Source organism: Doryrhamphus excisus, unplaced genomic scaffold (assembly GCF_037039965.1).
Source record: "Doryrhamphus excisus strain RoL-2023G ecotype Guam unplaced genomic scaffold, RoL_Dexc_Guam_v1.1 HiC_scaffold_24, whole genome shotgun sequence".
Lineage (NCBI taxonomy): Eukaryota > Metazoa > Chordata > Actinopteri > Syngnathiformes > Syngnathidae > Doryrhamphus > Doryrhamphus excisus.
In genome coordinates, this window is record NW_027621862.1 from 3,857,403 (window position 1) to 3,979,298 (window position 121,896).

General features: G+C 38.9%; 6 protein-coding genes across 8 annotated transcripts in view; 1 reads left to right on the forward strand and 5 right to left on the reverse strand.

The window, feature by feature from the left end:
- slc4a1b (solute carrier family 4 member 1b (Diego blood group)) overlaps window positions 1-14,918 on the reverse strand; it is a 16,420-nt gene extending 1,502 nt beyond the window's left edge. The window contains 14 exon segments of the mRNA XM_078788717.1: window positions 1,271-1,512; window positions 1,586-1,752; window positions 4,021-4,110; window positions 4,178-4,426; window positions 4,491-4,685; window positions 6,161-6,309; window positions 6,384-6,587; window positions 6,659-6,863; window positions 9,593-9,846; window positions 9,849-9,891; window positions 12,081-12,153; window positions 14,140-14,275; window positions 14,350-14,530; window positions 14,877-14,918. Coding sequence (XP_078644843.1) covers window positions 1,271-1,512; window positions 1,586-1,752; window positions 4,021-4,110; window positions 4,178-4,426; window positions 4,491-4,685; window positions 6,161-6,309; window positions 6,384-6,587; window positions 6,659-6,863; window positions 9,593-9,846; window positions 9,849-9,891; window positions 12,081-12,153; window positions 14,140-14,275; window positions 14,350-14,509 — 2,167 coding nt within the window. The 5' untranslated portion in view covers window positions 14,510-14,530; window positions 14,877-14,918.
- Window positions 14,919-27,479: 12,561 nt separating this feature from the next.
- On the forward strand, window positions 27,480-67,670 carry ngfrb (nerve growth factor receptor b). The gene is made up of 6 exons (XM_058062542.2): window positions 27,480-27,785; window positions 35,559-35,700; window positions 43,191-43,550; window positions 61,341-61,575; window positions 63,070-63,230; window positions 64,424-67,670. Exons 1-6 carry the CDS (start codon window positions 27,732-27,734, stop codon window positions 64,759-64,761), a joined length of 1,290 nt encoding a protein of 429 aa, XP_057918525.2. The 5' UTR covers window positions 27,480-27,731; the 3' UTR covers window positions 64,762-67,670.
- Window positions 67,671-84,248: 16,578 nt separating this feature from the next.
- Window positions 84,249-95,713, reverse strand: spop (speckle type BTB/POZ protein). Of its 2 annotated transcripts, none has more exons than XM_058062573.2 (10): window positions 95,549-95,713; window positions 93,183-93,386; window positions 91,480-91,601; window positions 91,252-91,403; window positions 91,037-91,164; window positions 88,738-88,915; window positions 88,613-88,668; window positions 88,406-88,528; window positions 86,852-86,994; window positions 84,249-85,578 (listed from the first exon to the last, which is right to left on the reverse strand). In XM_058062573.2, the coding sequence occupies exons 2-10, from the start codon at window positions 93,258-93,260 to the stop codon at window positions 85,434-85,436; spliced, it is 1,125 nt and encodes a 374-aa protein (XP_057918556.1). In that variant the 5' UTR covers window positions 93,261-93,386; window positions 95,549-95,713; the 3' UTR covers window positions 84,249-85,433. The 2 variants fall into 2 exon arrangements, with proteins under 2 accessions (XP_057918556.1, XP_057918554.1); XM_058062571.2 differs by lacking the exon at window positions 95,549-95,713 and adding an exon at window positions 94,818-95,060.
- A 496-nt stretch (window positions 95,714-96,209) lies between these two features.
- Window positions 96,210-98,155, reverse strand: coxfa4b (cytochrome c oxidase associated subunit FA4 b). The gene is made up of 4 exons (XM_058061881.2): window positions 97,888-98,155; window positions 96,719-96,807; window positions 96,598-96,658; window positions 96,210-96,486 (listed from the first exon to the last, which is right to left on the reverse strand). Exons 1-4 carry the CDS (start codon window positions 97,933-97,935, stop codon window positions 96,430-96,432), a joined length of 255 nt encoding a protein of 84 aa, XP_057917864.1. The 5' UTR covers window positions 97,936-98,155; the 3' UTR covers window positions 96,210-96,429.
- A 2,409-nt stretch (window positions 98,156-100,564) lies between these two features.
- Window positions 100,565-110,310, reverse strand: LOC131109575 (protein FAM117A-like). Its single transcript, XM_058061736.2, has 8 exons — window positions 109,665-110,310; window positions 108,098-108,243; window positions 106,710-106,838; window positions 106,464-106,580; window positions 104,079-104,210; window positions 103,841-104,000; window positions 103,620-103,752; window positions 100,565-101,205 (listed from the first exon to the last, which is right to left on the reverse strand). The coding sequence occupies exons 1-8, from the start codon at window positions 109,768-109,770 to the stop codon at window positions 100,956-100,958; spliced, it is 1,173 nt and encodes a 390-aa protein (XP_057917719.2). The 5' UTR covers window positions 109,771-110,310; the 3' UTR covers window positions 100,565-100,955.
- Window positions 110,311-112,214: 1,904 nt separating this feature from the next.
- Window positions 112,215-120,010, reverse strand: rundc3ab (RUN domain containing 3Ab). Of its 2 annotated transcripts, none has more exons than XM_058061602.2 (11): window positions 119,711-120,010; window positions 118,244-118,359; window positions 116,989-117,116; window positions 116,781-116,866; window positions 116,609-116,698; window positions 116,453-116,533; window positions 116,205-116,373; window positions 114,696-114,853; window positions 114,485-114,604; window positions 113,292-113,389; window positions 112,215-113,198 (listed from the first exon to the last, which is right to left on the reverse strand). In XM_058061602.2, the coding sequence occupies exons 1-11, from the start codon at window positions 119,803-119,805 to the stop codon at window positions 113,056-113,058; spliced, it is 1,284 nt and encodes a 427-aa protein (XP_057917585.2). In that variant the 5' UTR covers window positions 119,806-120,010; the 3' UTR covers window positions 112,215-113,055. The 2 variants fall into 2 exon arrangements, with proteins under 2 accessions (XP_057917585.2, XP_057917584.2); XM_058061601.2 differs by having other exon boundaries at window positions 113,292-113,392; window positions 119,711-120,005.
- Between the last annotated feature and the right edge of the window lie 1,886 nt (window positions 120,011-121,896).

Sequence of the window (121,896 nt, forward strand, 5' to 3'; positions counted from 1 at the left end):
ATATATTGGAAAATATAAACATAAGATCCCATATATGGAAATATATTTCCTAATACATTGCATTATATTTGCCAATAGACTGCAATATTTTTTTTTTCCTTGCGGGGGAATACTTTCTACCAGTCTTCGTTCGTTCTTGCAGTTGATGAGCCATTCAGAAAAAAAGCTTGAGGTCGCCCTTGGTTTTCCGACTTGTATTTGCATTTTTAGTTTTTTCGATCATTTCAAGAGCGTCCTCCTCATTAATGGTGATAAAACGTTCCATTTCTAATATTCTGTTTGCTATTTTCCCTATTTGTCTTTCGCCAAATTGTGCCAACCGCTGACATGTTGACAAGAGCACAGACGGCAGCAAAACAAACGCTGTGTGTTCATGCTCTTCTAAAATCATTTTTAATTTAATTTAATTTAATTTAATTTAATTTAATTTAATTTAATTTAATTTAATTTAATTTAATTTAATTTAATTTAATTTAATTTAATTTAATTTAATTTAATTTAATTTAATTTAAACTATATTAGGAAAGCAGGAAGTGAACAAATGTAACAGTTACTGATTGTAAAAGTACCAGATGGAGGGGTAGGATTTAATAAGATTTGCTTCTTCCAGTTTACCTGCCCTAAAATAATGCATAAGGCTAAAAATAACCAATAACCAAACTTTTAATAATTAAATTAAAAATTAAATTAAATTAAATAAAATAAAAAATAATTTAAAAAATGAAATAAATAAATAAATAAATTAGAAAAAAATCATAAAATAAAAAAAATTATATTAGGAAAGCAGGACAAACCATGTGATGGTCTTATTATCACATACTATTTAATCATGAGCTTATTATCACGTACTATTTAATCAAAAGACCATTTTGTTTCCATAAAATGTTCAGTTTATTACATGTATTATATCTAAACAGTGTAAACACAATAATTGCAAAAATATTTCAACAATAATATTTTATCAACAGTCTTATCTTATCAATGTCTGACAATTAAAGTTCCATTAATCAAGTTTGGGTTTTTTGGTGACTGGAGAAGCACTAGGCACTAAAGCACTCGTGTGCTGTTCTCTGATTGGTTGTTTCACGGGCACGATAGCTACAGGGGCTGATACTGGACATGGTTAAACTCTGTATTTTATCAGTATCACTGCCCTGGGCTTTGACACAGTATCATTTAGGCCTTTTCCCGTATCATTCATGGGCGGTTTCTAGGGTACAGGGCCAATTAATACTGTAGTAATATTGTAGTAATGGATAATGGTACCTACCAACCAGCAGAGCTACCACAATGCCACTGATTCTCTGCTCCAGGACTCTCTCGATCACAGGTTTGGGTCCTTTACTCATGACCGTGAGGGCATTGGCATGCGTGACGGAGCGCACAGTCGCGGCGCTGAGCCACGGCACGCCAAATATCGCGCTGATACCACCCATGCCCACTAGGATGAGGAGGTCAAAGTGGAACCCGGATCCTTTGACCATCTTCCTCTCAGGTTTACTCACGATCAATCTGTCACAGGGGGATCACATAATTAGGTACATCTGGTACACCGTGTGTTTTTAATGTGATATGACGGACATACGTGGTGATTTGAGACTCCAAGAAGATGAGGATGAAGACGAGCAAGGCCGGGACGCAGCATGCAAACATCATCCATACAGGGAAGGGGGTGTGCTCTCCAAATGGATTGATGAGCCAACCTCTTTTGGCCGGATTGGACACCATCAGACCTTTAGGGACCACTAGTTTCTACACATACAATTGGTTGGATTTAGGCCTTTAAGCTAAGTTGAGCTAAAAACATCAAATAGTGGCTCTTGAGACATTATACTTGAACTTAAATAAAACTAAAATCATGCTGTTTGGTAACAGCAGAAAGGACACACACCAGCAAATATAAATAGACGGTGTAGACATTGAAAGGGTGAATGAAAATACATTTCTGGGGATCACAATAGATGAAAATATGAGCTGGAAACCTCATATTACAAATATACAACATAAGGTGGCCAGAAATATTTCAATATTGAACAAAGCAAAATTTGTTCTCAATCAGAAATCACTCCACACTCTTTATTGCTCTCTGGTTCTACCATATCTTACTTATTGTGTGGAAATATGGGCTAATAACTATAAAAGCAATCTTCACTCGCTAAATGTACTGCAAAAAAGGCCAGTAAGGATAATTCATCATGCCGCCGACAGAGAACATACTAACTCCTTATTTCTAAAATGACAAATACTTCAACTTGCTGATATAGTTCATCTTCAAACAGCTAAAATAATGCATAAGGCTAAAAATAATAAATAATAATTAATAAGAATAAAACATTCTCGCCCGAAGACAGCTGGGATAGGCTCCAGCACCCCCCGCAACCCTCGTGAGGAAAAATGGTAGAAAACGAATGAATGAATAATAAAAAATATAAAAATAAAACGCCAACCGATATGTGGAAATATGGGCTAATAACTATAAAAGCAATCTTCACTCGCTAAATGTACTGCAAAAAAGGCCAGTAAGGATAATTCATAATGCCGCCTACAGAGAACATACTAACTCCTTATTTCTAAAATCACAAATACTTCAACTTGCTGATATAGTTCATCTTCAAACAGCTAAAATAATGCATAAGGCTAAAAATAACCAATTAGCTAAAAATGTCATCCAATACTTCTCTACAAGAGAGGAGAAATATGATCTCAGGGAAGAAGTACATTTGAAACACTTCTATGCTAGGACTACGTTAAAAAGCCATAGCATTTCAGTATGTGGAATCAAACTATGGAATGGATTGAGTAAGACCCTCAAACAATGCACAACGATGAGCCAATTCAAGAAACAATACAAGCAGTTGATGTTTGCTAAATACAAGGATGAAGAGTCTTGAACCAGTCATGATGTGCTATATATATATCACTATATTGACACTTACTATGGTACCCATTATGGCATTGGATGCTCATATCACCTCCTACTTTGGTACATGACAAAATTTAAATTAAATTAAATTAAATTAAAAATTAATTAGGAAAGCAGGAGGTGATCAAATGTAACAGTTACTGATTGTAAAAGTACCAAATGGAGGGGTAGGATTTAATAAGCTTTGCTTCTTCCTACTCCTTTTGGACATGTGGAACTGTGAACTGATTATGGGATGCATTCAATTGTAATCTGATGCATGTTCAAATGAAATAAAACCATTACCATTACCAACTATGCTGGTTTTATGCCTTGCAGAACACTAAATTGCTAAGAAGGTTTGTGAAGAAATACGTTGGTGAGCCAAAGAAGCCATCGTGGTGAGGACAAAAACAAATGTTAAAGGTTACCTATTATAAAATAAAAAATAAAATAAAATAAAATAAAATAAAATTAATTTAATTTAATTTAATTTAATTTAATTTAATTTAATTTAATTTAATTTAATTTAATTTAATTTAATTTAATTTAATTTAATTTAATTTAATTTAATTTAATTTAATTTAATTTAATTTAATTTAATTTAATTCAATTCAATTCAATTCAATTCAATTCAATTCAATTCAATTCAATTTAATTTAATTTAATTTAATTTAATTTAATTTAATTTAATTTAATTTAATTTAATTTAATTATAAAAATGAAATGTTTTTATTTTAAATTAAATTAAAATAACAAAAAAAACTTTAAACAATATTAGGAAAGCAGGAAGTGAACAAATGTAACCGTTACTGATTGTAAAAGTATCAGATGGAGAGGTAGGATTTAATAAGCTTTGCTTCTTCCTACTCCTTTTGGACATGTGGAACTGTGAACTGATTATGGGATGCATTCAATTGTAATCTGATGCATGTTCAAATGAAATAAAACCATTACCATTACCATTACCATTACCATTACCATTACCATTACCATTACCATTACCATTACCATTACCATTACCATTACCATTACATTATGCTGTTACTGTATTACTTGCAAAACACAGTGTAACATCGGCCATTATTTGAGGTTATATGGTAAAGTTCTAAGCCAACCTGAGTGTAGGTGTCGTTAATGCTGTAGTCTATGACAACCATCAGGAAAATGGCGATGGGCACGCCAAAGTCACCAATCAAACGTCTGACCTACAGGAGCAATTTCACATAGTGAGTCACGACTTTAACAAATACGCCATTTTGAATTTGTACCTACTTTTCCAGGCAGAAAGGTACCATTCTTGAACTGGCGCAGGAAGTAGGCGATAAAGAAACAGCCAAGCATGAGGCACATGGACAGCAGAGCCGTGTTGGGGTAAGGCGGCTTAATAGTGTTGACAATAATAGTCGCATTTCCGGTGGCGTTGTCGTACATGATGGTCTGTTCCACTCTTGGGCGCCAGGGGTTTTCTACTGACTCATTCAGGTGTTCGTAATTCAGAACCAGTGGGTGGGCTTTGAAGATCTGCAGAAGTGGGAGAGTTATCGCATTTCGGAATTATTGACTTATCTGATGATGGAATGATTACCCTGGCAAGCTTGGCGAAGGTTTCGTAGATGAAGATGATGGAGATGAGAATGGAGAAGATCTCCTGGGTGAAGCGGGAGATGAAGCGCACCAGGAAGCTTCCTTCGCAGGCGACAATGATCACCACAATGATGACCAGCCACACGCCCACCCACACTCGCCCGACAATGTACTCAATTTCCTGGGACTTGCAGAACTATAACAAAGAACATGCCAAGAAAACCTATGATGATTAAACTGTAAAAATGACATCACATTGAACGGGAGTAGGGCAAAATTTATCCAAGAGGAAACTGAGGGCAGCGGGAGAAACAAAGACTGTTAGCATATAACGTTAGCATATTTTTTAGTCATGCATTAGGTGACCAGACTGAGGCTTGCTGAAACATAGTGGTGACTATGGGGTATAACACTTCAGTGCTTATCCAAGAGGAGAATGAGGGCAGTGAGAAACTGGAGTATTGCAGCAAAGTGGAGACTATGGAGTATAATGCTGCGGTTTCCACAGCTAAGGCACAGCAACTGCCAACAAATGTTTGAAAACAAATTTTATCCAAGAGGAGACTGAGGGACTATGGAGCATTATTTATTCATTCATTCATTTTCTACCGCTTATCCTCACGAGGGTTGTGAGGGGTGCTAGAGCCTATCCCAGCTGTCATTAGGCGAGAGGCGGGGTACACCCTAAATCACAGGGCACATATAGACAAACAACCATTCACACTCACATTCATACCTGTGTGGAGTTTGCATGTTCCGTGGGTTTTCTCCGGGTACTCCGGTTTCCTCCCACATTCCAAAAACATGCTAGGTTAATTAGCGACTCCAAATTGTCCATAGGTATGAATGTGAGTGTGAATGGTTGTTTGTCTATATGTGCCCTGTGATTGGCTGGCCACCCGCCTCTTGCCTGAAGTCAACTGGGATAGGCCCCAGCACCCTCACGCAACCCTCGTGAGGATAAGCGGCAGAAAATTAATGAATGAATGTCTGTTTTACGGCTGCACGATGGACAAGTGTTTAGCGCGTAGGCCTCACAGCTAGAAGACCCAAGTTTAATTCCATCCTCGGTCATCTCTGTGTGGAGTTTGCATGTTCCGTGGGTTTTCTCCGGGTACTCCGGTTTCCTCCCACATTCCAAAAACATGCTAGGTTAATTAGCGACTCCAAATTGTCCATAGGTATGAATGTGAGTGTGAATGGTTGTTTGTCTATATGTGCCCTGTGATTGGCTGGCCACCAGTCCAGGGTGTACCCCGCCTCTCGCCTGAAGACAACTGGGATAGGCTCCAGCACCCCTGTGTCCCTCGTGAGGATAAGAGGTAGAAAATGAATGAATGAATGAATGTATTATATAATAATAGGCTATAGTCAACCACAAGACAGCGATCAATTAATTAATTTATGAATTTTTGAAACTTAATGACTGCATTATGGACTGAGTGGTTAGCACGCAGGCCGCACAGCTAGGAGACCCGAGTTCGATTACACGCTCTGCCATTTCTGACCGGGTTTTCTCCGGGTACTCCGGTTTCCTCCCACATTCCAAAAACATGCTAGGTTAATTAGCGACTCCAAATTGTCCATAGGTATGAACGTGAGTGTGAATGGTTGTTTGTCTATATGTGCCCTGTGATTGGCTGGCCACCAATGAATGAATGTTTTACTCACAGCATAGAAGGCCTCCTCAAACACCAATAGAGGACCAGAAAAGCCGATGACAAGCACAGGCTGGGCAGCGACAAAGCAGAAGATAATGCCCTGGATGCTTGTTGATATGAGAAGCTCCGGAACGCCCATCATGTTCTCCACCTTGTCAGCTGAAATAGAAAAATCAGATATTTTAAAACCACTGTACGTGCTACTGTCCTGGTCCAACATCTACAGTAATCACCTAGGAGACCACCAAAGGTAATGGCAGGAGAGAGTGCTGCAAAGTAGATGAAGATGATGGCAGCAAGAACCTGAGCGTTAAGAGCATCTTTAATGTCACTCTTGTAGTACTGGTAGCGTCTTTTAATGTCTCGAATCATCCCACCAAAGGGTCGACCCGTGCGGGCCAGAGGGTCTTCAGGGGTTGGTTCGGTAGAGAAGGAAACTGCAGGAAGGAGAAATCATTACTGAATGGATGTTTTCATGCGTAGATGGTTGCTGGTGCAACTACCATACCCTGGCGAGGCTTGCTATCCAGCATGGATTCAGATGAGTGGAATCTCTCCTGCAGTAGCTTCTTCTGGAAGTTGATGATGGAGCTGAGCATGGCTTCACTTTGGATCTCGGTGGGTGGGATGACAATGCTGCAGTCCATGAAGTCGCCCACAGCGTCGATGAGGCTTCGCAGATTTTTAGCTCGTGATGCTGCCTGGTTGAACACCTGGAGGAGAGAGAAGGAAATATGTCTACACCGACTACAATAACGGCTCTGACAGAAAGAGAAGCAATGCTAACTGCAGCTAACTGCCTAGCCAGCACTGATGAGTTCAATGTAAACAATAGTAACACAAGGGAGTTCCATAACAACATTTTAAAGGGCATGCAGAGGTAAATAAAGCTGCTGTATTGTAATGCAGATACTGCTATCTTGTGGAGTTCATAACAACTAAATCAGGTTTTTAACTCCTTTTTTTATTTTAATTCTTATTCTTATTTTCAATACTAATACTAATTTTAGTTTTACTTCTAGTTCTAGTGCTAGTTTTACTTCTAGTTTTACTTCTAGTTTTACTTCTAGTTCTACTTCTAGTTCTACTTCTAGTTCTAGTTTTACTTCTAGTTCTACTTCTAGTTCTACTTCTACTTCTAGTTCTACTTCTAGTTCTACTTCTACTTCTAGTTCTACTTCTAGTTCTACTTCTACTTATAGTTTTACTTCTAGTTCTACTTCTAGTTCTACTTCTACTTTTACTTCTAGTTTCACTTCTAGTTCTACTTCTAGTTTTACTTCTAGTTTTACTTCTAGTTCTACTTCTAGTTCTAGTTTTACTTCTAGTTCTACTTCTAGTTCTAGTTTTACTTCTAGTTTTACTTCTAGTTCTACTTCTAGTTTTACTTCTAGTTTTACTTCTAGTTCTACTTCTAGTTCTAGTTTTACTTCTAGTTCTACTTCTAGTTCTAGTTTTACTTCTAGTTTTACTTCTAGTTCTACTTCTAGTTTTACTTCTAGTTTTACTTCTAGTTTTACTTCTAGTTCTACTTCTAGTTTTACTTCTAGTTTTACTTCTAGTTTTACTTCTAGTTCTACTTCTAGTTCTACTTCTAGTTCTAGTTTTACTTCTAGTTTTACTTCTAGTTTTAGTTTTAGTTTACTTCTAGTTCTACTTCTACTTCTAGTTCCACTTCTAGTTCTACTTCTAGTTCTACTTCTAGTTCTACTTCTAGTTCTAGTTTTACTTTTAGTTTTACTTCTAGTTCTACTTCTAGTTCTACTTCTAGTTCTACTTCTAGTTCTACTTCTAGTTTTAGTTTTAGTTTTAGTTTACTTCTAGTTCTACTTCTACTTCTAGTTCCACTTCTAGTTTTACTTTTAGTTTTACTTCTAGTTTTACTTCTAGTTTTACTTCTAGTTTTACTTCCAGTTTTACTTCTAGTTTTAGTTTACTTCTAGTTCTAGTTCTAGTTCTAGTTTTACTTCTAGTTCTACTTCTAGTTCTAGTTTTACTTCTAGTTCTACTTCTAGTTCTAGTTTTACTTCTAGTTCTACTTCTAGTTCTAGTTTTACTTCTAGTTTTACTTCTAGTTCTACTTCTAGTTTTACTTCTAGTTTTACTTCTAGTTTTACTTCTAGTTCTACTTCTAGTTCTACTTCTAGTTCTAGTTTTACTTCTAGTTTTACTTCTAGTTTTAGTTTTAGTTTACTTCTAGTTCTACTTCTACTTCTAGTTCCACTTCTAGTTCTACTTCTAGTTCTACTTCTAGTTCTAGTTTTACTTTTAGTTTTACTTCTAGTTCTACTTCTAGTTCTACTTCTAGTTCTACTTCTATTTCTACTTCTAGTTTTAGTTTTAGTTTTAGTTTACTTCTAGTTCTACTTCTACTTCTAGTTCCACTTCTAGTTTTACTTTTAGTTTTACTTCTAGTTTTACTTCTAGTTTTACTTCTAGTTTTACTTCCAGTTTTACTTCTAGTTCTACTTCTAGTTTTACTTCTAGTTCCACTTCTAGTTCTAGTCCTAGTCCTAGTTTACTTCTAGTTCTAGTTCTAGTTCTAGTTCTAGTTCTAGTTCTACTTCTACTTCTACTTCTACTTCTACTTCTACTTCTACTTCTACTTCTACTTCTACTTCTACTTCTACTTCTACTTCTACTTCTAGTTGTAGTTGTAGTTGTAGTTGTAGTTGTAGTTGTAGTTGTAGTTGTAGTTGTAGTTGTAGTTCTACTTCTACTTCTAGTTCTAGTTCTAGTTCTAGTTCTAGTTCTAGTTCTAGTTCTACTTCTACTTCTACTTCTACTTCTACTTCTACTTCTACTTCTACTTCTAGTTGTAGTTGTAGTTGTAGTTGTAGTTGTAGTTGTAGTTCTACTTCTACTTCTACTTCTACTTCTACTTCTACTTCTACTTCTACTTCTACTTCTAGTTCTAGTTCTAGTTCTAGTTCTACTTCTACTTCTAGTTCTAGTTCTAGTTCTAGTTCTAGTTCTAATTTTAATTTTAATTTTAATTTTAATTTTAATTTTAATTTTAATTTTAATTTTAATTTTAATTTTAATTTTAATTTTAATTTTAATTTTAATTTTAATTTTAATTTTAATTGGACATGTGGAACTGTGAACTGATTATGTGATGCATTCAATTGTAATCTGATGCATGTTCAAATGAAATTAAACCATTACCATTTTTATTTAGATTTATTAGATTATTTTATGATTTTTTTAGACCACACACGAGGGGTGGGAGGATCGATCCAAATATCATATTGTGTATGATTGTAATATATCAATGATCATCATGATCAATAAATTCATCCAAGGATCTTGACAAATTACAAGTAAAAAGTACCAGTATTGCATTAGTGATACTGGCCTATTGTTGACTTTGCAGTACCACCCAATCCTCCCACGCACCCGAGTCCAGATGCATTTACTGTACATGTTTTGTCCGACTTACTTTATCCGCCATTAGCGCCGCCATGGCTCGTCCGGTCTCGTGGTAATCCATGTCAGCATTGCTGGGCCCAATCAGCACAAAGACAAAGCGCAGCGGATCCGGAGCCTCCAAGGCGGAGTCGAGCACCGTCGCTTCTTTCAGACGCACAAACACAACCACGGGCTTTTCCAGGAAGTCCAAAGCTCCTGCATGAAACCAGCGTATCATTTTCACATCTCGCACTGACATACGGTGTCCGACGGTGAAGATTGCCCACCTACTAACACCATGGAGGCCTCCACACGGTCACATTCGTCCCTCTGGACAACACAACACAAACATTGATTAGCAACAGATCAATCAGAGTCCACTGATGAGATTGACTTTAAGGGACTTTTTTTGGGTTTGTCAGCAGGTCAAAGTTCACAAAATGTCAACAAGAAAGATCTGATTTGACGTCAGGAACCTTGAAGGAGGTCTCCAGTCCATGTAAGGACTTGTGTGTACATAAGAAAGACACATCGATTTTAAGATTTTTAAATGTCTTAACGGCCTTGCACCTTCTTATTTAATTGACCTGCTTTTACCATATCAAGGGTCCGCAACCTGCGGTCCTCCGGCACTGGCCTTTTAACTATACCAAAACCCAGAACTAAAACCCACGGTGAGGCAGCATTTAGCCACTATGGCCCCCACCTGGGGAACAGCCTGCCGGAGAGCCTCCGGACCACAGAGACTGTTTATATTAAAAAAAAAAAAAAGTTAAAGACACACCTTTTTAATCAGGCTTTTAACTAATAACTCTTCTTACATTTTTAATCTTTTTAGTCCATAATTAATTCATTCATTTACTACCGCTTTTTCCTCACGAGGGTCGCGAGGGGGTGCTGTAGCCTATCACAGCTGTCTTCAGGCGAGAGGCGGGGTACACCCTGGACTGGTCGCCAGCCAACCAATCACAGGGCACATATAGACAAACAACCATTCACACTCACATTCATACCTATGGACAATTTGGAGTCGCTAATTAACCTAGCATGTTTTTGGAATGTGGGAGGAAACCGGAGCATGGAGAACATGCAAACTCCACACAGAGATGGCCGAGGGTGGAATTGAACTCGGGTCTCCTAGCTGCGAGGCCTGCGTGCTAACCACTCGTTCACCGTACAGCCAAGAAGCCCTGTAAATGTTACATTAACAAGGGTTGGTGGTTGCTGGAGCCTATCCCAGCTGTCTTGGGGTGAGAGGCGGGGTACACCCTGGACTGGTGGCCAGTCAGCCAATCACAGGGCACATATAGACAAACAACCATTCACACTCACATTCATACCTATGGACAATTTGGAGTCGCCAATTAACCTAGCATGTTTTTGGAATGTGGGAGGAAACCGGAGTACCCGGAGAAAACCCACGCATGCACGGGGAGAACATGCAAACTCCACACAGAGATGACCGAGGATGGAATTAAACTTGGGTCTTCTAGCTGTGAGGCCTACGCGCTAACCACTTGTCCGCCGTGCAGCCGTAAAACAGACATTCATTCATTCATTTTCTGCCGCTTATCCTCACGAGGGTCGCGTGAGGGTGCTGGGGCCTATCCCAGTTGACTTCAGGCAAGAGGTGGGTCGCCAGCCAATCACAGGGCACATATAGACAAACAACCATTCACACTCACATTCATACCTATGGACAATTTGGAGTCGCTAATTAACCTAGCATGTTTTTGGAATGTGGGAGGAAACCGGAGTACCCGGAGAAAACCCACGCATGGAGAACATGCAAACCCCATGCAGAGATAGCCGAGGGTGGAATTGAACCCTGGTCTCCTAGCTGTGAGGTCTACACGCAAACCACTTGACCGCCGTGCCGCCCTTTTTTTAGTCCTATTTTATGCTTTTAGTCTTTAGCTTTTAACTCCAGTGTTTCCTCATTGGGGGGGGGGGGGCTGTGTCGGGTCTGTGAGGGGGTGCCATCCTTGGGTCCCTTCAACCTGGCCGGCTGGGGGTTCCTCCGTTTGATGTGGGGGTCCGCCCGTCTATTGGAGTCAGGGGGCCCCGATGGCACGGCCTGCGGCTCCTCCCATTGTGGACGGCCCCAAAAGTTGCGTTTCCTTGTTCCTCAGTGCCATGCCAAGTGTTTAGCACGCAGACCTCACAGCTAAGAGGATGAGGGTTCGATTCCACCCTCGGCCATCTCTGTGTGGAGTTTGCATGTTCTCCCCGTGCATGCGTGGGTTTTCTCCGGGTACTCCGGTTTCCTCCCACATTCCAAAAACATGCTAGGTTAATTAGCGACTCCAAATTGTCCATAGGTATGAATGTGAGTGTGAATGGTTGTTTGTCTATATGTGCCCTGTGATTGGCTGGCTGGCCACCAGTCCAGGGTGTACCCCGCCTCTCGCCCCAAGACAGCTGGGATAGGCTCCAGCACCCCCGCAACCCTCGCAAGGAAAAGCGGTAGAAAATGAATGAATGATCAGGATTACAGGACGCAAAAAAACCCCTCTTACCCTTTCCTTGACTGAAAACCTGCGTAGATCCACTCCATCGGTCAAGGCTTGACTCTCAGGATCAGATTGTTGACTGATGAGAAAAATGAGAACATGAGGGCTTACATGTACAGTATGTCATTCAGGTTAAAATGAGATGTGATTGGATGAGGTTACTTTATAGTATCCCGACATTAAAAACACTCATAATAGTGTTTGGACTTTAGCAACAAGGTGAGAAGACATGAGACCTCATGAGATATATATGAGGTACATAACATGTATAATTAGATATGGAACAATAACTGTTTAGTCCAACAGTAAGGAATCAGACGATGCTTTGGAGTGTTGGAGCATGTTTTTGGAATGTGGGAGGAAACTGGAGTACCCGCAGAAAACTGGGGCGAACATGCAAACTCCACAGAAATGCGGAATCAAACTCGGGTCTCCTAGCTGCGTGGCCACACTCTAGCCACTCAAACACCGTGCAGCCCCATATCAAACTATTAATTCATTAATTTTCTACCGCTTATCCTCACCAGTGTCGCTGGGGTGCTGGAGCCTATCCCAGCTGTCTTCGGGCGAGAGGCGGGGTACACCCTGGACTGGTGGCCAGCCAATCACAGGGCACATATAGACAAACAACCATTCACACTCACATTCATACCTATGGACAATTTGGAGTCGCTAATTAACCTAGCATGTTTTTGGAATGTGGGAGGAAACCGGAGTACCCGGAGATAACAGGGAGAACATGCAAACTCCACAGAGATGCGGAATCAAACTTGGGTCTCCTAGTTGCGTGACCGCGTGCTAGTCACTTGTCCTCTGTGCAGCCCCAGATCAAACCATTCATTCATTCATTTTCTACTGCTTATCTTCATGGACATCGTGGTGGGTGCTGGCGGGGTACACCCTGGACTGGTGGCCAGCCAATCACAGGGCACATATAGACAAACAACCATTCACACTCACATTCATACCTATGGACAATTTGGAGTCGCTAATTAACCTAGCATGTTTTTGGAATGTGGGAGGAAACCGGAGTACCCGGAGATAACTGGGAGAACATGCAAACTCTACAGAGATGCGGAATCAAACTCGGGTCTCCTTGCTGCATGGCTGCGCATTAGCCACTCGTCCACCGTGCAGCCTCATTTTCTACCACTTATCCTCACGAGGGTCGTGGGTACGCTGGAGCCTATCCCAGCTGTCTTCGGGCGAGAGGTGGGGTACACCCTGGACTGGTGGCCAGCCAATCCCAGGGCACATATAGACAAACAACCATTCACACTCACATTCATACCTATGGACAATTTGGAGTCGCCGATTAACCTAGCATGTTTTTGGAATGTGGGAGGAAACCGGAGTACTCGGAGAAAACTGGGGAGAACTGCCAACTCCACAGAGATGCGAAATCAAAGTCGGGTTTCCTAACTGCGTGGCCACGCGCTACCCACTTGAACACCGTGCAGCCCCATATCAAACTACTAATTTTCTACCTCTTATCCTCACGAGGGGACGTAGTGGGTGCTGGCGGGGTACACCCCGGACTGGTGGCCAGCCAGCTAATCACAGGGCACATATAGACAAACAACCATTCACACTCACATTCATACCTATGGACAATTTGGAGTCGCTAATTAACCTAGCATGTTTTTGGAATGTGGGAGGAAACCGGAGTACCCGGAAAAAAAACCCACGCATGCACGGGGAGAACATGCAAACTCCACACAGAGATGGCCGAGGGTGGAATTGAACTCAGGTCTCCTTGCTGTGAGGCCTGTACGCCAACCACTGCACCACCGTGCATCAAAATCAAACTAGGTTAGCGTTATTAATTCCTTTTGTGAAAGAGATGAGATTATATGTGGAATTGTGTCCATTTCTTCTTCTTGTATTTTGAACCTCAACTTCGAGCCTCCTTAAGAGCCAACAGTGCAAAATGTAAATTTCTTGCAATTTTACAAAATTTGGATGAGGACTGCATTAGGCAACCCTTTATTAGTGTCAAAGTAAATTCAGAATTATTTGATAGAATCTACAATTATTATATTAGCTAACATGAGATAAATATTACCTGCGGTTCTGGACGAGTGATTTCATCACCCCCTCCTGGTCTCCTGGTCTGACCTGCTTCAGTTTGAGCATCTCAGCGACCATCTTCTCAGCCATGCCGGCCCAGGTCTTCTCCTCACTGTTGAAAAGCATCACACCTGAAAGCAGAAACACATCACATCACCATGGTTACCGTAAAACATGTTCCTATTTTTTTAAAGTAATGACCGACCTGTGTTCATGGAACGTCGCAGCTGGACCAGGCTCTTGAACGTGAGGTAGGAGACATGAGAGCTCGCCCACACCCCGGACTGGGGGTCGAAGCTCTCCTCGTGGCCTTCCCATCGACCTGTCTCCTGCCAGTAGGTCTGCTCCTTGTGGTCCTTCATCATCTCGCTCGGCTGAAGGAAAGACTGCCATGGGTGGTTGGTTCATATGGAGGTCAAGAGCATACAAGAACATGCAGGGGACTATTATGGGCACCTCATGAGTTCCTTCACATCTTTTTTTTTTTTTTGTGTGTGTGTGTGTGTGTGTGTGTGTGTGTACATGTGTTCTGCATTCTTTTGGTGACGCCCGGTGTCTAAAAGTTAAACATACAGGCAGGCTCCACGCTTTGGGCCAGTGACAATCCACGGTGTGTGGACTCAAAGCTCACCCTGGGCATGTTTGGACTGTCAATACGTGTCGCGTGCTGGAAGTGTGTGTACGTGTGTGTGTGTGTACGTGTGTGTGTGTACGTGTGTGTGTGTCCCTCACCTGATAATCTGTCCTGGCGTCGGCGAGTGTGTGATGTTCCAGGTGGCTGAAATAGTTACAATTAAACAGTTAGCCATATTTAGAGGCGTTTCATACGTTAATAAGATTTAAAATAGGACCTCGATTGATTAAATCCTTTAATCAATTAATGATACTGCTATCTTGCGGAGTTCATAACAACTAAATCAGGTTTTTAACCCCTTTTTTTATATAAAAATAAAAAATAAAAAATAAAAAATAAAAAATAAAAATAAAAATAAAAATAAAAATAAAAATAAAAATAAAAATAAAAATAAAAATAAAAATAAAAATAAAAATTAAAATTAAAAATTAAAAATTAAAAATTAAAAATTAAAATTAAAATTAAAATTAAAATTAAAATTAAAATTAAAATTAAAATTAAAATTAAAATTAAAATTAAAATTAAAAATAAATTCGCAGTAATTTTAATTTTAAAAATAATTAAAATTAAAATTCACAGTAATTTTAATTTTAAAATTAATTAAAATTAATTAATTTTTTAATTTTAAAATTAATTAAAATTAAAATTAAATTCGCAGTAATTTTAATTTTAAAAATAATTAAAATTAAAATTCACAGTAATTTTAATTTTAAAATTAATTAAAATTAATTAAAATTAAAATTAAATTCGCAGTAATTTTAATTTTAAAAATAATTAAAATTAAAATTCACAGTAATTTTAATTTTAAAATTAATTAAAATTAAAATTCACAGTAATTTTAATTTTAAATTAATTAAAATTACTGTGAATTTTAATTTTAAATTAATTAAAATTACTGTGAATTTTAATTTTAATTAACTACAATTCACAGTAATTTGAATTTTAATTCTAATTCTAATTCTAATTCTCATTTTTTTTCATTCTTATTCTTATTCTATTTCAAATGAAATTAAACCATGAGCATTTTTATTTAGATTTATTAAATTATTTTATTATTTTTTTAGACAACACACTAGGGTGGGAGGATCGATCGAAATATCATATTGTGTATGATTGTAATATATCAGTTTTATGTGGTTGATAAAAGCGTGATATCAAATCGTGATCAATAAATTCATCCAAGGATCTTGATAAATGACAAGTAAATCATTTAACCAACCTACAATAAAATAAATATTTTTTAAATCTTTTGTAACAATGTTTACATGGAATAACAGTTTTTGGATGCATTAATTGCATTAATTTGATCCAAAATTGAACCAGACCACAGATGTGGTATATGGAAACACATATTTATTTACAAAACACACCTGAACAAAGGGGTGGACATTAAAGTTGCATCGTATGAGTGGAACCTGTGTGTGTGTGTGTGTGTGTGTATATATATGTATGCATAACAAAAATATGCACATTCAACCATGTAAATGTTATGTAAAAAATGATATATACATATATTAGTGCAATACAGTTTAGTGAACATTATGACTTTCAATGTCAATGTGGCAAAATTAATTGAAATATTCTCTCTAAAATACAAAAATAAACAATAATTATAATGCATTTTATTTATTGTGCGTGTGTTCATTCATTCATTCATTCATTCATTTGGGGTGCTGGAGCCTATGCCTTATTTATCTTAAATGTTTATTTCATCCATGTTAATGTTACATAAAAAATGATCAAGTAGTTTGGAAAATAAAATGTGACTTTTAATCCAGTGCGACTTATATTTTTTTCTACCTAATTATGCATTTTTGGCCTTGTGCAACTTATGTATGTTTTTTTTTTTACCTAATTATGCATTTTTGGCCTTGTGCGACTTATGTATGTTTTTTTTATACCTAATTATGCATTTTTGGCCTTGTGTGACTTATAATCCAGTGTGGCTTATGTATGTTTTTTTTATACCTAATTATGCATTTTTGGCCTTGTGCAACTTATGTATGTTTTTTTTTTACCTAATTATGCATTTTTGGCCTTGTGCGACTTATGTATGTTTTTTTTCTACCTAATTATGCATTTTTGGCCTTGTGTGACTTATAATCCAGTGTGACTTATGTATGTTTTTTTATACCTAATTATGCATTTTTGGCCTTGTGCGACTTATACTCCTGTGTAACTTATGTATGTTTTTTTTTTTTACCTAATTATGCATTTTTGGCCTTGTGCGACTTATACATGTTTTTTTCTACTTAATTATGCATTTTTGGCCTTGTGTGACTTATAATCCAGTGTGACTTATGTATGTTTTTTTCTACCTAATTATGCATTTTTGGCCTTGTGCAACTTATGTATGTTTTTTTTTTAACCTAATTATGCATTTTTGGCCTTGTGCAACTTATGTATGTTTTTTTCTACCTAATTATGCATTTTTGGCCTTGTGTGACTTATAATCCAGTGTGACTTATGTATGTTTTTTTCTACCTAATTATGCATTTTTGGCCTTGTGCAACTTATGTATTTTTTTTTTTTTTACCTAATTATGCATTTTTGGCCTTGTGTGACTTATAATCCAGTGTGACTTATGTATGTTTTTTTTCTACCTAATTATGCATTTTTGGCCTTGTGTGACTTATAATCCAGTGTGACTTATGTATGTTTTTTTTCTACCTAATTATGCATTTTTGGCCTTGTGTGACTTATAATCCAGTGCGACTTATGTATGTTTTTTTCTACCTAATTATGCATTTTTGGCCTTGTGCGACTTATACTCCGGAGCGACTTATAGTCCAAAAAATACGGTATATAAGACTCCTGTTATATAGAGGATCTTTGACTCCCACTTTTGCAGTATGTGTCTTAAAAACAGTAGTGTTTTTGAGGTAAGATTTTCAATGACAATATGGAAAAATTAATTGAAATATTCTCTCTAAAATAAAAAAAATAATTATAATGCATTTTATTTATTGTGCGTGTGTTCATTCATTTATTAATTTGGGCTAGAGCCTATCCCTTATTTATCCTAAATGTTTATTTCATCCAAGAGACATTAAAAAATATTTTCCTATCAAATTATTGTTTTTAAATGTTTTTTAGTTTTATTTTAGTTATCCTTTTAGTAATACAGAAATACATGAGTACAATACAAAGAGGGATTTCTAGCTAGAAGAATGTCAAGATATTACACACTTTCAATAAGATGCAGGCCATTTCACTGCAAAATGCAAAAAAATCGTTACATTTATTCTGGAATAGCAACATGGTTCCAGTGTGAAGTGAGCACAAATGTGATTCAAGCAGTAAAAGTGACGCTTACCTCTTTCAGGGAAGCAGTTTCAGTGTGAAGCGACCAAACCCCCCAAAGTCATAAAAAAAGTGACTTTATAAACGGCTTGCATGTATGTATGAATGCATGGTGATGATGATGATGATGATGATGATGGGTGGTACAAAATATGCTGACTTGTCCGTATGCGCGTGCCCATGGAGTACGTACACACTCCAAATCCACAGTGTGACACCCCCGTGGTAGCCAAAATATTGATAGTATATACAGCTACTTAGTATGTACGGAGTCACACTACGTCATTAACCAACCAGCATCTTCATCCCATTTAATGTCTGTGTTTAGTGGAAAACAAAGGCTTGGATTACACTGTCCTGTCTGCGTGCTCACCTTCAAAATGGCTACGCTGGAAACATCCTTTATATAGGCCATTTTCATCGTCGTTCTAAGGTGAGAAGTTCAAGCAGGGGTCTTTCTTTAGAGATCGGCCATTATGCAGCTTCTTCATTATTGGTCTGCAGCATCTAATAAAATAAAACACAGCCGGCATTAAAGTCATGATTAATATTATAAAAAAATAAAAACATTGACAGAAAAGACATTGAATCATTTTTACCCAAACAACAAAATGCAAACATTTTGGTTAGAAGAAATACCGTATTTTCCGGACTATAAGTCGCACTTTTTTTCATAGGTTGGCCGTTCCTGCGACTTATACTCCAAAGCGACTTATAAATGAAAAAACTGTTTATGTTACATAAACACTGGACACCTTTTCTGTTTCTGTTTATTTTTAGTGTAGCTGAATAACCATTGTGTTAGCATATCTTACATCTATTCAGCCTGTTTTATATTCTTTTATTCATGTTAGAACTTGGCTTCCAAGAGGACGTAATGTCTGTTTTGGTCACGTAGTTTGGAAAATAAATTACCCAAAAGAAGTGCGACTTATACTCCAGTGCGACTTATGTATGTTTTTTTCTACCTAATGATGCATTTTTGGCCTTCTGCGACTTATATTCCAGAGTGACTTATGTATGTTTTTTTTCTACCTAATTATGCATTTTTGGCCTTGTGCGACTTATACTCCAGTGCAACTTATGTATGTTTTTTTCTACCTAATTATGCATTTTTGGCCTTGTGCGACTTATACTCCAGTGCGACTTATGTATGTTTTTTTCTACCTAATTATGCATTTTTGGTCTTGTGCGACTTATGCTCCAGTGTGACTTATGTATGTTTTTTTCTGCCTAATTATGCATTTTTGGCCTTGTGCAACTTATGTATGATTTTTCCTACCTAATTATGCATTTTTGGCCTTGTGCGACTTATACTCCAGTGCGACTTATGTATGTTTTTCTACCTAATTATGCATTTTTGCCCTTGTGTGACTTATACTCCAGTGCGACTTATGTATGTTTTTTTCTACCTACTAATTATGCATTGTTGGCCTTGTGCGACTTATACTCCAGTGCAACTTATGTATGTTTTTGTTTACCTAATTATGCATTTTTGGCCTTGTGCAACTTATGTATGATTTTTCCTACCTAATTATGCATTTTTGGCCTTGTGCGACTTATACTCCAGTGCGACTTATGTATGTTTTTCTACCTAATTATGCATTTTTGGCCTTGTGCGACTTATTCTCCAGTGCGACTTATGTATGTTTTTTTCTACCTAATTATGCATTTTTGGCCTTGTGCAACTTATACTCCAGTGCGACTTATGCATGTTTTTTTCTACCTAATTATGTATTTTTGGCCTTGTGCAACTTATACTCCAGTGCGACTTATGTATGTTTTTTTCTACCTAATTATGTATGCATTTTTGGCCTTGTGTTACTTATACTCCAGTGCGACTTATGTATGTTTTTTTCTACCTACTAATTATGCATTGTTGGCCTTGTGCGACTTATACTCCAGTGCGACTTATGTAAGTTTTTGTTTACCTAATTATGCATTTTTGGCCTTGTGCAACTTATGTATGATTTTTCCTACCTAATTATGCATTTTTGGCCTTGTGCGACTTATACGCCAGTGCGACTTATGTATGTTTTTCTACCTAATTATGCATTTTTGGCCTTGTGCGACTTGTACTCCAGTGCGACTTATGCATGTTTTTTTCTACCTAATTATGCATTTTTGGCCTTGTGCAACTTATACTCCAGTGCGACTTATGTATGTTTTTTTCTACCTAATTATGTATGCACTTTTGGCCTTGTGCGACTTATACTCCAGTGCGACTTATGTATGTTTTTTTCTACCTACTAATTATGCATTGTTGGCCTTGTGCGACTTATACTCCAGTGCGACTTATGTAAGTTTTTGTTTACCTAATTATGCATTTTTGGCCTTGTGCAACTTATGTATGATTTTTCCTACCTAATTATGCATTTTTGGCCTTGTGCGACTTATTCTCCAGTGCGACTTATGTATGTTTTTTTCTACCTAATTATGCATTTTTGGCCTTGTGCAACTTATACTCCAGTGCGACTTATGTATGTTTTTTTCTACCTAATTATGTATGCATTTTTGGCCTTGTGCAACTTATACTCCAGTGCGACTTATGTATGTTTTTTTCTACCTAATTATGCATTTTTGGCCTTGTGCAACTTAAACTCCAGTGCGACTTATGTATGTTTTTTTCTGCCTAATTATGCATTTTTGTCCTTGTGCGACATAAAAATGTAAAAATAAAAATAAAAATAAAAATAAAAATAAAAATAAAAATAAAAATAAAAATAAAAATAAAAATAAAAATAAAAATAAAAATAAAAATAAAAATAAAAATAAAAATAAAAATAAAAATAAAAATAAAAATAAAAATAAAAATAAAAATAAAAATAATTCTCAGTCATTTCATATTTCGCCAAATGGCCTGTAGCACAGCTGCGTTAAAATCACTTAAAAACATTAAAATAAAAATAAAAAATGTATATAATTCTCAGTCATTTCATATTTCGCCAATAAAATGGAACAAGTGCGCTATGGAGACAATAACCTGTAGCACAGCCGCATTACTTAAAGACGCTAAAATACTTTTTAACATTCTATTTAATGATATAATACAATTACGAGTTGTACTCCCGGTATGACAAAAAGGCTCTGGAGGCACCCAAGACCAAAAAGGTTGGGAAATTGGACCTAGGAATGTCTAAATCCTTCCAACAGGGGGCAGCATTGCATTACACGTCTTGGGGTGGCGTGCTCGGCTAAAAGGGCTCAGTTTCATTCATCCCTGTTCGAATCATCCCAACAGAGGAAAGTATACACGATAAAGCTGTGAGTGAGCATTTGCATTAGATTAAGCATATCTTCCCTGTCTCTGAACGCATCATGGCTGCATTTAGAGTGCAAAAAGCCTCAGGCTCATTTTTGGTTCCACTCAGCTGTGTCTTCTCTGATCTGATCAATAAAAAGGCTTGCTTACAAAGTGGCCTAAAAGTTCCATAAAATATCCTATTATACCAAGACTTTCAACCTTAGGAATTTAATTATTCTATATTTATTAGGGGTTGTTAATTGAATAAATAATTCATTGTGATAATTGCATTTTTGTCCACAGGTAACTCTGAATTAATCACATTTAATCGCAGATGGAAATAAGTTTGATCTATAAGTAGTATTTTTTATTCACTTTTATTCATGAAGTTATTAGTACGATTAATTATTAATAATAATTACAAATAATAGACAAATGTTTACAGCACAGGCCACACAGCTAGAAGATCTAAGTTTGATTCCCCGCTCTGGCATCTGTGTGAAGTTTGCATGTTCTCCCCGTGCATGTGTGGGTTTCCTCCAGGTACTCCGGTTATTATTAATATTAATAATTATTATTTCATAATTATTAATAATAATTATCAATAAGTATATCATAATGAATAATTATTATTAATAAAAATTATTTCATATGTATTTTACTATAGTGAATACACATTTTAAAATTCTAATTATATATACAATTATATAATATATACTATATAATATATATATTATATAATCATATAATTATATAATTCTAATAATTATTTCATATGTATTTTATTATAGTGAATACACATTTTAAAATTCTAATTATGTATACAATTATATAATATATAATATATATTCTATATTATATACGTATATATAATATATTAGTAATTATTTCATAATTATTAATAATAATTACCAATAAGTATATTATAATTAATAATTATTATTAATAGTAATTATTTCATATGTATTTTACTATAGTGAATACACATTTTAAAATTCTAATTATATTTACAATTATATAATATATATTATATATTATATATATAATAAATTATTAATTATTTCACAATTATTAATAATAATTACCAATAAGTATATCATAATTAATAATAATTATTAATAGTAATTATTTCATATGTATTTTACTATAGTGAATACACATTTTAAAATTCTAATTATACATAAAATTATATAATATATAATACATATTATATAATCATATAATTATAATAATTATTTCATATGTATCTTACCATAGTGAATACACATTTTAAAATTCTAATTATACATACAATTATATAATATATAATATATATTATATAATCATATAATTATAATAATTATTTCATATGTATTTTACCATAGTGAATACACATTTTTAAATTAAAAATGTTTTTTGAATTAAACTGTCTTAATCAGTTTATGCATTTGAAGCCTTGGTGGGAGCCACATGTCACAATTTGGAGTTAAAATTATTTTAAATCACAAGCAAACACAATTTATGAGTATTTTTTTAGAAATGTTAACTAATTGACAGTCGTAATCAAAACAGGAAATGTCCTGGTGGAACACGTGGAACACGTTCCTACATCAACACAGGTGTTTGCACTGCGTACACAAAGTCAACCAGGACAATTCAAACCTCACATACTGATTTTTTTTTCTTTATGATCATAAAAAAATAGTGTTAGGACCTGTTAAGCTTGTGTGCGATGACTGAAGGCTGCAAACGAGTGGAAGCTGGGGTTACTGTGGGCGTATCAATAATGCATAAATGCAAAGAAGAACAGATGTGCAGAGAGAAAATCCATGTCGCTGTCGGTGCATCAGCAAAAAACGAGTGACTGACATCATTAATTTAGACTCTCTGCTCCGCCATAAAATAAATATAAGTATATAAGTAAGTATTATTCTCATGATTGTATTTGTTGAAATTGAATACCTCATCATTCAAAAGGTTATTAAAAGAGGCCACACACGTGCTCTTTCCACAGGACTGGTCACCTGGAACGCGGTCCTTGATTGTAACCCGAGATGGGACAGTGAACGCCTCGTGGACCACCCATCCTCTGTCTACTGGCTCATGACAGATGGTCACTAATGCACTACAAAATTAGGTTAAATGGCAACTCCATATAGGTATGAATGTGAGTGTGAATGGTTGTTTGTCTATATGTGCCCTGTGATTGGCTGGCTGGCCACCAGTCCAGGGTGTAACGTGCCCGAAGACAGCTAGGATAGGCTTCAGCATACCCCCGCGACCCTCGAAAAAGGATGGATGGAAGGACAAAATGAAGGATTCTAACATCAAACTGGAATAAATTATATGCAGGATTCATTAATTCATTCATTTTCATTCCTTACGAGGGTCGCAGGGGGTGCTGGAGCCTATCCCAGCCGTCTTCGGGCGAGAGGCGGGGTACACCCTGGACTGGTGGCCAGCCAGCCAATCACAGGGCACATATAGACAAACAACCATTCACACTCACATTCATACCACTTACTGAGTCTTTAGTAGTTGGTTAATATTCTGCATCATACATTGGTAGTGTATTGTCTGGTTGATGCGGCACAATACTCTTACTGTAGTACTGTAGTTATATATGCAGTATATGTATTTACATTCCAGCAGCCATTTTTATTCATTCATTCATTCATTTTCACGAGTGTCGCGGGGATGCTGGAGCCTATCCCAGCTGTCTTCAGGCGAGAGGCGGGGTACACCCTGGACTGGTGGCCAGCCAGCCAATCACAGGGCACATATAGACAAACAACCATTCACACTCACATTCATACCTATGGACAATTTGGAGTCGCCAATTAACCTAGCATGTTTTTGGAATGTGGGAGGAAACCGGAGTACCCGGAGAAAACCCACGCATGCATGAGGAGAACATGCTGTGAGGTCTGCACGCTAACCACTAGACCACTGTGCAGCCCGCATCTATTATATATTATTATTTATGTATCATTATCTACTATTATTATTATTACTATATATTATTATTTATTATTATACAGGATCCAGGCAACAACATTTCATTGCTGTGTTATTGTGCAATGACAATAAAGGAAGTTTATATCTATGTCTATGTCTCTATTCCATTGAAGAAATGATAATTTACAGTGTAAAAAATGGATAAATTGTGTGTTTGGAGACATACATTCTAAGCTATACACACAAATCTACTACAATATGGGACCTTAAAGAATTGAGTGGATATCAGACACATACCAGATGGCGGCAACCCCTGCGTCTTCCTGTGGGACACCATCGTCTGTACTTTATTGATCTGCTCAGCCACCCTTTTGTTCATGGTCTGTCCTCTCTGATGGACACATTTTGCATCTCTGTGTATTGGACCAAAAAAAATAATAAAACAGTATTACAATTCATATCATTTTACCAAATTAACATTACTTTCAGTAGTACATGCTTTGGACCAGGGGTCTCAAACTCAATTTACTTGGAGGCCACTGGAGCTCGGGTCTGGGTGAGACTGGGCCGCATCAGATTTTCCAAAAAAAAACAAAACACATTTATTAAAAACAAAAAAATAAAAAAAAACTTTGCTTTGGTTCCAATTTTCTACAAGAAAAGCTCTGATAAAACATTCCACTGTTCTCAAATATCTTAATTTTTATTTTTCTACACAAAATAAGATGAAAAATAAATAAACAAATCAAGAATAAAGAAAATCAATCAATCAGTAATAAATAAATATAATAACAATAATAATAAAATACCAAATAATAAAAACTTAAGAAACCACATATAGTTGGTGGGTAGACAAATGATTTTTTTCAGATTAAAATGAACAAAGCATTATTAGAGCCCTGTAGACATGACAAAACACGACTATAGTCACATTTATACTCTTTTTATTTACAACATATTGCGCAACTGCAGGGTCTTGAGACACATGCTAACTCGCAAACTAGAGCGCTAGCGACCTAAACGGTAGCCTTCAAGTTATTTCCTTTAAACTTAAATCGCCAAAAACTTACCACTTCCACACGGATAGGGAAGATAACTATTAACAGTTATTTAACCTTTAACATGAACATTAATCAAACGTAATAATTTTTTCTGGGTACATGATACCATACAGCATTCGTATCAAACTTGCGCGGGCCGCACTAAAAATTAAACTTTCATATCAAGGCGGGGGCCTCAAACTAGTGTCCTGCGGGCCACATTTGGCCCATGGGCCGCGTGTTTGAGACCCCTGCTTTGGACCTTTTATATGTTGTGCTTTTGACTGTTATAGCTTGCAGTCCAATATTAGCCCTATGAGGTACTTTTGTATAGATGACCACTTGGCAAGCAAAAAAAAAAGACTCAAATTCTACCTAAATTTAAGAACGTGGCCTTGAATGCATCTTTGAAACATTCCAAAAGTTGGAAGAATTCTTCCAAAACTAAAGCATGACAATAATTGAGCTTCATTATCTCATCAAGTATCAACTCGTTTAGTGTCCTGGGTGTCCTTTTGCTGCTGGGTAGACTCAAAAAGGGAACAAGCAGGACGACATGTTAAGTCATGATCTGAACTCATGGCGCTCTCCGTGTTTTATATCACGCCAATATTTGGCCCCGGGTGGTTTTTTTTTATATTCAACAGAATATCCCCTCTTCTCATGCATAAAGGCAGCAGTGTTTTGTCCCAGGAGCGACCCAGTTATTGAAGTCACAGTATACAAAAGAAAGAAATCAGTGTTCCTGGATGGAAAAAAAGACGAAGATTATGAAAAGTTTGTAGTAGGTAAGCGTCTCACAACAATATGTCACTTCCCTGTGTGTTACACCTTTCTTACCGTACTTAAAATGCGCCAATCAACATCTCAAAATGGTTTACAAAAGCACATAAGGTTTATAATTAGCACAAAGCAAAAAAAAAAAAAAAAAAGCTGTGGCTGTAGGCAACTTCATGAAAATGTTGTAATTCCACAAGATGGTAAGCATCCTGCAGTTTTATTTAAATCTGCATTCGCTTTAAAATGTTACTGCTAAGCTATTAGTGTATTACACTTGTTATACTGCGTTTACAATGAACTCTGGGCTGCACAGTGGTCGAGTGGTTAGCGCGTATACTCACAGCTAGGACACCCGAGTTCAATCCCACCCTCGGCTATCTCTGTGTGGAGTTTGCATGTTCTCCTCGTGCATGTGTGGGTTTTCTCCCACATTCCAAAAAAACATGCTAGGTTAATTAGCGACTCCAAATTGTCCATAGGTATGAATGTGAGTGTGAATGGTTGTTTGTCTATATGTGTCCTGTGATTGGCTGGCTGGCGACCAGTCCAGGGTGTACCCCGCCTCTCGCCCCAAGACAGCTGGGATAGGCTCCAGTGAATTCCAATGAATGAATGAATGAATAATAATAATACAAGAAATGCTGGAGCCTATCCCAGCTGACGTTAGGTGAGAGGCGGGGTACACCCTGGACTGGTTGCCAGCCAATCATTCATTCGTTCATTAATTAACTTTCTACCGTTAATCCTAATGAGGGTCGCGGGGGTGCTGGAGCCTATCCCAGCTGTCTTTGGGTGAGAAGCGGGGTACACCCTGGACTGGTGGCCAACCAGCCAATCACAGGGCACATACAGACAAACAACCATTCACACTCACATTCATACATCCTTACTGAAAGTATTTCTATCTGTGATTAATTATGAGTTAACTATGTACAAAATGTGATTAATTTGTGAGTAAATATTTTAGGCGAATGATAATTTCAGTGAGTGTGAATGGTTGTTTGTCTATATGTGCCCTGTGATTGGCTGGCTGGCCACCAGTCCCGGGTGTACCCTGCCTCTCGACCGAAGACAGCTGGGATAGGCTCCAGCACCCTCGCGAGGATAAGCGGTAGAAAATGAATGAATGAATGAATGAACAATGAACTCTGGCTGGGTAGTTTGCTCCTTACTGATATTACAACAATGGTTCTGTTGCTGCTGTGTTAACTAATTAACTAACTAGTTAACTAATGTCTATGTTTATTAAAGGGAACAATTTCACTTTTTCCATGCACTTAAATCATAATCAAATGTATATTAGTGAGTTTTCAAATTATGGAAATAACAGCCTCTCCAATTATTAGTGAGTTTATTGTGTGTGTGTGTGCGCGTGGAATGGGCGTGGTCAAGGGAGATGAAGCCTCTGAGCCGAGCGCCTGTGTTTCACTACGAGCAGAAAGCGTACAAAGAACATAACATAAATGGGACGAACTCTGCTAATAGCTTCTCCCGTGAACGGATTGCGTCCACGGAAAGCGGACACTTTGACTCCACGGAAGCTTCTTTGACTAGGCAAGACACAAACGGAAGCATGTTTGCTAAGTTTATACGGAATCTGTGAGAGCCTCATCCTCTCTCCTGCGGTTCAATTGCTCCTTTTGGGAAAGATGGGAAGGATTTACAGGATTAATATTATTTTTCTGTACATACTGTATGGACTGGTGAGTAGTTTTTGACTTACTTATTAAAAGTGCGTGTGTGTTTTGTTCGAGAACTTTTGACTTTTGTCATTTAATGGCGCTGGAGGTGCACCTGCGCGTGACAGCTGGTTGGAGTGTGGTATTGATATGATTTTAAAAAAACTTTATTTAAAAACGTAGTGGATTTAGCATTATCTACGCATGCTCAGTGTAATAAAAACAGGAGCGATATGTTTGCTAGCTTAGAAGTTAGAACTTTTAAGCTAGCAAACATATGTATTGTATTCACGGGTGTGAATATGTGAATATAATAATACAAAACATATGTATTGTATTGTATTAAACATATATGTTCAATACATGAATGCACAAAAAGACAGAATATATCTGTATCCCCAAAAAATGTTATGTTACACGTGACCCCTGTGTTAACGGATGTTGCTGCATTTTTAAGCCTTGAGGGTAAGGCAAAACTCTAAAAAGTCACATTGTCAGACGCTCCCAAATTTATTTAGCTCCAGTCCCTCCGAGGCCAGTGCAGACCCTGCAAGGACATAAATATTTGTGCGGTGTGTCACATATGACAGGTGTGTCAGGGTTTCACAGTACCCAGCGGGTTTGTCAAGATTTTGCAACAGCTATGCATCATTCTTCCGACTACAGGCATGCGATATTTAATCCTCTCTAAAAACATGTTAGGAAATGTGTCTGTGGTAATTATAGTCATAACAATGCTTATTTCCAGTACATTTCATATAGTAACCGTACACAGCCGCAAAAACCTGGTCACACAATGTTGTGGGATGTTCCATTCCATAACAAAGAGTAGCAATTCACTGGTTGTGTTGGTCACTTTTACATTAAGAGCCCACCAAAATTGATTCAACAAAGTTGAACGTTCTTCCGACTCCCAAACAGTGGACGTAGTCTCCGATGCACACTACGTTGTGGGGATGAAGGTCGTCATTTTAGAGTCCCACACTAAATCCCATATTGATATACTGTATTACTGCATTGTAAATCATGATAAGCCTTTCTAATGATGAAGATGCCACCCTTACGAAAAGAAAATATATTTATCAATATATTACTTAAAATATATTGTATTATAGTATAATATATTATTTTTTCCATTCTATTTTTCAATACATTATATATTATAAATACATGGAATAATATATTTTTGTACATATATTATGCAATATATTATATATTCATGTAATATATGGCAATATATTGCAGAATATACAAATTATTGCCGCTTTCAATATATTGAAATATATTAAATCCAAATATATAATATATGACTTTATATATCCCAAATTATATGCAATTTTATATATGTAAAAATATAGTCCTTTTTTGGTCTTGATCGCAAGATATTTTTTATATGTATCAATATATACACATATATGATCTATGCATATATTGCAATATATTGGAAAATATAAACATAAGATCCCATATATGGAAATATATTTCCTAATACATTGCATTATATTTGCCAATATACTGCAATATTTTTTTTTTCCACAAGGGATCCATTAAACGATGCTACTATATTGGGGCAGCATCTTCTTCTCCACATTTGATGTTGCAAATAAATGGCGGTGTGGCCCACACTGATCCTACAAGATAGGTTAAAGCCATTGAAGACGCCATTTTTTTTTCTACTACCAAATTCAGGCATTAGTCTTTGATAAACACCAAACATTGGGACTTTAAAGGATGGGTTTGGACAAGGACTATGACGCCACTTGTCACATGTTTTTTTTTTCCATTGATGAAGATGCCGCCCCACATCATTGCACTTCCTCGGGGTCAAATATTCACCCTTGACGGCCAAAATGAGTTTTCTCCGCAAGGTGGTTGGGCTCTCTCTTTGAATTAGGATGATAATACAGTAAAGTGTCGTTATATCGATATTGTCGGGAGTCGGAAAAAATATCGATATATCCGATCCTGCGCCGAACTGCATTAAAAGTGGGCAATAATGCACTCGACATTGTTCTATAGTATAGAACAATGTCGAGCAGCTTAAATCAATCTTTGCTTAAGGATTTCAATACCAAAAAAGAACACGGCGAACGGCTGCTTCTTCTGTTGCAGGCATGTTGCAGGCATGTGTTTGGCCAGCTATGTGGGGCGGGTTGAGCATGACCTGTGAACCAGGAAGTGCGGGAATCGGTGTGTGTGCTGCGCTCTGGTGGTGGAAGTGTGAAAAATAAAGTTGACTGGAAGCAGCCGTCCGGCGTGTTCTTTTTTGGTATTGAAATCCTTAAGCAAAGATTGATTTAAGCTGCTTTTGTATCGATATAAGCAGACCAAATTGGCTGGCGGGAGATGAAAAGGGCATCGTAGTAAACGGATTATCATAATAACCGGGTATTGTACTAACGGAACTAATTATATCATAAAAGACTAGAAATTTGCCGGGAAATGAAAATAGTATCGTAATAAGCAGTAATTCGTTATAACCGATATTGATATAACGAGACTTTACTGTACTATCATCCAGGAGAGACCCGGAGTGGAACCGCTACTCCTCCGCATGGAGAGGAAGTGGTTTGGGTATCTGGTTATGATGCCTCCTGGACGCCTCCTTGGCATATGTTCATCTACACCGGATCGGTTTTTAGCACCTTCTTTCAGAGTACAGACTCATTACTGAACACTATGAACTGAACTATGTTAATGATTGACAACCTCATGGTTGAGCACTAACTAGCATGCCATCCCCCCACAGCAGTGTGTGACCAGGCTTCTGAGAGAATGAAAAGAATGCATTGTAAAATTGCCAATATGTCTGGTTTCTTCCCGTTATCGATAAAACATCAATCATGCATCAAAAAGAACACTAGCATGTATTGGCAAGACGCATTAATAATCTACCTAACACTCTTTGATGTTTCTATGTTGAAAGCATGTCTGGATTTAAATCAAGTCCACTTTACGAGGAACGGCTGCCTGTGGCGGACCTCTAATGGTTTAACAAGCGCTGACAGCCCGGGTCCAGAGGTTAAGTGCCTCCAACTGAAAATTGACTGCAGCATTAGCGGGATTGGTCCGAGTTCTGTTGCGAGTCCAGATGCCCGTACGAAGAGTGCAAGCGCGGGGTCGTTTTGATGTGGTCGTGTCATCAACAAGGGGTCGGAAGGTGAAAGTTGAAGATCGCGCAAAACATGCAATATGAGCTGCGCTGTTTTGTGCTGACATCAGCGGCATCAATAGAAAGCGAGGCGGTCCGTCATTATAGCTTGCTTGGAGCGACTTGGGGTCAAAAGTAGGGACAAGTAAAAAAAAAAATGGCGTCGATTCAAAAGTGTCATTCAAATATTCGTGAACAGGTTTGTTCAGATGTGAGGCTGTTTGTCAGTCGCGTGTACGAGTGAGGACGTAGGTGGGTGTGTGGGGTGGGTGCATCAGGAGTCAGATAAGGATGAGTGAGTGTGACGACAGATTGCAGGTCTGTGTTGTCTTCAGGCTGGAGTAGATTGCCAAACACATTAAGGTTTGAATGGTATTACATACTGTACATGTCTAGTCAATAACATGTTTTTCCATTAAGAGGGATCTCCCCCCCCATACACACACACATATATTACCTGCCAGCTGACTCACACCTGCCTGGGGGGGACACACTTGATGTTCGAGATGTTGTCAGCAACATTCCACACACACTTGAACTCTGGCAAAGATTATAACGAGGACACCACTCTTTCATGCCATCACACTCCCCGTTGTCCCCGTGCATGCGTGGGTTTTCTCCGGGTACTCCGGTTTTCCTCCCACATTCCAAAAACATGCTAGGTTAATTGGTGACTCCAAATTGTCCATAGGTATGAATGTGAGTGTGAATGGTTGTTTGTCTATATGTGCCCTGTGATTGGCTGGCCACCAGTTCAGGGTGTACCCCGCTTCTTGCCCGAAGACAGCTGGGATAGGCTCCAGCACCCCTGCGACCCTCGTGAGGAAAAGTGGTAGAAAATGAATGAATGAATTTCCGGGCTGCACGGTGGGTGAGCGGTTTGCGCTCATGCCTCACAGCTAGAAGACCGGAGTTCAATTCCACCCACGGCCATCTCTGTGTGGAGTTTGCATGTTCTCCCTGTGCATGCGTGGGTTTTCTCCCACATTCCAAAAACATGCTCGGTTAATTAGCGACTCCAAATTGTCCATAGGTATGAATGTGAGTGTGAATGGTTGTTTGTCTATATGTGCCCTGTGATTGGCTGGCCACCAGTCCAGGGTGTACCCCGCTTCTCGTCCGAAGACAGCTGGGATAGGCTCCAACACCCCTGCGACCCTCGTGAGGAAAAGCGGTAGAAAATGAATGAATGAATTTCCGGGCTGAGCGGTTTGTACGAAGGCCTCACAGCTAGGAGACCCAAGTTCAATTCCACCCACGGCCATGTCTGTGTGGAGTTTGCATGTTCTCCCCGTGCATGCGTGGGTTTTCTCCGGGAACTCCGGTTTCCTCCCACATTCCAAAAACATGCTAGGGTAATATTGGGTAATATTAGGTATTCCTGCACAATCCAATGCAATACTAACCATGCTTCTTACGTATTAAATATTATTATTATTTTCTACATAAAATGTGCAGCTTTAACCAAAAATATGATGTAAGTTGAGTCCAATTAAAAGTCTGCCGACCTACCTTGTCTAGCCTTCCTCATACTTCCTGTTTGTGTCACGTGTTTTCATGTTCCCCCTGTGATGTCATGGCGGGATGGGTTCTGTCTTCCATTGCAAAAGGAGAGCGAAAACATAACAAAACGTTATAGAAACAAGGTTATTGTTTTTTTAAATGTAATTCAGCTCATACAGAATATTGAACAATAGCAATATTAATAGCTATATGAAATGTATTTATTGATATGAGCTTTTAAGGACTATATGCATTATTTGATGCCATATATGACTTGATGTATCCAGTATGTATACAGTATCAAGCTGGAGAGCAGGTGAAATAATGATGAGGGGCCATCAGTGATGTTCCATGGTGGTACCACACGTCTGGTTGCCCTGGAGCTCCATCCTGATCATGATTATGTTTAGTAGTTTCAAGCTATCCTCTTCTATTTTTGTTCTTTATAAAGTTTGTGGCGGACATCTTTTGTGTTTACGTAACTGAGAGAGAGTATTTTGAGTACTTTGAGGTTTCACGAGGGGAGTGTAGATCCTTGCAGATGGATGATGTTGGGTAGAGTGGAGACATGCACCAGTCCACATAATGTCCATGCATTTCCTCCTAGACTGCTCTTATACTGAAGCAATAGAAATGTAAACACAAGATAACATTAAATAGATGCACAAACATTCATAAAAGTCTAACAATAAAATATGTATGTGATGTATTTATGTACATAATAAGTGTTACGTCTTTACAAATTTAGTCATTTTTACTTTTTTTTTTTTACATAATATTTAATACTTTACATCCAAAGGCTCTGCACAAATAAATCAATACTAACAACTTACAAACAAATCATAACTTACTAATAAATCAATAATGAACAGTTTGCACCATAATAATATTTTTAAGGGCTGGATAGAAGCGTGCAAATAATCATGTGATATGATGGGCCACGAAGAATGGTCTGAATGCAGACTTCCATTCAATGGAGGAGGAGCCTTGGTTGAATAACATGGCAGCCATCAAGCAAAACATCCTCTGGACTTTGCAATGAATTATCCATAAGTCATTCACATTTGTGTAATGATGATTTATGCCTAGATGTTTTCCCACAACCCTTAGGGACCACCACAAATTCACCCATGAATGGATAATCTTAGATCGTAAAAGTGTACCTAATGCTGTGTCCCTTCTTACAAATGTACTAAAAACACACACATACAAAAAAACAAACAATTACTCGTCATTTGACCTCACAAGCCAGTTGGTTGTTGCATCTTTTAGCATGATTCACCCTGGAGAACAAGTTGTGCTGAAGAGAGAAGCTGGGAGGGGGCCTCGTGTCAAAACAAACACACACACACACACACACACACACACACACTGACAGCTGAAGAATGCTTGTGTGTATCAGAGACACAAACATCCTCACCTTGATTTGTGTGCTAATAATCTGTCAAATATGCAGAACTGATGCAGTATATTAGTGTAACCAATAGAGGCACTGACGAGTCAAGTACTTTGTGGCCTGATGAAGAACCTCAGGATTAGCGATATTCATTCATTCATTCATTTTCTACCGCTTTTCCTCACGAGGGTTGCAGGTATGCTGGAGCCTATCCCAGCTGTCTTCGGGCGAGAGGCAGAGTAGACCCTAGACTGGTGGCCAGCCAATCACAGGACACGTATAGACAAACAACCATTCACACTCACATTCATACCTATGGACAATTTGGAGTCGCTAATTAACCTAGCATGTTTTTGGAATGTGGGAGGAAACCGGAGAACATGCAAACCCCACACAGAGTTGGTCGTGGGTGGAATTGAACTTGCTGTGTGAACTAGCTGTGTGGCATGCACGCTAACCACTCGTCCACCAGTTTAGATGTGGTAGTATTTATTCATTCATTCATTTTCTACCGCTTGTCCTCACAAGGGTTGCGGGGGGTGCTGGAGCCTATCCCAGCTGTCTTCAAGCGAGAGGCGGGTTACACCCTGGACTGGTGGCCAGCCAGCCAATCACAGGGCACATATAGACAAACAACCATTCACACTCACTGAAATTATCATTCGCCTAAAATATTTAATCACAAATTAATCACATTTTGTACATAGTTAACTCATAATTAATCACAGATAGAAAGACAAACAACCATTCACACTCACATTCATACCTTTGGACAATTTGGAGTCGCTAATTAACCTAGCATGTTTTTGGAATGTGGGAGGAAACCGGAGAACCTGGAGAAAACCCACGCATGCACGGGGAGAACATGCAAACTCCACACAGAGATACCCGAGGGTGGGATTGAAATCTGGTCCCCGAGTTGCGAGGTCTGCGGGCTAACCACTTGACCACCGTGCAGCCATTTTCTATCATATGAATCAAATAAAAAACTATTAATTGTTGATTTTATTCATAGTCAAATAAACCAGTCTAGGGTGTACACTACCTGTCGCCCCAAGACAGCTGGGATAGGCTCCAGCATACCCACGAGCCCAGCAAGGATAAGCGGCATAGTCAAATATGCATCCCGTAGAAATGAAAAATCATCTATAACAGGGGTGTCCAAAGTGTGGCTCAGTGGCAAAATACAATTAAACAGAAAACTAAATGTTGATACTAACAATGCTAATAATAAAAACATATGAAGTATACATATTTAAATGGAACTGAATTCTTAGAGGAAAAATCTGTGATGTGTGTGTAATTGTTGCAGATGGTGCAGTGTTTGTACAATTGTTACCTCATGCAGAATTTTTTTTTTTAAAACTTTATTGGCAAGGGAAGTCTGGGAGAAAAAACAATTCTCATTGTTGTTTTAAATTTTGGACCAGTTAATTCCCACACTTTTCTGCATTTGGAACGTTTTCAAATGAAACAATGATTATTTATGTCTTTAGAGTGTTTAAAAAAAAAAAAAAAGGGCCGCAGGGATGTAAAGCAATCTTCATGTTTATATAACAACACAGAAAATGAAAAAGTAGATCAAGGCCAAAATATCATCAAACTCTTTCCATTCCCATAAATCACATAAGATAATGATGATGAAGTAAACAGTCAACACAAATTAATTGGATATGAAATAGTCTTCAATGTACCTCTTTGCCAGATTGTTCCGGGGACTGATGATGCCTTTGATGATGATTGACAGGTGGTGGCCACAGCCAAGAAGGAGGAGTGTTTATCGGGTCAGTACACCACGGATGGAAAGTGCTGCAAGCAGTGCCCGCCCGGCGAGGGTGTCGTCAAACCGTGTGGAGCCACGCAGACTGTGTGTTCACCCTGCCTGGACAGTAAGAAACATGCTTATTAAATTATTATTATTTTATAATATTTTAATTTTATATTATATACATTATTATTATTATTATTAACAACAACAAAGTGTGAGAAGATGACATGCATCACTGTTATGGTAACACTGCCATGAAAACAGGAGTTCAGAATATTCAGGGAGATATTTTTCCAGTAATATCAACATTCATTCATTTTCTACCGCTTATCCTCACGAGGGTCGCGGGGGTGCTGGAGCCTATCCCAGCTGTCTTTGGGCGAGAGGCGGGGTACACCCTGGACTGGTGGCCAGCCAATCACAGGGCACATATAGACAAACAACCATTCACATTCACAGAAATGATCATTCGCCTAAAATATTTAATCACAAATTAATCACATTTTGTACATAGTTAACTCATAATTAATCACAGATTTTTTCTACAATCCGTAAGGATGTATAAATGTGAGTGTGAATGGTTGTTTGTCTATATGTGCCCTGTGATTGGCTGGCCACCGGTCCAGAGTGTACACTTCTTCTCACCCGAAGACAGCTGGGATAGGCTCCAGCACTCCCACGGCCCTCATGAGGATTAGTGGTAGAAAATGAATGAATTAATGAATGAATAATAAGCTGGCAACCAGTCCAGAGTGTACCCCGTCTCTCACCTAACGTCAGCTGGGATAGGCTCCAGCATTTATTGTATTATTCTTATTGATATTTATTAATTCGTTCATTTTCTGCTGCTTACCCTCACAAGGGTCGAGTGGGTGCTGGAGCCTATACCACCTGTCTTCGGCCGAGAGGCGGGGTACACCCTGGACTGGTGGCCAGCCAATCACAGGGCACATATAGACAAACAACCATTCACACTCACATTCATACCTATGGATAATTTGGAGTCGCCAATTAACCTAGCATGTTTTTGGAATGTGGGAGGAAACCGGAGTACCCGGAGAAAACCCACGCATGCACGGGGAGAACATGCAAACTCCACACAGAGATGGCCGAGGGTGGAATTGAACCCTGGTCTCCTAGCTGTTAGGCCTGCGCGCTAACCACTCGTCCTCCGTGCAGCAAGTGTCAACATAAAAAGTATAAATAGACTGGAATACCTGGCATGGTAGCATGTTAGGAAGTCAGCTGCTTTTCAGAGCTGATCCGGGATGACGGCCTTCCTTGTGGTCCATTACCATGTAGGGAGTGAACCTCGACCGGCCAGAAAGACTTTATGAAGAGTGGGAGAAGATACAAGATCCACTCCAATTGTTGTCGAAAAATATACTCTACAATGTAGCATCTTTAAAGCGTCAGAGAAGTGAGATGGTGTCTACTCACAAGCGTATTTAAGATGATTTATATGAGAGTCTGCCTTTTGAGAGCGTTGGAGGTTAAGAGGACAGAGACCATAGAGGCCAGGGGTTGGTTCAGAGCCAGGACTGACAACATTCCCAGGGTTTTTCAGGCTACTCCTGGAAGGGTCACAGATAAGGCAACCATAAAGTGATCCAAATTTCAAGTCATGAGAGAAGTCAGAGACACGAAGGAGATAATTTATTGAGAAGGGGGTTCTACAGGAGGGTGAAGAGGCTTGATTTATTACATCCTTGTTTATCTTAGCATCCTTTTCTCTGGAAGAGAAAAGTCACTTTCTCCTGCATGGGCAATATGGAGGGTTTCATGTGCCACAAAATGAATGAATGAATTAATGAATGAATGGACGGCGGACAAGTGGTTAGCGAGCATGCCTCACAGCTAGGAGACCTGAGTTCAATTCCAGTTCCTCCCACATTCCAAAAACATGCTAGGTTAATTGGCGACTCCAAATTGTCCATAGGTATGAAAGTGAGTGTGAATGGTTGTTTGTCTATATGTGCCCTGTGATTGGCTGGTTGGCAACCAGTCCAGGGTGTACCCCGCCTCTCGCCTGAAGACAGCTGGGATAGGCTACAGCACCCCCGTGACCCTTGTGAGGATAAGTGGTAGAAAATGAATGAATGAATGAATTTCCAGGCTGCACGGCAAATGAGCGGTTTTCACGCATGCCTCACAGCTAGGAGACCTAAGTTCGATTCCACCGATGGCCATCTCTGTGTGGAGTTTGCATGTTCTCCCCGTGCATGCGTGGGTTATCTCCGGGTACTCCGGTTTCCTCCCACATTCCAAAAACATGCTAGGTTAATTAGCGACTCCAAATTGTCCATAGGTATGAATGTGAGTGTGAATGGTTGTTTGTCTTTATGTGCCCTGTGATTGGCTGGCGCGCCCGAAGACAGCTGGGATAGGCTCCAGCACCCCCTGCGACTCTCGTGAGGATAAGCGGTAGAAAATGAATTAATGAATTAATAGTTTGATCTGGGGCTGCACGGTGAGTGAGTGGCTAGCATGCAGCCATGCAGCTGGGATACCCGAGTTGGATTCTACATCTCTGCGGAGTTTGCATGTTCTCCCCAGTTTTGTCAGTGTACTTCGGTTTCTTCCCACATTCCAAAAACATGCTAGGTTAATTAGCGACTCCAAATTGTCCATAGGTATGAATGTGAGTGTGAATGGTTGTTTGTCTATATGTGCCCTGTGATTGGCTGGCTGGCCACCAGTCCAGGGTGTACCCCACCTCTCACCTGAAGACAGCTGGGATAGGCTCCAGCACACATGCAACCATCGTGAGGAAAAGCAGTAGAAAATGACTGACTGGAATTATTTCCCAAATAATTTATTTGATGACTAATTTCTATTCATTTAATGGCATATTAATTTGGGATAGATTTTCATAGTCTCCAACCATGCATGTCTTGTTAATAATATCAGTCACAGGGTGTGGTTGTTCATCATAATCATCACATGCTGCAGTTGGAACATTCATTAAAAAACAAGATAATTATGGAAAATGCCTAACGGGTCTGATCTACTGTGTTATTTGTGTGTGTGTGTGTGTGTGTGTGAGGCAGAAAATAATTACCGACCCTGAAATAAAATCATGCTTGTGGCTTCCTGTTATTGCTCAACAGCCTAATCAGTCCTTAAAAGTCTCACAGTTTAGCTGCCTAAACATGATCAATGGTAGACACATTCAAAAAGTGCCACGCAAAATTGAAAGTTTCAAAATGCAAAAAGAAGAAGGGACCCCAAAAAAAATTTGAAATTTGAAATGGGCTGTTCATCAGCTGATCAAAAGTTGAAGACCATAACATTTTTTTAAAAAAGTGTATTCCGGGTCATTTTCTGTCAGGATCTCTTGATGGCAAAGGCAAAAAATCTTTCTCTCTTTGAATGTGATGGAATTATTGGGCTGGGAGAAAGCTTTAAAAACAAACAAAAAAAACTCCTTCAACGCCACAAAATTGCCCGTTTGGAATTTGCGTGATAGTACCAAACACGGGACATTGAAAGGTGGAAGAAAGTTTTCAATCTAACCTTAAGGGTCCCGATGGCTTCCAACGTGACTGGCATGACGACGAGATCCCACCTGAGATGTTTTTTTCCACACGGCACAGTGGAGGGTGAGCCATCATGAGCTGGGGTGATTTTTTCTTCAGTTTGTGCAGGGGCGTCAAACGGCAGGTGGCTCTGGGGAGATGTTGCAGGGGGAGGTGGGGCATCTAATGACTGAAGGCCCTCGTCTGTCTGGTAATAAAAGTTCACAATGACCGCCAAACAAAGGACTTTTTCCAGAGGAATTGCTTCACTCTTTTGGAATGTCCTGCGTGTTCAACTGATCAAAATCCGGTTGGGAAAATTTGAGGATGGATGGCAAAATTAGTCAACAGGAATGGTCCTTTTTTGAACATTTTATTTTTATTTCAGGGGAGTTTTTGAAGTATGGTTGTAAACTTTCCATCAGCTGATGATCAGCCAATTTCAGTTGAATATTAATTTTGTCTCACGCCCAATTCCCCTTTTTGTATTTTGATACAAAATATGACATTCATTCATTTTCTACCACTTATCCTCACAAGGGTCACGGGGGTGCTGTAGCCTATCCCAGCTGTCTTTGGGCGAGAGGCAGGGTACACCCTGGACTGGTTGCCAACCAGCCAATCACAGGGCACATATAGACAAACAACCATTCACACTCACATTCATACCTATGGACAATTTGGAGTCGCCAATTAACCTAGCATGTTTTTGGAATGTGGGAGGAAACCAGAGTACCCGGCGAAAACCCCCCCCACGCATGCACGGGGAGAACATGCAAACTCCACACAGAGATGGAAGGGTGGAATTGAATTCGGGTCTACTAGCTGTGGGGCCTGCGCGCTAACCACTCAATCACCGTGCAGTCAAGAAGCCCTGTAAATGTTACATTAATTCATTCATTCATTCATGTTCTACTGCTTATCCTCACCCTGGTCGACAACCAGCCAATCACAGGGCACATATAGACAAACAACCATTCACACTCACATTCATACCTATGGACAATTTGGAGTCGCCAATTAACCTAGCATGTTTTTGGAATGTGGGAGGAAACCGGAGTACCCGGAGAAAACCCACGCATGCACGGGGAGAACATGCAAACTCCACACAGAGATGCCCGAGGGTGGCATCGAACCCTGGTCTCCGAGCTGTGAGGTCTGCGCACTAACCACTCGTCCACCGTGCAGCCCCAAAATATGACATTACTGTATACCCACAAATAGAATATTACTGAAGACCCTTCCGTTCCCGACCTCAGCCAGAACAACTGAGCCAAATAGCCTCGCTTTAAGGATCATGCTGAACCAGGAAAAGACCATCTGTAGCCCTGCAGCAAGTTCACGTCCCGCTTCAACACCCCCCCCCCCCCCCAACCTCCATACTCCAGGCTAGCATTATTAACGTATTGACTTGCATTATTGATGAATGGCACAATGATAATGGCTCTGAGAGCACTCGGGGAAGCACGTCTGAGTGTGTCTGTTAGACGGAAGGGAGGGTGTCGCAGGAGGTAATGGTGGGGGTGGAGGGTAACCAGGGTAACCCTCCTCCCCCCACCACCACCCTTGGGGCCGAACGCCACATAAAAGTGAGGGACAGCATTTTGCACCCAAAAACTTGAGGAAGTCTCTGTGTTAGCACAGCTAGCTTAGTTATGTTTAGGTTTAGTTCAAGACAAGAAGAAGCCTTAAGTGAGTTAGATTTAGTTTATTATAGTTCAAATGTAAGTATCTGTGTTTTACAGTACTTTTTAGTTTCATCTTTTAGTATTTTTAGTTCAGTTCAATTTCAGGTCATGTCACTTTTATTTGTTCAATTTGTAATGGTTAAGTTCAATCCACTCCCCATTTTAAACTAAACATATTCATTCATTCATTCATTTTCTACCGCTTATCCTCACCAGGGTCGCAGGGGGTGCTGGAGCCTATCCCAGCTGTCTTCGGACACCCTGGACTGGTGTCCAGCCAATCACAGGGTACATATAGACAAACAACCATTCACACTCACATTCATACCTATGGACAATTTGGAGTCGCTAATTAACCTAGCATGTTTTTGGAATGTGGGAGGAAACCGGAGTACCCGGAGAAAACCCACGCATGCACGGGGAGAACATGTAAACTCCACACAGAGATGGCCGAGGGTGGGATTGAACTCCGGTCTCCTAGCTGTGACGTCTGCACGCTAACCACTCGACTGCCGTGCAACTTAAACATTCTTCATTCATTCATTCATTTTCTACCGCTTATCCTCACGAGGGTCGCGGGGGGTGCTGGAGCCTATCCTAGCTGTCTTCGGGCGAGATGCGGGGTACACCCTGGACTGGTCGCCAGCCAGCCAATCACAGGGCACATATAGACAAACAACCATTCACACTCACATTCATACCTATGGACAATTTGGAGTCGCCAATTAACCTAGCATGTTTTTGGAATGTGGGAGGAAACCGGAGTACCCGGAGAAAACCCACGCATGCACGGAAAGAACATGCAAACTCCACACAGAGATGGCCAAGGGTGGGATTGAACTCGGGTCTCCTCGCTGTGAGGTCTGCGCGCTAACCACTCAACCGCCGTACAGACTAAAAATAATCATTTTTATTTTTTTTTATTTAAAGCTGAGCATCATGTCAGTTAATAATACAACTTTTTTTGTCACAGCATAGTATTTATATTTGCACTACTGTATTTCAACAACAGAAAAGGAAGCCTTTCTTTAAATTCCATCACCTCAAACATAATAAAGCGTGCCGCCTGTCAAGGATTTACGAGCATTAATAGGGACTCTGCGGTGGTGAAGACCTCCCATCTCTCCATTCATCTTGATGTCGCACTCGCAGACGCACAACCTACTCTTACAAATGGGTCTGTTGCATAATTTAGTGTGTTTCCCAGTTCTCTATCCATCTGAAATACAATTCCATAAAACATGCAATATTGATTAAGTCCTCTGCAGATATATTTTTTTTCTCAAGTGCAAAAAAAAAACATTTTTGTATGATACATTTAAGTTACATTTAAGAAGTGCCATGATGCTGTCATTTAGACAGTTTTAGTAAGCGCTGCTGCATGGGATCATGTCGTTTTTTTGGGTCTCTAGCTTAAAGCTAATGCGACACAAAAGTTAGCAACACTACCATAACTGACATTACACTCACCTTATCAGCAACATCATGCTAGGTTAGCCTATTTGCTAAAAAAAATTCATTCATTTTCTACCGCTTATCCTCACAAGGGTCGCGGGGGGTGCTGGAATTTATCAGGGTACATCCTGGACTGGTGGCCAGCCAATCACAGGGCACATATAGACAAACAACCATTCACACTCACATTCATACCTATGTACAATTTGGAGTCGCTAATTAACCTAGCATGTTTTTGGAATGTGGGAGGAAACCGGAGTACCCGGAGAAAACCCACGCATGCACAGGGAAAACATGCAAACTCCACACAGAGATGGCCGAAAGTGGGCTTGAACTCAGGTCACCTAGCTGTGAGGTCTCTGTGCTAACCACTCGACCGCCGTGCAGCCCAAGAAAAACATAATGATAAAATTTACAGCATAAAGGTGACCTATCGTACTCATTTTCAGAACTTTGTATTGAGTTGTGGACACCTAGCTACACACTATAACCCGTACAGAAAGCTTTCTAGATCTTTCAAAGTCTGCGCCTATTCCAGCAGTGTTTTCTTGGACTTGGTGATCTGTGTAATTTACTCCATCCAGAGTGAATTACGAGTCGACCACTGTTTTGATTGACTGACAGATTTGGAGGGAATTTTGAGGTAAAAAAGACAAAGTTGTACTCATGCTAGTATCGGATCTTGCTAATATTGAAGATAAATATACATAAATATCTGTGTAAATGAATGTTGTAGGAATCTACTTTGAAATAAATGATAAGTTTTCAGAATGTGTTGAAAATGTCTTTTTCTTGCATCTGGTCACCCCCCCCCCCCATTCCTTGCTGTCATCCAATCACCAGTCACAACAAAGCCAGGATGCATTCACTGTCTCTGTGTTAGAACATCATTAAAAAAAGTCAATAAGTCCATTTTGCATCTAAAGTCCGTTTCTTTCCTCTGCTTCCAGGTGAAACCTTCTCAGAAAACTTCAGCCACACGGAGAAATGTCATCCCTGCACAAAATGCACGGGTCTTTTCCGCATGGAGACACCGTGCACGGACGCCAACGACGCCACTTGCGTGTGCAACTACGGCTACTTCCTGAATGACCTCTCGCAGAGGTGCGAGCCCTGCACCAAATGCCTCGAGGGCCATGGCATGCTGTTCAGTTGCGAGTCGGACCACGACACAGTGTGCGAAGAGTGCGGTGGGGACACATACTCGGACCAGGAAAGTTCCCGGGAACCCTGCATCCCCTGCACCACCTGTGACGAGGGTGTTGAAGAGTTGCAGGCCTGCACTTCTGTCACTGATACTATTTGTCAAGGTAAGACCAAGCCTGAATATGTTTGCGTTAACAAGCTCCTTCAATTTTTCTGACGACTATACCACATGACTTATGGGCAAATAACTACCCAAAAATCATTGACCATTTTTCGAGTAATTATAAAACATTGAGGATATATGTATTACATGCGGGCAAATACATCGTGAATCATGAATTTGGACGTGGCACCACAATTCATGGCAATACATTAGCCATTAGCTAATACATTAGCCATGTTTACATGTGGAGTTTTTCTATTTCCGAATGACCTTTCCGAAAGCAATGGTATACATGGAAAGGAATATTCCAATCCCGTGTCTACATGCGCCGCTATAATCAACCAGAATATTCAATGGGGCATGCCCAGTAAAGCGTAAACACCAACATCATGTGATACCGACTTCCTCCAGTTTTTCTTCCACTTGTTGGAATAACTCCGTATTCCCAGTTTTTCCTTCCTCCGGCCTTGAAATTTAGTTTGAATCAAAAACAAACTTTCCTTAGCAGTCCAGTGCCGATTGCTCGCCTCCATTTTTTTTAAATCGAAGAACGTCTGGAGCTGCGTGTTACGTCATATCTCAGCATTCGCTGAAAGAACGCACCCAGGGAACAGGAAAAGATCTTGCTAATATTTTATAATTAAGCTCGTCACATGTTTTATATAGATATGTATTTTCTTTTTTAATAAAAGTGGACTTGTGAATGGCGTATAGAAGGGTTTAGATTCTGTTCCACAGATGGCGCTAATGCACACCAAAGCAGCTTGCCAATCACACAGCCAATCACAGGGCACATATAGACAAACAACCATTCACACTCACATTCATACCTATGGACAATTTGGAGTCGCCAATTAACCTAGCATGTTTTTGGAATGTGGGAGGAAGAACGGTCCAAACCCATGCAAACTCCACACAGAAATGGCCGAGGGTGGAATTGAACTCAGGTCTCCTAGCTATGAGGTCTGCTCGCTAACCACTCGACCGCCATGCAGCCCTTTGGGACTTACAAATAATTCTCGACGGCTTCTCCAATAATTCGAAAACTTTGAGTGGTGTATTCAGTCCTGTTTTGTGTATTATATGTATGCTAGCATGTCTTCCAAAACATGTAGCTACACTTTCCAACAAATAAAGTCATTAGCCACGTTTACATGAGCAGATTTTCCTCTTTCCGAATGACGTACCAGAAAACAGTGTATACATGGAAACGGAATAGTCCAATCTCCTGTCTACATGCACCGCTATAATCAAACGGAATAGTCAATGGGGCATGCGCAGTAAAAAGTAAACAACATCACGTGATTCATCGAAGATGGCGTACGAGAGTCTGATTACCACGGTTGTTGGCTACGCTTTTTCCACAGTTGAGACTTTTTCGCCGGTCCAGTCTTGCAATTACGTTCAGTTCTTTTAAAGTTTGTATCAAAAACGAACTTTCCGCTAGCTACACTTTCCAACAAATAAAGTCATTAGCCACGTTTACATGAGCAGATTTTCCTCTTTTCGAATAGAATCTTTCCGAATGACGTACCAGAAAACAGTGTATACATGGAAACGGAATAGTCAATGGGGCATGCGCAGTAAAACGTAAACAACATCACGTGATTCATTGAAGATGGCGGACAAGAGTGTGATTACGACGGTTGTTGGGACAGTTGCTATGCATTTTCGCACTTTCTAGTTTTTCGGCCGTCCAGTCTTGCAATTCCTTTCAGTTCTTTTAAAGTTTGTATCAAAAACGAACTTTCCGCTGTAGTCCGGTGATGACTGCTTGCCGCCATTTTCAAAACCTGAGAGACGTCTGCGTGTTACGTGGAATTGAACTCAGGTCTCCTCGCTGTGAGGTCTGCGTGCTAACCACTCGACCTCCATGCAGCCCTTTGGGACTTACGTACAGTATCAACTAATTCTTGACGGCTTCTCCGATAATTCTAAAACTTTGAGTGGTGTATTGAGTCCTGTTTTGTGTATTATATGTATGCTAGCATGTCTTCCAAAACATGTAGCTACACTTTCCAAGAAATAAAGTCAATAGCCACGTTTACATGAGCAGATTTTCCTCTTTCCGAATAGAATCTTTCCGAATGACGTACCAGAAAACGGAAAACGGAAAACGGAATAATCCAATCTCCTGTCTACATGCGCCGCTATAATCAAACGGAATAGTCAATGGGGCATGCGCAGTAAAACGTAAACAACATCACGTGATTCATCGAAGATGGTGGACAAGAGTGTTATTACCATGGTTGTTGGGACAGTTGCGAGGCTTTTTCGCAGTTGCTAGTTTTTTGGCCATCCGGTCTTGGAATTATGTTCAGTTCTTTTAAAGTTTGTATCAAAAACAAACTTTCCGCTGATGACTGCTCGCTGCCATTTTCAAAACCTGAGAGGCGTATGCGTGTTACATCACAGCTGAGCATGCGCTAAAAGAACGCAGTCTGACAACTTCCCGATTGAGCGGGTACAAGATACCTCAATCGGATTGGGGAAAGGAATATTCCACCCCTGGGAATGCGATTATATATTCATTCGGATTGGCACTTTTATTTGGGAATGAGGTGTATACAAAGGTTACATTCTTTCCGTTTGAGCAAATAACCCGAACGGAATTGGAATATTTGGGTCCATGTATACGTGGCTACTGAGGGCACAATGTTACTCAGTTTGAACATGACATCTACTGAAGTTCAATGAAGGACTGAGGTCATGAATCCAAACAATGTGACAGCATATTTGCGGTCAATCGCTGTACGTACAGTACAAAACACTAATCATCAACATTGTCAGCCTCGGCCACATCATCTCAATGTGACACTATCGTCATTGTTGGCCCATTGATCCATGAAATGCCATCCTGGGGTTCTTTTGGTTGTCTTCAGTGATGCATCCCCATCAGAAGGACACAGAAAGTCTTTCTCCAGGAAGTTGAGGGATTACAGGAAGGTCACATCCCTGAACTCTGGTCTGAATTTCCTTTTATATCACTGCACCCTGTGGGTATCACGCTTCAGATCTCAAATTCCTCATAGCTTCCGTCATGGCGTCCGACGACCCGATGCCTCACAGATTAAATCAATGCTTTTGTGAGATGACAATGAAAGGAGCCTGTTGATCGGCCGTGCAGCGTTTTGGAAGGGTGTTGTTATCACAGTGAAGTCAGAAGCACGAGGCTTGTGAGTCGGTCAGGGTCTTTGGGTTTAGTCCACGGGAGGGTAGAATGTCCTTTTGACAGAGGAACATCTCCACATTGGAACATCTCCACAAGCTAATGACATCCAATGCAAGAGCACTATCATAAATGTACTCATTAAAGGCAAAATTGACTTTTTAATGATGTCTAGGGAAAGGAGAAAAACCCATAATTTCCCCCCCCTCCTGGGGCCGCCACAAAGCAGGCTTCGCTACACATCTTGAAATACAACTACCACTATGCATCAGTCATCTATGCTAATGTTTGTGTCCTCTTTATATCCTCCTGTTTGTGATAAACTGCATCTTTAACGTTAGCCAAGTGCAGACTTACAGTGTACAGTAATTCCTCTTTTATTACGGGTCCGCGGTTCAATACCTGATCGCTATAAGAGAATTCCGTCCTTCTACAAATAGACTAATACAGCATAGAAAGCATATTTGTGACCTTCTAACTGTGGTTTGATCGATGAAGCCCTCTAGACCTGAATAACACCCCTATAGTCACCTTTACACTTGTTTTACCCAATAGATGTGAATAAGATAATGTTACTACCGCCTACAGAGAACATAATATGGGCTAATAACTATAAAAGCAATCTTCACTCGCTAAATGTACTGCAAAAAAAGGCCAGTAAGGATAATTCATAATGCCGCCTACAGAGAACATACTAACTCCTTATTTCTAAAATCACAAATACTTCATCTTGCTGATATAGTTCATCTTCAAACAGCTAAAATAATGCATAAGGCTAAAAATAACCAATTAGCTAAAAATGTCATCCAATACTTCTCTACAAGAGAGGAGAAATATGATCTCAGGGAAGAAGTACATTTGAAACACTTCTATGCTAGGACTACGTTAAAAAGCCATAGCATTTCAGTATGTGGAATCAAACTATGGAATGGATTGAGTAAGACCCTCAAACAATGCACAACGATGAGCCAATTCAAGAAACAATACAAGCAGTTGATGTTTGCTAAATACAAGGATGAAGAGTCTTGAACCAGTCATGATGTGCTATATATATATCACTATATTGACACTTACTATGGTACCCATTATGGCATTGGATGGTTATATCACCTCGTACTTCGGTACGGGACAAAAATTAAACTAAACTAAACTAAACTAAACTAAACTAAACTAAACTAAACTAAACTAAACTAAACTAAACTAAACTAAACTAAACTAAACTAAACTGTTATATTACCTCGTACTTCGGTACGGGACAAAAAATTCATTCATTCATTTTCTACCGCTTTTCCTCACGAGGGTTGCGGGAGGTGCTGGAGCCTATCCCAGCTGTCTTCAAGCGAGAGGCGGGGTACACCCTGGACTGGTGGCCAGCCAATCACAGGGCACATATAAACAAACAACCATTCACACTCACATTCATACCTATGGACAATTTGGAGTGGCCAATTAACCTAGCATGTTTTTGGAATGTGGGAGGAAACCGGAGTACCCGGAGAAAACCCACGCATGCACGAGGAGAACATGCAAACTCCACACAGAGATGGCCGAGGGTGGAATTGAACCCTGGTCTCCTAGCTGTGAGGTCTGCGTGCTAACCACTCGTCCGCCATGCCGCGGGACAAAAAATAAAAAGATTTAAATAAAAAAAAACAAAAAAAACCCTTAAACTATATTAGGAAAGCAAGAAGTGAACAAATGTAACAGTTACTGATTGTAAAAGTACCAGATGGAGGGGTAGGATTTAATAAATGAAGAGTCTTGAACCAGTCATGATGTGCTATATATATATATATATATATATCACTATTTTGACACTTACTATGGTACCCATTATGTCATTGGATGGTTATATCACCTCGTACTTCGGTACGGGACCAAAAATTTAAATGAAAAAAAAACCCTTAAACTATATTAGGAAAGCAGGAAGTGAACAAATGTAACAGTTTCTGATTGTAAAAGTACCAGATGGAGGGGTAGGATTTAATAAGCTTTGCTTCTTCCTACTCCTTTTGGACATGTGGAACTGTGAACTGATTATGGGATGCATTCAATTGTAATCTGATATATGAAATAAAACCATTACCATTACCATGTTTGAATCAGAAGATGCTCAATGGGATACATAGTGATAGTTTCCAACCACGTCACATGTTGGTTTCGTGTTGACTAGGCAGAATCATCACTAAAGATGGCTGCTCGGGTTTATGGGATCTCTGCTGTATCATTAACTCTGTTTTTACAAGAAATGTTGAGCGCTTCTTAAGGCAGGCGTAACACCACATTGTCACAGATGAGTGGAACTGTGATCAGGCGTCACTAGTGGACATAGACGCAGCATATCATTACGTACAACTGCGGAATGGGATTATTTACAGTGACATTTCCAATATTTCAGATACTACGCGGCTTCGATCCGTTTGATTGGTGCAAGCAAACGCACCAGAATTCAAGTGAAGTAAAACCACTAAAGATACATGCAGGATTTAATAGAACTGATTGAGATCTTAATCTAAGAAAACCAGAAGTCTGCCATGCATCCTTTAGATAAACATGTGATGAATGCTCGGTTTTTCCAGCCATGATCGCTCCAGGCACCACACAGCAGCAATCAACATACGTTATTCCTCACTCTAACCTAATCACGAGCTCTTTATTCCCGATGTAATCTCTTTAGCGGAGCACTCGCGTTATCACAGCGTTGCCAGACGTCCGTGTGCATTAACCGAGTCAGACGACACCGGCCTGAAGGCAGCGAGTCGGGGTGAAGGGAGGAGAACGTGAGAGAGTAAAAAGACAAGTCGTAACTTGAGCTCTACGAAGCATTGCTGCGTTTAAGGTGGAAAGACCGGAATATCCCTCGGAATAACCAGGAGTTTAAAAAGTTGTTTACATTTACTGTTGCGGGTCTTAGATTTACTTACAAGTGAAAAAATCCAATTTGTTTTGTATTTAGTGTTTATTTTGTGAGGCAAAAAAATGGAGTCCCATCGACCTGATGGTCAAAGAAGTGAATAACCACCAGGCTTTGTCATGCTACACCCGCGGAGTGGAGGGTCTGAACACAAGATGCTTATCAAGACGTGCGATACACGCACTTCACTCTACCGCAGATGTCAAAGTCAGGTCAAAGGTACAAGGTCACCAGAGACCTTTTATGTGGAAGGGTTGGAAAGTATGTGAATGGACTCTTCTTGGAGGTACAACACAAGAGTAATCATGGGTCTTAGTAAATGACTTATGGACTGGGCTGCACGGTGGTTGAGTGGTTAGCACGCAGGCCTCACAGCTAGGAGACCCGGGTTCGATTCCACCTTCGGCCATCTCCTTGTGGAGTTTGCATGTGGAGTGTGCATGCATGGGTTTTCCTCCCACATTACAAAAACATGCTAGGTTAATTAGCGACTCCAAATTGTCCATAGGTATGAATGTGAGTGTGAATGGTTGTTTGTCTATATGTGCCCTGTGATTGGCTGGCCACCAGTCCAGAGTGTACCCCGACTCTCGCCGGAAGACAGCTGGGATAGGCTCCAGCACCCCCACCCCCGATCCTTGTGAGGATAAGCGGTAGAAAATTAATGAATTAATGTAACATTTACAGGGCTTCTTGGCTGCACGGTGATCGAGTGGTTAGCGCGCAGACCCCACAGCTAGTAGACCCTAGTCGATTCCACCCTCGGGTATCTCTGTGTGGAGTTTGCATGTTCTGCCCGTGCATGTGTGGGTTTTCTCCGGGTACTCCGGTTTCCTCCCACATTCCAAAAACATGCTAGGTTAATTAGCGACTCCAAATTGTCCATAGGTATGAATGTGAGTGTGAATGGTTGTTTGTCTATATGTATGAATTAATGTAACATTTACAGGGCTTCTTGGCTGCACGGTGATCGAGTGGTTAGCGCGCAGACCCCACAGCTAGTAGACCCTAGTCGATTCCACCCTCGGGTATCTCTGTGTGGAGTTTGCATGTTCTGCCCGTGCATGTGTGGGTTTTCTCCGGGTACTCCGGTTTCCTCCCACATTCCAAAAACATGCTAGGTTAATTAGCGACTCCAAATTGTCCATAGGTATGAATGTGAGTGTGAATGGTTGTTTGTCTATATGTGCCCTGTGATTGGCTGGCCACCAGTCCAGGGTGTACCCCGCCTCTTGCCTGAAGACAGCTGGGATAGGCTCCAGCACCCCGCAACCCTCGTGAGGATAAGCGGTAAAAAAAATGAATGACTTATGGTTGGTGGCCAAGACGTCTTACTAGATAGCAACCATGTTTTTCAATGAAAGGGATGGAAGACTGAGAGGTAGGAGGGCACTGATTGACCCAAGTCCATTTGGTTATTGAATTGATGGTGAGTAGGAGAAGAAGGAGGGAGTTGTTTCCTTGCTAAGTTTGCTTGACCTTAACAATCGACCGGACCTACGGTTGGGTGCAGGTCTGACCAGGGGCTGGGCTTGTCTTTGACTTGCGGGTCTGTGAGGATTTGAGTGACATAAAAAGAAATGCCAAAAGGAAAATGCCATGGACATTCCACAGTGAGTGTGTCCACAGCATTAGCACATCAATAACCCTGAGGAATCCCCATTCAGCACAGTCCCTTATTGTGTGGCTGCACGTCCACACGCTTGTGCCACCTCTGACTCCGGTCTTCTCGTCAGGAGTGACCTTTTCGCTTTAACCCGTCAGTCGCCTGCGCCGCACACTGCCCGGTATTGTGATGAGCGAAGATGTGAATCATCCCCTTTGTGGTCAAAGTATCCTGACGTACCGTTAAAAAAATGTGGCCCTCCGCATTGCAGGGGGACATTTTTGGAGGTATGACAGCAAAGGTCCAAGGGTGGCCATGAAGCTTGTACTCTGGCTCGTGCGTTCATTCATTCATTCCCAAAGTTCTGCTTGAGCTTTTTGTTCTCCTGAAGATTTATGTGGGGGCCAAAATATGCCATCACACATATGCTAGTGTTTTACATAACTGACTATAACATGGCTATTTTTTATCATTTAGAAACGAACCAACAGTTTTAAGTTGGTTCCATTTTTGTCGTTGTGGACCAACACATCAAGTCCTGGTCCAAAATGTTATTTTTTTTATTCACAAAACTTAAAGGGGATCTATTTTGCTAATTTTTCTATGCTTTGTATTGAGTTGTGGACTCCTATAGAGCAGCGACACACAATAAGCTTTCTAGATCTTCCAGAATCTGCACCTATTCAAGCTGATTTGTGCGGTCCATTTTTATTTATTTCACCTACGCCTACTCCGCTGTGATTGGTCACACGCCCGAAGTGCTGCCTAACTTTGAACCATATAAGTCCACCCGCTGTGACATCACAAAGAAACAGTTTTACCACGCCTTTGGAAACCGAGCGTTTTGAGCCATCCCAAATTTCTTTCAGGGTTCACTTGCCCAAATGCGCAACCCTAATTTGGCGTTGTTCAACACAAGAATACAACATTCAAATTCCATTTATAAGTGGAAAAAAAGTATAATACATCCCCTTTATGGCAACATGAAGTTGACATGAAAAGGACTCAAACCCACGCATGCACGGGGAGAACATGCAAACTCCACACAGAGATGGCCGAGGGTGGAAACTCAGGTCTCCTAGCTGTGAGGTCTGTGCGCTAACCACTTGACTGCCGTGCAACTTAAACATTCTTCATTCATTCATTCATTTTCCACCGCTTTTTCCTCACGAGGGTTGCGGGGGGTGCTGGAGCCTATCCCAGCTGTCTTCAGGCGAGAGGCGAGGTACACCCTGGACTGGTGGCCAGCCAATCACAGGGCAGATATAGACAAACAACCATTCACACTCACATTCATACCTATGGACAATTTGGAGTCGCTAATTAACCTAGCATGTTTTTGGAATGTGGGAGGAAACCGGAGTACCCGGAGAAAACCCACGCATGCACGGGGAGAACATGCAAACTCCACACAGAGATGGCCGAGGGTGGGATTGATGAAAAGGAGCCATTTATATTTTAAAAATCAGCTGCCATTTTGTCAATATTCCTCATTATCGCTAAGTAGAGTAAAACAGCTGCATGCATTAACTACTGTCTAGTTCAGAGGTGTCAAAAGTGTGGCCCGGGGGCCTTTTACAGACTGCGGCTGTTTTTTTTTTTACTAGCCCCCAGCACATTCTAGCAAGAGAACGATTAAAAAAAAACAATAACAGCAAAAATAAAAAAAAATCTGTAGTATTGTTACAATAATAAAGTCATATTCTTATGAGAAAAAGTCATAATTTCATGAAAAAAAATTATATTATGATAGAAAATAACATCATTTTCCAATGTAAAAGAACAAGGCTGTGTGCACTGCATTTTTAGGGTGTTGCATTTGATTAACTTTTAAATATGAGCATGAATAATAGAATGCATGCATGTGTGCTTTGGGCGATAGGTCATCCCACATTGGTAGGACAACTACGTATTTAGGACAACACATTGGTGTACCCAGCTTGGATGATTTATGACAGAATAGTCATAAAGCATGGGGTGTCCAAGACGTCCGATGTCTTTCATCTAGTCTTGAACTACTCAACTTGCAAGGGGGGGAAATTTGTCAAGACATGCACCGCTACAGTGTTACCTGTACTATTATTTTTCGAATAAATACTGTACACCGCATGGGGGCAATGTTATTAAAACACAAAATTTGAGCCCATGATTGACATTGCAACAAAAAATTCAATAATTTAGAGCAAAATTTAATACAAAACTTCAGTGGACTGATGTACAGTATGAGAAAACTGAGCAAGATTGGTTGAAAAACATGGCTACCGTAAAGCAAAACACCTTTGGGACTAACATTCATTCATTTTCTACCGCTTATCCTCACAAGGGTTGCGGGGGTGCTGGAGCCTATCCCAGCTGTCTTCAGGCGAGAGGCGGGGTACACCCTAGACTGGTGGCCAGCCAGCCAATCACAGGGCACATATAGACAAACAACCATTCACACTCACATTCATACCTATGGACAATTTGGAGTCGCTAATTAACCTAGCATGTTTTTGGAATGTGGGAGGAAACCGGAGTACCCGGAGAAAACCCATGCAAACTCCACACAGAGATGGCCGAGGGTGGAATTGAACTCGGGTATCCTATCTGTGAGGCCTGAGCGCTAACCACTTTTTTGCGCCGTGCTAAACTTAAAAATTCATTCATTCATTTTCTACCGCTTATACTCATGAGGGTCGCGGGGGTGCTGGAGCCTATCCTAGCTGTCTTCGGGTGAGAGGCGGGGTACACCCTGGACTGGTCGCCAGCCAGCCAATCACAGGGCACATATAGACAAACAACCATTCACACTCACATTCATACCTATGGACAATTTGGAGTCGCCAATTAACCTAGCATGTTTTTGGAATGTGGGAGGAAACCGGAGTACCCGGAGAAAACCCATGCAAACTCCACACAGAGATGGCCGAGGGTGGAATTGAACTCGGGTATCCTATCTGTGAGGCCTGAGCGCTAACCACTTTTTTGCGCCGTGCTAAACTTAAAAATTCATTCATTCATTTTCTACCGCTTATCCTCACAAGGGTTGCGGGGGTGCTGGAGCCTATCCCAGCTGTCTTCAGGCAAGAGGCGGGGTACACCCTGGACTGGTGGCCAGCCAATCACAGGGCACATATAGACAAACAACCATTCACACTCACATTCATACCTATGGACAATTTGGAGTCGCCAATTAACCTAGCATGTTTTTGGAATGCGGGAGGAAACCGGAGTACCCGGAGAAAACCCATGCAAACTCCACACAGAGATGGCCGAGGCTGGAATTGAACTCAGGTCTCCTAGCTGTGAGGTCTCAACCACTTGACCGCCGTGCAGCCCTTTGGGACTTACAGTATCAACTAATTCTTGACAGCTTCTTCTATAATTCGAAAGCTTTGAGTGGTGTATTGAGTCCTGTTTTGTGTATTATATGTATGCTAGCATGTCTTCCAAAACATGTAGCTACACTTTCCAAGAAATAAAGTCAATAGCCACGTTTACATGAGCAGATTTTCCTCTTTCCGAATAGAATCTTTCCGAATGACGTACCAGAAAACAGTGTATACATGGAAACGGAATAATCCAATCTCCTGTCTACATGCGCCGCTATAATCAAACGGAATAGTCAATGGGGCATGCGCAGTAAAACGTAAACAACATCACGTGATTCATCGAAGATGGCGAACGAGAGTCTGATTACCACGGTTGTTGGGACAGTTGCTACGCTTTTTCCACAGTTGCTAGTTTTTCGGCCGTCCAGTCTTGGAATTACGTTCAGTTCTTTTAAAGTTTGTATCAAAAACAAACTTTCCGCTGTAGTCCAGTGATGACTGCTCGCCGCCATTTTCAAAACCTGAGAGACGTGTGCGCGTTACGTCACAGCTGAGCATGCGCTGAAAAAAACGCACCCTGACAACTTTCCGATTGAGCGGGTACAAGATACCTCAATCGGTTCGGGAAAAGGAATATTCCACCCCTGGGAATGCGATTATATATTCATTCGGATTGGCACTTTTATTTGGGAATGAGGTGTATACAAAGGTTACATTCTTTTCCGTTTGAGCAAATAACCCGAATGGAATTGGAATATTTGGGTCCATGTAAACGTGGATATTGTCACTACTTTCGAGATGACAGAGATGAAGAAAGAAAGCAGAGCAGGAAAGAAAGAACAGATGCTGAAAAACACACTCCGGTCAATAAAAGCGATGGAGTTACTCTGCTGCGATCTTGGGTTTCTCTAGTTGACCTCCACGAGTGCTGATCACATTTTGTCGCAGAACATTCACACACACACACACACACACACACGGGCAGAAACACGAGAGCAGGGTCATGTAAGCCCTTAGAAAATATATTTATCAATATATTACTTTAAATATATTGTATTATATTATAATATATTATTTTTCCATTCTATTTTCCAATACATTATGTACTATAAATACATGGAATAATATATTTTTGTACATATATTATATATTCATGTAATATATGGCAATATATTGCAGAATATACAAATGATTGCCGCTTTCAATATATTGAAATATATTAAATCCAAATATATGAGTTTATATATCCCAAATTATATGCAATTTTATATATGTAAAAATATAGTCCTTTTTTGGTCTTGATTGCAAGATATTTTTTATATGTATCAATATATACACATATATGATCTATGCATATATTGCAATATATTGGAAAATATAAACATAAGATCCCATATATGGAAATATATTTCCTAATACATTGCATTATATTTGCCAATATACTGCAATATTTTTTTTTTCCATAAGGGAGGAACTAATGAGGAAAAAAAATGGTGCTTGCTGTAAACATCATTGGCACAACAACAGTTATTGGTGGAACTGCTTCTTCAGGTTTAGTCGGGCAAGTCTTGACATATAATATTGAAAAAAAAAAAAGCTATATAACAAGGAAGAATGCCTCCTTCCCTTAAGCTAAGCTAAGTATATATTGAAAGACGAGCAACATCTGTTTGCAAGAGTCTGGAATGAGCTAAACACACACATACTGTATGACTGTGTGTCCTCGTTTTTAACATTTATGGGCTGTGCCTTGTAAAACATGCTAGCATATATGTACGTAATATACTTCAAATTGTTATAATCATGAGACAAATGCTCAGTGACTTGAGGACAATTAGTTGCTAAGTCAGCCATTACTTCCTCACATTTTACACAAGTGGTTGTCAGTTGTGTGCCAATGTTGGAGTGGGTGTTCAATAAAATTTCTATTATTAAAAAAAAAAAAAATCACCCTTTTGTGTGAAGTGGTTCGAGACCATTTAGCTTACACAAGCACATACAGGATGGATGAGTAAGGAACCTTACCGGTAATTCCACAGACAAATAGTTGCCTCTGTTAAATATGGTGGTAGGTGTTTATTTTGTTACATGAGTCATCTGCTCTTTATGGTTATTTTGACAGTTTCAGCTTTTATGATCTTAATGACAACTCCCATCGTTGCGAGGAAAACAACAACCTCCCTCCAAGTCTAATACCGTATTTTCTGGACTATAAGTCGCTCCGGAGTATAAGTCGCACAAGGCCAAAAATGCATAATTAGGTAGAAAAAAACATACATAAGTCGCTCTGGAGTATAAGTCGCACAAGGCCAAAAATGCATAATTAGGTAGAAAAAAACATACATAAGTTGCACTGGAGTATAAGTCGCACAAGGCCAAAAATGCATAATTAGGTAGAAAAAATATACATAAGACGCACAAGGCCAAAAATGCATGATTAGGTAGAAAAAAACATACATAAGTCGCACTGGAGTATAAGTCGCACAAGGCCAAAATGCATAATTAGGTAGAAAAAAAACATACATAAGTCGCACCGGAGTATAAGTCGCACAAAGCCAAAAATGCATAATTAGGTAGAAAAAAACATACATAAGTCGCACTCGAGTATAAGTCGCACAAGGCCAAAAATGCATGATTAGAGAGAAAAAACATACATAAGTCGCAACAAAGTATAAGTCACACAAGGCCAAAAATGCATAATTAGGTAGAAAAAAACCTACATAAGTCACACTGGAGTATAAGTTGCACAAGGCCAAAAATGCATAATTAGGTAGAAAAAAACCTACATAAGTCACACTGGAGTATAAGTCGCACAAGGCCAAAAATGCACAATTAGGTAGAAAAAAACATACATAAGTCGCACAAGGCCAAAATGCATAATTAGGTTAAAAAAAAAAAACATAAGTCGCACTGGAGTATAAGTTGCACAAGGCCAAAAATGCATAATTAGGTAGAAAAAAAACATACATAAGTCGCACCGGAGTATAAGTCGTACAAGGCCAAAAATGCATAATTAGGTAGAAAAAAAACATACATAAGTCACACCGCAGTATAAGTCGCACAAGGCCAAAAACGCATAAATGGGTAGTAAAAAAACATACATAAGTTGCACCTGAGTATAAGTCGCACAAGGCCAAAAATGCATAATTAGATAGAAAAAAACATACATAAGTCGCACCTGAGTGTAAGTCGCACAAGGCCAAAAATGCATAATCAGGTAGAAAAAAACATACATAAGTCGCACAAGGCCAAAAATGCTTAATTAGATAGAAAAAAACATACATAAGTCGCACTGGAGTATAAGTCGCATTTTTTGCAGGTAATTTATTTTCCAAACTACGTGACCAAAACAGACATTACGTCCTCTTGGAAGCCAAGTTCTAACATGAATAAAAGAATATAGAACAGGCTGAATAGATGTAAGATATGCTAACACAATGGTTATTCAGCTACACTAAAAATAAACATAAACAGAAAAGGTTTCCAGTGTTTATGTAACATAAACAGTTTTTTCATTTATAAGTCGCTCTGGAGTATAAGTCGCAGGAACGGCCAACCTATGAAAAAAAGTGCGACTTGTAGTCCAAAAAATACGGTAATTCAAATGTTAGGCTTGTATGTGGCAACACTGCAACATATTATCCATTATACCATTTCTTGTAAACGTTTTTTAAGTTGTAAAGTGCATTGTCTGTTGCTCTGTGCACTGTTGAAACATGCTGAGCTCAGCGAGAGGGGGGGGGTTAAGGCCCCGATGTTTAGGAAAGGCACTTAAGGCCCTTTTATAATTGTTAATCTTAGACATATGGAAGGATGCGGGGCAGATAAATGGAGAGCTGGGAGGCGATAAGCGATCTAAATGAATAAAAGGACATAACCAGGTGGACTAGATATCCAGTTACCATCTCTGGAAGACAAAAAAAAAACAGGTTTAAAGCAAAGAGCTGCCAAATGAGCATGACTGATTGTTAGGGAAGGAAAGCGGTAAAATGGGAAGAGAGGATTGAAGTGTGGAAAGGATGGGGAGTGGGCTATCATGAAGGACAAAGAGGATCTTTGTCAGTGAATAGTGTCTGGTTTCAAGCGGCCAAATAGACATGGGAAGGAAATCAATACACTGAAGTGCATCACAAGACCCCGATGTGTTTCCATGCAGATTGCAAAGTCATGTCAGGAAAAAAAGTGGTTGAAATGAAAGTCTTTCAAAGTGATGTTGGAGAAATCAATGGCTTTGAAGAGTCAGTGTAAAAAAACAGCTAAAAGCTCACCACAGCGCTTTGCATCCATCTCAATAAAAAGCTTTCATTTGGAGTAGAAGTCGCACAAGACCAAAAATGCATAATTAGGTAGAAAAAACATACATAAGTCGCAACGAAGTATAAGTCGCACAAGGCCAAAAATGCATAATTAGGTAGAAAAAAACATACATAAGTCGCAACGAAGTATAAGTCGCACAAGGCTAAAAATGTATAATCAGGTAGAAAAAAACACAAGTCGCACTGGGGTATAAGTCGCACAAGGCCAAAAATGCATAATTAGGTAGAAAAAAACATACATAAGTCGCATTGGAGTACAAGTCGCACAAGGCCAAAAATGCATAATTTGGTAGAAAAAAAACATACATAAGTCGCACTGGAGTATAAGTTGCACAAGGCCAAAAATGCATAATTAAGTAGAAAAAAACCCATACATAAGTTGCACTGGAGTATAAGTCGCACAAGGCCAAAAATACATAATTAGGGAGAAAAAAACATACATAAGTCGCACTGGGGTATAAGTCGCACAAGACCAAAAATGCATAATTAGGTATAAAAAACCATACATAAGTCGCACTGGAGTAGAAGTCGCACAACGCCAAAAATGCATAATTAGGTAGAAAAAAACATGCATAAGTCACACTGGAGTATAAGTCGCACAAGGCCAAAAATGCATAATTAGGGAGAAAAAAAACATACATAAGTCGCAGAAGGCCAAAAATTTATAATCAGGTAGAAAAAAACATATATAAGTCGCACTGGAGTATAAGTCACACAAGGCCAAAAATGCATAATTAGGCAGAAGAAAAACATACATAAGTCGCACCGGAGTATAAGTTGCACAAGGCTAAAAATGCATAATTAGGTAGAAAAAAAACATACATAAGTCGCACCGGAGTATGAGTTGCACAAGGCCAAAAATGCATAATTAGGTAGAAAAAAACATACATAAGTCGCATAATCTACATAAGAGAAATCAATGGCTTTGAAGAGTCAGTGTAAAAAATCAGCTAAAAGCTCACCACAGCGCTTTGCATCCATCTCAATAAAAAGCTTTCATTTCAAATGTTTTGGCTTCATTAGCCAGAAATTGCCTACCCGCAATTCTCTCTTGAGTATATACGTATATATATTTATATATATTTATATATTCCCTATTCCTTGGAAATGAACTGGATGACTTCCTGTTGCTGTTGTTGAGTAACGGTAACGGTAAAAGTAGGTGACGACGGCGAGGTTCCCACAAAACATCTGTGCTCAGCGTTAATGGAAGTGGATGTGGACTGGATGAACAAATTTGCTCCTTAATGGCCCCCTAGAGATGACCTAGTCACGTGGTGGTCGGGGGGGGGGGGGGGGGCAATAATATGCACTCAGAGGACACAACATTAGATACACTCGCACAGTCCAATGCATGGGTTCCTGTACCTGGGACCCACATTAAGTAAATAGTCAATAGGTTCTTGAATTAAGGCCGAGTTTAAAAACATTAGCATTAACAGCTGTGGTTGCAGGTGAAGGTATTTGCTCAACTGTGCTAGCTAAAGTGACGAAAGCTGATTGGTCCAGGACTCCAGCCTCTTACACAATCTTGAGTGTATAAAAAGACCGGGCAGGGAAAGGAAAGGTGCTTTTTTGCAACTGCGCTGTAATAAGACCCGCTTACTTGTAGGCATACAGGGACTGCAGATAAGCCCGGACGTCTGTATTAGGTATTGTTGTCAGGAATAAATAATCTGGTTCTCATTCGATAATTTGGTTCTTTAAGATTCTCTTATCCTTTATTCGAAATCCACTTAGAGTCCTCACGGGGAGGATTTCTACACAGGCAACCTTCTCATTAATGCTACAAGATTACACCATCGGTTCTGTTGCTGCTGTGTTGTACCATAACCGTTTTGGTTCCCTTATTTTGCAATATGAGTGTCCCATGTGTTTATATATAGACATTTAAAGTAAAACCTTGTGAGGGATTAAGTAATGGAATAGAAGGGGACATAGGATGGACCCATGAGGGACACCATCAGTGATTTAGGCAATGGAAGAGGGAAAAGTGCAGCACTAAAATGAACATGTGTAGTACAACAACAAATGCTTGTTTTTATGATATTTTCCAGTCAAGTGGTTAGCGCGCAGACCTCATAGCGAGGAGACCCGGGGTTCAATTCCACCCTCAGCCATCTCTGTGTGGAGTTTGCATGTTCTCCCCGTGCATGTGTGGGTTTTCTCCGGGTACTCCGGTTTCCTCCCACATTCCAAAAACATGCTAGGTTAATTAGGTCCATAGGTTAATTAACTCCATAGTTAATTGGCGATACCATAGGTATGAATGTGAGTGTGAATGGTTGTTTGACTATATTTGCCCTGTGATTGGCTGGCGACCAGTCTAGGGTGTACCGACTTCTCGGGTGTACCCTGCCTCTCACCCGGAAGACAGCTGGGATAGGCTCCAGCACCCCCCCCCCAGTCTGTGGCGGTATGATATCACCAATTCAAAATAAATAATACCTTCCTGTGCCTCTTTGTTCTTCACAGAGCAGTACCCATCAGTGTCGCCCACACCTTTTACCGGCGCCACCATGCCCACCTATGACGACTTCCCCATCGATGGCCCCCCATCCGACGACCCGACAGACAGCAGCGCCACCACGACCGATGGCGACTCACACGAGCGCATCTACGAGAGCCTGAACGACAAGCTCATACCCGTCTACTGCTCCGTTCTGGCGGCTGTGGTGGTTGGCCTCGTGGCCTTCATCATCTTCAAGAGGTAGTACTGAACTATATTACCATTATTACAACATTGGTTCTGGAAGATTTCCCCTCGGGTGCAGTATGTTCCTCACACGGTTTTCACAGACAAGCCACTATCCACGGTTATTATTATTGTGTAACCATGGCGACGCTATTCACCAAAACGTTCAAAAATGGGCCACTAGATTAGGTACACCTGTTCTATTTTTAGAACAGCCACATTCCAGGAAAAATGAGAATTTACAGACTTTTCACAGCCTTGTAGCTCAGCCATACGGCCACGTAGAAACGTGATTAACGGCTCATTTTTGAGATAAACTTCTCAACTCTCTCTGTGGCTAAATGCTAATTGCTAGCATGTTAGCATGTAAGCTAACTTACTCATGTCTAAAGGCAAATACACACATGGCATGATGTAGGGAGGTTATAGGACAACCTTGGCACTTTATAAACTTGAGGCCCTCTTGCTAGGTGCTAGCATGATGACTGTTAGCATGTTAGCATTTTAGCTAATTTACTCATATATAAAGGCAAATACACACATGGTATGATGTGGGGACACTATCGGACTGCCCCAAACTTTTCGGGACCTGAGGCTGTCTTGCAAGGCGCTAGCATGGTAGTTGTTAGCATTTAAGCTAATTTACTCATGTCTAAATGCAAATAGACACGTGGCAAGATGTGGGGACACTATGGGACTGCATCAACCTTTTTGGTACTTGAGGCTTTCTTGCTAGGTGCTAGCATGGTGATTGTTAGCATGTTAGCATTTTAGCTAATTTACTCATGTCTAAAGGCAAATACACACATGGCATGATGTAGGGAGGTTATAGGACAACCTTGGCACTTTATAAACTTGAGGCCCTCTTGCTAGGTGCTAGCATGATGACTGTTAGCATTAGCATTTTAGCTAATTTACTCATATATAAAGGCAAATACACATGGTATGATGTGGGGACACTATCGGACTGCCTGGATACTTTTTGGACTTAAGGCTGTCTTGCTAGGTGTTAGCATGGTGATTGTTAGTATGTTAGCATTTTAGCTAATTTACTCATGTCCAAAAGCAAATACTCACATGGCATGGTGTGGGGACACTGTGAGACTGCCCCAAACTTTTCGGGACCTGAGGCTGTCTTGCAAGGTGCTACCATGGTAGCTGTTAGCATGTTAGCATTTAAGCTAATTTACTCATGTCTAAATGCAAATAGACACATGGCAAGATGTGGGGACATTATGGGACTGCATTAACCTTTTTGGTACTTGAGGCTTTCTTGCTAGGTGCTAGCATGGTAGCCATTGGCACACCGGGCCCGAGGTTCACAGCACAGGTGGCAAGCCATTAAAATTTCCGTGGGAATTTTCTAGTTATTATTAATGTACAATATGTTCATGCTACGGTCACATAACAGTGGTCACATAAAAGGCTCATACACAAGCCAAATAATCCAACTCATTTAAATCGAACGCCACACCGACTTCTTATCCGCCCTGTTCTATCATCGTGTAGGTGGAACAGCTGCAAGCAGAACAAGCAACAAGCCAACAACTGCACGTCCAACCAGAACCAAACGCCGTCACCTGAGGGCGAGAAGCTGCACAGTGACAGCGGCATCTCCGTGGACAGCCAAAGTCTGCAGGAACAGCTGGGCCAGACTCAGACACACACGGGTAATCTCGTAGTAGAATCAAACACAATCCCGATAGAAATGAGACACACGGTTAGCAAGAAAACATCCATTCAGCGAAAAAGTACGAAATCAATAAAGCAAAATAATTTATTTTATTAAATACTAACTGCATAATGGAAGCAGTTTTTAGATTAAAGAAAGTGTTTTTTGTAGTTTAAAACGATAGGTATCCGTTACCAAACTTGTGAGGGATTAAGTAATGGAATAAAAGGGGACATAGGATGGACCCATGAGGGACACCATCAGTGATTTAGGCAATGGAAGAGGGAAAACTGAAGTGCACCACTAAAATGAACATGTTTAGTACAACAACAAATGCTTGTTTTTATGATATTTTCCAGTCGAGTGGTTAGCACGCAGACTTCACAGCTCGGAGACAAGGGTTCAATTCCACCCTCGGCCATCTCTGTGTGGAGTTTGCATGTTCTCCCCGTGCATGCGTGGGTTTTCTCCGGGTACTCCAGTTTCCTCCCACATTCCAAAAACATGCTAGGTTAATTGTCGACTCCAAATTGTCCATAGGTATGAATGTGAGTGTGAATGGTTGTTTGTCTATATGTGCCCTGTGATTGGCTGGCTGGCCACCAGTCCAGGGTGTACCCCGCCTCTCGCCCGAAGACAGCTGGGATAGGCTCCAGCACGCCCGCGACCCTTGTGAGGATAAGCGGTAGAAAATGAATAAATGAATAAATTTCCGGGCTGCACGGCGGTTGAGCGGTTTGTGCGCATGCCTCAGCACCCCCGCGACACTCGTGAAAATGAATGAATGAATGAATAAAAATGGCTGCTGGAATGTAATATATATACTACATATAAAGCTACAGTACTACAGTAAGAGTATTGTGCTGCATCAACCAGACAATACACTACCAATGTATGATGCAGAATATTAACCTACTACTATGCAAGCTCAGTAAGTGGTATGAATGTGAGTGTGAATGGTTGTTTGTCTATATGTGCCCTGTGATTGGCTGGCCACCAGTCCAGGGTGTACCCCGCCTCTCGCCCGAAGACAGCTGGGATAGGCTCCAGCACCCCACACAACCCAATGCCAACTCTCCACCGTATAGGCACATTTTCAAACTTGAATAACTTTTTCTTACATTATATTAGTATGATATATGTTTATTTTTTATATGCTTTCCTAAATATTAATGAATTTTCTCTTATTAGTGGTGACCATGGACGAGGAGCCCTGCTTGCTCCTCCCCCTGCACACCAGAGAAAAGGTGGAGCAGCTGCTGTTCAGGGGAGGTGACGAGGGCGACTGCAACATGGAGGAGGACTGGTGCAACCTGGCAGGCCTGCTGGGCTACGAGGACCAACGTATTGCCACCTTCCGCCAGGAGGATCACCCCGTGCGGGCGCTCTTATCCGACTGGGCGAGCAAGGACTGCGCTAGCGTGGACGCCCTGTGCACGGCGCTACGCAAGATCAACCGCAACGACGTCGCTCAGAGTCTGGCGCTCAGCCCGACCGCCCCAAAACCCACCGCCACTTCTGTGGTGTGAATTTAGCATTAAATAAAACACATGGAACTTTTTATTTTTCTCCTGGAGCGTGTCCGCATGGAAGGAAATTTATGTTCAATTCCAGTGCAAGCCTGACAAGCAGAGGAAGGATGTTTAAATTTCAGCAAATGGACCTCTTCAATGAGGAATAAACTTTGTCCAAAAGTGACCTTTGCACACTTTAGTGATGCCCCCCAAAAAACACTGACGACCGTAAACAGTGATTGACATTGAACTCATCGTAAATAATGTAGACGCTCTCACATAGGTCCATAATATGTATATATAATATGCATGGATGTATTATATAAAACACACACATAGACGATAAGGTACATGTATTGCTAATATACCAGGGATGGGCATTTGGAAAAATTATTAAGTTATTGTTATAGATTTATTTCAAAGACCATCATATTTTTTTTGTACTTTTTAAACAAATTTAATGTAAAAAAAAAGAAGACAAAAAGGAACAACAAAATGACTCAACAGCGCCTCTGCTGTTTGTCACATTGTACTGCACCTCATTTTGCTTGAATTTTTTTGTATCTTACACAATACCAACTAGGTTGATGGCGGCCATGTTTTTCAAACAATCTTGCTCAAATGTTACAGACGTGTTTGCCAGTCCCCGAAATTTCACAGTGGTGTGTTTTTTTTTTTTTGTAGAGGTCACTAAACCACGTTAGAACCCACACTTTCTGCATAATGGTGGCCATGTCTTTCAACCATTCATTCATTCATTTTCTACTGCTTATCCTCACGAGGGGGTGCTGGAGCCTATCCCAGCTGGCTTCAGACGAGAGGCGGGGTACACCCTGGACTGGTGGCCAGCCAATCACAGGGCACATATAGACAAACAACCATTCACACTCACATTCATACCTATGGACAATTTGGAGTCGCTAATTAACCTAGCATGTTTTTGGAATGTGGGAGGAATACCGAAGTACCCGGAAAAAAAACCCACGCATGCACGGGGAGAACATGCAAACTCCACACAGAGATGGCCGAGGGTGGAATCGAACTCCGGTCTCCTAGCTGTGAGGCATGCGCACAAACCGCTCAACCACCGTGCAGCCCGGAAATTTATTTATTTTCTACTGCTTATCCTCACGAGGGTTGCGGGGGGTGCTGGGGCCTATCCCAGCTGTCTTATGGCGAGAGGTGGGGTATATATTGGACTGCTGGCCAGCCAGCCAATCACAGGGCACATATAGACAAACAACCATTCACACTCACATTCATACCTATGGACAATTTGGAGTCGCTAATTAACCTAGCATGTTTTTTGGAATGTGGGAGTAAAACCGGAGTACCCAGAAAAAACCCACGTATGCACGGGGAGAACATGCAAACATGGCCCAGGGTGGAATCGAACTCCGGTCTCCTATCTGTGAGGCATGTGCACAAACCGCTCAACCGCCGTGCAGCCCGGAAATGTATTAATTTATTCATTTTCTACCGCTTATCCTCACTAGGGTCGCGGGCGTGCTGGAGCCTATCCCAGCTGTCTTATGGCGAGAGGCAGGGTACACCCTGGACTGGTGGCCAGCCAATCACAGGGCACATATAGACAAACAACCATTCACACTCACATTCATACCTATGGACAATTTGGAGTCGCTTATTAACCTAGCATGTTTTTGGAATGTGGGAGGAAACCGGAGTACCCGGAAAAAAAACCCACGCATGCACGGGGAGAACATGCAAACATGCGAGAATTCTGTGACTGATCAAGCTGATCAGTCACAGAGATGGAAGTGTGGAATTGAACTCGGTTTCACTGTGAGGTTTGAGTGTAATATTTATATTACAGAGACTGTAAAAGTGATTCAACAGTGCCTCTCCAGGTTGTAACAAGTACTGCACCCTATTTTGCCTCATTTACTTATACACATGCCCATCCCGTGTATATTGAGCATTATATACAGCTCCAGTAAGCCTATATTTTTCAACTGTGTGTCCACAAAGCCTAATACACCTGCTATACGATACCTAATAACACATAAAAATTAAATAAACGCATGAAAATATGAACCCAGCCAACGCACATACAGTATTATCAGGATGCAAAACAAAATGCAGGTCTTTCCTCTCCTCTTCTGCTTCCTTTCTCAGGGTGGAATGATTGTGTCGCTACTAATGAACACATAAATCTATAACGTACATATTTACCATGTTTTGGTTTACATCCATATTACTTCAAAGGGGAGCCTATTTGGCTGTATGCATGCATTCCATTCTTAAACTTATTAAATATGATTTCATAATGGATGCTTCCCGGAGAGGAACCCATTATGAGCACCTATTTTCTTCTTTGAAGGAACTATTAAGTCCTCATTGTTACAAATAGTGTAGTATTCTTTTCAAATGAAGGTATTTTATTATCTTTTTATTGTTATTATTTTTAATGTAGCACTTAAATGCATCATAAGTCCCTTTTACATCACAAGTGCCTATTTTAGGTTGTGTAGTGATGTTGTACACTTTTTGTTTATGTAACAATTTGCTTATTTTTTTTGTAAATAGTTATGTATGTACATTATACGGATTTATGTTTCAGGAAATACATATACTGGGACCAATACACAAACCAATAGCGCATACACAATGCATGTTGTGCGTGATAAATAATAATAAGTACTGTAATAAATCACATACATACGCGTGTCCTCTATAAGGAAACTGTGATCGGACATTTAATTTTCTGTGGACAGTATTTGTAAGAATAAGAATTTGCACTTGAGAGTGTTGTAGTGATTATGCAAATGAGGGGAGCACTCCATCATGGTGACTGAACGTGTACAGTTATGACAATTACTGAATGTTCCTTGTATACTAAACGCATCATACTGTATTATACCCAATGTGAATTTGAGAGGTTCTTACAATAATAAAGCTTATGAATACGCTTATGTTTTTTTTTTATTATGTTTATATGGCGAACTACAGCGCTAGTCAGACGTTGTTGACATGGGAATTGGGACATGACCCCTTGGACGAGATGTTTGTCAATCAACTGGTATGATTCAACAACTTATTGTGTTGTGTTCGCAGTAGTGGTGGGAAAAACTGTTCAGAACCGGATCATTACGGTTCATTCGCTAAAAAGATCCGTTCATTTCGGTCAATCAACACGTGATGACTCGAACACATCACGAAAACACTCAACATTGTACTCATACTTCATACAGTACTAAGACAAAAAGAGTCATTCATGAACGAACGGGTCAAAAGAACTAGTTCTTTTTTGTGAACGGAATGAACAAGGTCACCGACAGTGTCGGACAATCTCTATGTCTTGGTCTTTCAGTTGGCTAACCCCACCCACCCACAGAGCGAGGTGCGATGATAGGATAAGACAGGCAAGCACGCAGATAGCCCCGCCCTACAAAAAAAAAAACTTTGAACTGACTCCCAAGCCAAATTAAAAAAACAAAAAGCATTTGCAACTGAACGGGTATTTTAGGGCCGGTGAACCCGTTCATTCCGTTCACAAAAAAATCGAACACCACCATGCAGCCCTGAAATTTATTCATGCATTCATTTTCTACCGCTTATCCTCACGAGGGTCGCGGGGGTGCTGGAGCCTACCCCAGCTGTCTTATGGCGAGACCACAAAAAAGAACGAGTTCGGACTGAACAAACTGAACAACTGAATGAGTATTTTAGGGCCGGTGACCTCGTTCATTCCGTTCATTCCGACAGTGTCGGCCAATGTCTCGTTCTCGGTCTTTCAGTCAGCTAACCCATTAGGATAAGACTGGCAAGTACGCAGATAGTCCCGCCCTGCAAAAAAGGAACTTTGAACTGACTCTCCAGCCAAATAATAATTTTAAAAAAGCATTTGCAACTGAACGGACTGAACGGGTATTTTAGAGCCGGTGACCTTGTTCATTCCGTTCACAAAAAAGAACTAATTCTTTTGAACCGTTTGTTCATGAGCGACACATCACTAGTTAGCAAGACCATCTCTTTTAACTACTTAGATTGGTGTCCAGAAGAACTTGATACCAAAAAATACAAAACAATGTTTATTGAAAGACATATTGTTTTTGATTGGTTTTTTTTTTTTGTATTTGAACATGCATCAGATGACAATTGAATGCATCACATAATCAGTTCACAGTTCCACATGTCCAAAAGGAGTAGGAAGAAGCAAAGCTTATTAAATCCTACCCCTCCATCTGGTACTTTTACAATCAGTAACTGTTACATTTGTTCACTTCCTGCTTTCCTAATATATTTTTTTTATTTTTATGTATTTTTTATTTGTTTTATTTTTGTCTTTTTTTTAAATGTTTGTCTTTTTTAAAGTTAAAGGTAGAGTTAGAGTTAAAATTTTAAAATTTAAATGTAATTTTTAAATTTAAATTTAAGTAAATTTAAATTTAGAGTAGGATTTTTTTCAACTTAACCACATGTACTTTAAAATAAAAAGTATTTGGTGCTTTTAATCATTCATTCATAACCATTAATTTAAGTAATTAATTTTAAATTTAAATTAATTAATTTAAATTTCAATTCATAGTTATGAATGAATGATTAAAAGCTATTTAATTAATTAATTTTAAATTTAAATTAATTAATTTAAATTTAAATTCATAGTTATGAATGAATGATTAAAAGCTATTTAATTAATTAATTTTAAATTTAAATTAATTAATTTAAATTTAAATTCATAGTTATGAATGAATGATTAAAAGCACCAAATTTAATTTTAATTTAAATTCATAGTTATGAATGAATGATTAAAAGCACCAAATACTTTTTATTAAGTACATGTGGTTAAGTCGAAAAAAATCCTACTCTGGACAGTCAATGTTGTTTTATTTATACTTAAGCTAAAATATTTGTTTTATTATATTTCATAGACATCACTTGAATAATTAAAATCACCAAACACTTTTTTTAACTTGAAAGTATGTTTGTTTAACAAAGCTAAATCCTACTCTGCACAGTAGGTGCTGTTCTATTTATGCTTAAGTTAATTTTTTTTTTTTTTAAGTTAAATTTTTTTTTTATGTTATTTCATAGACAATACCTGAATAATTAAACACTTTTTTACTTGAAAGTGTTTACTTAAATGTGTGTTTAAGAAATCTGAATCTGACTGTGTTCAGTGTTTACATTTCAATAAATATTTGTTTAAACTTGAGACCTGTAATATTTATTATCAATGTTATTTTTTTCATGTAAATTTCGGGAGCAAATCGGTCACAAATATCGGCCACAAATATCGGCCATCGGATAAGGGTGATGGAAAAAAATCGGTATCGGCTCAAAAACCTCCATATGGGCCTATCCCTAAATGTAATCCTAGCCAAACAAGACTCAAGAGAGGCTAAAGTAGCAAGAAGTAATTCCCGCTTCACGCATGTCCCGGCGCTAAAAGACAACAAACAGTCCGTCAAGTCAATTAAGTCCACGGAGTGACACGGGAAGCTAACGATGCGTGAAACGACACACGCCGGCAACATTTGCCCTCACAGCTTCTATATTATTCCAAAGTCAGCGTAGGGTCAAGTTAGACTCAAATCCCAATAGCCGGGACCGCTTTCGGAAGTCAACATGGATCCAAATGGGAAACACATTCACGCTGGGAACCTCCAGGGGGTCGTTAGGGAGGAATGTTTGGACGTGAAGCAGAGATGTGAAAGCGGTGAAAGAGCATGTCGGCCATGTTTAGTTCAGGTAGAGAACACTTGTAGAGCAACTTGTAGAGCAATATAGACAAACAACCATTCACACTCACATTCATACCTATGGTATCAACAATTAACTATGGAGTTAATTAGAGTTAATTAACCTATACAGTCGGCAATTAACCTAGTATGTTTTTGGAATGTGGGAGGAAACCGGAGTACCCGGAGAAAACCCACGCATGCACAGGGAGAACATGCAAACTCCACACAGAGATGGCCGAGGGTGGAATCGAACTCGGGTCTCCTAGCTGTGAAGTCTGCGCGCTAACCACTCGACCGGAAAATATCATAAAAACAATTATTGTACTAAACATTTTAGTGGTGCACTTCAGTTTTCCCTCTTCCATTGCCTAAATCACTGACGGTGTCCCTCATGGGTCCATCCTATGTCCCCTTCTATTCCATTACTGAATCCCTCACAAGTATGGTTTGCATGCTCTCCTAGCTGTGTGGCCTGCACGCTAACCATCTTCTCACTATTTGTTAACATTCAAGCTTTTCCTCTTTACAGTTCCTTCAGCTCTATTTTCTTCATTTTTGCTGGGATTTTTTTGTTTCAACATTATTTCAACTTTTATTATTATTATTATTATTATGTCATTACTATACTGTTATACTATTATGTCATACTACTACTGTTATGGCATCATTATGTCATTGTATGGTCATATCACCTTGTACTTGTACTACGTGACAAAAAATTAAAAATTAAAAATTAAAAATTAAAAATTAAAAATTAAAAATTAAAAATTAAAAATTAAAAATTAAAAATTAAAAATTAAAAATTAAAAATTAAAAATTAAAAATTGATGTCTTTGTATGGTCATGTCATCTTGTACTTCGGTAAAAAAAATCCTACCCCTCCATCTGGTACTTTTACAATCAGTAACTGTTACATTTGTTCACTCCCTGCTTTCCTAATATACATATATATATATATTTTTTTTTATCACGTACCGAAGTACAAGGTGATATGACCACACATTATGTCATTGTATGGTCATTATGTCACCTTGTACTTCGGTACATGATATTAAAATAGTATATATATATATATATATATATATATATATACACAAAAAATATATATACACTAAATATATATACTAAAAATATATAAATAAATATAAATATATAAATAAATAAGAAAGCAGGAAGCGAACAAATGTAACAGTTACTGATTGTAAAAGTACCAGATGGAGGGGTAGGATTTTTTTTATGGCCTAAAAAAATCAGTAACTGTTACACTTGTTTATCACGATAAAAAACAAAACTTAAACTATATTAAGAAAGCAGGAAGTGAACAAATGTAACAGTTACTGATTTTTTTTGGTCATAAAAAAAATCCCACCCCTTTTTCTTGCTTTCTTAATATAGTTTAAGTTTTGTTTTGTTTTTTATCGTGATAAAAAAAACTATATTAGGAAAGCAGGAAGTGAACAAATGTAACCGTTACTGATTGTAAAAGTACCAGATGGAGGGGTAGGATTTTTTTTATGACCTAAAAAAATCAGTAACTGTTACACTTGTTTATCACGATAAAAAACAAAACTTAAACTATATTAAGAAAGCAGGAAGTGAACAAATGTAACAGTTACTGATTTTTTTGGTCATAAAAAAAATCCCACCCCTTTTTCCTGCTTTCTTAATATAGTTTAAGTTTTGTTTTGTTTTTTATCGTGATAAAAAAACTATATTAGGAAAGCAGGAAGTGAACAAATGTAACCGTTACTGATTGTAAAAGTACCAGATGGAGGGGTAGGATTTTTTTTATGACCTAAAAAAATCAGTAACTGTTACACTTGTTTATCACGATAAAAAACAAAACTTAAACTATATTAAGAAAGCAGGAAGTGAACAAATGTAACAGTTACTGATTTTTTTTGGTCATAAAAAAATCCCACCCCTTTTTCCTGCTTTCTTAATATAGTTTAAGTTTTGTTTTGTTTTTTATCGTGATAAAAAAAAACATATTAGGAAAGCAGGAAGTGAACAAATGTAACAGTTACTGATTGTAAAAGTACCAGATAGAGGGGTAGGATTTAATAAGCTTTGCTTCTTCCTACTCCTTTTGGACATGTGGAACTGTGAACTGATTATGGGATGCATTCAATTGTAATCTGATGCATGTTCAAATGAAATAAAACCATTACTTCAACATGCTAGTGTCATGGCAACTACTACTTAAGCAACGACTATGACGCAAAAAGTTAGCTTGGCTAAATAGCGCCAAGCTAAGCGATGTATCTCAATCTATTCATAATCCGCATGGTATATTTTGAGATGTGTAATATTGACTTATGCACGCTTTTATGACTCACCATAACATTTAAAATGATATTTTTTTTTACTCTTGAAATGACTTCTGGGATAAAACAGGAAAGGAAGTCTCCCTCAGGAGGCTGCCGTTGAAAGATGTTCCCATAGGTTCGTCTCACAATAATACACATTGAGATCTCTTGGGGGAAGCTGGGGGGGGGGGGGGGTTCTGAGTTTGCTTGCTTTGGCTTCAAGTAGCCATAAGATTAGGTACAACTTCATATTAAAATAGGATGCTACTTTAATTTAATTTAAGAATGGACCACCTTCAGCAACATATGGCCTTTAATCCGCTCGTCCGTATAAATGAAGTGACGTGGTTCACCCACTTATCTTTTTCCAACACTCCTCCTCCTTGTTCGCTTTGTTGGAGGGGGGAAAAAAAACAGAGGGGAGCTTCACCAATTAAGTGAAGAGAGATCAAATTATTTCTGTACTCCGAGCAAATGGACATAGGAGACGTAAGAAGGCGGGAGAGAGTCCACTCTATGGAAATTCTATTAAGGGGCCTGGAAACAGAGCCGTTGGTGGTTTGGAGTCTGACTGCATCACATTTGACAACGTTGTGTACATTTGTGTACATTACCGTTGTCTCGGTTTGCTCATTTGAAGCAGCAGGTGCACACAAGCAATAAAACGTAATAAAGTCATTTAATCAGAGAGCTCAAACCTCCGCCATAACTCCATTAATATTGTGATTAAGGCGTCGATGACATCAACACAAAAAATACGTCGACACAAGAACTGCATGTTGATGAGCCTTCACTTCAAAAATGTTCATTTCAGTGAACAGGATCATTCTGCTTCATTCGGTAAAAAGAGCCGTTCATTTCAGTCAATTGGTGGTTAGGCTGTGATGATCCGGTCAGTGGTGTCGAGTCGTTCGTTCCGACTCAACAGCTCACTAACTAGCGCTGTGTCGGTCATGAACAAAACGGCTGGCGGACTGAACGGGTATTTTATGGGCGGTTCATTCGTTCGCAAAAAAGAACTAGTTCTTTTGACCCGTTCGTTCACGAACGCCACAACACTACTCAGAATCAAAACATGGCGGCAGCCGCGGTAACAAGTTTCAGTGAGTCCGGCCAGAAGAAAAGATGGTGATGGTAATGTAATGGTAATGGTAATGGTTTTATTTCATTTGAACATGCATCAGACAGAAACCCCTTTGTATTGAGTTGTATTGACTCCTATAGAGCAGTTCCACACAAAAACACACACGGAAAAGCTTTCTAAATCTTCCAGAATCTGCACCTCTTCCAGCTGTGTTTCCAAAATGGTCTGATTTCATTTCTTTCTTGAAATTCTTTCTTGAAGTTCTTTTGACCCGTTCGTTCACGAACGCCACAACACTATTCAGAATCAAAACATGGCGGCAGCCACGGTAACAAGTTTCAGTGAGTCTGGCCAGAAGAAAAGGTGGTAATGGTAATGGTAATGGTAATGGTAATGATAATGATTTTATTTCATTTGAACATGCATCAGACAGAAAACCCTTTGTGTTGAGTTGTATTGACTTCTATAGAGCAGTTCCACACAAAAACACACACGGAAAAGCTTTCTAAATCTTCCAGAATCTGCACCTCTTCCAGCTGTGTTTCCAAAACGGTCTGATTTCATTTCTTTCTTGACACGCCCACTCAGCTGTGATTGGTCCTACTCAGCTCAGGAAGTCTCACTGTGATGTCACAGTGAGCCGGTGTTAGAAATAACTCTGAAACAGAGTGTTCAGAGTTGTCTCAAACTATCGTCTAACATGATAATACAACATTCATAGGTCATAAAAAAAATCCTACCCCTCCATCTGGTACTTTTACAATCAGTAACGGTTACATTTGTTCACTTCCTGCTTTCCTAATATAGTTTGGGGTTTTTTGTTTTGTTTTTTTAATTTTTTTTTGTCAAAGTACCAAAGTACGAGGTATCTTTACTAAAAGTTGTTAGTATTAAGTGATTACCAAAGTATTCACGCTCAAGGGTTCAATTTACAATCAGTAATTGTTACATTTGTTCACTTCCTGCTTTCCTAATATAGTTTTTATATATATATATATACATATATATATATTTTATCACATACCAAAGTACAAGGTGACATAATGACCATACAATGACATAATGTGTGGTCATATCACCTTGTACTTCGGTCCGTGATAAAATATATATATATATATATATATATATATATATACACACCCTGGTAGCCAGCCAATCACAGGGCACATATAGACAAACAACCATTCACACTCACATTCATACCTATGGACAATTTGGAGTCGCCAGTTTTTTAATTTAATTTAATTTTTTATTGTGTGTAGCTGCTCTATAGGACTCCACACTTCAATACAAAGGGCCGAAAATGAACATAATAGGTGATTGCCCCCTATCAAAACATAACCAATTCATTGATATCTATTTGAGATCTGTCTAGAAAAGGTTATAGAAAAAAAAAAATTTAAGCTTCGGGACTCCAGCAAACCACAATGAGAGCCATTATCCATAAATGCCTAAAACATGTAAAAGTGGTTAACCCTCCCATGAGTGGCAGGCCAACCAAAATGACCCCAATTACCAATGACCGCAGCAATGACTCACCCAAGAGGTCACAAAAGACCCCGCAACAACATCTAAAGAATTACAGGCCTGTACTAGCCTGTTTTCTTGAATGCATGCTATGCGTCCTGTGTTACTTCTGATCAAATGAGATAACAGACATGGCCGCATTTTGTTGTTTCAAGGCCTGATTCACGTTGAGACCAACCAAGGACAAGTGTCCAAGGTGTACTGTAAAGCGAGGATGATGTTGATATTCCACCGATACGGTCGCTAAATAAAGAAGTGAGGTAAAGGAGGATCGAATGGAGCGCTGCAGTGTGACACATAAGCTTTCCCACATCTGTCTAGACATCCAAGAAAGACAAAGAGCCTGCAGCAATATTTTGCTATTAATTTCAGTGTAACACAGACTTCCATAATAAAGGGTGTTAGTAAATAAAGCAACTTTTTTTATACAGACTGGAATTATTTCATTCATTCATTTTCTACCGCTTGTCCTATCCTGCTGGAGCCTATCCCAGCTGTCTTCGTGCGAGAGGCAAGGTACACCCTGGACTGGTGGCCAGCCAATCACAGGGCACATATAGACAAACAACCATTCACACTCACATTCATACCTATGGACAATTTGGAGTCGCTAATTAACCTAGCATGTTTTTGGAATGTGGGAGGAAACCGGAGTACCCGGAGAAAACCCACGCATGCACGGGGAGAACATGCAAACTCCACACAGAGATGGCCGAGGGTGGAATTGAACTCGGGTCTCATAACTGTGAGACCTGTGCGCTAACCGCTTGTCCGCCGTGCAGCCCCAAACACTAGTCATTCATTCATTTTCTACCGCTTATCCTCACGAGGGTCACGGCGGGTGCTGGAGCCTATCCCAGCTGTCTTCGGGCGAGAGGCAGGGTACACCCTGGACTGGTGGCCAGCCAGCCAATCACAGGGCACATATAGACAAACAACCATTCACACTCACATTCATACCTATGGATAATTTGGAGTCGCCAATTAACCTAGCATGTTTTTGGATTGAACTCAGGTCCCCTAGCTGTGAGGCCTGCGCACTAACCACTCGTCCGCCGTGCAGCCCTCCTTGAATTATTTTTTATTATTAAAAGTGTTATACTATCAGCAGTATGTTCTCATGTCCCTTTAAACATCAGACTACATCAAACTATGTAATTTAATTTTACAGTTTTGTTGTTTTTTTTTTTTACTAAATAAGTCGCAAGTCATGTTGCCAGTTGAAATACTTAGAAAGCAACTGGCTGGATTCAAACGCTTGGTGGGCCGCATGTGGCCCCCGGGCCATAGTTTGCCCACACTGACAATGTGGAGTCGCTAATTAACCTAGCATGTTTTTTGGAATGTGGGAGGAAACCGGAGTACCCGGAAAAAACCCACGCATGCACCGGGAGAACATGCAAACTCCACACAGAGATGGCCGAGGGTGGGATTGAACCCTAGTCTCCTCGCTGTGAGGTCTGTGCGCTAACCACTCGACCACCGTGCAGCACTGGAATTATTTAATACACTTTATTATTTATACAGTATATTATTTTCCTGAAAAAGTCCATTTACATCTAATGGTATTTTGGTGAAGAATTCAAGCAAGGTGAGGTTCAGGTATTTTCTAATGTGTGTGTTGACAACTGGGAGGGGGCGGAGGTGGGGATGGGGGGTGGACAGACCTGAGGCACGATACGCTGCAACATGTCTGTGCTGTATGCAAAGCACACGGCGAGGGGAAGGAAGTATTCCAAAAAAAATTCCCTAAACTGTTAGCATTGTTAACACATGTGCCGACTGTGTTCTCTGGACTGATTCATCACGCTCACAGTACACAGTGGGGTGGCGAAGGGTGGGGGGTCGGGGGTATATCCCAGGGGAAGGTGGGCTAGCCGCTGTTTAAAAGGCTTTTCTCTCAGTTTAATTCGGGAAGGCTCAGATTGCTGTTCATTGATAATGCTGCTTTGCTGCATGGGGCCCACCTGTAGCATCAGTTTCCCAGCCTGGTTATTGGAATATGCACAAAAACTACATCACATGCAATTACAGGGAAAATAGTATACATTTCAATCCTCCATAAGCACATTGAAGAGGATCTATTATGCTTTTTCCACTTTTTATAGTAATGGTAATGGTTTGATTTCATTTGAACATGCATCAGATTACAATTGAATGCATCCCATAATCAGTTCACAGTTCCACATGTCCAAAAGGAGTAGGAAGAAGCAAAGCTTATTAAATCCTACCCCTCCATCTGGTACTTTTACAATCAGTAACTGTTACATTTGTTCACTTCCTGCTTTCCTAATATAGTTTTTTTTATCACGTACCGAAGTACAAGGTGATATGACCACATATTATGTCTTTATATGTACTATGGTGTATGGTCATATCACCTCGTACTTTGGTACGATAAAAAAAAACTATATTAAGAAAGCAGGAAGTGAACAAATGTAACAGTTACTGATTTTTTTAGGTCATAAAAAAAATCCTACCTCTCCATCTGGTACTTTTACAATCAGTGACTGTTACATTTGTTCACTTCCTGCTTTCCTAATAGTTTTTTTTGTTTGTTTTTGTTTTTAATTTTTTTTTTGTCAAAGTACCAAAGTACGCGGTGACTTATCTTTACTAAAAGTTGTTAGTATTAAGTCATTACCAAAGTACTCACGTTCGAGGGTTCAATTTACAATCAGTAACTGTTACATTTGTTCACTTCCTGCTTTCCTAATATAGTTTTTTTTTATCACGTACCAAAGTACAAGGTGATATGACCACATATTATGTCTTTATATGTACTATGGTGTATGGTCATATCACCTCGTACTTTGGTACGATAAAAAAAAAAACTATATTAAGAAAGCAGGAAGTGAACAAATGTAACAGTTACTGATTTTTTTAGGTCATAAAAAAAATCCTACCTCTCCATCTGGTACTTTTACAATCAGTAACTGTTACATTTGTTCACTTCCTGCTTTCCTAATAGTTTTTTTTGTTTGTTTTTGTTTTTAATTTTTTTTTTTTTGTCAAAGTACCAAAGTACGCGGTGACTTATCTTTACTAAAAGTTGTTAGTATTAAGTCATTACCAAAGTACTCACGTTCGAGGGTTCAATTTACAATCAGTAACTGTTACATTTGTTCACTTCCTGCTTTCCTAATATAGTTTTTTTTTATCACGTACCAAAGTACAAGGTGATATGACCACATATTATGTCTTTATATGTATGGTGTATGGTCATATCACCTCGTACTTTGGTACGATAAAAAAAAACTATATTAAGAAAGCAGGAAGTGAACAAATGTAACAGTTACTGATTTTTTTAGGTCATAAAAAAAATCCTACCTCTCCATCTGGTACTTTTACAATCAGTAACTGTTACATTTGTTCACTTCCCGCTTTCCTAATAGTTTTTTTTGTTTGTTTTTGTTTTTAATTATTTTTTTTGTCAAAGTACCAAAGTACGCGGTGACTTATCTTTACTAAAAGTTGTTAGTATTAAGTCATTACCAAAGTACTCACGCTCGAGGGTTCAATTTACAATCAGTAACTGTTACATTTGTTCACTTCCTGCTTTCCTAATATAGTTTTTTTTAATCACGTACCGAAGTACAAGGTGATATGACCACATATTATGTCTTTATATGTATGGTGTATGGTCATATCACCTCGTACTTTGGTACGATAAAAAAAAAACTATATTAAGAAAGCAGGAAGTGAACAAATGTAACAGTTACTGATTTTTTTAGGTCATAAAAAAAATCCTACCTCCCCATCTGGTACTTTTACAATCAGTAACTGTTACATTTGTTCACTTCCTGCTTTCCTAATAGTTTTTTTTGTTTGTTTTTGTTTTTAATTTTTTTTTTTGTCAAAGTACCAAAGTACGCGGTGACTTATCGTTACTAAAAGTTGTTAGTATTAAGTCATTACCAAAGTACTCACGTTCGAGGGTTCAATTTACAATCAGTAACTGTTACATTTGTTCACTTCCTGCTTTCCTAATATAGTTTTTTTTTATCACATACCGAAGTACAAGGTGACATAATGACCATACAATGACATAATGTGTGGTCATATCACCTTGTACTTCGGTACGTGATAAAATATATATATATATATATATATATGTATATATACACCCTGGTGGCCAGCCAGCCAATCACAGGGCACATATAGACAAACAACCATTCACACTCACATTCATACCTATGGACAATTTGGAGTCGCTAATTAACCTAGCATGTTTTTGGAATGTGGGAGGAAACCGGAGTACCCGGAGAAAACCCACGCATGCACGGGGAGAACATGCAAACTCCACACAGAGATGGCCGAGGGTGGGATTGAACTCCGGTCTCCTAGCTGTGAGGTCTGCGCGTTAACCACTCGAATGCCGTGCAGCCTATCCTAATTATGCATTATATATATTATATCCTAAATACCCTAATATTTCGGAAAAACTAAACATTTTAAGTGTCAATTGTCTTATATCCTACATATCTTGAACACATCATTAAGACATAAATCCTGAAATGTGACAATTTTGCTAATTTTGAAATTCATTCATTCATTTATTTTCTATGCCGCTTATCCTCACTAAGGTTACGAGTATGCTGGAGCCTATCCCAGCTGTCTTTGGGTGAAAGGCGGGGTGCCAGCCTCACCAGCCAATCACAGGGCACATACGTATAGACAAACAACCATTCACACAGACAGAGGGTGGGATTGAACTTGGGTCTCCTAGCTGTGAGGTCTGCGCGCTAACCACTCAACCGCCGTGCAGCCATAGCTGAATATAGGGATTGTTATTTTTAAGTGACGTCTAAGTGACAGCAACAACGTGACTTCTCAGACAGATTTGAACCAAGAGGAAGTTGAGCACATTCTTGTCTTCCTAATCGGGTCCAGATTTGTGCAGTGAGAGCGCTGTCAAGAGTGTCGTGTTCAGCTATGGTATCGGCTGTCAAGGATTGGAGTCGGATCAAAGCGAGACAGTGAAAAGATCGGGATCCACTCCCTGACCCTCCCCTCAGGACTAGTAATGGGAGTGGTCGATTGTGGCCTGGTATGGGTAGAGCAAACTACCATTTTTTATACGCCACTTTTCATAGTCATGCATATCACAAACATTGTCACATATCAGAATGAAGTCATCTTATTGGGGGAATCATGAACAACCACCCCGCCCCCTTCCTCCACATTGCGTTAATACCGATCTGGGATCCTCGGTGATGCAGATCTAATTTCAGTCTCTTGGTACCACAAACAGGAAGCAGAAGCTTGTTGATAAACACCCGCAATGATGGTGAACGGAGGTGGAAAGTCAATATGGTGCGAGGGAAGAATACGCAAAAGAAGGAGGGTTATGTACTATACCCATTAAGCCCACTAATTCCTGACATAATTAGGCTTTGGCAAATGAGTTGGAAGACACTGTATGTAAATGGAGAATATTTCATAATATACAGTAATTAATAAAAATGTATTTTTATTATTAGACACTGTATGTAAATGGAGAATATTTCATAATATACAGTAATTAATAAAAATGTATTTTTATTATTAGACACTGTATTAAGACACTGTATGTAAATTGAGAATATTTCAGAATATACAGTAATTATTAATTTATTTATATTTTTAGACACTGTATGTAAATGGAGAATATTTCAGAATATACAGTAATCAATAAAAAAAATTTATTATTAGACACTGTATTTAGACACTACGTAAATGGAGAATATTTCAGAATATACAGTAATTAAAAAAATATATGTGTATTATTAGACACTGTATATAGACACTGTATGTAAATGGAGAATATTTCATAATATAAGGTAATTAATAAAAATGTATTTTATTATTAGACACTGTATTTAGACACTGTATGTAAATGGGGAATATTTCAGAATATACAGCAATTAATAAAAATGTATTTTTATTATTAGACACTGAATGTAAATGGAGAATATTCCAGAATATACAGTAATTAACAATTTATTTTTATTATTAGACACTGTATTTAGACACTGTATGTAAATGGAGAATATTTCATAATATACAGTAATTAATACAATTTATTTTTTATTATTAGACACTGTATTTAGATACTGTATGTAAATGGAGAATATTTCAGAATATACAGTAATTAATAAAAATTTATTTTTATTATTAGACACTGTATTTAGACACTATGTAAATGGTGAATATTTCAGAATATACAGTAATTAATAAAAATGTATTTTTATTATTAGACACTGTATTTAGACACTGTATGTAAATGGAGAATATTTCAGAATATACAGTAATTAATAACAATATTTTTATTATTAGACACTGTATTTAGACACTGTATGTAAATTGAGAATATTTCAGAATATACAGTAATTAATAACAATTTATTTTATTATTAGACACTGTATGTAAATGGAGAACATTTCATAATATACAGTAATTAATAAAAAATTATTTGTATTATTAAACACTGTATTTAGACACTATGTAAATCGAGAATATTTCATAATATACAGTAATTAATAAAAAAATATTTTATTATTAGACACTGTATGTAAATGGAGAATTTTTCAGAATATATAGTAATTAATAACACTATTTGTATTATTAGACACTGTATTTAGACACTGTATGTAAATTGAGAATATTTCAGAATATACAGTAATTAATAACAATTTATTTTTATTATTAGACACTGTATTTAGACACTATGTAAGTTGAGAATATTTCATAATATACAGTAATTAATAAAATAATATTTTTATTATCAGACACTGTATTTAGACACTGTATGTAAATGGAGAATATTTCATAATATACAGTAATTAATAAAAAATTTATTTTTATTATTAGGCACTGTATTTAGACACTGTATGTAAATGGAGAATATTTCATAATATATAGTAATTAATAAAATGTATTTTATTATTAGACACTGTATTTAGACACTATATGTAAATGGTGAATATTTCAGAATATACAGTAATTAATAAAACATTTATTTTTATTATTAGGCACTGTATTTAGACACTGTATGTAAATGGAGAATATTTCAGAATATACAGTAATTAATAAAGATGTATTTTTATTATTAGACACTGTATGTAAATGGAGAATATTCCAGAATATACAGTAATTAATAAAAATGTGAGTGTGAATGGTTGTTTGCAAGGCATAATATGGATGCGGATGCCGATCAAATGTAATTTTTCTCATGACGCTTATCCTCATTAGGGTCGTGGATACGCTGGAGCCTATCCCAGCTGACTTTGGGCGAGAGGCGGGGTACACCCTGGACTGGTGGCCAGCCAATCACAGGGCACATATAGACAAACAACCATTCACACTCACATTCATACCTCATTCATTAAATAATAAACCCTGTGATTGACTCTTACATAAGTTCAAAGTGTACATATGTGTGTAAGTCAAACACTGGCAACCCCCTCAGCATAGCACACTTAGGATTTAATGATGAGGGAATCCTGCTAAATTCTCAGCGGCTTGTAAAAGTCAACAAGCTGACACTCACCTTTGCTTTCTGGCGTATCCGCCTCCTCCACTTCCTGCTGCTCCTCCCATTAACCTTCAATGTGGTCTTCCATTTTCTCCCAGACACTGTCAGCACTTCAATATCAGCAGCTATCATGAAAAGAAATGTTAAAATATGACTCAGCACATGTGGATGCAATTCATTTGATGCAAACTTACATTTAGTTCATCCGGGTAGGTTAGAAGACAAGAGTTAAGGACTTGTGATGACAAATAAACAATATATACAAGATAGCAGTGTTAAAATGACAACAATAACAACTTCCTATGTAGTCGTACTGTAACTAAAGTGGTATTGTACTGTACATACTGCTCCTCTTTGAAGGCCTCTCTTATTCCATGACCCCTAAAAGACAAATAGCTATGTTACATGTGTGTGTTGTATCTACTAGTAGGTCTCACACAGGAACTGACAATGATAAATTTCCTTCACAATGAGAAGACACAAGATTCATCACTGTCAGAAGCCACCATCAGGCCCACAATGAAAGTTCAAGATAAAAAGAGAGTAACATGAGCCTTTTCATAGTCGACAGCTTGCTTCATGTTAAATGAGAAGTGTCCTGTATTAACTGTTGACTGCCCTGTTCAGTGCTGAACATATGGCAAGAGTAGTTGTAAAATAAAAAAATCAAGAGAAAAATATGCATATATCTACACACATTATTGTGGTTTTTAAAATGAAAACATATAAACATGTCAATATTTGAAAATAGAATAAATATTCTACTAGATATTCTATTTTATATAGTTCAGCTGTACAGCATATGTTAAGGAATGCTGCCATCTACCGGTGAAACCTTGAAACTACTATTATATTGTATTCATTAAAAATACATGCAGTGGATTTTCTCCACTTGGAGCAATGGTAGGCAACAATACGTTAGTGCATGAAGGTGACGTCATGTGATGTTTACATTTTAAAAAAAACATCATGTGACGTCATAACATAATAATCCCAAGTTAAAAATATAATTGTACATTTTTACTTCATTCTTCATGTGGAAAATGTGGGCTGTTTTTTGATAGTTCAGGTGTACAGCATATGTTAAGGAATGCTGCCATCTACCGGTGAAACCTTGAAACTACTATTGTATTCATTAAAAATACATATGCAGTGGATTTTCTCCACTTGGAGCAATGGTAGGCAACAATACGTTCGTGCATGAAGGTGACGTCATGTGATGTTTACATTTTAAAAAACATCATGTGACGTCATAACATAATCCCAAATTATGGCTGTTTTTTGAGTGACACAGGCAAAATAAATGATTTGATACAAAAAATTGACAAAAACGCCCCCCCAAAAAAGCCGTTTGCACTGCGTTCATTACAAAATAGTTGTGGTTTATTCTTTTGGGAACAAAAAAAAATGGCAACAACTGTCACTTCTCATAAACCGAGACTATCTACAGGAAAGAAATGACAAAGGCTCCTTCTAAGCTTATAACCAATTTTCATCCACTGGCAAAAGAACAAAGAGAACCTTAATAAATCAATTTTGTGTGTTTTTTTTTCTTTTGGTGCATTGTGCATGTGTCCTTTTTCTTTCACATTCTGTCTCATTTGAACATTAAAACGTGTTCATTTTATTTTTTAATTCCTTGCAAGGCGTTATGCCTGCTAAGAAAAACTCATGTTGGAATAATTTGGAAAAGAAATATTTGGGGGAAAGCCGCTTAACTGAATGTTATTTCTTTTACCACAGTAGTCGCCTTGGATTTGCTCTCAAGGGTTACTGCTACTGTACATGCACACAACGTCCAGTTGTGTTGCTATTGTCTAGTTATGGTCTGCTTTCTATGAAAAACTTTAAACCGATACAACGAAGGCAGTGTTCAACACACGTGTGTGTGTGTTTTGTACGCCTGTAAAGCATCTTTAAAGGGTGTACATTGTCCTGCCTGGTCCAAAACGGGTCCGCAGTTAGTCTACGAGGCTTTGTGTGTTTGACTACTGCTTCACTGCTCGTAACGCTTGATTGTTACGGTCGGCGGAGGGACAAACGGGTGGGTGAAGGGGGGCTGTGTATGTTTTTAGTGCAATGTTTCCCAAATTGCTTTGGGAAAATAAGTTTGATGATTTTCCTCCATTGGACTAGCCCTTGGGTGGTCTGAGTAACAAGACAGTCCTTTTAGTCCCTCACCTGTCCTTCAGTGTCCAAATATCCATGATTCCTTTTTTTCTCATGAAGTGGTAAAAGGATTCTTCATGAATGGGGATCAGCGGGGTCGAGGGGGGACACAAGGTGCCACCTCACTGTTGGAAAAGTGCAGGTTTGGTTTCTTTTTATATTCTGTAAACGACAAATATCCACTTCACAAGCCAAGCCCGTCTTCCAGCTCTTTCTCAATACAGCAGGGTCTGGATCACAGGGCAGAAGAGGGCTGCAGGTAGTGTAGTAGGTAACAGCAAAGGGGAAATGTCCTCCATATTGCGGACCCTTGGAAGGGAGCATTAGGGTATTGTGTGGTTTCGTTGATTTTTTTTTTTTTGAAGTAATGAGAACCATTAGGATTGTTTGAGGCGCTTGCGTGGAGGTCCGAGGAAAGGGCACTGGGCTGATGCCAGCGAGCGGTACGCTTCGGCCACCAAATGAGGGTGAGATGCGACCATGGATTTCCAGCCTGCTGTCTCCATCACCTCTGCGGCGTGGCTGGAGGGCAGGAGGGAGGGAAGAGGGACACAGGAGGGATAAAGTACACCGTGAAATTAGTCTCATACAGAATAAGAGAAATCTCTCTGGAAGATGTTGAGACACTGGAGTATTCAATGTTTGGGAAAATGCGTTCAAGTGTGCAAAATATATTTTTGTTGTTGACCGCTCGCCACTTGAGACCTTTTAAACCACAAGCCAAGCCTATACTGTATCTTAATTGTCAAAAACATCTGGTTTTGGCATCAATGTAAAGTGATGGCTAGTGTAGAAAAATTGCATAGACATTATGCATGGTTTAAAAATGTAGCTGAAAAAAAAATCTATTTTAAAATTTTTTTAATTATTTTGTTCCTACCACTCTTATCATTCATATTTCTAATGCACTGTTAATTTAGAAAAAAATACAAAATATATTTTGTACTTGTAAATACAATGTTCTATTTGTATTTTTATTTATTATCACTCATTCATATTTTATTCTTTGAAAAATGTATTTTTTAAAATAATTATTCTGAAATAATTTAAATTAAATATGGTTCTACAAGGTCTACTTGGAGGATTTTGGTATCAACATAAAGTGATGGCTAGTGTAGAAAAATTGCATAGACAATATGCATGGTTTAAAAATGTAGCTGAAAAAATATGTCTTTTTAATTTTTAAAATTATTTTGTTCCCACCACCCTTATTATTCATATTTCTAATGCACTGTTAATTTAGAAAAAAATACAAAATATATTTTGTATTTGTAAATAAAATGTTCTACTGGTATTTTTATTTATCATCACTCATATTCATATTTTATTTGTTGAAAAAAAATTTTTTAATAATTATTCTGAAATAATTTACTTTTGTAAAATGTAATCTCGCTTTGTAGAAAAAAAAAAAAGATAAACAAACATTCTTGGAGGTAATTTCTGTCTCACGGTTTAGTAAAAAAAATGTCACAGTGTATTGCAGCTCTTTAGCTTTCTGTGTAAAAGTGTGTCACCATCAAAACTGGGGGAAAATAATAATGTTGCTATTGACCTTTTCACATCTATTAATACACATAATGAGCAGTGCAGGCTGAGGGAGGGAAACAATGTGCAGGCTGTGCACACAGAGTCATTATCACACACTCAGGAGTCAGGCTGCCCCCATTTCTAATTTCTACAAGCTACAACAAGATGATATTTGACAAATTAGTGGACACAAAGAGAGCAAACAATATGCAACAGAGTTGTACAAGTGTGTGTGTGTGTGTGTGTGTGTGTGTGTGTGCATACTCACTAGTTGATGAAGTCGACCGCCTGCGTTTTGAGCTGGTCGGCGCTGTGCAGGTCTGCCAGGATGAGGATCTCAGCTGCGTTCTCCACCGACAGGCTAGTGCACAGTGCATCCTCGCACATGACCTTCAGTCTCTCTAGAGCGTACTAAAGAGGGAGGAGAACGTGAGCGTGAAGGGAAGTCAGCTTCGTATTCACGGTAATGCTTTTATTTCATTTGAACATGCATCAGATTACAATTGAATGCATCCCATAATCAGTTCACAGTTCCACATGTCCAAAAGGAGTAGGAAGAAGCAAAGCTTATTAAATCCTACCCCTCCATCTGGTACTTTTACAATCAGTAACTGTTACATTTGTTCACTTCCTGCTTTCCATAATACAGTTTAAGGTTTTTTTTTTTCATATGCTGATTGCTGTTGTACAAGAAGACCTGTTGTGAAAAATTGACATTTCAATAATGTTACAGGCTTCGCTACACATCTTAAAATAAAGCTCTGCTAACAATCATGGGAGCTATTTTATCATTCTGTTTTTCTTCACCAAATAGGCTAACCTAGCATGATATTGCGTCGTCCTGTCCCCCTGCTTCATGTTACAGGTGTTGTATGTGACATATACAGCATTATAGTGCATATGTAAAAGTGGATAAAGTACACAGTAGCACTTCTACTACACCACTATGTACGTACATCTGTGTAATACTTTGTTTTATATTCAGTATAGTTACTTCAGACCCCATTCACTGTGCAATATCTGATCAACCTCCATGTGCAATATTAAGGTTCTAAATGAAATATATTAAGTTCTATGTGAAGTATTTCTATAATGCCTCATATTAACTCACTAGCAAGATTTTATAGTGTATAGACTGGTCATATCTTTTATCTCGTTTCATATTACCTGCATACTGTATTGTATATATCTCGGGGAAAACCTGTTGATTTTGTTAATACTTGGGTTGTTTATATTGTTTATTTTTTTATATTGTGTATTTTGGGTGGCACGGTGGGCTAGTGGTTAGCGTGCAGACCTCACAGCTAGGAGACCAGGGTTCAATTCCACCTTAGGGCATCTCTGTGTGGAGTTTGCATGTTCTCCCCGTGCATGCGTGGGTTTTCTCCAGGTATTCCGGTTTCCTCCCACATTCCAAAAACATGCTAGGTTAATTGGTGACTCCAAATTGTCCATAGGTATGAATGTGAGTGTGAATGGTTGTTTGTCTATATGTGCCCTGTGATTGGCTGGCGACCAGTCCAGGGTGTACCCGCCCGAAGACAGCTGGGATAGGCTCCAGCACCCTCCGCGACCCTCGTGAGGAAAAAGCAGTAGAAAATGAATATTGTGTATTTTGTACTGCTTAACTGATTCTGTACTCTTGCTGCTGTGCAATGCAAACTTCCCCACTGAGGGACGAATAAAGGCATATCTTATCTTCTAGGCAGGCATGGACAAACTCAGCTCATTAGCATAAAATCTACAGACGCCGAGTTCCCTGCAGGACTTCCTGGAAGTGCTTTTAAACTGTTAACTCACACTCAACATGAAATGCCCTTACTTTATCAGCTGCTGCCAACAGGTCATCTGCCATCTTGTCCAGGTTGGGAGCTTTGTCAGTGTAAATGAAGCACATCATCTCTTTGAAGACCTCGGGCTCCACGTCGTTGATTTCTACACGATTCTGACAGGAGCAGATACAGGTGATGTTAAAGAGGCTTTTAATAAAAACAATAATAATAAATAAGAATAGGACATTCTGACTCACCTTTTTGCTCTCCTCCATTTCGTGTTCAAACATGGCACTGAATACGGGGGAGCGTGCTGAAATACACAGAGACGTGTGGGACTTAAAGACTGAATAAACATGAAGAGAATGTCTCATGTTGCTACCTGCCAAGATGGCTTTATGGGCCTGAAACTCCTGGCCGGCCACACACAGGGAACAGTCGGTGAAGCGGGAGTTCTCCCATAAGCCCCCAAGCTCGTCGGCTAGTCTGCAGTCGGGAACCTTCACCATGTTCATGGTGTTCTGGCCAGATATGTTGACCGAGTCCTGCACCACACTCACCTGAAACACACAAACAGAGACAGAGGGGAAACATTTTTTTTTTCTTCTTTATTTCGAACATGAAAAACTACCAAAGCACAACAAACCAACCAAAATCAATACAAATAAAAATACCTACATATATATATATATATATATATATATATATATATATATATATATATAATAAATGTACATATGTTCGAAAGGGAGTGGGACGAAGTCAAGACTTATCTAATCCCACCCCCCTAAACACCCAAATTCCAACCTCATCCCAACAAAACAAATATTATTCCTTGTCTACACAATAAAAACCCCACATCCAACCACCCTCACCCAGCTTGAGGCACCCAACCACGTGCCAAGAGCAACCGGTTCATTATTAGTCATCCTATCATACATCGCCCAGTACAAAAGAAAGAAAGAAACCACTCCAACTAAACAGTCACCACACCAGTCATCACAAGCTAACATGGATATAAAAACATCAATGTTATGGTATTGTTTCAGTGAGATTAAAAAATAAAAGTATGTGAGAGGGAAAAAAAGAAAATATTCTTTAAAATACCTCAAATTAAATAATCACACTTGAGTCCTACTACTTCCCAATTGTCACTGCTATCCCAACTACAGTGTTTTTCCACTTCCTTTCATTCATTCATTCATTTTCTACCGCTTTTCCTCACGAGGGTCGCGGGGGTGCTGGAGCCTATCCCAGCTGTCTTCGGGCGAGAGGTGGGGTACACCCCGGACTGGTTGCCAGCCAATCACAGGGCACATATAGACAAACAACCATTCACACTCACATTCATACCTATGGACAATTTGGAGTCGCTAATTAACCTAGCATGTTTTTGGAATGTGGGAGGAAACCGGAGTACCCGGAGAAAACCCACGCATGCATGGGGAGAACATGCAAACTCCATTACATTACAATCCGTTACATTTGTTCACTTCCTGCTTTCCTAATATAGTTTTTTTTATCACGTACCGAAGTACGAGGTGACTTATCTTTACTAAAAGTTGTTAGTATTAAGTCCAAAAGTACCAAAGTACTCACGCTCGAGGGTTCAATTTACAATCAGTAACAGTTACATTTGTTCACTTCCTGCTTTCCTAATATAGTTTTTTTTTTAATCACATACCGAAGTACAAGGTGACATAATGACCATACAATGACAATGTGTGGTCATATCACCTTGTACTTCGGTACGTGATAAAATATATATATATGTATATATGTATATATACACCCTGGTGGCCAGCCAATCACAGGGCACATATAGACAAACAACCATTCACACTCACATTCATACCTACGGACAATTTGGAGTCGCCAATTAACCTAGCATGTTTTTGGAATGTGGGAGGAAACCGGAGTACCCGGAGAAAACCCACGCATGCACGGGGAGAACATGCAAACTCCACACAGAGATGACTGAGGGTGGACTTGAACTCTGGTCTCCTAGCTGTGAGGCCTGCACGCTAACCACTTCGACACTTTTTGGAGGTCCTGGTAGCGTTCCCCTTTAACCCGGTTTTGTTGTTATTATTAACATTATAGTTTTGTGCTGTTTGCTGATTAACTATGAGACTAATCACTCCACTTCCTTTATTTTTGGTTTATTTATTCATTTATTTAATTAAATTTTTTTTATCCTTGAACTTGAACTCCATTTAAAGCATACAGACCTCATTATTTCATCACATTTTCTCAGTGAGTTAACTTTGAAACCAGTGGTCGGGTCTGAAACCAATTAACCGCAATGGTATGACTGTACTCATATTTGTGAGATACTGCAAAAACAATCCATAGGCAAAAAGTAAATGTGCCCCCTTCAGGTTGTGAGTGGTATATACACAATTTTGGCGACTCCAAATTGTCCATCGGTATGAATGTGAGTGTGAATGGTTGTTTGTCTATATGTGCCCTGTGATTGGCTGGCCACCAGTCCAGGGTGTACCCCGCCTCTCGCCCGAAGACAGCTGGGATAGGCTCCAGCACCCCAAGTGACCAACGTGAGAAAAAAGCGGTAGAAAATGAATGAATTAATGATTTCCAATACCATTTTTTTTTTCAAAATGTATAAGTATGTGGACACACTCATCCAAACGAAAATTGCTTCGATGGCGTCAGCATACCTCACAGAAGAGTGTGAGCTTGTCGTCGGGTAAAAGACCGTTGGCCTCATCAAGGAGGAAGTCTCTTCGGATGAACTTCTTAAAGCCCCAGTCTTTACCCTGCACAAAGCGATAAGCCCTCTGGCTTTCTGTACAAAGTCAGGACATACAAATGATCAGAACAATATAGTTATAATCATATAGAACTAGGGGTGTTATATAGTATAGTTACTCACCCATGGCTTTGGTCTCCTCTCCCTTGGCGTTGAGAATGGAGAACTTGAACTTGGCTCGAACCTCAGCCTTTGGACAGCTGACCAGCAGCAGGTAGAGAGACAGGTAGTCTTTGCTCTCCTCGTCCAGGCCTTTGGGATTGACACGCAAACACCTGAAAGAGGTGGAGATGCAGCGGTTTCATCCCGCAGAACGTTAGAGGCCTTTGTGCTGCTCCGCTGTCCACTCACCACTTTAGCTTGTCATTGGCCCCTGAAGAGAAGGTGGAGCTCTTGATGACCTCGCCCATCTCCTCACGACAGAAGCTGAAGTTGTTGATGGTCCACATGTATGAGAACTTCACAACTTTGATCTGCAGAAAGAGAAAAAATAAATACAATACACTGGGCCTCCTTTTACATGTTCTCCTATCTTGGCTGAAGTCATGAAAATTAGCAAACACTTGAATTATTAATTATTTAATCACAATAATTACTTCTGATTATTTTATGAATGATGTTTCAACACAACAAATTAACATTTTGATACTTGTGTTAAGAAAAAAAACTTTCATGTGTGTATACATTGTACCAAAATTCAAGAATTTAAAAAAATTGTAGGCTTTTGGAATTTCAAGCACTAATTAATTGATTAATTAATTGATGGCTGAAAATAAATCATTTGTATGATTAATCACACACCGGACCAAGTGAGGCAAAGTAAAGTGGCGAGTACTGTTGCTGGCCACCAGCACAGGCGCTGATGATTCATCGGTGTGTCACAAGAGATTGTGAGATTAAAACCAATTAATTAATTAATCACAGAATAAATGAAAATTAACTCCATAATTTAGCCCACCGCAATACACTGCCATGTGCATGAGTGTTCTGTCTGTTTTCCTCATCTAAACAAGCAGGAAGACGGCTCACTCTTTGCGCTGTTTTCAGCACCTTGGTGAGTTTGTTCCATAGAACAATAACAACGGAGTGAGCCCTTTTGCATACAAGCCACGTTTACATGAGTTTTTCTCTTTCCGATAACAATGGTATACATGGAAAGGAATCTTCCAATCGCGTGTCTACTTGCCAGTTTTTCCATTCGTCCAGTCTTGAAATTTAGTTTGAATCAAAAACAAACTTTCTGCAGCAGTCCAGTGCCGATTGCTCGCCTCCATTTTTTTTAAATCGAAAAACGTCTGGAGCTGCGTGTTACGTCATATCTCAGCATTTGCTGAAAGAACGCACCCGGGAACAGGAAAAGATAAAGTTCAATCTTGCTAATATTTCATAATTAAGCTCGGCACATGTTTTATATAGATATGTATTTTATTTTTTTAATAAAACTGGACTTGTGAATGGCGTATAGAAGGGTTTAGATTCTGTTCCACAGATGGCGCTAATGCACACCAAAGCTGCTTGCCAACCGCCAATAAACAACAGAAGAAGAAAAACGAACGCAGTCTGACAACTTTCCGATTGAGCGGGTACAAGATACCTCAATCGGATTGGGGAAAGGAATATTCCACCCCTGGGAATCCGATTATATATTCATTGGGATTGGCACTTTTCTTTCGGAATGAGGTGTATACAAAGGTTACATTCTTTTCCGTTTGAGCAAATAACCCGAATGGAATTGGAATATTTGGGTCCATGTAAACGTGGCTAGAGTCTCTTTGTCTCGGTGGTTGGAGGCGGGGCCGCTAACATACACACAGAGTGCAGAAGAGTGTAGCCACACACAAAAGTGCTCAGCCTGACGAGTTCACAGCAAAAACTGTCAGACATCTACCGAAAACAAAAATGTCGGTCTCGCTACAATAAATTATTGGAATTATCTGGAAAAGCCACAAGCACTTGTACGTGTGTGGCGAAAAGAGCTCTGGTATTAGAATCAAACTGGTGTCGCCAGATATCAGGATGGGATCGGAACTGAAATGCATCCCCAGTCATTTTACCTGCGTGTAGCACCAGCTCTCAGCCACAGGCCCGCTGGACATTTCCGCCGGGGGAGGGGGACTCGGGACTCTTGACATTGCCAGCGTGACAGAGGGTGTTGGTCTCAAGAGGAGGATGAGGAGGAATACGCCGCTTCCACTCGTCAGTGCTTGGTCCGAGAGTCCATCTACATCAGAACCAGCGAGATGGAAGCAGTTCGCCCCCTACAGACAATAAGTAGAATTTTTTTGATCCATTTTTAATGGATGCTGTATGGTATCATGTACCCAGAAAAAATTATTACGTTTGATTAATGTTCATGTTAAAGGTTAAATAACTATTAATAGTTATCCTCCCTATCCGTGTGGAAGTGGTAAGTTTTTGACTATTTAAGTTGAAAGAAAATAACTACCGTTTCGGTCGCTAGCTCTCTAGTTTGCGGGTTAGCATGTGTCTCAAGACCCTGCAGTTGCGCAATATGTTGTAAATAAAAAGAGTATAAATGTGACTATAGTCGTGTTTTGTCATGTCTACAGGGCTCTAATAATGCTTTGTTCATTTTAATCTGAAAAAAAATAATTTGTCTACCCACCAACTATATGTGGTTTCTTAAGTTTTTATTATTATTATTATATTTATTTATTACTTATTGATTGATTTTCTTTATTCTTGATTCGTTTATTTATTTTTCATCTTATTTTGTGTAGAAAAATAAAAATTAAGATATTTGAGAACAGTGGAATGTTTTATCAGAGCTTTTCTTGTAGAAAATCAGAACCAAAGCAAAGTTTACTCATTTTTCAGTTTTTCATAAATGCGTTTTGTTTTTGTTTTTTTGGAAAACCTGATGCGACCCAGTCTCACCCAGACCCTAGCTCCAGTGGCCCCCAGGTAAATTGAGTTTGAGACCCCTGCCATCGTGTTTACTTGTAGTGCATGTGAGTTTGCACTGCTTGTGATTTAACACATCACCACCAGAATGGGGAGTGTTATGATCTTCTGGATGCCATTGCTTCTACATTGGTTGCCACGTTAATTGAACTATTCAGCTCGTAGTATAATTAGTAAACATGGCACTATTTTATTGAAAATAGTTCAAAAAGTACTAATTCCAAAAGAAACTACACTGGGCCCACATTTCAAAAAGATGTCCTATATTGCTACCTCTAAGCAAACATAAACTCCACTATTAAAGTGTTTTTAAACAAGCTTCCGAAATATATTAATGAAAAATACATTTATTAAAATGAATATACTGACAGCTGAACAGATGTCAATGTACTAGGTGACAGTAGCAGGTTGTCAACCTGCTAACAGTAGATACAAATTATAATTATGCAACTTTTAGACAAATGTTATATTACAAGCCGTATCAGATAAAACAATTTAATGTTAGTCTCCGGGGGTGGAAACAACAGAAACTGTTATCTGTGACGGTGAGTCCAGGCGATAGCTAGCACGCTGGCTAACTTCAATCACGCTAGCTACTCGCTAGTTAGCCACATAGCTGCTACTAGCCCCAGATAACCAAATGAGTCGTAAATCGCAACAATAGCTGCGACTAAGAACACATCGCAACAAGGTGCATTGTGTTGTTTTCTAACTCTTGTGTACCCCCATTTGTTGCTTTTACAGTGATTTATCGGCGTTCTTACCTCTTATTTAAGGTCGCTAGCTTTCCGGGATCTTCTGTTGTTGTTAGCTGAGAAGTGGCAGTTCTGAACCGTGTTACGTCACCGAGGACACCTCCCGCCGCACTGAAGACTATAACGTGCTTTTCTTTCTTTTTCTCTTTTGGTATGGTAGTGGTTGATTTGTAATATTATTAATTAATTGCATATGTCGACACTTTTGTACAGTTTCTTCACTTCCACGTGTGTAAATTAGACGCGGGCGGATCGATACAAATGTCGGTAATATCGATGCCAAGCTAACCAGTCAGTGTAGTCAAATAGTATGTTGTAAAAACAGCAAAATATAAGAAACATATGAGAGTATGTGTCATTTAAATATATTGTACATTAAAAACAATAAAAAATAAATACATAATATTGTTCTATGACACTTTCCATGTCTACGTTGATAACCCTATCTGTTCATTTACCGATTTTATTTATTATTGAATATTTTTTTGTGCTCGCACAATGAGTTAGTTTGCCAACCAGGAAGAAATAAAAACACCATAGAAAAGTATCTCCATATATACCAGAGTATGTATCATTAATACAGTACAATGAGACGAAATGTGAATATTTACTTAGTAAGTCGATTTCGGTGCTCCTAGCAAACACAAAACAGTTAGCCTGGAGCCCCGAAAGAGTAAAAAAAATGAAGGAATTCCCTTATTTTCAAATGCTAATGTTGACAGGTATGATGTTTTGCTTACCTGCGGATGATAGTTCTCGGTGGTTTGCTACTCGAACCCGAGCTAAAGTCCTCCGTAGGATTCATCACCTTAGCTTGGTTTAAACTAACAACAAAAGGCAACATGAGGAATAACAAGTCTTCCGACGAAGCAACGTTTTAGTTAAATTTCGGGATTTTTTTTGTCTCAATGCAACACACTTACTAATGTTGGTGTCCCGCGTTGCTTTTGAGTGAAACCTCGCGAGAAATGGCTACTTCCGCTATATCTCTTTTTTACGACTCTTCTGAATTGTTATGAATGTTATGAATATCCCTGCTGACATTGATTTAAAACATAAATTAAGCGATTTATCGAAGAAGTATTTTACCCCCTATACATTGTCCTATATGTAATAATTTAGGTCTCTGGAAAATAAAACATTGCAAACATAAACAGTAAAATGAAATGGCAACACCGCCATCATGTGGTTGAGATAAGTATTACAGTAATTGTGAATGCACTGTGTTGTGTTTAGAGTGTTTTTTTAATTCGACAAAATGTTAATATCCCTGTCAAGTTTCGGTATCACATCCGACAGTCAATTAGTTTATGATCTAATAATAGTATTCTAAATATATTTCCTAGATATCAACTGACTCATTGTGTAGGCGTGCATTCTATATACAAGAAAACAAAAGGCTAATTTCAATGGCTTTTAATAATTTAAAACACAGTCAAGTTAAAAATAAACTCATCAATTACTCAGTTAAACAGGTGGTTGCCTGTTTTATTTATATAGTCACTTTAACACATTATAGATGAACAGACTGGACAATAGCAGCACCCGATGGGACCCACACTTCAGTCAACTGTTGTGCAAAAGGCTCCTCATTGCAGGGATGACCGTAAGAGGATGGGGTTTAGAAATCAGGCCTGTCCTTCTTCAGCTTGGAGTAGTCCATGTTTATTGCGACAAACTGCAAGCAAACACACACAAGTAGGTGACATTAACTTTGAGGCAAGATAGATAAGAGAGAAGATAGATATATAGGGCTGTAACATAGCAAAACATTAATAAATGTCCATACCTTGTACTGCTGATTGGGCTCCATCTTGTTCCAAGGCTCAGGGTTGTTCTTGCGGTCCCAACTAGAAACAAAAATAAGTTTATTACAAAAAAAAACACACATATTAAATCAAGGAACTTACCAGACATCCGGATTCTTCAGGGCCAATCGGCCAAGGTACATCAAGCTCATGGTTGCACCGCCACCAATGAAGATGAATAGGGGGATCAGCTTTTTGGAAAGAAAATTGTAAAATAATAAAAATGTACAGTGTTAATTCAATGCTGCTTTTGTCCAAATTATATAAAAAAATGATATTACATACTTTATACACAGTATTTTCAGTTAAAAGCATAGTCATATAGTTATAACATACAAAATGGATACAAAGACAACAAACCAAAGGCTAACATTACAGATTATGCGGTTGTACTATTATACTATTATACAGTATGTTTTATGAGGTGTACATAATACATGATACACAGAAGAGTTGGCATAAAATAGAAATTTATAAAATATATTATCTGTAATATAAATATTTTTATATATTTATATAATAATATAATACACTATAATATAAATATTTATATATATTTATATTATAATAACAATTATAATTAGAATAATTCTAGTTATAATAATTATAATATAATTATATATAATAAAATATAATATTTTATCTATAATATAAATATTTATCTATATTTGTATTATTATAATAACAATTATACTTATTATAATCATTATGCTTATTATAATAATAATATATATTATATAATATAAAATGTATTAACATTGTTAATAAATGGGATAATAGATATGCAATGTATTTCTTCCTTTTGTAAACATGGGTGCCCTTGTGCAATCATGCTAGCACAGTCCAATAATGGCGATTACCTGTACATACATACGTGCAGCTGTATGCTACATAAATGGCGGTGCAGCTACGCCTAAGAAATGAGAAATTATTCTATATATATATAAAAAGCGAAAAACGTCTTCATAATAGGGATTAAATGATAAATCCATACATCTGTATAGTCGCCTGTCGTGGAATGTGGTATTGGTACCGCAGGCGTTTGGCATATTGTGGTATTTTATTGAAATAGACAGGTGTTATTAGTCAAATGTGGGTAAAATAGATGCACTATGAAAAAAATATGAATAACGCATTGTATAATTGATAATGTCTTTGTATAGCATGGAGCGCTCGTCCTCTAGCCGCTCCAATGAGACACATTTCAATGTCACTGGGTCATTTCAAAATCATATCCTATGAATGGAAAAAACACCGATGTTCAAACTTACAGCTGGATGGTTCTTAAGCTGTTTGGCGACGGTCCCCAGCATAGACATGGTGTTCCCGCTTAATGGCTACGTAGATTACAAAAAAAACCAATATGCAGGTGAAGGATTTCGCTCTTCTTCGTGAGCTGGTGTGGGAGCGCCTCTGCAGTTCCACACAGGCCGGACCCCTGAAATACTCACACCACCGCCTTCCTGTGTGGACAGCCAATCAGCGCACAGCGCGAGCACAACAGCTTCTGACAGCTCTTTAAATGAAAAGTACTTTCTTAATATTTTAGCTTGTTAGCTTAGTTTTCCCTGTCATGTGATGAAAGCTGCTATAAGTGTGTCGTGACGACGCTTTCATGTGTGTGACGTCACAGAGCGTCTCTTCGTGTTTTTTTTACCATATGTGGAGGCCAGCTTGAATGGGCTTGGCTTTCCTTTCCCGGAAAAGCGTACATTTGGGGCATTAGTCATCAAATGTTGAAACTGTTACAAAGATAATTGTTTTGGGAGTCGCATGGAAAAAAACGTGTAGGCGAATGATAAGGACAAAAAGCTAAATGCTAACGTTCTATTGTCATTTCCTGTTTACATCAAAGACCTTCATAGGCAGCCAATCAAATCTCACGTCATCAGTACGTTGGTTCCAGCCACTAGGAGGCATACATATATACATATACATGTATATATATATATATATACACACACACATATAGTACATATACATATACATGTATGTATGTATGTATACATACACATATAGTACATATACATGTATGTATGTATATATATATATACACACACACACACACACATATAGTACATATACATGTATGTATATACACACACATATAGTACATATATATGCACACATATACATGTATGTATATACACACACATATAGTACATATATATGCACACATATACATACACATATATAGTACATATACATGTGTATATATAGTACATATACATACACATATATAGTACATATACATGTATATATAGTACATATACACACACACACACGTATGTATGTATATATATAGAAAAATATATATGTATGTATATATAGAAATATATACACACACACACACAATATATATATTATGTATGTAATAATATAATATATATATTATTACACACACATATTGTGTGTGTATATATATTATTACACACACACACACATATATATATGTACACACACACATATATATATATTTATATACACACACACACACATATATATATAGCCCCAGTATATAAGTGTTTACATTTTGGAGCTATATGGCACAATGTATTGTTTTTGGAACGACGCCTTAAAAAAATAAGATATAAAACAATGTAAAACGGTTTAGAGCCGTTTATATTTTTTATGTATATATCTGGATAAAGGTCATGGTACCATGGTACCAAGTTTTCAGTCATATTATGAATAGGATATTGCAAGCAGCATTTTTATATAAAAAAAAATAATTTCACCAATGAATAATGAATAATAAGACTGCAGACATAGCTAATGGTGTATTTATGTGGACAGAACAGTACCTGAGTTCACAGATCACCCCCCCCCCCCCACTCCCCTAGCATCCACACAGATACACAAAGCATTGAAAGAGAAGAACATTTCAAAAATGATATGCAGGATACTAAATCTAGAAAAAGTCCGACTACGTAAGTGTTACATCCAAGTGCACATACACATAAGAAATGTATGGAAGGAAGAAGCGTACAAAACCCTTTCCTGGAAGTGCATAAAAATCTATACCAGATACAAAACACGTCATGTAACACCTGTCTCAATTATGCAAACACAAAACTAAAAGTAACAGACTTTTTTTTTTAAACTTTTTTTTAGCTTATTTTGCAGGTTCTTTGAAACTACACAAAACTATTTACATTTACAAAAGTACAAAAAGTGAATGTTTAAAAAAAAAAAATCCACCTGTGCAAAAGCGTCTACCAGCAATTAATTTTTCCATACGAGAGTCGCATACAGAAAAATTGAAATTTTTTTTTTTTTTTGGGGGGGGGGGCACTTTGATGTAATTTTGTCAACAGGCTAAAACCAATCCATGTAGCTCAAAAGTGAAAGTGATTTGTTTTATAGATGACAAAGCATATTCTAATTAGTGTTATTAATCTTAACCTTACGGCACGGCGGTCGAGTGGTTAGCGCGCAGACCACACAGCTAGGAGACCAGGGTTCAATTCCACCCTCGGCCATCTCTGTGTGGAGTTTGCATGTTCTCCCCGTGCATGCGTAGGTTTTCTCCGGGTATTCCGGTTTTCTCCCACATTCCAAAAACATGCTAGGTTAATTAGCGACTCCAAATTGTCCATAGGTATGAATGTGAGTGTGAATGGTTGTTTGTCTATATGTGCCCTGTGATTGGCTGGCGACCAGTCCAGGGTGTACCCCTGGACGGGCCTCTCGCTCGAAGACAGCTGGGATAGGCTCCAGCACCCCCCCGCGACCCTCGTGAGGAAAAGCGGTAGAAAATGAATGAATCTTAACCTTTTCACGTCACATCATGCCTTTCCGCTCAGTTTTGTTCTTTTTTGCAAATAAAAAGCAAGTCGTGGGCTGGACATGGCCCCCGGGCTGCACCTAGGACACCCCTGGGTTAGGTAGTCAACTCGAACTATAAACACCATTAAGATGAATCAACATGAGGACATGTTTACTTTCTCTCCCCCCCCCTCTATCTAAAGCAAAGTGTTTCAAGCAGGAAAGCTGTTGGGTAAGGACGCTACCCACAGTTTCCCTTCAGGCTGGCATACTCAAACAGGAAATGAAACGAACCTAATTCATTTGTCAAGCTTTGTACATCAACGGTGTGAGGTCAAAACAAACAGGAAGGGGAAACACATTTAAATAACCTTTTGACAAAAAAAAAAAAAAAATGCCTGCAGCCTATCTGCCACACTTGGTCTTAAGTAAATCTTTGGATTACACAACATAAAAAAACACAACTTTGGATTGTTTACTTTCATTATTATGATTTTTTTTTATATAAACATTTTAGATTAAGCTTTTCTAAATTAAAGCACTAACAAACTCACGTAGAATTATTATTATTTTACAAGGAATCATCATGTGCGCAGCTTTCACCAGAAGAGGCGGTGCTAAGAGGATCGACCTTGTTGCAGGTACGTGATCCTCCATGGCTGGACACAGCCAGGCTACAGAACAGCAGGTCCATGGAGGGGAGGAGGGGGTTAAGGAGGCTGACCGGGCAGAAGGCGGAGCCCCCACGGGGAGTAAAGTTTACCTTATTGGGGTCTGGGCAGGAGGAGACAACCACCACTGGTTTGGGTAAGTTGGAGGTACTGGAAAAGAGCAGAGAAAGATGTGGCATTAAAATGGGTAGAAATAAAAATACATATTTGATCAGTAATTAAAAAAGAAAAAAAAGTTTAATTTTACATCATTTCAGACAATTGTCATGTATACATGGACCCAAATATTCCAATTCCATTCGGGTTATTTGCTCAAACGGAAAGAATGTAACCTTTGTATACACCCCATTCCGAAAGAAAAGTGCCAATCCGAATGAATATATAATCAGATTCCCAGGGGTGGAATATTCCCTGGGAATATTTGGCCCGCAGGACACTACTTTGAGGCCCCCGCCTTGATATGAAAGTTTAATGTTAGTGCGGACCACGCAAGTTTGATATGGATGCTGTATGGTATCATGTACCCAGAAAAAAATATTACGTTTATAACTTAATAGTTATCCTCCCTATCCGTGTGGAAGTGGTAAGTTTTTGGCTATTTAAGTTGAAAGGAAATAACTTGAAGGCTACCGTTTAGGTCGCTAGCTCTCCAGTTTGCGAGTTAGCATGTGTCTCAAGACCAGGGGTGGGCAAACTACGGCCCGGGGGCCACATCCGGCCCGCCAAGTGTTTGAATACGGCCCGCCCAATTTTTCCAAAGTATTTCATTTAAACTCAACATACAACCTGGCATCATGGCCTGAGCCAACCTTTTGATGGTTTTATCAATTTCGTTTTTTGACATGGTCTGTTGTTTACAAAGTGCTCCTGAAAAAAGGGACACAAGCACATAATAATAATAATAATAATTATTATTATTAGATTATTATAATTATTATTAGAACTATTATGATCATTTTAATTATTATATTGCTAATTATTATATTAATTATATATAATATTACTGTTATATTTGCATATTTTACATAATAATAATATAATAATTATTATTTTAATTTTATTGTAATTATAATATTTTATTATTTTAAAAATATTTAAATATAAATATAAAATAATAAATAATAATAGCAGATTGCATGACAATTTTACAGATACAATAATACCAGGTGGACTGTTACGTGTAAAATATATAGTCTGCCCCCCCCTCGTAAATTTTGTCATATCAATGCGGCCCGCGAGTCAAACCCCACCCCTGCTCAAGACCCTGCGGTTGCGCAATATGTTGTAAATAAAAAGAGTATAAATGTGACTATAGTCGTGTTTTGTCATGTCTACAGGGCTCTAATAATGCTTTGTTCATTTTAATCTGAAAAAAATCATTTGTCTACCCACCAACTATATGTGGTTTCTTAAGTTTTTATTATTATTATTATTATTATTATATTTATTTATTACTGATTAATTGTCTTTATTCTTGATTTGTTTATTTATTTTTTATCTTATTTTGTGCAGAAAAATAAAAATAGTGGAATGTTTTATCAGAGCTTTTATTGTAGAAAATCGGAACCAAAGCACTGAAAAAGTTTGTATATTTTTCTGTTTTTAATAAATGTGTTTTTTTTGGTTTTATTGGGGAAAACCTGATGCGGCCCAGCCTTGCCCAGACCCTAGCTCCAGTGGCCCCCAGGTAAATTGAGTTTGAGACCCCTGATGTATACCATTGCTTTTGGAAAGGGAAAAACTCATGTAAACATGGCTAATGATAGCAACTATGTGCAGCCATCTTGCAAAACCTTTCATTTGCGCTGCATTGGAGGAGAAAACTGTCCAACTTGGGGGATGGTCATTTCGTGGTTGATTAAGGCCTATTGTGTGTGTGTGTGTGTGTGTGTGTGAGTGTGTCTAGTATGGAGGGAGGGGCTTTCTTTGTAATTGTTTTCTTTTTAATTGTGGTAATTGTTTTTTAATTCTGTAAAGCACTTTGTGTTGCATGTCCTTGCAGGAAAAGTGCTCTACAAATAAAGTTGATTTGATTAGTCCAAAAATATTGAAAGACAAATCATATCACAGGAAACCCAATTGAAAGACATGAAGCTTAACCTCATAAAGTCCAGTATGAGTCGCATTCATGCTAATGGTTTTTTAACAGGGCTTCATAGTCCAAATAGGTGCATCCCAATTACAGCATTGTTAGCTAGCTCATATTAAGTCTTGTGTTATAATCCACGGAAAAGGGAAAGAAATGTGTGTTCTTGTTTCATATAAGGATTGTGAATGGTGAGCGAAATCCCCCCCCCAAAAAAAGTGCAGTTCCCCTTTAAGAACGATATGATCTGAAACGATTAAGTAACTTTTAGCCAAAAATTTAACCAGACTGACCTGACCTGGATACTGAATAGTGCAGGTCAAGTTTCCTAAATAAATAAAATTAATTATATTAATTAATATAATTAATTAAATTAATTCTGAATATATACTGCTACATTTACGTGGTTCGGAAGGACATTTTATCGATATTACATGGCTGTCACATTTTAAAATATGTGGCTTTCTTCCCAACAAACCTGGTCTCCTCCCAGACTCTGATCTTTTCACAACCCTCAGGAGGTTCTCTCTGGAAACTGCAGCTCTTGTTGGGTCCAGGCGAGGATGAGATAAGCAGATTCAGCGAGAGGTCTGCGTCACTCGGGGATGAAACTAGAAACAGGACACCCAAACCCCGTTGTAGTTGCAGCGACATGGTTTCATTTTTAATCAAAATATGGCAGCCGGTTTTGGACCGAACCTTGATGCAAATCCACTGGGGTGTCTTCAGACGTGGAGTATGGTGAAGACGAGGCGGAAGACAGCGAGGGCGGCGTCATGGAGGCCGGGTCGCTCTGAGAGCCGCTACTGCAGCTCTGAGGCGGGACGGGAGCGCGACGTCCATCTGGAACTTCCAGAAACTGGAAAGGACAGGAAGTAATGGAATTGAGGAGCGTATTTTGGAGATGTCGTACCACACAAAATGCGTGTGGTGGTACCTGGTGCTGCTGATGTGCCGGCTGACAGATGAACATGCCCTCGAGCTCCTGGTTGAGGCCTTCCACGCTACGGCGCAGGCGAGGCGGGACCAGCGTGGACAGGGGAGTCAGTGGGATGGGAATGGGCTGAGTCTTATGACGTAAACAAACAAAGTTAGTCCTGAGAGGAATCTTCAAACATAAGCATGGGGGTGGGGGGGGGGGGGGGGGGGCACAAATTGTATGACATATGAAGAGTGCATACTTTGTTGTGTTGAAAACGAAACAAAACTATGCAACAGCTGCGTGATGGTTGTGTCCTTCCTGTTGCCTCAGCGTTTGAGCCCTTTCATTTCCTGTCCACAGCAGCGCCATTTAACCACTTTGATGACAGCAAACACGACCACACACACTTAGCCATTCGGTACGACAGAAGGCTATTATATTGGAGATGTAATGGTAATGGTTTAATTTCATTTGAACATGCATCAGATTACAATTGAATGCATCCCATAATCAGTTCACAGTTCCACATGTCCAAAAGGAGTAGGAAGAAGCAAAGCTTATTAAATCCTACCCCTCCATCTGGTACTTTTACAATCAGTAACTGTTACATTTGTTCACTTCCTGCTTTCCAAATAGTTTAATTTAATTTAATTTTTGTCACATACCGAAGTACGAGGTGATATGACCATCCAATGACATAATGGGTACCATAGTAAGTGTCAATATAGTGATATATATGGTACTTTTAGAATCAGTAACAGTACATTTGTTCACTTCCTGCTTTCCTAATATAGTTTAATAATTTATTTATTAAATTAATTATTATTATTATTATTATATAATTATTATTATTATATTATTTGTTCACTTCCTGCTTTCCTAATATAGTTTAAGTTATTTTTAATTGTTATTTTTTAATTGTTATTTATTTATTTATGTTTTATTTTTTATTTTGTATTTTTATTTATTTTTTATTTTTATTAATTTTTTAATCTTATTAAATCCTACTCCTCCACCTGGTACTTTTACAATCAGTAACTGTTACATTTGTTCACTTCCTGCTTTCCTAATATAGTTTAAGTTATTTTTAATTGTTATTTTTTAATTATTATTTATTTATTTATGTTTTATTTTGCATTTTTATTTATTTTTATTAATTTTTTAATCTTATTAAATCCTACTCCTCCACCTGGTACTTTTACAATCAGTAACTGTTACATTTGTTCACTTCCTGCTTTCCTAAAATAGTTTAAGTTGTTTTTTTTGTTTTTTTGTTTTATTTGTTGTCCTGTATGGAAGTAGGAGGTGATATGAGCATCCAATGACATAATGGGTACCATAGTAAGTGTCAATATAGTGATATATATATAGCACATCATGACTGGTTCAAGACTCTTCATCCTTGTATTTAGCAAACATCAACTGCTTGTATTGTTTCTTGAATTGGCTCATCGTTGTGCATTGTTTGAGGGTCTTACTCAATCCATTCCATAGTTTGATTCCGCATACTGAAATGCTATGGCTTTTTAACGTAGTCCTGTGTTTCAGATTTAGTTCTATGGTGGAGTCATGAACACTAACTGAGACCTGCAGTTCTTTGGATGGGGTCTTTTGTGACCTCTTCGATGAGTCGGCCCTGCGTTCTTAGGGTAATTTTGGTTGGCCGGCCACTTCTGGGAAGTTTTACCACTGTTACATGTTTTTGTAATTTGTGGATAATTGCTCTCACTGTGGTTTGCTGGAGTCCCAAAGCTTTAGAAATGGCTTAGACACAGGGTCATGGAGGTTTGTATTGTTTTTACTGCCTTTTTTTCCTCCCCGCTCCTCTTTCTAGAAAAGATGTTGAGGATTTACTGATTTTTAGTTACATTTTTTTTTTTAATCATAAAAACTGTTTTTTTAAATCACGGGCATGGTTGCCCCTATTTGTAAATGTGTTCATGTGTTATGTTTGTGTGAATTTTTTTTTTTTCATATTATGTGAAACTCTGTACACCTGTTAAATGAATGTTATTGCCCTTCGATAGGTGATACTCATCAAAATAGGTCGCCCCCTAAGTCCCCGGATTGGTTGCCTGCACCCATCTGGGACGTACATATATGTTTGTAGGGCGGAGATGGGATTTAATATGTCTGATGAAGGTCAAACGGACCGAAATGTTACCTAAATAAATGAATGAATGAGAGCGACACAGTGTGCGGGAACCTCTTTTTGAACACTGCCTTAATAATGAAATAAAAATAAAAATTTTAATTTAAAAACAGATTCAGTTTTGTGTTGACTAATATTTAAATTAGTTTGAGTATTTGAAACATTTAAAAGGTGACAAACATGCAAACAAAACCACTTCTTCAAACCGCTGCATGTATACAGTATGTATAGCAAGAGTGAAGGATCACCTGAGCGGTTCCTAGGCCACACATCCCGAGAGGGAAACCACACTGGCGGTCTTTGTCGCGTCCCCCCGAGACGGCAGGTTTGCCACGCTGCTGCAGCTGTTGTTTTAGTTTGGCGATCTGCAACAAACAAAGCAAGAAGGTTATCTTCACGTCCTTCGGTTGGCAACTCTTACCCACATCTGACATTTTCACACAGTAATTTAGGACAATAAGATGTGTTGCGTAAATAAACAAACAGCCACTGACTTCCTGGAGATGCTCAGCACTGCCCCATGATGCCGAGCGTTTGTGGTGGTTGTTAGTGGTGATGTCGCTACGGCTCAAGTCATCGCCGTCCCTCCTGCTCTGTGTTCTGTCTGACCAGGAGTTTGGGGTCTGGGGATTGGTGAGATTTCATTTCAATAGGTACATTTGCACAAAATCTGCCTTTACAGTGTATTACTGTGTGCACTAAACATTCATTCATTTTCTACCGCTTATCCTCATGAGGGTCGCGGGAGGTGCTGGAGCCTATCCCAGCTGTCTTCAGGCGAGAGGCGGGGTACACCCTGGACTGGTGGCCAGCCAGCCAATCACAGGGCACATATAGACAAACAACCATTCACACTCACATTCATACCTATGGACAATTTGGAGTCGCTAATTAACCTAGCATGTTTTTGGAATGTGGGAGGAAACCGGAGTACCCGGAGAAAACCCACGAATGCACAAGGAGAACATGCAAACTCCACACAGAGATGGCCGAGGGTGGGATTGAACTCGGGTCTCCTAGCTGTGTGGCCTGCGTGCTAACCACTTGTTCACCGTGCAGCCTGGCTATAGAAAATGGTTTACAAATAAACCATTTATCAAATGGTTTATTAATTTATAATCAACTCCTATACCGATAAAATTAGAAAGTGGGATTTAGTAGTAGTCTGGAAGTCCTCAAGAGCGCTTGGGAGTGTGACCAATCATAGTGTGATTGTGCCCGGAGGTGGACCGTGGGTGGATTAAATGAAAAGAAACCATTTTTGGAAATCCAAGGAAATACAGCAGGAATAGGTGCAGATGCTGGGAGCTCTTGAAAGCTTTCTGTGTGGGTTATCATGTAGCTGCTCTATAGGAGTCCATAACTCAATTAATTTATTCATTTTCTACCGCTTATCCTCATGAGGGTCGCGGGGGGTGCTGGAGCCTATCCCAGCTGTCTTCAGGCGAGAGGCGGGGTACACCCTGGACTGGTGGCCAGCCAATCACAGGGCACATATAGACAAACAACCATTCACACTCACATTCATACCTATGGACAATTTGGAGTCGCTAATTAACCTAGCATGTTTTTGGAATGTGGGAGGAAACCGGAGTACCCGGAGAAAACCCACGCATTCACGGGGAGAACATGCAAACTGGAATTGAACCCTGGTCTCCTAGCTGTGAGGTCTGCACGCTAACCACTGTACCGCCGTGCAGCCCGTTTTGAAAAATGAAACGGAGAAAAGTGTTCGAACCTGGAGGCGTACCACGTCATTGAAGATTATGGGAAGTAACAGAAGTGCAACAAAGCGAGAAGGAAGTTTGCATGCAGAGAGGATGAGTGCAGCTGAATGTTCTCGCTCATGTTCAAGGCCACCAAATGTGAAAGTTGACCTGACCTGAGTGGATTTGTCCTTGCGACACAAGCTGCCTTCTGGTTCTTTCGGCCAGTGGCCCTGCAGGTAGGGGCCGATGATTGCATCCAGAGACATGGTCCTCCTCATACCAGGGCTCAGCTGCTCCGGTTTGCTCTTCCTCTGTGCCACTGTGGTACAAATTGTGTCAACATTCACACAAATGTTACATTGCGACCTATAGTTATAATTATAGGTTACTGTAATTATGATCATATGTCATAGTTATGATTGGAATATACGCAAAACACAGTCAAACAAAACAATGTCTTGAAGAATATGATTCAAAAGTTAACAGAACGGATACGAGTTGATGGCAAAAAGGTTAAAATCTGAAACACTTCTATGCTAGGACTACGTTAAAAAGCCATAGCATTTCAGTATGTGGAATCAAACTATGGAATGGATTGAGTAAGACCCTCAAACAATGCACAACGATGAGCCAATTCAAGAAACAATACAAGCAGTTGATGTTTGCTAAATACAAGGATGAAGAGTCTTGAACCAGTCATGATGTGCTATATATATATCACTATATTGACACTTATTATGGTACCCATTATGGCATTGGATGCTCATATCACCTCGTACTTCGGTACGTGAAAAAAATTACATTAACTTACATTTTTTAAATTAAATTTAAAAAATGTAAACATTAAATTATATTATTATATTAAATTATATTATTATAAAAAACTATATTAGGAAAGCAGGAAGTGAACAAATGTAACAATTGTATTGATTGTATTGATATTGATTGTAAAAGTACCATATATATCACTATATTGACAGTTACTATGGTCATATCACCTCGTACTTCGGTACGTGACAAAAATTTGAAAATTAAAATAATAATAAAAATTCATAAAATAAATTTATATTTAAATAAATAAATACATTAAATACAATAAAAAATAAATAAAACAAAAATAAATAAATATTAATAAACAATAATAATTATATTATAATAATAATAAATAAATTATTAAACTATATTAGGAAAGCAGGAAGTGAACAAATGTAACAGTTACTGATTGTAAAAGTACCAGATGGATGGGTAGGATTTAATAAGCGTTGTCCAGTCATGATGTGCTATATATATATATATATATATATATATATATATCACTATATTGACAGTTACTATGGTACCCATTATGTCATTGGATGGTCATATCACCTTGTACTTCGGTATGTGACAAAAATTAAATTAAATTAAACTATTTGGAAAGCAGGAAGTGAACAAATGTAACAGTTACTGATTGTAAAAGTACCAGATGGAGGGGTAGGATTTAATAAGCTTTGCTTCTTCCTACTCCTTTTGGACATGTGGAACTGTGAACTGATTATGGGATGCATTCAATTGTAATCTGATGCATGTACAAATGAAATAAAACCATTACCATGACCAAATTTGTCCAAAGTAGGGCGGACATGGGCACATGTAGGACCGTAGGCTGAACACCTCAGTTCATTAAAACATAACTTATTCACATATTATGCAATATATTTCATATATTTTGAAAAAAGTGACAGGTGTGCGGGTCAATACCTGACTTCCCATCCCTGCCTTTGGCTCGGTGCTTGCTGGCCAGCTGATAGGGGATGATCGCCTTGAGGGGCTGCGGGCCCACAACAGCTCCGTTCCGGCCTGACATGCCTGCAAGGGTCTGCGTTGGACCGGCTATGGTGGCTATGATGGTGCCGCAGGTCGGTGATGGAGAAGAGGGGGGCGCTGTGCAAAAGCAATGCAACGCTTCCTTCCTTCAATCTTCGGGGGAAAAAATCGATGCAAATTCAAGCTCGAGTCACTAAAGAGACATTTTCCACGAGTGGATAAGAGCCGTCGTGGGTGTTGAGATGTTATTTCTGTCTCGTCATGAGGTTTCGTCCACTTTTCTTGTCGCCTTTTGTGGCGAAGTTAGCAGCCTAGCAAGCAAACTTTCTTTGTGAGGTGAAGAAGATGGTCCTAGCTTGCTACTACTGCTGCTGCTGCTACTGCTGGCCAACAAGGAAGTAGCTCAACCTTCTTACAAAAGGCAGCGTCAATTCTTCTCTTCAGCGTCTTCTAATTTTTAACTCATAGGAAAAAAGTTTTGTTTTGGTTGTGGCGACCTACAAAAAGTTACGAAGTGTTTTTTTTTCTCTCCCCCTCTGACTCCAAACACCACCGCCACGCTGGTGTGGGTTTAATTATCGTAGGGGCGGAACTTACTTCATGAACCTTACTTCCCATTGGTTGGGAGAATTTGAAGGTGCCTTCCTATTGGGTGATTTTCCACAAATCAATCAAACAAAGTTTGTTCTCTACGCCCACTATTTTATATCTCTTGTTTATATTTTTTTGACAGGAAGTGAAAGCAATAATCAATAACAAAATGAAGTAATACTTATAATATTTAATTTAAAGGTTGTCTGTGTGAGTAGAAGAGTATCTGGGTGGATTGTTTTCGGGTGGTGTGCATTGTAGGAGATAAATGCCAGGACTCTGTGCAAAAAGGGAGTGCCAATGGTGGGGACTGTGAAAGGAGGCAGAGATAACATGTTCTGCCCTTTTATTAAACACATCCCTGACCATGAAGGAACTCAATAACCCCAAAAGTGACTGTAAATGTGCACCTACAGTATCCACAATGGGACAGGCCCAGATAACAACCATGGTTGTTATCCTATATAGAGTAGTGGAGGTGGAAATGACCAAAGCCAAACTAACAACACAGTGAACCAAAGACATGAAATATGCATTAAAATAGGCAAGCTATGTAAAAGTTTTTCTAAAAAGATATGTTTTTAATACTTTTTTTTAAAATAAATATTTAAAAATAAAAATATTTTTTAAATATGTATTAAAATAAAAAATAAAAATAAATAAAAATGTACATTTAGAGAGATACAATGTTTATGAAAAAAATGCAAATAAACTACATTAATATTATTATTACCGTATTTTCTGGACTTTTTTATTTTCTAAAAAGATATGTTTTTAGTCCTTTTTTAAAAATAAAAATAAAAATAAAAATAAAAATAAAAATAAAAATAAAAATAAAAATAAAAATAAAAATAAAAATAAAAATAAAAATAAAAATAAAAATAAAAATAAAAATTTAGAGAGATACAATGTTTATGGAAAAAATGCAAATAAACTGCATTAATATGATTATTACCGTATTTTCTGGACTATAAGTCGCTCCGGAGTATAAGTCGCACAAGGCCAAAAATGCATAATTAGGTAAAAAAAACAAAAAAAAAAACACATACATAAGTTCGCACTGGAATATAAGTTGCATTTTTTGCGGGTAATTTATCTTACAAACTACTTGACCAAAACAGACATTACGTCCTCTTGGAATGCAAGTTCTAACATTAATAAAAGAATAGAGAACAGGCTGAATAGATGTAAGATATGCTAACACAATGGTTATTCAGCTACATGAAAAATAAACATTTTTGTGGGAAAAAATACAAACAAATTGAATGAATATTATTATTATTACCGTATTTTCTGGACTATAAGTTGCACAAGGCCAAAAATACATAATTAGTTAGAAAAAAACATATATAAGTCGCATTGGAGTATAAGTCGCACAAGGCCAAAAATGCATAATTAGGTAGAAAAAAAAAGCATACATAAGTCGCACTGGAGTATAAGTCGCATTTTTTGCAGGTAATTTATTTTCCAAACTACTTGACCAAAACAGACATTACGTCCTCTTGGAAGGCAAGTTCTAACATGAATAAAAGAATAGAGAACAGGCTGAATAGATGTAAGATATGCTAACACAATGGTTACTCAGCTACATGAAAAATAAACATGAACAGAAAAGGTGTCCAGTGTTTATGTAACATAAACAGTTTTATGTAAATGACATACTCCAAAAAATACAGTAATACTAATTGTATTGTAAATAATGGCTGTATTTTTATCCCTCATTTGTCCACACTTATCTTCTCAGTCAAAGCTCTCGTATATACAGTAAGAGGAGCGCTCTACAGTGTTTATGAACTTACTGCTATTGAAAGATCTTCAAAAAGACAGGAACACTGCTGTATTTTAAGCTTCTGCCAAAAAAAAATGCTACGGCAAAATCCTTTATATGACAATAATTACTGCAAAAACAGTAATCACAGATCCTCTATACACAAATGGAGTATTATGCTGTTTTTGAGGATCTACTGCAGCAGCTCTAATGCTTTTAGGAAGTCAGTCAACACTCTTACTGAATACATTTGTTCAGAAAAAAGGCAGGTTTATTGCATTTAAATACGTCAAGACAGCCCATAATAGCTCTCATTGCAACAACTACAGGACTACATGATGCTGAGTCGTTAAATAAATTAATCATAATATAATTCCACAAAAAAAAAAACAGCAGGTGAAACAATGAGGACACACGCGCATTGGATAATCAGTGGCAGAAGTCATTTCAGGTATCAACTTATCGCCACCCCTATGTGAGTAATGGTCTCTCCTTGGTCTCCCCGGTGAAAAATGTCTGTGGACATTGACAATGTAAACATTCATCCAGCATAGCCACAATGCAGCTTGTATTAGTGTGCAATTCATTTGTTTACACTAATGAATTGCATACTAATTGCATGCTCATATGCAGTAATCCTAAAGTAAACTCTCAAAAATGTGTTTTTGTTTGACATCATTGCAGTACTTTATCAGTTTGACCAGTTCATCTATCCTGCGCTGCTACTATTATGTCAGGATAAAGAGATTAAGTGGAAAGAAGATAACATGGACATTGAAGACACATGTATGATAATGAGAGGCAGTACAATAGCTTTTTGGACTCGCTTCCACAGACAAAGACATGTTTGGAGTGAAGAAAGAAAGAGGTGACAAAAGAGGAGCGTCCATTCAGATAATAATGGAGGTTTTTTTGTGTGTTTTCTTTCAAGCTGTATTGTCTGTAAAGTGTTGGCTTTGGCGCCCCCTAGCTGGGAGAGAGTGCAGGACTGTTGTCAGTGCTGATGTTCACCAGGCACTCACTGGACTTGAGGCTTGAGAGAGACTTGCAGCTTGGAAAGGAGCCCAAGGAGCCACAAAGTCCCATGAGGGAGGGCGTGTAGGCCTTTTCTGCATACATGGAAGGACAAGTTTTAGATGTAGTTTTTTTTTTGTTTTTTTTTTTTTCCAAAAAGAGAAGAGCGGCGTGGCATTGTGGTTCACCTGTGCACCAGGCCCCTCCGTTCTGCTTCCCCTCCGTCCTTGGGGGATCTGAATCCAGGCTGATCTCCACTGACAGCAGCTCTGTGCTGGGAAAACTCCTTCTGAAAAGCAAAAACAATATAAAATCTATTTTCTACGCCACTATAGTCTATACTCACAGGGGTATTTGGAACCTATATTTAAAATAAATAATAATAATAATAATAAATCAAATGAATGATCTCAAATTGCAACAGTTACAATAGAAGAATAAAAGTTAACAGCAAGTGTCACAATAACACAATAAGACCATCCAAAATAAGTAGAGCAGTGGAGGTGGAAATGACCAAAGCCAAACTAACAACACAGTGAACCAAAGACATTAAATATGCATTAAAATAGGCAAGCTATGTAAAAGCTTTTCTAAAAAGATATGTTTTTAATATTTTTTTAAAAATACATATTTAAATTAAAAAATAAATTACAAAATAAATTAAAAAAATAAAATAAAATAAAATAAAATAAACTCCTAAATTTACATTTAGAGAACTACAATGGAAAAAATGCAAATAAACAGAATTAATATTATTATTACCGTATTTTCTGGACTATAAGGCACTATAAGGAACCAAAGGCATTAAATATGCATTAAATTAGGCAAGCTATGTAAAAGTTTTTCTAAAAAGATATGTTTTTAATCCTTTTTTAAAAATACATATTTAAAAAAATAAAAATAAAAATAAAAATAAAAATAAAAATAAAAATAAAAATAAAAATAAAAATAAAAATAAAAATAAAAATAAAAATAAAAATAAAAATAAAAATAAAAATAAAAATGAAAATACTTGACAAAACAGACATTACGTCCTCTTGGAAGCCAAGTTCTAACATGAATAAAAGAATATAGAACAGGCTGAATAGATGTAAGATATGCTAACACAATGGTTATTCAGCTACATGAAAAATAAACATGAACAGAAAATGTGTCCAGTGTTTATGTAACATAAACAGTTTTTTCATTTATAAGTCACAGGAACGGCCAACCTATAAAAAAAGTGTGACTTATAGTCCAGAAAATACGGTAATAATAATTATATTGGGTTAATTATTGGATTGATTTTTACTATATCACTACTGACAAAAAAAAACAAACAAATAAATAAAAATACATTCAGTACATAAGACATGAGAGTATTTTTGTCATGATAGCAAACCTGCGGAAGAGCTTGACATCATCCTGGCTGCTGTAGGGTTCAAGTAGAGGCCATTGGTTCACTAAGGGGATGGTTAGGTCTTTGGCCAAGTGGCTGGTGTCACATGGAATCAAACTTGTCCTGTCAAACACGGACGGGGTATATGCCATAGAACACCCTGATGTATACAGTATATGGGGGTAAAATGTACGTGAAGCTCCCGTGGACTCACAGTTGCTCCTGCAGTTCCAGGACGACATCTTCCAGCTCCTTCTTCTCCTGCTGGCTCTGGCCATGGAGCGCTTCCAGGTGGGCTTTGAGCCTCTTATTCTCTGCCTCGGTGTTCCTCAGCTGGGACTCACGCAGACGCACCAACTCCTCTAAGTAACTCTGACAAACCAAAACACATTGTTGTATATGTAGCTGTACATATGTAGTATTATGAATACCCGAATACTTTGATTGGCACTGTCATGTAGTACTATAGAGTGTGCATACTGGGAGCGGGGTACAAATTACAAGCTAACTCATGTCTGGAGTTGCTAACCGCCTTTTCCCACGACAGTCAGTGGTCTATCCGAGTTTTTTCAACACGGGTATTCGCGCAAAAAACATGCAATGACCACATATGTACTACCAATGTTGTTGTCGAGAACCTATGTTACCACTCTTTGAGTTCATTCATAGTAAGTCAGGGGGTTCCAAAGTGTAGCTACCAGTAGCTCTACAAATGGTTTATTAATTTATAATCAACTCCTATAACAATAAAATTAGAAAGTGGGATTTAGTAGTAGTCTGGAAGTCCTCAAGAGCGCTTGGGAGTGTGGCCAATCACAGTGTGATTGTGCCCGGAGGTGGACCGTGGGTGGATTAAATTAAAAGAAACAGTTTTTGGAAATCCAAGGAAATACAGCTGGATAGGTGCAGATGCTGGGAGCTCTTGAAAGCTTTCTGTGCGGGTTATCATGTAGCTGCTCTATAGGAGTCCACAATTCAATACATTCATTCATTCATTTTCTACTGCTTATCCTCACGAGGGTCGCAGGGCATGCTGGAGCCTATCCCGGCTGTCTTCGGGCAAGAGGCGGGGTACACCCTGGACTGGTGGCCAGCCAATCACAGGGCACATATAGACAAACAACCATTCACACTCACATTCATACCTATGGACAATTTGGAGTGGCCAATTAACCTAGCATGTTTTTGGAATGTGGGAGGAAACCGGAGTACCCGGAGAAAACCCACGCATGCACGAGGAGAACATACAAACTCCACACAGAGATGGCCGAGGGTGGAATTGAACCCGGGTCTCCTAACTGTGATGTCTGTGTGCTAACCACTCGAGCCGTTTTTGTTGTCATGTCATAATAGCTAACCACACGACCGCCGTGCAGCCCCTGTTTTATTTATATAATATAGAACATATCTTGGGCTCACACTCACATTCATAGCTATGGTATCACCAATTAACTATGGAGTTAATTGGAGTTAATTAACCTTTGGAGTCACCAATTAACCTAGCATGTTTTTGGAATGTGGGAGGAAACCGGACTACCCGGATAAAACCCACGCATGCATGGAGAGAACATGCAAACTCCACACAGAGATGGCCGAGGGTGGAATCGAACTGGGGTCTCCTAGCTGTGGGACATATGCGCTAACCACTCAACCACCGTGCAGCCCAACTCAATACAAAAGGTTAAAAATGAGCATAATAGGTCCGCTATTCGTAAGCACAAACCTTCTGCGCATTGACAATCTTGAATCTCTGCTCCATCTTGCGACACTTGGTGCTCCAGCTCTCCTCGTCGGGGACGAGGGGGACGTACGGATGCTCGGGGGCACTGTCGTCACTCGTGCTGCTGTCAACACTCCGTCTGTCGTCGTCATCGTCGCTCATGTAATCGTAGCTGTTTGACGGATGCAGAGCTGTTTTACTATTTTTTTTATACGTACCATATTGTCCCTGATATAAGGATAAAAACATACCTTTGTGTAAATTTCAAATATGGAGTGTAGTCAACAACTGCAGAGGATTTGCCATCCAAGGCTTCCCCTTTAAGACAGAAACTGTAAAAAGAGATGAAACAAATATAAAAAAGGTAAATATATTAACAACTTTAAAATGTCTCCAATGAAGATCACCTGAAGTCGATAGCTCCGAGGCCTATTAGCATCCCAGTTAGCACAGTAGCTTCTTCCCTTAGCATGATGGAGCCCTCTGCGTAGAACCGCCTGTAAATGGAGAAAATAATATATAAGTATGTGAAATACAGCTCGGTATTACTGCACAAAACAGCATACTTTGACATCTAACCTTGTGGTCCTAATGTCCCTCAATGCAGTTGAGACATATTCCGACAATCTCTTCTCCATCAGAGCAACTCTCATCCAGGCTCGCCCCTAAGAGTAAAATTTATGGTTTAGTTTGTTCAATTGAAGTAATAATTCAATATACGGGAAAAATAAATATCCCGTGCGCCATGAAATAAAAATGACCCAAATTGTTCTGTGTCCAGGCTTACTTTAGCTCGTGAGGGGCTGATATTTTCCATGCTCTCGATGCTGGGAATGCAGCTGTTGGGCACTTTGGCACAAGCCATTCGGATGAAGTCCCAGAAACTTCTCTGGCCATCGAACCAGCTTCCCCCGCCTAAAATGTCCAAAACACACACATTTCTCAATACAAAAAAAGCTTAGATATAATAATGTACAATACAATTTTCATAAAGACACATTTAGTACAGAGTAGGCCTATCATGATAATCAATAAATCAATTCATTCATTTTCTACCGCTTTTCCTCACGAGGGTCGCAGGGGATGCTGGAGCCTATCCCAGCTGTCTTCAGGCGAAAGGCGGGGTATATCTCGGACTGGTCGCCAGCCAATCACAGGGCACATATAGACAAACAACCATTCACACTCACATTCATACCTATCGACAATTTGGAGTCGCCAATTAACCTAGCATGTTTTTGGAATGTGGGAGGAAACCGGAGTACCCGGAGAAAACACACGCATGCACGGGGAATTGAACCCTGGTCTCCTAGCTGTGGGGTCTGTGCGCTAACCACTCGTCCACCGTGCAGCCCTGAATCAATTATAAATACTAATAAATCAATTAGTGTTTCTGTTTTTTGTTTTTTTTTCAACCACTGCGCAGACTCACAACTCGGAGACCAGGGTTCAATTCCCCGTGCATGCATGGGTTTTCTCCGGGTACTTCGGTTTCCTCCCACATTCCAAAAACATGCTAGGTTAATTAGCGACTCCAAATTGTCCATAGGTATGAATATGAGTGTGAATGGTTGTTTGTCTATATGTGCCCTGTGATTGGCTGGCGACCAGTCCAGGGTGTACCCTGCCTCTCGCCCCAAGACAGCTGGGATAGGCTCCAGCACCCCCATGACACTTGTGAAAATGAATGAATGAATAAACATGGCTGCTGGAATGTAAATACATATACTGCATATATAGCTACAGTACTACAGTAAGAGTATTGTGCCGCATCAACCAGACAATACACTACCAATGTATGATGCAGAATATTAACCGACTACTATGCAAGCTCAAAAGACTCAGTAAGTGGTTTGAATGTGAGTGTGAATGGTTGTTTGTCTATATGTGCCCTGTGATTGGCTGGCGACCAGTCCGAGATATACCCCGCCTTCGCCCGAAGACAGCTGGGATAGGCTCCAGCACACCCCGCGACCCTCGTGAGGAAAAGCGGTAGAAAATGAATGAATGAATGAATTTTTCAAATCCATGCAGGTTATTACCTTTAAAGCGGTGGCTGAGGATGTGCTCCAAGATGGCTGCAAAATTGATGAACTCCTCTGATGAGTCATCAATGGGCTCGGCCGTGTATTTCTCCAAGAGAGTCTTCACCGAAAATCTATAGGGGAAGGACAGGAAGAGAAGTTGCTGATGTCACCACATGATGGATGAAGATCTCAGTCATGTTTTACTGGACAAGTCAATAACAAGATGACTCTGGCATGGCGTGACTCATTTTGATAGGAACAGCACTTACTGTAAGGATGCGGTCTTCTGAGCAGCACAGAATGAAGTATAGATGATGCTTTTGTGAATTTGAGCCAATGTTTTGAATGCTAACAAGACAAGTGTTTATCCCATCGTGTGCCAGCTAGCCAAATGAGCTAGCACTCATTGTTCCAATGGCATCAATGTCCCATTCTTTACAAAATATACACAACAGGCACTCAATTGTTTGCTCTTTTACCATTAAAATAAACTGTTGCTAATTATTTTTTGCCATATTAGAAATACACAACCGAAATATGTTTATATGCTACGTTAGTTCAATGTGTTCGTATATTAACCCACAATACTTCCGGTTTTTTATTCTTCTGTAGAAATCGGCTTCAGAGCTAGTTTAACTCACTATCGCCCTCTGTGGTAATAATTGTTATTACAGGCTGATTTATAACATTAAAACACATTAAAAAGCGGCGATGTAATACATCTCTATACCACTGCAAACTACCATAACGCTAAAAATACATAATTATTATGTATCAATTAAAGGCACATAGTTTTATTTGGATTTAAGGGCCTTTCCGCGACTTTAGAGCTCTGTTAGATTCACTGTCGCCCCCTGGTGTATACACGTGGTATTTATTCAATTCAATCTATTTATTTATATGGCGTCAGAACAATAACAAAAGTTATCTCATGGCTGTTTAAACATGGAGGTCATATTTATAAATGAAAAAAAACAAAACCAACTGAAACCCCACATGAGCAAGCACTTGGCTACGGAGGCAAGGAAAAAGGGATGTACGGAATGGTTTATTAACAAAACAACAACAACAACGCTTTATTGTGCACTGTATTTACGCACCACTGCAAATTACAACCCCAAAATTAGTATCTGAGAGGACTAAAATGAGTTAAATGTCTACATACTCCTATTTTGCCTCTGAATCCTTGAGGTGCCAGTCGGTCCTTGCCCCAGGAAGGGTGTCGTCATGGCAACCATCAGTTCGTATGTAAATGAAAGATGAGAGTGCTAAACTCAAATTGTGTGTTGTCTTTTTATTATTATATGTTGTTTTATGTCTTATTTATGCCAGCACAAGCCCTCATATTAGGGATTTAACATGATGATGTCATCTAAGGTCAGGAGTGAACCGCGAACACAAACACAATACACAAATAACACAAATAAATACATATATCATGCACTGAATGAGATGTAGATATATATTTAGATTAAAACTGACCTGCACACGGTGATGAGGTTCTTCCTTTCTACAGCTACGTTCCGAGAAGATGCTTTTTTCGACACATCACCCATGGCCACACAGACGGGCTCCATCCGACCGCCAGAGGACCCCTCCCTGCCTGCCACCTGCCCTCCTCCTCGTCCTTCTCATTCACACACTAAAGTGGAACAAAGTGTTGCTTTGAGTCGTTGCCACAAAGAAAGATGCAACCGGAACACAGACGTTGCGTCTCTAGTGTTTTTTTTTTTTTTTTATCACCAACAGACAGAACGAACGCCGCTATCCTTCTCTTCCTGGTTCGCCCCGCTTCAATCTCTGACGTCATCACGACGCGACTCGACCTACTAGCTAGCTAGCATGCAAAATTAAGTTTTAAGTCAACCATTTAGAGCTTTAACGAGTTTATTTTAATAAATATGTAAGATGTGAGAACCTTAACTATAATTGTACCATTTGTGACAATACCTAGCTTTTACTTTATGGTCAAATATCGACAACATTAACGTCAAGGGTGGCTTCAGTATCGATACTAGCGTGATGAGATAGCTCATTTTCAGTTAGCTTCAGGTTCTTTTCACAAACATGTGCTTTTTGTTGTTGTATTGCAATTACAATCATTATCAACATTTTAAAAGCAAAATCACAATTTTTTTTGCAACACTGTTCCTGTATTAGGCTGCACGGTGGTCAAGTAGTTAGCACTTAGACCTCACAGCTAGGAGATCCGGGTTCAATTCCACCCTCGGCCATCTCTGTGTGGAGTTTGCATGTTCTGTGGGTTTTTTTCCAGGTACTCCGGTTTCCTCCAGGTTATTTTAATTATATTTAAAAAATCAGCTGTTAGATTTGTTTTTTTTTAATACATATTTTGTATTAATGGAAAATAAGTTATTTGTGGTCATTAAAAAAAACATATTTTACTAAATAAAACTAAAAAAAATTAATTATATTTTTATTAGTTTTTTTAATAAATATTTTGTATCAATGGAAAATGTGAATTAACGGATTCATGGAAAATAAGTTATTTGTGGTTATTTAAACAAAACATTAAATGAAATGTTGAAATTGAGGCCTCACAGCCAAGGGACCGGAGTTCGATTCCAGCCTCGGCCATCTCTGTGTGGAGTTTGCATGTTCTCCTTGTGCATGCGTGGGTTTTCTCCGGGTACTCCGGTTTCCTCCCACATTCCAAAAAAAAACATGGTAGCTTAATTAGCGACTCCAAATTGTCCATAGGTATGAATGTGAGTGTGAATGGTTGTTTGTCTATATGTCCCCTGTGATTGGCTGGCCACCAGTCCAGGGTGTACCCCGCCTCTAAAACTACTTTATGAAATGACAGCTGTTATTATGATGCAGTGTAAAGCAAACCACAATCACGATAACACGGTCAGAAATATGAATATGATTATTGCATGTTCCTAATGTTGTGGCCAGCGCATCCAAATAGAACACACACAAGTGTGAGTGCCAATTCTGCAGGTCTGAGTCCCTTTCCTGCAGTGTGTGAAATTCATGACGGTGCTGTGAGATGATAAAGTCTCAGAGGAAGGCGGCCATGTCTGGCTTTTGCAGCAGCAGCTTAAGGCCTGTCAGGACTGATGAATGAACAGAGACGAGGTTAGCAGTCAAGCAAGCACCCAACCCGTCTAGACCTGTCTGACCACAGCCGGCTGTGAGGAATAATCACATTTTGGATCGTGAGCTTGGTATGACAATAATTTAACGAGGAATTGTCCGCAATTAAAGGTCCTTGTTTGTGTCTGCTGAGTATGGTCACATCAAATGATGGATGGAAATGTAGGCCATAATTTGCACTACTGCTAACAACAATGTTATACAAACTGATAAAAACATGACTTGAACATTAATATGATACATCTTTCACTTCTCTACCCCAAATATTAAATAAGTTACAGCAGATTTTATACCGGAAAATAACCTTTGGTCTCCATTGAGTCAAAACAAAAGCTGTGATCGACCCACAGAACTTGACAAGTAGAACCATAGTACAAAATATGTAACTTGGGATATTAAAATCTGTTTTAAAAGTCAACATAGCAGCAATTTACATTGCTTTTATAATATAATACAAGCACGTAGCAATATTACAAAATCCACACGCGGATGTGCTTAAAAATGCATTTTTTTAATATGATATCGGATGTATTTTCATTCCTAGT

Coding starts and splice junctions, on each gene's coding strand:
- rundc3ab (XM_058061601.2), bottom strand. CDS start 119,805: ATGGAGCCCGTCTGTGTGGCCATGGGTGATGTGTCGAAAAAAGCATCT. Junction 114,605..114,695: donor CTGGAACTGCAGGAGCAACT/GTGAGTCCACGG, acceptor CGTGTTTGACAG/GACAAGTTTGATTCCATGTG. Junction 113,199..113,291: donor CGGAGGGGCCTGGTGCACAG/GTGAACCACAAT, acceptor CCATGTATGCAG/AAAAGGCCTACACGCCCTCC.
- spop (XM_058062573.2), bottom strand. CDS start 93,260: ATGTCAAGAGTCCCGAGTCCCCCTCCCCCGGCGGAAATGTCCAGCGGG. Junction 91,404..91,479: donor GCCAATGACAAGCTAAAGTG/GTGAGTGGACAG, acceptor CACCTCTTTCAG/GTGTTTGCGTGTCAATCCCA. Junction 88,916..91,036: donor AGCTCACACTCTTCTGTGAG/GTATGCTGACGC, acceptor TGTGTGTTTCAG/GTGAGTGTGGTGCAGGACTC.
- coxfa4b (XM_058061881.2), bottom strand. CDS start 97,935: ATGTCTATGCTGGGGACCGTCGCCAAACAGCTTAAGAACCATCCAGCT. Junction 96,808..97,887: donor AGCTTAAGAACCATCCAGCT/GTAAGTTTGAAC, acceptor CTTTCCAAAAAG/CTGATCCCCCTATTCATCTT. Junction 96,487..96,597: donor AGCCCAATCAGCAGTACAAG/GTATGGACATTT, acceptor GTTTGCTTGCAG/TTTGTCGCAATAAACATGGA.
- ngfrb (XM_058062542.2), top strand. CDS start 27,732: ATGGGAAGGATTTACAGGATTAATATTATTTTTCTGTACATACTGTAT. Junction 43,551..61,340: donor CACTGATACTATTTGTCAAG/GTAAGACCAAGC, acceptor TGTTCTTCACAG/AGCAGTACCCATCAGTGTCG. Junction 61,576..63,069: donor GCCTTCATCATCTTCAAGAG/GTAGTACTGAAC, acceptor ATCATCGTGTAG/GTGGAACAGCTGCAAGCAGA.
- LOC131109575 (XM_058061736.2), bottom strand. CDS start 109,770: ATGTCAGGCCGGAACGGAGCTGTTGTGGGCCCGCAGCCCCTCAAGGCG. Junction 104,211..106,463: donor GTGGCCTAGGAACCGCTCAG/GTGATCCTTCAC, acceptor TTACGTCATAAG/ACTCAGCCCATTCCCATCCC. Junction 104,001..104,078: donor CGGCACATCAGCAGCACCAG/GTACCACCACAC, acceptor TGTCCTTTCCAG/TTTCTGGAAGTTCCAGATGG.